At 39.1% G+C, this 144179-nt stretch overlaps 1 protein-coding gene across 2 annotated transcripts; it reads left to right on the forward strand.

Annotated features, from left to right (window-relative positions):
- Window positions 1-26373: 26373 nt before the first annotated feature.
- On the forward strand, window positions 26374-79894 carry SMC2 (structural maintenance of chromosomes 2). Of its 2 annotated transcripts, XM_037035809.1 has the most exons (24): window positions 26374-26599; window positions 27233-27382; window positions 29311-29433; window positions 31092-31130; window positions 33783-33893; window positions 34064-34108; window positions 35428-35661; window positions 35848-35997; window positions 47131-47364; window positions 48790-48949; window positions 49686-49803; window positions 50588-50726; window positions 51087-51206; window positions 54064-54268; window positions 56165-56300; window positions 58457-58581; window positions 62908-63101; window positions 64106-64249; window positions 65463-65657; window positions 67414-67614; window positions 69581-69697; window positions 72942-73102; window positions 76872-77019; window positions 78075-79894. In XM_037035809.1, exons 1-24 carry the CDS (start codon window positions 26432-26434, stop codon window positions 78231-78233), a joined length of 3576 nt encoding a protein of 1191 aa, XP_036891704.1. In that variant the 5' UTR covers window positions 26374-26431; the 3' UTR covers window positions 78234-79894. The 2 variants fall into 2 exon arrangements, with proteins under 2 accessions (XP_036891704.1, XP_036891705.1); XM_037035810.1 differs by lacking the exon at window positions 27233-27382.
- Window positions 79895-144179: the final 64285 nt, after the last annotated feature.

The following is a 144179-nucleotide window of genomic DNA, read 5'->3' on the forward strand; positions in this document are numbered from 1 at the left end:
CATTCTTTAATATCAATATGTTTTCATTCAAGATCTGAATGCATTACAATTCAAGTAATCAAAACTCTCAGCCAATTACTATTTCTGCGGCTTTTAAACCAATAAATATTTCATTCCATATATAAATTTCACCCGAATGAAAAAAAAAAAACAGGATTTGTTTAAGGGCCTTATCTTCCAGTGCTCAGTTACAGAAACTGTTCTTTCTGGGTAACAGACTCATTTGCCACTCTTCAAACATGATTTTCACCTTCTCATTTTTGCACCTTAGCTCATTTTCAACTGCAGACTTTCTTCTCCAGCTATTAAGGGCCCAACTAAAGGATGCCCTCCTTATGATCCCTTTCTTAATGACTTCAGTCAGAATAACTTCTACCTATCCAGACAAGCTGCTTTGTTCTGGACACTTGTACTTCATTATTTGTATTGCACTCGGTGTATACAAGTATGATTCAGCGCTCCCTTCCATCTAAATTCTGTCACTTTTCTAAAGATCAGTGTTAACTATGAATATGCAGCAAATTGCCCCAAAACTCAGTGGCTTAAAACAAGGAAGATTTCTTATTGCCCTTAAATTCATGCCCTTAAAACTCAAGTGTCTCTTCTGGTCTTTGCTGGGCTTACTTACGCATCTGCAGTGAGACTTGTACGGGGGAGGCAGCTTTATTGATCTTGCCTGGGCTCTTTCATGTATTTGGTGGTTGGCTGGCAACTCATGATCTAAGAAAGTCTGTTTGGACAGCTGGACTCTTTCCCCTTAATTTCTCATCCACCAGTAAGCTACCGCGAGCTGTTTTCCACATGGCGGTGAGTTGCAAGAGAAGACAAATGGAAGTTTTCTTAGAGCCTGAGCGCAATGATTACAGCTACGTCTACCACGTTCTGTTGGCCCAGATCTAAATACAGGGAAGCTCAGATTCAAGTGGTGGGAGGAAATAGATTCCACCTTTTGAAGGGAGGATCAATTGAATATCACATTTCAGACTTATTATGAAATAACATATTTGATGAAAAAATACTTAACGAATACTTGAATATACATACTCAACATGTATTAAATTATTTGCCCCTTATATATCTTGGCCTGCCGGGTCCTGCTCATAGTACAAAAAATATCAAGTGAGCAGATTATAGAAATATATAATTTAGAAGACTTTCTGAAAAAAAAATAATGTTTTTAACAAAAATATGCACTAGACACATAATATCTCAAAATTACATTTAATTCAAGTTATGTAAAATATATAGGAAAATAAAAACTGATGCTGAAAGTTGGAACAACTTAAACCATTTTTCTTCAAACTCCTGTTTCCCAATTTATTTTTTTATGTCATATAAAAAGTAGGAATTTTTAAAGGAGGTATTTTGTCATTTTCAATATATAATTTGTTCAGGACCATTATTTTTGGCAATAGATTTTTTATGGGAGCAAAATGGAGTATATAAATTCTGCATCACATGCTGGGGAGAAAATCAGTATGGCTACACACTTCTCATGCTTCATGGATTTTTACTATAATAGAAATCTCCCTTAGAACCTCACTACCTCAATGTGTCTGAGAAAGACATGGAGAGAATGCCTTCCCATAAGTTTTACTTGCTGAAATAAAGCATACCTTGTGTTTAGTAGCCAAGTAAATGTGCTGAGGTCACTTACAATTTTAGAAGCCACCTTATCTTATCAAAGAGCTTTGAAACAATAGTCTGAAAATACCAATATGTCCAAGAAAAATTGAATATACATGTGTTTATGTATGTGGGAAAGCTCAGAGCTGGGATTTGAGTCATATGAAAATGGATAAAACTTCTCTCGCTCCATAAGACCACATAATCCCCCGTGATAATGAAACCTGTAACTTCCATAATTAATCTTCTGTTACAGGTTCATATGTTTCTACAGGACCCTAGGAACATGTATTTCAGTGTTTCTAACATTTGACTGGCATTCTACCTTTTATACTTGCCAAAGGCAATTTTTAATACAGAAAAAAAAATAACCAAGCTTGAATGTGACATAACATGTAAGCTTTTTAAATTAGAGTTTCAAAATTGTTAAGTAGTTCAAAAAACACAAAGAAAAATATGGAATAATATAATACAGATCATGGCACCTGGTTTTATCATAGTCTCACATTATTCCATGTTTGCTTTAGTTATAACTGAGGGCTCTCCCTAAAATTTTTTCTATTTTCTTTACCTTCTCTCTCCTCAGAGGTAACTACTGTCATTAATTCAATGTTTGACATTTACAGTTAGGTTTGCGAATATTTCTACATTTGCATTTATATATAAACAATATACCTTATGATTCTGCAAAATTTTTAAGTTTATATAAATGGTACATCATAGGAATTACTTTTCAGAGTGCTGTGTTTTATTTAACATTACGTTTGTGAGCTTCATCCACACTATTCTACCTGCTGCTCCGTTGGTTGATCTTGGCTCTATTATTTTTGTAACATTCCATTTTATGACTGTATCACACAATTTATTTATTCTCCAGTTGATGGACACTTCAATTATTTCCACTTCTTCCCTTTCTCAAGCAGTGCTGTCAGAAAGTCTTGGCTACGTCTCCTCTGGTACACATGGGAGAGTTTCTCTGCTAGAGAAGGGGCTGCTGGGTTTTAGGGAATGTGCGCCTTTATCTTTACTAGATATCACCAATTTGCATTTCTTTCACTGCATATGAGAGTTTCCTTCCTCCACATTTTCCTTTCTAAAATAAACTATGTGCTTTCTTGTTGTTGCATAAAGACACCTACAATGTACCATGATTCCTTTTTTCTCTGGATTCAAACTGCCAGACTCCCCTCATCCATACTGGATTATGGTTACACAGCAGGCAGGAACCTTATTAGTTTCACCGTCATGGTTTCCAGTGAGGAAGAAGTTTATTTTGTGGAAGGGAAAATCAGGGATGTTGACAACAAGCAACTCTCTCTGCTCCCATGTGGACGGAAGTTCACTTAGTTCAAGGCTGATTGTATCTACGTGAATCCTCTGCAAATGAGCATACAGACCTCACAGGGCAAGGCTCTACGTATTCTTTAGCACAAGAATCAGTTCAGCATTCTTACCTCTCTACTCCCAAGTTCTCCCAGAAAGTCTATATACTGAGAAGCTCATCTCCTCTTTGAAATAAGACACCTTGGGTATGTGTTGTGTTACAGTCCAGGGCCCAGCAATGGGTGCCCTCCCTCCATTCCTCAGAAGGTAATAAACCTGTTTTGCCTCCTGCTCTGATTCTGATCTTCCAAGTAGCATCACCTTTGCCTGATGTAACAATACATTAACCTCTTCAACTCCCAGTTGTCTTATTTATTACAGAAGATGCACTGGGATTCAGAGAGGGAAAGCTTTTTGTCCACACAGCCAGTAAATAGCAAAACAAGGAATGTTACTCAGTCCTGCTTCTTAGTAAAAGGTTCTTTCTGCCTTGCCATTTTTCCTAACTGGTTGTTCCCTCTGGTTTCACTGATTTTTCCTCTGAGATTTTATTAGTATTTGCTAGACAACATTGGGTTATATAATGTGTTTCTAGAACTAATGTTAAATGAACAAAAACTTTGATCTCAGGATTACAGAAGTCCTCTGCATGCAGTATTCCAGCCCCTGACAATCTACAGCCACAGCATTTCAGAGCAGGAAGGGAGCTTCTCAGTGACGGCCAAACACTGTCAGTTTCCAGGTGAGTCGGACGTGAAAAGAGAAATGGAAAGAGGTTGTTTGTCCGGTATAACACTGCTAGCAATTGGCAAGCCACTATCATATCAATTTTTCTAATTCTGATAAAAGAATAAAGTAAAACTTGGCTGCAAAATCCTATGAGGCTGAGATAACTACTATTAAAATATTGTCTGTTTCTCCAATCTAATTATTCATTAATAGTATAGATAAAATAGATTATGGTATGTATTTAATGCCATGCTAATTACCACAGTCCTCTTGGGTTTGTTTTCAATTTGAGCATTTATTAGAAGTGTGACTTTGGGTAATAATACCTAATTTTCCTGACCCTCAGGTTTCATTCAGTTTACAAGGAAATAGTTTTGAGGATTAGATGTAATACGTGAGAGAACTGTGAACAATATTTGCCATTTATTAGTGCTTGATAAAGTGTACCTATTATTCACCTAAAGAACTGAAAACATAGACTGTGCATCATTATAATAAGGAAGATACTTTTATATTTTATATATATTTTATTCTATACACACATATGGTTGAACATGTATAACTCTATATTTTAAAAAATCCAGCTGTTTCTCCTTTGTTAAAAAAAGATCTGTCAGATCAACCTGAACTACGACAGAAACCTGAACTATGCTGACCATGATTTTATCTTAGAAAATGGCATCCTGCTGGGCCACTCACAATAAGTAATTATGTCCTAAAACAGTCAGTTCAGTAGAAGCATTTAGGTCACAGACCCAAGCACACCTTGGTCTGGAGCAATTAGATTCATATTTGCATTATAGATTTAAAAAATTAACAAGGTTTATAATATATCACTTTAGTTATATATTTTAAACTGTGTATTAGTATTAGGAATGCACACATAACAGATAAGCATATATTTAATTAGGAGAGAATTAGCCAGAATGGTTTATACTTATCTGTATTTTCTGAGTTCTATTATGAATTAGAATACCTTTATAATTAGGAAAACTTTAAAAGAGAAATAAATAGATGCCTTCTTTCCAATATAAAGTGTTTAGATATGAACTCATAGTACATTTTTTTAATTGAAGACAAAGTCAAACCTTTGGGTGTATGACTTTGACTAACACATTGCGATATGTCCAAGGTAGGCCCTCCTTCATTGTTTTGCCTATGCCGCTCCAACTGCCTGTATTCCTGTTTCTTTTTGCCTCAAAAACTCCATCATCATCCCCCCCCCAAAAGAACCTAATTGTATCTCCAGACAAAACTCATTTCTCCTCCTAAATTAAGAGTTTATTAATCACTCACAAACGACTTCTCCTATCTTTGTGACCCACTGTAACTTGAACATACATTCGTCACAAACCTGAAGCAAAATTTTTTGTACCTTTCCGAGTATATGTCTGTACCTTGGGATAGCAGATTCTGTCTAATTCATCTTAGTTTCCTCAGTACTTAGCAGAATATGTGCTCTGTGGATATTTGTTAGTGATGGGTAGGGGAGGAGAAACAGAACAGGAAGGAAAGAAAACTGGACTCTGATAAACTGGAGCCAGACTGTAATAAGGGACATTAAGGATTCTGCTAGACGATTATCTTAAAGAGTGGAGGAATTAGTATGAAAAGAAACTGGCCTCTTTCAGTGTTTCAGTTTTATTCATATTGTCCTGTGCCAACTAAGACTGTGGGTAGGTGCAGGGAGAATAAAAGAAGCTGTGTGTCAATTGAAAAGTCTATTTCATTAGACTCAGTAATGATTTGGGACCTAAAATAACTGCTTTGGAATACTTCTTTTTATAAATGAACATAACATACACCACAAGTGCAGAGATATTTGCATATTGGCAGCAGTCCGAGGCCATTGGACACGATGCCATCACAGTAAGGGCAAAGCAGTTTTGGGGGCCAACAGCTAGGGAATCCCCATCAGTCTAGCAACCCAGGCTGTGACATCAGCGAATCTTGAGAGTGGCTGGCTTAATAAATAGCAGTGGTAAAAATGGACTGATTCTAATGATAGTGAGAGTGATCTCTGCTTAGAGCAGAGATGTGCCTTCTTGGAGAAACACCTCTTTAGAATTGTTGAAGGCAGTGGCTACGGAATCCCAAATTAGTTAGAAGAAACTAACTTCTTCACAAACTCGTCCATCATATATGTTTAGTGCCTTCTCTAAGTCATAGCTTTTAGTTTTTGTCAGTGCTAGGTACACACTCGGGGAGCAAAACAAATACATTTTATGCTCTCATGGAGCTAAAATTTTAGGAAGAGGAGACAGGAAATAAATAAGTAGATGAGTAAATAAGTAAGGTAACTTCAGGTATTCACATCCAGTCCATCTAGGGGCATTCCCACAAGTATTTCAGGATGGTTACTTTGAAAGGAAAGAACCTAGAATTGTTTGGGCAGTGTGTGGAAGCTTGAAACAAGCAAGCTCTGAGCACTAATGCTGATGTGGTTTCATCGATACCTACAGATTTGTAAGGTATGCCACGCTTTGGTAGTGTGTGTGTGTGTGTGTGTGTGCAAAAGTGGCATGTAATTATTTTACAAATGGTCCCAATGTGATGATTCATTTTCAGTGTAGCATTTTCAACAAACACTTATTAATGTCTATAGAATAGTGATGTTATATTAGTGAAGACAGGGATGTGTATTGGGAAGGTACTGGATTCAAAGCCAAAATGAGATGATTGATCTCTCATGAAGAGTTTGTTGCCTCAGACTGCTGGGAGTCCTTTGGGCAATCTTCCACTCTCACCACCTTTAGGGATTGCTTCTCTGCAGAGAACCAAGTTTCCCAAGTTCACAGCCCTTGGGAATGGGGGTGGCACATCCAACGTGCAGAGACCACGTGGGTAGACCATGAGAGAGCTGTGCTTGAAGAGCCCCAACTGTTCTCCTGCCAGATGTTTGAGCCTTCCCAGCCCAGGCGGCATCGCACACGCGAGTGGAGCCTTCTAATGACCTCAACCCGGCCATCACTTGATTGCAACTGCATGACAAATGGCAAGCTGAGACTAGTTAACCCTCAGGTGAGCGAAACAAATGAGTGCTATTATCTTAAGCCACTGTTTTAGAGTGGTTTTCTCACAGTTATAAATAACCACATATAGTTAAATTATTTTACTTGTTTAAACTTCCATTTCTCTATCATGATATGGAAATAATTTTATTAATACTCCTGAACCTATCTTATGAGCATATTGTGGAAATAACTTTAGTGGTATATGTAAACTTGCTTTGTAAGCTCTAGGAGGCATTAGAGGTACAATTTATTATAATTATCATCATCAATCATCATTAACTTGAAGGATAATGTATGGAATACAAAAAAAAGCATGGCTCCTGACTTCAAGGTACAATGATATAAGCTTTCAATTCACAACAATTTATCCTAACCACATAAAGATTTATGGCACCATCTGTGGGAAACATTGTAAGTAGAAATAGAAGGACCTGGAATGGGAAGGGGGGATGGAAATGAAGAAGTAGATTTACAAGTAATACTGTACCATCCACTTTTGCTTATCTAGCCCTCTGTACCGCTCAGATGAGAGGGGGTTTTTAGGTGTTCTTGCAGAAGCACGATTTTGTTTGCTCCAGCTTCACACACGGAGACTTGGCACTTGACAATTCCCTCTTCACATTCACTAACACATCGCTATGTCCTCTTTTTGTTTCCCCTCTTATATGCTCTGAGTGCATGGCTTTCCAACTAGATATGTGTCTTTAAAGAAAAAAATCAAGATGTTTTCATGGTTGTGCCCCAAGAGTAACCACCACAGCACTTTGTAAATAGAAGGTAGTGAGTGCATGTGTATAAAAGTGATAAATATAAAATCTAAATAGTACAAACATGATTGGAAACGTAAATGACTAACGATTACTTACTACTAAGCTTCTTTTCATTTAATTGAAAATTGAGAATTTAACTATATGTTTAACCTGATTTTTCTTTTCAATTTTCTATATTCTGAGTTTCCCCCAAGTCTTTATCAGTATAGCCTGCCAAGTGGTCCAGTCCCTGTACCACTGTGCATTCCCAGGGACATGTTGGGATGGCACTTCCTGAGCCCTTGTAGTTAAAGATTCTAGTGAATTGTAAGTGATGTGTGTCCTTTTGGATGGAGTGTTTACATTCTGGTTCTAGACCCTTCGAGAGCTCTTGTTCTCTCTAGTAGGATCTATAAGGTTCTAGGTACTGGTTGCTCCATTAGATTGGTTTCCTTAGTGACTATGATGATGTTGAGCCAAAATACCTCCTTGCCCCACTGATGCATAATGGATAAGTGGCATGAACAAGAAATAAACTGTTGTTTATTTTTAAGCCCTTGGTATATATGGTTTTTCTTTTTTCTCCTCACAGCATTACTTCCTGACAGAGCCTTCGATAGAGTCCCTGAAACTTAGTGGTCAGAACTGACTAATGAGTTTGGCAAAGCTTGAGAACAAAAGAAAGATTTTTCTTCTTTCCAGTTTTTAGTCATTGGAATATAAATTAGTTCAGTAATTCAGCAGCTAACTTGAGGTGCTTACTTGGTACCCATAAAGACCATAAGTCGGTACATAATGACTGAATCATATGTACTCTTCTCAGCTCTCCAAAGTTATTTGTGCCTATTGTGCCTCAAATTATATGTGGAGTTGTCTTGGGTTGGTTCCCCAGAGAATAGACTGAGATGAGACAGATTGGCATGCAGGTGTATGTGCGGTGCTATGCAAAATACCTGTGACCTAGTGCAGAAAAAAGAATTTGGTACAGGAAGAAGCCACAGCATGATGCAGTAACAAGGCCACAGCTGATGTTACGACAGCTGTTTTAGATGGCCCTTTATAGTTGTCCTAGTTAAAGAAAACAGGTGTTTGTGTCCCTGTATCAGCCAGTCAGTCACTGGATATGGACAAACACAGGAGAGGTGTAACTTTCAACTAGGCAGCTTCTGTTAGTGGAGAGCAATGCCTGGGAAGTGAGCTACCAGGGTCAACACTCTTGGCAGCTGGAGGATCTTGTGCCTTGGTCCCAAGGGGGGATTCTGTGTGGTACAACACACTTTCCACACACGAGTGGTATACATTTCTAATGAAATCATTGGAAGTCTGTACCGGGTTATCTGCTATTGAAAGCATTACCTGTTAGCGTTTGTCCACAGTGATCTGTGCACCTGGACCATTTCCCTATCTCCAACTATCAGAAGCGTATTTATCCTTAAGGATTACTAATCCTCCCAGAAAGTATCTCTTCACGGTGATCCCAGCCATGATATTTTTTCTTCTTGTGGACTTTCTTGGAACTTTTGTGCCAGTCCTGTTATAAGTTTGCCTTGTATGCTGAGCAAAAATTCTGCTCAGTGGATGACTACCGGGTTGCTCCTCAAACGTGTGGCACAGAGAAACTAAGAAGGAAGATGGCAGGTGTGGGAGAGATATGAGGAGGGATTCAACTAGGACACCAGTGCCATTCGTTTCTCTGGAGTCCCACACAGATGACACTGAGCCTGAGTCCCAGCATATCTTGTTGCTACAGTGTTTTGTAAGCCAAATTCTCCTTTTTACCATATTCTATGGATTATCTTCCTATTATTGTTACTGAAGCTTTAGTAAAGGGGTCGTTTAAATGTTTCATGCTTGACTTGGCCTTCGTTCGGAGCCTTAAAGGAAGAGATCCTTTCAATTGCTTCTCGGGCCTTCTGTTCTCATTCCCACCCCCGAGTCCATCCCCATCCACAGCTGAAACCTGCACGGTGGTTGGTCACTGTGTTACTTATCCAGGGATTTCACTGATTTCACAGAGGGAGAGGGAAGTGTCAGAGAGTAAGAGCCTGGGCTGTCAGGTCTAACTGTTCTTTTCCAAGTATAAGTCCTCCTGATACAGGGTGCAGCCAAGGGGGGGCCCAGAAAAGATTTGGTATGGTGTCCCGAACTCAAGGTGTACAGGAATATTGGAGGAAATATTGAGATGTACTCACCCCCCCCCCCCAAGGTGTCAGTTGGGGTAAGAGATGAATGGAGCAGGGCCATTGAGAGCTGTTTTGCATAGCAACAGTTTTGTAGCTAACCTCTGGAATGGCATTTAACATATCTATAACCTTTAACTGGTTTCATAGATATGTTAAATAGCTGTGGCCAAGTTTTGGGCCAGGGAGAAGTGAGTAGCGAACCAGGCTGGAATTGAGAATTGGGAGCTGCTTCTCAGAGAGGGCCTGCTTGAGAGCCATGTGGCTTTAGCAGAGTGGGGGCTAACCAGGCTGGAACTGGGGCTGCTTCTCGGAGAGAGTGCCTGCGAGAGAGCCATGTGGCTTTAGCAGAGTGAGGACCCCCTCTTGGCCAGATGAGGGGGAGAGCCACGCTATTTAGAAAGATGTAGACCCCTGTAGCCATTAGGAGGGAGAGCCATGCAGTTTCAGCAGAGTGCAGACCCCCTCTTGGCCAGGTGGAAGAGAAAACCACGCAACTTTGCCAGAATGGAGATCCCTGCGGCCAGGTGAAGAAGAAAGACGCGGCTTTGGTAGAAGAGGCCCACACGGCTTTGGCGTGCTCCCTTTGGCTGAGTAGCCTGGAAAGCAGGAGAGACTTTGACTAGAACTTGGTACAAAGAACTCTTGCCAGTGGAAGGTGCCGCATGACTTTGGATTAATTGGAGATCCTGCCTGGACAGGCAGACGACGCAGCTCACGTGCCAGCGGCCTGAAAACGGACGTGTGCTCTTTTCCTGATTTACGGTACCCGGAGTTGGGACAGTGGGAGAAGGGAGCGCTGTGTGTGTGTGTGTAGGTGTATACCCTTAAAGACTTTAATATTTCAAGGAAGGCATTAGGCCTGAATAGCATTAAATAAACATTTTGTTTCCTTTTCGCAAATCTCTGGCATTGAGAGATGTGTTTCCAATTGGCGGCGGACAGAAGGACCTTAAGATTTTAGTGTATCGGCCTTGGGAGGGGTCCCTATTTTCTGCAGCAGGTTTTGGCATCCCTCAGTGGGCCAAGTATTGCCCCCCCTCGGACCCTTTGTTCGGTAACAGTTTTTGGCGAGCCAGCCAGGAGGATAATTGTCCGTGGCAGACCGAATCCCCTCAGGTGCGAGAGAGTGAGGCTTTAGAATTTTCCCAGTCTCTGAGGATTTCTCTGCGCTCTTGAGGGCATCGGCCGCCTAATCACACCCGGAAAGGTGAAAAGGAAACAAAGCAGGCAGGGAGCAGAGACGTGAAAGTGTTTGGGTTGAAAACTTGGTTTCTGACTGCTCTTTTGCAATAATGGAGCTGGAATTGTGGGCGATAGCAGGGGAAATACCTGGTCTTTACGCCATCTGTATTCTTTTTGCTCTGAATCTTTGTTTGCTTTGTTGGAATTGTGTGAGTAGTTCTACAGAGGAGTGTGTAGTGGTCCAGAAGGAGAAAGGGGTCTCAGAACCCCTCTCTGATAGTAGATCACAGGAGGAAAAAGATGATGAGGAAAGAAACCTCATTAATGCTCTGAACCTGGGAAATGAGGGACCCCAGAGAGTGGGAACTCCTGTGGTGATGCTACCTTCTGGGGAGGTGAGGCCCACTACGGCTTCTCCTGCCCTGCAAGTGGGAGAAGTCTTCACCACGGATTCGCAGCCTCTGCAAGTGGGCTCTGCACACCCACCGCACCAGGGGTTGGCAGGGGCCGCCTTGGCTCCTGAAAACGGAGCAGCAGAGCCCCCACCTTCACAGGTGGGCGAAGCCTGCTTTCCACCTGCATTGGTGATGGCAGCTTCAGTGCATCACTCCCAATGGGTGGAGGGCGGCTTTGTGGTGCCCCCACACCCATGGGTGGAAGGGGCCTTGGGAGCTTTCGGGGCTCCTGAAGCCGGAGTCCTAGGACCTTCACAGTTGGGTGGAACCAGAGTCCGGGTGCTGCCATTTTGGGTAAAATGGATGAGCCACGTGAGTGCCCCACCATGGAGGGCAGAGCATGCATGGGCGTCGCCATCTTGGACGACCCCGCATGCGTGGGTGCCGCCATGTTGGATGATCCCACGTGCATGGGCTCCGCCATCTTGGAACTGGCTAAGGCTTCTCTTTAGATTATAGGCTTGTATGCTGTTGCTGTGTGGGCACTGCAGCAGTTAGGTTTTCTGTGTAACTGGTTCTGATAGTAATGGCTCTGGTTTTGAAGGTCACGAACTGTGGTCTGAGAGTGACCATCTGATTTATAGGGTGTTTGCAAGGTCTAAGTTTCAGAAAGGTGAAAAATGTCCCTGCGAATCTAGGGACTTTTAGTGGAAGGTACCTGTAGTGCTAGGGACTTTTGGCTGCCACATACTGAGTTTAAGTACTGAGTTTAGGTATAGTTCTTCCCGTGTGGGGAAGGAACCAAGATTAAAAGAGAATGATGGTTAAATCTAGATGAGTAGAAATATGTATAAAGAATGTGAAAGTTCTAAACCTGGAGTAAAGGAAACCTCAACTACTTGTTTTCTGGTTTGGTGGGAAGAGAGCAAATTTCTCACATGTGTTCTGTTTCTGATCAGAAACCTGTATTGTAAGGCCTAGGAAAGGTCACCTGTATCCGGTTGGGGAGAATGCCTTTGCCACCTGGGACCCAGGGAGGGTCATTTGGGGCTGATAAGTGTTTCAGCCTGAGGCAAAGAGCATGTCTCTGCCATGAGACCGGGCCCGAAGGAGCGTGTCTCCGTACCTGAAGACCTAGTGAAGGTCACCTGTAGCCGGTTGGGGAGAGTGCCTTTGCCACCTGGGACCCAGGGAGGGTCATTTGGGGCTGACAAGTGCTTCAGCCTGAGGCAAAGCAGCATGTCTCTGCCATGAGACCGGGCCTGAAGGAGCATGTCTCCGTACCTGAAGACCTAGTGAAGGTCACCTGTAGCCGGTTGGGGAGAGTGCCTTTGCCACCTGGGACCCAGGGAGGGTCATTTGGGGCTGACAAGTGCTTCAGCCTGAGGCAAAGCAGCATGTCTCTGCCATGAGACCGGGCCTGAAGGAGCATGTCTCCGTACCTGAAGACCTAGTGAAGGTCACCTGTAGCCGGTTGGGGAGAGTGCCTTTGCCACCTGGGACCCAGGGAGGGTCATTTGGGGCTGACAAGTGCTTCAGCCTGAGGCAAAGCAGCATGTCTCTGCCATGAGACCGGGCCTGAAGGAGCATGTCTCCGTACCTGAAGACCTAGTGAAGGTCACCTGTAGCCGGTTGGGGAGAGTGCCTTTGCCACCTGGGACCCAGGGAGGGTCATTTGGGGCTGACAAGTGCTTCAGCCTGAGGCAAAGCAGCATGTCTCTGCCATGAGACCGGGCCTGAAGGAGCATGTCTCCGTACCTGAAGACCTAGTGAAGGTCACCTGTAGCCGGTTGGGGAGAGTGCCTTTGCCACCTGGGACCCAGGGAGGGTCATTTGGGGCTGACAAGTGCTTCAGCCTGAGGCAAAGCAGCATGTCTCTGCCATGAGACCGGGCCTGAAGGAGCATGTCTCCGTACCTGAAGACCTAGTGAAGGTCACCTGTAGCCGGTTGGGGAGAGTGCCTTTGCCACCTGGGACCCAGGAAGGGTCATTTGGGGCTGATAAGTGCTTCAGCCTGAGGCAAAGCAGCATGTCTCTGCCATGAGACCGGGCCTGAAGGAGCGTGTCTCCGTACCTGAAGACCTAGTGAAGGTCACCTGTAGCCGGTTGGGGAGAGTGCCTTTGCCACCTGGGACCCAGGGAGGGTCATTTGGGGCTGACAAGTGCTTCAGCCTGAGGCAAAGCAGCATGTCTCTGCAGTGAGACCCGGCCTGGGGGAGCGTGTCTCCATACCTGAAGACCTAGTGAAGGTCACTGTAGCCGGTTGGGGAGAGTGCCTTTGCCAGCCAGGACCCAGGAAGGGTCATTTGGGGCTGATAAGTGCTTCAGCCTGAGGCAAAGCAGCATGTCTCTGCCATGAGACCGGATTGGAAGAGAGCAAGTCTCTACCATTGGTTTTTCTTCTGATCAGAAACCCTGCGCACCTGAAGACCTAGTGAAGGTCACCTGTAGCCAGTTGGGGAGAATGCTTTTGCCACCCGGGACCCAGGAAGGGTCATTTGGGACTGATAGGTGCTTCAGCCTGAGGCAAAGCAGCATGTCTCTGCCAAGAGAGCGGGCCTGAAGGAGTGTGTCTCTGTGAGGCACCAGTGGACGCATTGGTGCAGGGGAATGCCTCTACCTGTGTATTGTTCCGAAACTCTGTGTTCCAGATTTTGCTCTGTATCTGCTCTGAAAAGGAAATTGAGGATTCCAGAAAAGGTTGAAACTTCATACTCTGTGAGGAAGTGAATAAGGAAAAAGATTTTCCATTATGCTTTGTATTTTTCTCCCTACCTGATCCCTCCAGAATTTGGCACTCTGAAGGAATGAATAATGACGTAATGTTTCTTTGCATAAAACCAGTAAGACCAGTCATTAACAGTGGTTTTGTTAACCAGGACTTTGACTGGAATGTCACGCCTGTAGGAGGCATGTATGGGTTCTGGTCGTCACCAGAAGGCCCTGAGGAACTGGGATTGACTTGCGAAGCTAGCGAAAGCCCACAAGAAAAGCCTAGTACTTTGGTTGGTTGTGCGGTCCATGCCAGTCTTTCCGGGGAAGAAACGAAGGTTGTCTTCCTGAAAGATGGCTAAAAGGAACCTGTAGGCACAATGGAGGCTCAAGGATTTGAGTGAAACGACCAGTACAGGCGAAGCCAGATGGCAGATGTGTGGCTCTGCTTCTGTGCCCTGAGGGGCGGACTGAGAAGTCAATCGAAGGGTTCCCTGTGTGAGTTCCAGCAAAGCGGACTTAAGGATCCTAAGTGATCCAGATTGCTCTTAGTGTGTTTATGCAAACGAACAGGCAAAATCAAAAGCAGGACCCAAAGTAGTCCCTGTAATAACAGTGAGGGTGATCTTAAGGAGAAAAATTATAGTTCAAGGAAAATCACAATGCTCAGTACTAGACATCAGAATGGCACAGCTAAATGTCTTGAAAGTTTTTAATTAAAGAGTTGAAACCAGGTTTGTAATGTCACTGACGATGTACAATTTACAGGTTCGAAGGACCTTGCAATGGAATGTCTTCCCAAAAGTCAGTCTCACAGGCGCAGAGAGTGGTTTGGGGATTGTTGTGTGAATTAACCTGTGTGTTCTTCTGTTTTCATAGGGTGTATGCCTATGACCTGCCTATGCCTATGAGTGATTGGTTGCGATATAGGCCTCATTTAAGGAGCCCATCTTCCTCATCGCCCCCGCTAAGACTCAACGGTTTGGCTAAACTAAGTAGTTGGGTTGGTGAAGGGCTGGGGCAGTCTGTGGGCTTCAATTTAGAACTGATTTTCCCTTTTCTGTCTTGATGGCTTGGACAGAAAGGGCTCAGAAATCTGAAAGGAGGGAAATCTTAACGTATTCCCCTCAGCCCGAGTGAAGTACAGTGGGCCACAAGAGTCTTGGATAGGTGTAGCATGCCTTGTACACCTTCCTCTAGATAAGCCATTCTTTACTGAAGTCCCTGCCTTTGTTATTTAATAGTTATAATTTAATTGTGCTTCCAATTTCTTGCCTAATCTGTACCCTCCAGAATATGACCTGACCAGAAGGCCAATGGTCCAGTAATGCCAGCCTTTGGACACCAAGCCTGCGACTTCCTGGTGACAGCCACCTGACCAGGATCCTGTAAGGTCCTTCCCCTCAGAGGAAGGACTCCCTCTATGCTGCACCCACCTCCCCCTCTTTCAGGGCACCCCTGACCCAAGGGTAGGTAGGACGACGTCCATGTCCAGCTGGAAGCAGTTACAAGAAGATGAGACCTTCGTCCATTTTCCTTTATATGATTATAAAGTGGGTGTAAATCTGAAAGGAGGGTAATTGATACAGGGTGCAGCCAAGGGGGGGGCCCAGAAAAGATTTGGAGTGGTGTCCGGAACTCAGGGTGTGCAGGAATATTGGAGGAAATATTAAGATGTCCTCACCCCACTCCCAAGGTGTGAGTTGGGGGAAGGGACACATAGACCAGGAACATGCAGGGCTGTTTTGCAAAGCCACAGCCCTGCAGCTAATCCATGGCCTGGTCATTTAACATATCTATAGCCTTTGGCGGGTCACTTGGATATGTTAAATGGCTATGACCATGCTTGGAGCTAGGGGAATGAAGTCACTTCCCCCCAAGATGGGACTGGGGGGCAGATCCCCTGAGTTACAGCGCCTGCGTGGGGGCTTGGAGGAGATTGGCTCTAGGACATATGACCATACCTGCCCAGACTAACAATGGCAGCTCAGTAAACTTATAATAATACAGAAATACTGGCAGGTGTAACTGATCGTGGGAGGAGTCGGAAATAGGGGTACAGAGGAAGATGGGCACCGGGGGATTTAAACCCAGACACGGCAGCCATTGGGGGAGACATGAGGTTTCAGCAGAGTAAGGACCCTCTGTAGCCATTAAGGGAGAGAGAGACACGAGGTTTCAGCAGAGTGCAGACCCCCTCTTGGCCAGGTGGAAGGGAAGACCACGCAGCTATGCCAGAATGGAGATCCCTGCGGCCAGGTGAAGAAGAAAGACATGCGCTTTTGGTGGAGTGCGGCTTTGGTAGAAGAGGCCCACGCAACTTTGGCGTGCTCCCTTTGGCTGAGTAGCCTAGAAACTAGGAGAGACTTTGACTAGAACTTGGTACAAAGAACTCTTGCCAGTGGAAGGTGCCGCATGACTTTGGATTACTTGGAGATCCTGCCTGGACAGGCAGACGACGCAGCTCACGTGCCAGCGACCTGAAAACGGACGTGTGCTCTTTTCCTGATTTACGGTACCCGGAGTTGGGACAGTGGGAGAAGGGAGCGCTGTGTGTGTGTGTGTAGGTGTATACCCTTAAAGACTTTAATATTTCAAGGAAGGCATTAGGCCTAAATAGCATTAAATAAACATTTTGTTTCCTTTTCACAAATCTCTAGCATTGAGAGATGTGTTTCCAATTGGCGGCGGACAGAAGGACCTTAAGATTTTAGTGTATCGTCCTTGGGAGGGGTCCCTGTTTTCTGCAGCAGTTTTTGGCATCCCTCGGTGGGCCAAGTATTGCCCCCTCCCCCCTCGGACCCTTGTTCGGTAACACTCCCTCAGAAGCAAGCTCTGATTATCTAATTCTTTTAATTTTTTATTTCATAGGGAAGCACTTTTTTATACTTTTAATTAAAATTATTCATACATATATTTTACTACCTTATTAGACCTTCCTTAACTTACTTGAGATACAGAGTAAATTTAGGGAAATCACTAGAAGCTTTAATTTCCCAATTGGAAAATGAGCAGCTGTGTTTCTTTGAGGGCTCTTTCAGTTGCAGAACTTGCTATTATGTGAGTCAGCCAAGATGTCATAATTCTGGAAAGGCTGAGAACACCTTATCTCCAGTTTCCATATTAGTTTGCTGGCAGATATACTGCTTACATCTTTTTGTTACTGTCAAGTGAAATAACTGCCCTGGAACAGAGGGTGAGAATAACACAAAGAAATGAAACAAAGAAATTCCACAACAGCCATCATCAGGAGCTCAGGGGCAATTTGACTTAAAGGAGCTTCAGATTTTAAAAGAAAAAGTTAAAATGCAATCTGTTTTTTTTTCCTTTGCTGTTTCTTTAAAGGAGCATGCTCTGTCTCCTCAAAGGTTTTCCCCTAAAAAGAAATAGATTGCACAGCTTGACCCGTAATTTAAATGACAATTAAGCTTCCAGTTAGAATGTATCTTCATCATAAACCTGCTATAAATCCCCCAGTGTTGTTAAATTCTCTTATCCTCTTAAACAGCATGACCCCAGTTTTACTTTTCCCTAGACATAAAATGCTGAATTATAGTTTATTTATGAGTTTCATGAATAAGACTAATTTGACTGCCATTTGCAGAGAAATTCTCACCAGGTTATTATACTCCTAGATCTCATTAGCTAATAAAAATATACAAAATAAGAATTACTCCCAATTAGTTGTACAAGCAGAATTGCTGGCAACATTTCTTTGTATTAAAAAGATGCCACCAACCAGCACTAATAACATTCCCTCCTGTTCCCTTGGCTCAGCACTTCTACCTAGGCTATATCCCATCTGCTTTTTATAAATATTTACAAATCTACACTTTAGCCTGGTATAGCATTTATTACTCATGGGATACTGCTTCTCCACTAAGAATTTACTCTCTATGAGCTGTTTTTAAAGTGGTTCAGATTTTAGTATGTTCATGTAAACCTGGGAACTTAATGTGAATCCAACTAAGCTTGACTGAAAATGTCCAAGCATCTGGTAAAAATATAGGTCAGCTGGGGTTTCAGTGACATGGAAAGGACAATTTACTTAAGTGATTAAGAATGATAGCCACTCCTAAGGCAGTATAAGATTACAGTAAAAAGTTATGCTTTATAATCAATAAAATAAGAACTGATATCCACTACAAGTTCCATAAAGCAGAAATTTTTGTTGCACTGTTTACTGACATTGTAAGCACTCAAGCATTTGTTGAATAAATGGATGGACTTCCGTCCTAGTGCGGCTCTATGATCAAAATCAAGTTCTATGATTCTGCTTCTTCATCTATCAAGTTGAGATAATAACAGAACTGTTGAATTACATGAAGTAATTTAGGGAAAGTGGAATTCAGCACAGTACAAGTATGTATCAACATTTTAAGTAATAAAGCTACTTAATACATAAAATGGCTCAAGCTAAGTCTAAAATAAAAATTAATTTGAATCCTCGAAGAGCAGTGATGAGGAAAACTTGTTTAAAAGTTTCAAGTCTTGTTCTTTTTTCTAAATTGTGACAGATTGAGTAAACTTTAAGAACAAAAAGCCTTTGTTTTTGTAAAGTTATCTGAATGGATACTCAGGTTTGTACAAATGTAAAACAACAGTACTCTGCTGGAATAGAAAGCTTTTAGACATGTAGCAACAAGGGAATAAATAGCTTTGCTTAATATTATAACATTGATATAAATGTAGGCAGTTTGTTTCTTTTTCACATTTTTTTAGTGTTCAAGTACAGCTGTCTCCATTTTAAAAAAATGCTTCTTTCCTACTGGGGATTTAGATCATTCTATGCCTATACATTACTGCTTGTCCTTAGATAGGTATATGAGCATTCGTTTTGTTTTGTTGTTTTTCTCAAGTGCTTACCTGTAGTGGATTGGGAATGAGGACCTGCAAATGACAGGCAAGACTTGGGAGACATGGTCTCTATTACCTACTAACATAAAGAGAATCACTTTGGATTGCTGAAGCCCCATCTGACCTCTACTGTGAATGTCTCACAAATGCTGGTATTTTCGAACTCTTAGAAATGTATTGATGATTATTACAGTGTCCTGGGAACCAAAGGGCAAGTCCCTACCCTTATGGGTGGGAGTGGGACTTGGGGAGAATAGAGTACGTGAAGACTGAAAGGGAATAAATTGAAGGCTAGGGAAGTTAATGTTTGGAGATAAGGCTGAAAGGGAAAGTGAGGAGAGATGATAGAGATAATTCCTGAGTTACTGTGCACGCTAATGCCTGATGGACTATGCAGGTAATTACCTAGGAATTTAAAGAAGGGTAAATATAACCAATGTTTATTTGAAAAATCTAAAAAGCAGAGACCGAGTGTTCTCTGGTTCAGGAAGAATGACCACTTTTATAATCCTTATCTGTTCATATAGTTGTTCATCATTCAATAAACATTCATGGAGCACATAGCTGTGTCACGAACTGGGCCAGATGCTAGGCTTTGAGCACTAGTAAGGAAAGCCCATTGACATCAAGGTGCTCACAGTGGGCAGAGACAAATATGTAGATGAATAAACAAATAAGAGTCTGTGTGAGTAATAAAGGAGCACCAAGGAGGGGTGGTAATTATACCTGGGAAGCAATTAAGAAGTGATGATAGAATTACGTTCCTTCAACCTGAAAGTGCAGCTATTCCGTAACATAGTAGGAGCTTGTTTTTATTTTACAGGTCAAACAATTAGGACAGAAGAAGTAGATGGTGCAGAGAGCCCTTAGCCAAAAGCTGGACCATGTACTCCACGGCAGTCCTCAGCCTTATGGATGTGACAGTGGTTGCTGATGGTGTTACACAAACAGAACATGTTGCCAGATGGCTGCAAGAAAAAAAACCAATGTTAGATCACTGAAAATAATCACTGACATTAACTTGCTGAACCTTGTAATATTGGCAGTTGTGGAATATATCATATTTGTTAATATTCAACATTGTCAAGTCTTTTCTAATCTATTCTTTGCCTTTACCTTAATTGGAAAGCAGCAAATGAATCCCCTAAACTTATTCATACTCAATATTTATTGTATACTATGTGTTAGGTACTGAGGTATGTCACAAAGGTATAGAGGTCAGAAGAAAAAATCTGATGAAGAATTAAGGAATTATAGAAGAAGTTGCAAATAACTCTTCCAGAAAAGATCATATTCAGCATTTGAAATAGAAATACACAAGGCAGGGAGACAGGGAGAGGGGATGGTCATTTCAAGTTCAGCACATGCAGACACAGAGATGAAGAGAAGACCAATATTTCAGCAATGACAAAAAGTTCTTTCAAATGGCACATAAAATACTCCTTAGTTTGGCTTCTGAGCATCTCCTATGCTAAATTGTGCTACTCCTTGCCTCATATATCGTGTTTATGTTCCATGTCCTTGCCTGTGCAGTCTTCTCTATTTATAATAGCTGTCATTCTTCCTCTATGTCTTTATATGTGTCACATCTACTCAACTGTAGACTCCTTGGGGACAGGCCCATATCTTATTTGTCTTTATATTGCAGGACCTACCATAATCCTTAGTATAAGGCAGGCATTCTATAAATGCCTATTGAATTCCTTCATTCATTCCTCTACGAATTAATAAAGTTAGCTAACACACTTCTCTTGGTCATTGGTAGTTGCTTGGCTCACCATGGTAAACAACAAAACAGCAGGAGATGAGTCTGGAAAAGTAGGTTGAGAATAAATTATGAAAGGCCAGGCATGCCACCTTGATACAGTCAGAATTAATTCTGTGGGCAGTTTTCACAAAAGGTTTATACAGAGCGAAGAGATATATTTCTGATATATAAACAAATTATTCTGTAGCCTCGATCTTTAGAGAGGGTAGAGATGGGTGCCTAATAAGTATTGTTGGAGTCCGAATTTAAGTCAGAATTTGAAGACTGTGATTGTAGAGGACTGCAGAATGATGTAACAGGTAAAGGAAACATTAATTACAGAAGAGGCAAATCCTGTGAAAAACTATTTGAATGAAGAGTCTTTTGGGGCTTAGTAAAAACTGAGTTGGTATGGATTTGAAATAAAAGGTAATTAAGGGACCACGATGACAGGGAGAGCAATGAAACGAGAAAAACATTTGAGAAAGAAAAGCCAGTAATCAACTACATAAAGAAAGGATGTGGCAACGCAGAAAACAGATGAGATGAATAGCTTTGGTTATAAACCAGCAAGGAACTTGTTACCGAGCAAGGGTCCAAGGAGGGGGCAATACTTGGCCCACTGAGGGATGCCAAAAACTGCTTCAGAAAACGGGCCCCTCCCAAGGACAGTATACTAATATCTATTGGGCTCTTCTGTCTGCCGCCAGTTGGAAAGACATCTCTCAATGCCAGAGATTTGTGAAAAGGAAACAAAATGTTTATTTAATGCTATTCAGGCTTAGTGCCTTCATTAAAATATCAAAGTCTTTAAGGGTACACACACACACACACACACACACACACAGCGCTCCCTTCTCCCACTGTCCCAACTCCGGGTACCGTAAATCAGGAAAAGAGCACACGTCTGTTTTTCAGGTTGCTGGCACGTGAGCTGTGTCACCTGTCCAGGCAGGATATCCAATTAATCCAAAGTCATGCGGCACCTTCCACTGGCAAGAGTTCTTTGTACCAAGTTCCGGTCAAAGTCTCTCCCGCTTTCCAGGCCACTCGGCCAAAAGAGCACCCCAAAGTTGTGTGGGCTTCTTCTACCAAAGCTGCACTCCACCAAAAGCGCATCTTTCTTCTTCACCTGGCCATAGGGATCTTCTGGCAAAGCTGCATGGTCTTCCCTTTCACCTGGCCAAGAGGGGGTCTGCACTCTGCTGAAACTGCGTGGCTCTCCCTCCTAATGGCTACAGGGGTCTACATCTTTCCAAAACAGCATGGCTCTCCCCCTCACCTGGCCAAGAGGGGATCCTCACTCTGCTAAAGCCACTTCGATCTCCCGCAGGCACTATCTCAGAGAAGCAGCCCCAGTTCCAGCCTGGGTAGCAGCCACTCACTTCTCCCTGGCCCCAAACTTGGCCACAGCTATTTAACATATCTATGAAACCAGTTAAAGGTTATAGATATGTTAAATGACCATTCCAGAGGTTAGCTGCAAAACTGTTGCTATGCAAAACAACTCTCAATGGCCCTGGCTCCATTTGTCCCTTCCCCCAACTGACACCTGGGGGGGGGGGAGGTGAGGATATCTTAATATTTCCTCCAATATTCCTGTACACTTTGAGTTCTGAACACCATTCCAAATCTTTTCTGGGTCCCCTCCCTTGACTGCACCTTGTATCAAACTGATAAAAGCCAAAAGGAGCTGGAAAAACTGAGAGACCAAATATGAGATAAGTAAGAAAAGACTAGTTTTTATTAAGTAGTAGGTAAAAATATATTCTTAAGAGCTGGTACCAGATTTCTTTTCAGAAGCTACTTTGAATGTGAACTGTCAGAATCTGAAAGAAAGGCTTGCCAGAAGTAAAACAAAGACTACAGGTGTTTTTCATAAAAAATGAAAAGACCTCCTTCAACATGGTTGACTGAACGCCCCCCATAAAAACTCATATTCTGAGTAACACATATTGTTATGTAAACTATATATCAAGTTCAATAACAGAAAACAATAAACAGGAAATTCTTAGGCTGGCAACTGATATGTTAACAGTATCTGCATAATTCAGGGACCACCAACACAAATAATCATTTACCAATGTTCCCAGATTCTTGAAGAACCCAAGAATTCTGGCAGAAGGGAATGCTTAACTGCTCTGAAGGACTCTTCTATAACTTGGGGTGTAAGAGACTCCTATAAACAAACCAACCCCATCCCAGAACAGCACCACAGGAGGAAATAAATCACTATGAGTAAGTCAGCAAATGTTTAGAAGTGGAACTCAAAAACTGTGACTAAAAGTACCTGAAAGAGAAGATAAAATACAGGTATTTATCTTGATTAAAGATGCAACATAATAGAAATAATGAAAGAATGGGTGGCTTTCACAAAGAACCAGTGGGACACATGGTTTGAAAACAATATTGTCATTGAAATGAAAATAAAGGAGTTCAACCATATCTGGGAGCTGAATAAATACCATCTCCTTTTCTAGCCCTCATTCTATATCATGCGCAGATGCATTTCTGTCCAAGTCTGTCAGCCAGGTTATTCGTGGTGTATTCAAAATGTGCTCAATAGTTTTACAGTATGAATTTCCTGTCATTATCAGTGAAGCCAAAATTAATCTCCACGAATTGAATCAACCTAACCTTATTTCTACAGTGAAGTCTTTTGAAGTTCCGGGAAAGAGAGGATTCACCCAGGTCCTTTAAGGGCTTCTTTGGGACTCCAACATTTGGAAAGTGCACCTGGGAAACAAAGTCCTTCCCAAAGCCCTGGAAGAGTAGACCAAATTCTTTTCCTGGGTCCCACTTTACAACTTTGACGATGCCCTTCCGGGTGCTGCTGCCTTGCACTAAGGACTAAGACTCCTCTGTGCCAGAGTGGAAGCTTTCAAAAGCTTTGGTCCATAGCGATAAAAATGAGAATAGTGCTCTATTCACACCAAATCTATCCTACAGTCTACCTTTACTTCCGGTCCTTACCTGTCCAAATTTGGGGAGTATCAGGGACTTTGTGGGTCGTGGTCTTCTCTACTTCCCTATGATCATAGGAGGCCGACTTGTAATTCAGCCATTGGCGATTCCACTAGCATTTCCTTCGCGTTTCTGGCATGCACTAAAACTGATACAGAGCTCTCCCTTTATACGCAATTTTCATTCTAAGAAATACTTTCAGTGGGAATAGTTAGATGTGTACATTCTTCTACTACCCAGAAGTCTTTATCTGGCAAAAGTGCATTTGCCTGTATGTTTTCATCCATTTATCTTAAATATATCAGCTACTTATCAAAATATTAAATACGTGCAAAGGCTAATAATAGCTGTCCTAGCACTTACATTTTCACCCCGAAGGATTTCACAATAAAATTCATGTTAGAGTTTGTTGGTAAATTCAAATTCTTTATTCTGTGATGGAATGAAAAGACATTACTGAAAATAACTTTATTAAGATCAAATAGATTCTCGAACAGCTATGGAGTGGAGGGGATGCAGGAACCAAGGTCGACAAAAAACTAACTAAATTGATGTTAGGTCTGTAATGATTGACATTACGGGAGGGGGTGGGATGAGAGGAAATAAACAAATTTTCTTAAACAACCCTCCACCCCACCCCACCCCCGACAAAACTTATTTTACACTCTTAGGTAGAGGATTTCAAAATAGAGGCCCGTTCTTGGGAGTGTAAGACTGGTGTCAAATACTGCAAAGCCATGCCGGGGCCAAGAAACGAAATCTAAACATAGGGCCTAAAATACACAGGCAGCACCTTCTTTCTGTATCTTAAGATACGGCACTACAGCGCGCTCTCAAACTAAGCTCTTCCTAACATATTTGTATCAGTGTGCTCGACTCTGAGTAAATGGGCCAGATTTTTGTTTTTTAAAGAAAGAACAGCACACACTACTGAATAACAGGATCGGTTGCTAGTACTGGATTCTGTGTAATGAAAATATGCTATAAAATATTTAGAGAGTACACGCTCTGGTAGACTGGAACAAACCCCAGCTTCTCCACTTACCACTCGGAATAAGTTACTTAACTTTTATGCCTCTATTCGTCTGTAAAATGAGAACAGTATCACAGACTACAAAGGGTAGTTACGAGGGTTTTTAAAAGCCCTTGGGACCCAGGCTGGCTATTTAGCTGTCATAAGGATGTTTCCCCCCCAAATTCTCTGGAACCTTAATTCCGCTCTTGCTCACGCTCAAACAGCTTTTCCAGGTAAGGAGACCACACCCAAAACCCGCCCGCACAACCTCTCCGGGCTCCAGGTATCAGATGGAGTCGTCCGGTCTGGACCGGAAACTTGAGCCGAAGAGGCCGCCAGGATTCGAAGTGGGCGAGGGGCGGAGCCAAAACGTAACCTAGAGCCGTCGGAGGGCAAGCACCTCCTCAGCCCCAACAAGGTACTTCTTCCATTTTTTTACGAATCCGAGCCAACCCAAGGACATTCTGAAGCTTACAACCTCCCTGCCTCCATCACTCTAAGAAGACAGCGAACTTCATGACAGTGTCCGACAAACCCGCGAGAAGGCGGGACCTCCAGTACGCGGCCCGTAGCCAGACGGCGCCGGAGACTGGGCGGAGCCAATGAGGCGCGAGGCCCCGAGGCAGAGGTCAGGGCTGCCCCGAGTGTGCCGGACGCCGATCTCAACCTATGGCACCTGCTCCTCTAGTCCGCTGGCCTGAGCCTTCGCATCCCAGGAGCTGGCATTGTCGCGGCCCTCTTTGCTATCTGCTTGTTACTTTGATTGTTCGATGGGAGGGGAAAATGGAACCCCCTGAGTCAGGCATCTACTAGATACCAGTCGATAAGCTAGGTAGTGGAGATGGGGTCCTTTGCTCGCGCCGAAATTCAAAGGTATAAATATTTCCGGCAGCGATGCAGAGCGAGTGGGGAGTATTGTAGTTGCTAAGTTGGTAGTCGCTGTGTAGCGCCCGAAGCCGGGCAATTTGGCCCGCTCTCTGCCTTTGTGAGTCGGAAGAGCACTTGGGGGCCTCAAGCCCAGGCGTCCAGACGCGGCGGTGTGGCGGTACGTGCGCGCGATCGCCAGGTCCTAGCTCGCGTTCCCTGCAGGAGGTGGGGACTGCGGGGTGGGGAGGGGAGATGGCAGCCAGAAAGGACTTTAGGTTAAAATTAGCACTAAGGGGTTCTCGGCGGATGGCTGGTTCCTGTCCAGCCTTGGGTTAGGGCAAGGAAGTGTTGACAGGAAGGCCTGGTGAGGCGAGGGAACAGCCCGAGTGAAAGCAAGAGGCTGGAGACTCTCCGGGATTCATGTATTTAATAAATGTATCCTGACGTTATCCCATTCCCTCGCACCGCACGCCCTCCAGTCCGGCACTATTGGGGCACACAGTGGGGGACGTAGGCGAAGATAGACGGATGAATACTGGGTAGTGTCACCTTTAAGTTCAATGAAGGAAGGAGAGAGCAGAGTAGGGGCATGGACAGAGGTGCCCTTTCATATGGAGAAGTCAGGAAGGACTCCAGTAAGGTGACTTGTGAGCAAAGACCTGAAGGGTGAAAGGAGAGTGAGCCGTGCCAATATCGGCGAGGACGTTGTGGGCAAAGAGAATGACTTCTGAAATAATCGGGAGTCTGTTACCTGGAGTGTTGGTAGAGGATAGGCCTGGAAAAGCAAGTAGTTTACTTCCAGGTTGAATTAATGGTTTAATCAACTTCCAGGGGACGACTAACGCGTGTTTTTAAGTTGGAGAAAGATTTCTTTACATCAAAGGAAGTAGCTTGGCAAGTGGCTGTTTTGTTTCTCTGGGGCTGTCATTCTTATGTTTCAGTAGTTTACATTCACTATGTATGACTCTAGATTTACCTTCCACTTACGTGTTGTTTTATGTTTTGTGCAGAACTGCTTTGTGGCCTGTTTCGTTCCCAGCAAAGGTTTACCTGTCCAAATTAGTGAAAATGTATATAAAGTCAATCGTTCTTGAAGGATTCAAGTCCTATGCTCAGAGGACTGAGGTCAATGGTTTTGACCCCCTCTTTAATGCTATCACTGGCTTAAATGGCAGTGGGAAATCCAACATACTGGACTCCATCTGCTTTTTGCTGGGCATCTCCAACCTGTCTCAGGTAAAGTTTAGACTTTCTGACTTATGTGAAAGTAACTTTGGGGAGCCTAAAGTTAATCGTCATTGGATTCAGAACCTATTACCAATATTTGCATTTTTTTTACTTTATGTGAATTATCTTATACTTCACTACAGTCCTTTAAAGATAATGATTATTGCTTCTGTTTTAAGGTGAGAAGAAAGACACTTGAATGAGCTGCATAAGATTCATCCTCTTATGATACTTGGAGCAACACTCAAACTTGGGTGTTCTTACCTTAAAAGGAAGTCTCATTCTAGTCTGTATTCTGCACCCTCTTTCCCTGCAACCCACGTGTTATAATGCCTTTTCAGGGTCTAATAGGATTGGATGAATAGTGAAATTTTTAGATGCTATATGCCCGTCAATCTAAATGAACTTTTGTTAAGAAATGAAGAGAAAACAATTCAATTCGGGGTTGAAAAAGTCCTGTGGAAAAAGGCACTTACTTCAGGTTGTTGTCCATTTAGTTTCCTGTGTGAATGCATCTGCCCATCCTTGGTTTTTTGATGGATAATATTACACAGAGGGTTTGTCAGCATCAAGAAACCCATTTGCTCTGCCATTTTGCACAATATGGGGTTTTGTAATTGATAACCTTTTTGTTTATTTTAGGTTCGGGCTTCTAATTTACAAGATTTAGTTTACAAAAATGGGCAGGCTGGTATTACTAAAGCTTCAGTTTCAATCACCTTTGACAATTCTGACAAAAAGCAAAGTCCTATGGGATTTGAAGTTCATGATGAAATTACAGTAACAAGGCAGGTGAGTGGCTATTAAATATTTGGATACTGAAGAACTTGTAAGTCTGCTGTGTTTTTTGATTGTAGGACTTTGCTGGGGAAAGTTACGAGGAATCTATGCATCAAATACTGACTGGATTCCTTAAGAATATCTTCCTTATGTTAAAATTTTGACCATGCAAATCTACCATTTCCCATGAGGATTGAAAGGGATCTATCTGAAAAGTCAGTTGTCATTATAAGCACTCAGCCGTGCTTGAGTCTTGAACCTTAGTTGAATCTTCTGTGTCTGTGCTGGAACACATATGACAGTACTTGGGATCATGCTCTCTTATTAAGTAACCCGTTCTGGTTTTGGACAGGTCTAATCAGAAACTTTTTTCTATAATTTCAGCCAAAGTGCAGTCTTCAAGTTTTACACATTAATTCTACTTCTCTTGAGAGAACCAAGAGCAGACCTGCTTTATTCCATATTTCAATATTTAAGCATTCTGTTAGTCTAAGTGTTTTCAAAGCTAACTCTCTCTAGGTCTTTTAGTTGATATTTAGTCATTTCTGATTCCTTGACTTTTTGAGCACATTGAATACAAATTTGCTCCAGTTCTTGTCCTTCTTTTTTTTTTTTTAACATTTATTTAATTCATGGCACCACAAATTGCAGAATTATTCTACTGAGGTCAGGGTTAAAGAGAATTGTCACTGCTTTCATTTTAGGTATTCTACTTCTATTTTTCTCAATATGACACTGGAGAGTTAATAATACCTTATGAATTCATGTCTGACTTAAAATTGCAAAGATTTTTTTCATGTGTGCTATCAGCCATGATACTGCCATTTCTGGATGTAAGCAGGTTTTTGAAACTAATGCAGGATCTTACATTTATCCCGTAAAATCTTTTTGTCTTATTATAGTCAGTGTTTTTAGTTTGTCAAAGTTTCATTTTTGAAAATTCTGACTTCAGTTATTTTCCATCTTAGTTTATGTAACTTACAGCTGTCCCTCTCTATTTTAATGAAAGCCTCTCGTAAAACAACATTGACTGGGTTGGCACAGAGTCCTGTGTCATTAAGCATCCATCAAATAAGCACTCTTTAGGAATCTTAAGTGAGCCTGCTGCTGATCTCCCTAAAATCTCTATTCTCATGTGCTCCATCTGCCTTTATCGTCATCAAAATTTTTTTACGAAGACTTTGTCAAATTACTTATAGGTATATAAGTACAGGTTTTGTTCAAATATATTATGTTTTCTCAGCTTCATAAACAGAAATAAGTCAGCATTTATTCAGTACTTATTAAGTGCTTGATATATGTTGGGCATTCTTGAATGCTCTAGGAAATATAGGTAGAAGAATGAGAAACACATCTTGTCTTTAAGGACCCTGAACTATGAGTGAGACAGTCATACCCAATAAACGACCGTGTAAGCGCTATAGTAGAGTGTAAACAGGCTGGTGTCTGATACAAGTTCTTAATGAGTCCATGCCGAAGCTCCGTATTACTCTCTTGCAAGTATTTACAAGTTATATCTTTATTAATCTCTTTTAGAATCTTGTCGAGGGTTGATACCACGCTATTTATCTTTAGTTTTTAATATTTGACTTCTGTTTCTTTGGGAAAGAAAGGTGGAAGAAGAGGGGTTAATCTCTGAGTGTGGAAAAATTGCAGAAAGATGGTGACTGGGGATAGAAAAAGTATTTTACACATACTTGGAAACAGCTAGAAGGGACCTTAGAGACCTGGTCCAGTGAGGGCTTGGTCTAGGAGTCTTGTGCCTGGTTACATGACTAGTTAAAGTCCCTGGATTAGTAGCTAGTTGTCCTGAATCAATCTCGTGTTCTTGACCATGTCACACTTCCACACAAATGTAAGATAATATATTGGGAAATTTATTATCTTAGCTAAGATGTGTGTTTATTATTATTAATCTTTAGAAATACTTCCCTTTTTAGGTGGTTATAGGTGGCAGAAATAAATATTTGATCAACGGAGTAAATGCAAACAACACCAGAGTACAGGATCTCTTTTGTTCTGTTGGTCTTAATGTTAACAACCCTCACTTTCTCATCATGCAGGTATGTGTTTTGTGATCCTTTTATCTCTTTCATAATGGTTTTGACATCTTTTATTAAGTTGTTAAAATAGGAGAAGGACTTGAAATTTTTCCATTTATTTAATTTACCATTATGCTGGTGTTTAGCCACCTGCTAAGTAATGGGAGATAGTTATTTGTATACATTTGAATTTTAAAGAACGTCTAGAGTAATTTTCCTTGACTGACTGCTACTTACTATAAAAACAATACATGCTCACTATATATTTTTTAATTTTGTCAAAATACATCCTTTTAAAATATTAGATTTAATATATATTTCAAATACACGAAGTCTGTCCAGAAAAGATCCAACCATTGTTAATCTAACGAGAACAGTTTGTGTGACATTCCTATAACCTGGCAGTGAAGGAGAGTGGACTGGAATGGGCATGTGAAAACAATGGTCATTTCATTGTACTAGTCAGTGGGGGTGGTAGACCCTGTGGAGTGAGCATGTGTACTGTGTGGTCGTCACATTCAAAGTCACTGAGCGAGTAGACCAATGAATCTGCATCAAACTTTGCATTAAGCTTGAACATACCTGTGTGGAAACTATTGAGGTGACTCAGAAGGCTGCAGCTGTAGGCAACTGATGATTGGCAGCTTCATCGGAACAAAGCTTCCCTACTCATGCATCATGTCTTGTGCAGAAACATCAAAATCACCCAGGTGACCCAGCCTCACTACAACCCAGATTTGGCACCCTGTGATATCTGGTTTTTCCCAAAACGAAAATCAATTTTGAAAGAGAAGAGATTTCAGACCATTGATGAGATTCAGGAAAATATGACAGGGCAGCTGATGGCGATTGGGAGAACTGTGTGAGGTCCCAGGGTGTCTGTTTATTTTGAAGGGGACCGAGGTGTCATTGTCTTATGACAATAACATCTTCTTCAATAAATGTCTTATTTTTTATAGTACATGGCTGGATACTTTCTGGACAGAACTTGTATATTAAATTTTACATAATATTCTTTGAATGGAAAATAAGAACTAATGTTATCTTGCCCTTACATTATCTCATTTGACCCATCCAGCTGTCCTTTGAGAAAGCTACAGCATGGTTAGTGGCAGGATCTTGGTGGACCAAAATAAAATTATTTTCCCTACTCACAGCCTCGAACTGTAAATTTACTTCAAATTACACTAAATCTTTTGTAATATTCTCTCAGAGTTGGATAGCAGCTTTTGGTAGTGGGATTTTACTCGTCTTTTTGGGGCGCTGAATGAATGGTTTTGATGATTTTCTGGCATTGAAAGAAAGCATTTTACTATTCAATTTAAATCCTGGAAGTAGGCTATCATTCCAAAAATCAAGAAATGTTCAATAATTATGCTAAAATTTATTGATCTCTATCTGTTTTAGAATGGAGACTGCTACATCATTAGTATTAACTGTTGAGTTAACTTTGTATCTTTTAATAACTTATGTAATTTGTATCATGATGATATAAGAAAGTGATTAGCAAAACTTTAGATTTATAAGTACCTTCAGTTTCAAATACAAAGTATGTCTTTTGTGTGTAGAAAAAAGAATTCCCAAAAGATTGATGTATAAGGACATAGTGGCTTCAGTGCGGATATATATGTATGCCTTTAATTTGTTATCATTATGGTAAGTTTGCCATTTTATTTCAGGGACGAATCACTAAAGTATTGAATATGAAACCGCCAGAGGTAAGAGAATGCTTGTTGACAGTAAAGATAGTAATAATAGATGTTTTAAATCTCTAGATAATTTTAACATACTTTCTCCCATTATTACACTTTTAGAAATAATTAAAAATGATTAGTAAAGAAAGTAGTTTTTTTAAAAAAAATGTTGTCCAATCTTTTATTTTATAACAATCATCTGAGCTTTAGTTTTGTTATCCACAAATTGGAGTCAATAATTCTAACCCCAGGTCTGTTCTAAGGATTAAATAAAAATGTATAAGAAAAGTCATGAGATGTTAAGCAAATTTTTAAAAATTATTTTATTAATTGAAATACAATTTACACATTAGATTCAAGTGTGGAACATAATTATATATATATATCAAAATTATCACCACAGTAAGTCTAGTTAACATCACCACAGTTACAGTTTTTTTCTTGTTATGAGAACTTTTTTAGCAACTTTCAAATATAGTATTATTAACTATAGTCACCATACTATGCATTATACGCTCATGATTTATTTATGTTATAGCAGGAAATTTATACCTTTTAACCACATATTTTACCCACCTCTGGCAACTACCAATCTGTTTTCTTTATGAATTCAGTTTTCTTTTCTTTTTGAGAAAGAATATGAGATTATACAACATTTGTCTTTCTGTATCTGACTTTTTTTTTTTTAAGCATTATGCCCTGCAGCTCAAGGTCCATGCATGTTGTCACAAACAGCAGGCTTTCCTTTTTTTTAATGACTTGAATTACATTCCATCGTGTGTGTGCAGGCATGCCTCGGAGATGTTGCAGGTTCAGATCTAGACTTCTGCAATAGAGCAAATCATCTTTTTGCTGGTGGAGGGTCTTGCCTTCATTTTGGAAAGCACACATCTGTGAAGTGCAATAAAGCAGAGCGCAGTAAAGGGAGGTGTGCCTGCATCCCTCCTTTTCTTTTACTTGTTTCTGTGTCTTGTCAGTATTGTGTCTGTCTTGGCTTTTATTAATAATGCCGCATTGAACATGGAAGTGCAGATACTTTTTCTGTTTAGTGTTTGTCCTTTGGGTAAATACCCAGAGATGGAATTGCTAGTTCATATGGTAGTTCTATTTTTAATTTTTTGAGGAACTTCCAAACTATGTTGTTCCACAGTGACAACCCCAATTTACAGTGCCGCCAATGGAGCACAAGTTTCTCCTTTCTTTAAATCCTTGCCAGGACTTGTTATTCTTGTCTTTTTGATAATAGCTATTCTAACAGATGTGAGGTTACATCTAACTAGTTATGATTTCCACTTCCCTGATGACTAGTGATATTGAGCACCTTTTCATGTATCTGTCGGCCATCTGTATGTCTCCTGTGGGAAAAATGCATGTTCGCATGTTAAGCCCATTTTTAATTGAATTTCTTTTTCCTATTGAGGTCTTTATATTTTTTAATATTAACCCTTGTCAGATACATGATTTAAAAATATGTTCTCCCATTCTGTGGGTTGTCTTTTTATATCCTTTGTTGATGGTTTCCTTTGTTGTACAGAAGTTTTTTTTTTTAAGTTTGATGTAATCCCACTTGTTAATTTTTGTGTTTATTGTCAAATCCAAAAAAAATCATTGCTAAGATGGATGTCAAGGAGCTTACTGCCTATGCCTTACTCTAGGATTTTTATGTGCCGGTGTTAAAAGAAATTTTGACTGTATAAAGCAGCCTTTCTCAACTGGTGTTTCATGTCAGAGTTCAACCCTATAGGAAAAAACTACAGAAAAAGATTGGGGTAAAATTCATTATGTGCAGTAGATTACTTAGGGCATTAGGCTTCATTTTCTCTTGGGTCCCCTTGAGAAGAGTTAATATGAAGGAATGAATGTTTTGAAGAGAACTTAGGCTCTTCAGTTACTGATAAGGCCTAAAAAGAAGACCGATAATTGATACTACCTATCTGGTTTGAATGTGGGACATGCTTATTTTCTTTACATAACATCTTAATGATAAACTTGTAATTTGAAAACTGCCCAAAACTTAGAAATCAAAGTGATTTCCAGAGAAATAATTCTCTTGCGATAGGGATCAATGGTGAGTAGAAGCTTCTGAAAATGGAGTGCTGGCAAAATTGCCCTTTCAGAGTACCTTTCACATGAATTATTTTGTTGAATTCTCAACAGTGCTGTGAAATATTATCAGTACTGTGTGGATGAAAAAACTGCAAATAGAGAAAATTAAGTTACTTGTCCAAAGTCTTGAAGCCTGGGCCGCAGTTGGGATGCAGACAGTATGTCATGCTTCACCCCGTGGGCACAGAGTGGCTGGTCTTACTTGGGACAAGTTTGAGTAGAAACTTCCAAAATGAAAGGTGAATGGTGTTAGCTTTTACTTTTTTTAGATTTATATTTGAAGGAAGAGAGAAGTGAGGAATTACTGGCTTCAATTTTAAAAGAAATGTACTCTGGAACCTTGGTATAACAAAGTTTAGTGTTATAATTGGAGTGAAGGTCAGAAGTGAATCTGGAAAGTGAGGGCTGTGGGTAATATGTACATTTTTATCTACTTATGTGGTCCATTTGTGGCATTATTTTGGTAAGATGTTTAGTGAGGCCATGGCTTTAAAAGGATATACTTAATGTAGATTCCAATGTTATTTATTGTTTTAGATTCTCAAAACATTAATACAATTGTCTTTCTAGATTTTGTCCATGATAGAAGAAGCAGCTGGGACCAGGATGTATGAATACAAAAAGATAGCTGCCCAGAAAACTATAGAAAAAAAGGAAGCTAAGCTAAAAGAAATTAAGACGGTAATTAAATTTATATAGTTTTGTGTTTAAAGTTTCTTTGCTTTACAGAGAGAAATTCCCACCTCCAACTCCTATCCTTGGTTCAGTTTTCCCGTCTTCTATGCTACTTCTCCTTTTTTAGTTCTTTAATGATAGTTTGTTTACATCATTGACTTTTCTTTGTTTTTCAGATACTTGAAGAAGAAATTACTCCAACCATTCAAAAATTAAAAGAGGTATATACTGTACATGTGAGGACAGCCAGCTAGAATCTCTCACAGTTGGTGATGTATCCAAGATCATACACACAGGGATGAAATGTGTACCATGTCTTAATTATTTTCTGGGATGAGATAAAGAGAGTTGGTATATCACGTATTCAGCCTTCTGCTCATACAGGACATGTACCTTCTATCTAAGCCATAATGATTTTCGATAATATCAGCTAATGATATGCCAGATTTTAATACTTTGTTGAAGAGAAACACATGTAGATTTTTTTTGGAATAATTAGAATTGGACAGAACAACATTTCTTAAAGAGTGAATGACTTTTGAGTATCACTATAATTGTTACTTTTAAAGTCATTTGGGTAAAGGAAAAGGTATTGAAACATAATTAAGTTTTCTGTATAATATTTGCAGCTTCTGATGTTACAATGTTTCAGGGAAGGAATATATTTATATAGCACATTGTTTTTAAAGGTATACCTTTAGGAATTTATTCAGCTCATTAAAATTTGATGCTTCTCAGAGCTGTTTTCTGGCTCCATGCAGTACTACAAGTATTACAGAAAAAATGGAAGATCGTGATCTTGAACGTACTCGCTTTGTATGCATGATCTAGTGGAAAAACTAGACCACAGTTTAAACCTGGTTTCACACCTGATTTTGCCAAATTCTAACTCCGACAACAAGGAGAGACCATTTAACTACTCTGAACTTGTTTCTTTATCTACAGATTTTACTAGGAATTTACTTTGTGTGCCCCTCCAGGTCCTTATGGGAGTTGGGTTTAGTATTGTCTGAGTAAATGCATGTAAATAGTTACATGAGTGAATGTTGGCTAAGCATTTTAGTAATATGCATGCTTTGTACTATGCCATTTTATATGAGGTGCTTGGACATCTGCAGATTTGGGTATCCGTCGGGGGTCCTGGAACCAATTTCTCATGAAGAAAGAGGGATGACTAGACTATTAAAAAAAATCAATAGTCTGTCATTGGTTGTTGTATAAGTTGTACTTAGAGACTTACTATGAACCCCAGTCTCTGAACCTGTGTCCACATTCATGTGTTAATTCCAGCTGCCTGATTATGTATTGGGAGAAAGAGCCACATAGAATTCACTGGAGTTGGTATAATGCCATCTAAAAAGCCCGAGTTCTGATGTTATTTCAAGTTTTCTAAACCGTGTTATCCATGATTACTTAGTCTCAGGAAAAAATCTATTATGTAATAGAAAATCTTATACATGTTGCTGTAGTTTGAGTCTTTTCCAAATTTGTTTAAAAATACAAATTCTGAGTTATGCTTATATGAAGATTTCTCTTTCAGGAAAGATCTTCCTACTTGGAGTATCAAAAAGTAATGAGGGAAATTGAACATTTGAGTCGTTTATATATTGCTTATCAATTTCTGCTGGCTGAAGATACCAAAGAGCGCTCAGCTGAGGAGTTAAAAGAAATGCAGGAAAAAGTGCTCAAGCTTCAAGAGGAATTGTCTGAGACTGATAAAAAAATAAAAGCACTTAATCATGAAATAGAAGAATTGGAAAAAAGAAAAGATAAGGTCAGTCATACATGTAAGATAGATAATACACTCTGAGCAAATACTCAGTTATATACAATGACTAGGATTCACTGGGCATTGTCAGTATAATCTTTTAAAAAGTAAATAATTCATATAGAAATCAAGGGAATGATGACATGAACAAATTTTAAGTATGTTGATTCAATTGGGTACATTTGATTACAGGAAATTGGAGGTAAACTTCGATCTTTAGAAGATGCTCTTGCAGAAGCTCAGCGAGTTAATACTAAATGTCAAAGTGCCTTTGATCTCAAAAAGAAAAATCTGACAAGTGAAGAGAACAAACGCAAAGAACTGGAAAAAAATATGATTGAAGTAAGCAAATAAGCTTAATTTAATTTCACTAGTAAACATCCATTCTGTTAATATTTGTTCAGTGTCTGCAGTGGACCAAGTGTACTTCTTTGGGCTGGGTATATGGCAAAGGGCAAAGTCATAGAAATGGACAAAATGCCTTGTGGGTGCTCGTTGGTGAGGAAAAAGGTGATCAAATAAGTGACATATATAGCATGTTGTGTAGTGTAGACATTTGATGTAGACAAAAAATAAAGAAGAGGGGAGGATTCGGAGTATATGAGAAAGCATTGCGGTTGGGGCTTTTACTTTCCATAGCCATTGGAAACTTCATAGAGAGGGTGATGTTTCTTAGAAACCCAAACGAAGTCAGAGGACCATCTAGAAAAATTGGGAGGCTGTGGGCAAAGATGGTCCAGGCAGAAGTTCCTTGGGCCTAAAGTGTTGGAAAAGCAAGTATGTCTCAGTGTGGTTGGTTGGCACTAAGTAGAGGAACACATAAAGGTAATGAATGGGATATAGGTTCACATGTAGTTTTACAAGGTAGTGTGAAGGACCTATATTTCCAGTGATGTAGGAAGCCCCTGGAGTTGGTTTGGCAAAATGTGACTTTTTTTGTTTTAATTGGATTATTTGTAACTTTTTTATTTTTAAATTACAATTGACATACAATATTATGTTTGTTTCAGGCACAAAATAGTGATTAGACATTTATATAACTTACAAGGTATTCAACTTAATACATCCTATATCCATCTGACACAATACATAGTTATTTCAATATAATGGACATATTCTGTATGCTCTACTTTACATCCCTGCGAATATTTTTTATAACTGCCAATTAGTATGTAATCTCTTCACCTTTTTTGTATATCCCCTAAACTGCCCTTCCATCTGGAAAGTATGAGTTTGTTTCTGGGGTTTTTTAAAAAATTTTTTATTTAGATTCCACATATAAATGAAAACATATGGTATTTGTCTTTCTCTGACTTATTTTAATTAGCATAATACTCTCTAGGTCCATCCATGTTGTAGCAAATGGCAAGACCTCATTCTTTTTATGGCTGAGTAATACTCCATTATACATACCACACACACACACACACACACACCACATCACATCTTTATCCGTTTATCTACCATGGGAATCAGGTTGCTTCCATATCTTGGCTATTGTAAATAATGCCGCAATGAACATAGGGGTGCATATCTTTTCAAATTTGTGTTTTGGGTTTCTTTGGATAAATACATAGTAACAGTGGGATTGCTGGGTCATACGGTAGTTCTAGTTTTAATTTTGTGAGGCCCCTTGTACTGTTTTTCATAGCGGCTGCACCAATTTGCAATGCTGGAAACAGTGCACAGAGGTTTCCTTTTCTGCACATCCTTGCCAACACTTGTGTGCTGATCTACTGATGATGGCCATTCTAATAGGTGTGAGGTGATATCTCACTGCAGTTTTAATTTTCATTTCTCTATTAGTGACATTGAACATCTTTTCATATGTCTGTTGGCAGTATGTATGTCCTCTTTAGAGAAGTATCTATTCAGGTCCTCTGTCCATTTTTTTAATAGGATTGTTTGTGGTTTTGGTGTGGAATTGTATGGGTTCTTTATAAATTTTGAGTATTAACTCCTTATCATGTGATCCTATGTATAGTTGGTGAGTATGTTCTTTCATTGAGTAGGTTGTCTTTTCATTTTTCTTGATGGTTTCTTTTGCTATGAAAAAAATTTTAGTTTCAAGTAGTCCCATTTGTTTATTTTTCATTTGTTTCCCTTGCCTAAGGAGAAATACCCCACCAAAATACTGCTAAGAGTGATGTCACAGAGTTTAATGCCTTTGTTTTCTTACAGGATTTTTATGGTTTGGGATCTTACGTTTAAGACTTTAATTTATTTCGAGTTTATTCTTCTAGGTGGTATAAGAAAGCAGTGGTTTCTTTCTCTCTCTCTCTTTTTTATGCATGTATCTGTCCAATTTTCCCAACACCATATATTGAAGACTGTCTTTATCCAATTGTATATTCTAGCCTCCTTTGCCATGGATTAATTGGTGATACACGTCTGATTTTATTTCTTGGGTCTCTATTCTGTTCTATTTATCTGTGTGTTTCTTCTTATAACAGTGCCATTGCTGTTTTGGTTAATATAGCCTTGTAGTATAGTTTCATGTCAGGGAGCTTGATGCCTCCAACTTTGTTTTTTCTCAAGATTGTTTGGCTATTTAGTGTCTTTTCTGATTCCACATAAGTTTTCAGATTATTTGTTCTAGTTCTGTTTAAAATGCTATTGGTATTTTGATAGAGATTGTACTGAGTTAGTAGATTGCTTTGGATAGTAAGGTCACCTTAATTATGTTAATTTTTTCTATCCATGAGGGCAATATATCCTTACATTTGTTTGCATTTTCATTTTCTTTGACTTCTTCAGTGTCATGGTTTTTTGACTACAGGTCATTTATCTCCTTAGTTAAATGTATTCCTGGTTATTTTATACAATTGTAAATGGAATTGTGCTCTTAATTTCTCTTTCTGATAGTGTGTTATTGCAGTATAAAAATATAATCAATTTCTGAATATTAATTTTGTATCTTGCTGTTGTACTTAATTCATTTATTATTTGAATAGTTTTTTGGTGGAATCTTTAGGGTTCTCTATAGCATTAAGTCATCTTCAAGAAATAACAGTGTAACTTCTTTCTTTCCAATTTGGATGCTTTTTATTTCTTTTTCTTACCTAATTAATCTGGCTAGGACTTCCAGTACTGTGCTGAGTAGAAGTGGCGAGAGTGGGCCCCCTTGCCTTGTTCCTTCTAAAGTTGGGAAACTTTCAGCTTTCACCATTGAGTGTGACGTTAGCTTTGTTTTTCCTGTGTGGCCTTTGTAATATTGAGGGATGGTCTTTCTATCTGCATTTGGCTGAGAGTTTTGATCATAGGTAGATGTTGGATTGTGTCAAATATACATCGTTTTATCATATGATTTTTTATTTTGTGTATGTGGTACATCACTTTGATTTGTGGATATTGTAGCAACCTTGCATCCAGGAATAAATCCCACTTGATCATATTCTTTAATCTTTTTTTAACTTTATTTTTTTAAAGTTAAAGTTATTTAACTGAANGAGTGTGACGTTTGCTTTGTTTTTCCTGTGTGGCCTTTGTAATATTGAGGGATGGTCTTTCTATCTGCATTTGGCTGAGAGTTTTGATCATAGGTAGATGTTGGATTGTGTCAAATATACATCGTTTTATCATATGATTTTTTATTTTGTGTATGTGGTATATCACTTTGATTTGTGGATATTGTAGCAACCTTGCATCCAGGAATAAATCCCACTTGATCATATTCTTTAATCTTTTTTTAGACTTTATTTTTTAACTTTATTAACTTTTTTAACTTTATAAAGTTAATCTTTTTTAACTTTATTTTTTTAAAGTTATTTAACTGAACTTGATTTGCTAGTGTAATATTATTGGGGGGGGTTGCAGCTAAATTTATTATAAAAATTTGCCTATAATTTTGTGGGGGTTTTGTAGTGTTTTTGTCTGGTTTTGGTATTGATAATAGTTGCCTTAAAAATGAATTTGGAAGCTTTCCATCAAATTCAGTTTTTGGAGTAGTTTGAGGAGGACAGGTATTAATTCTTTGGATGTTTGGGAGACTCAATTTGGAGAGCCATCTAGTCCAGCACTTAGGTTTCTGTGAGTTTTTTAATTATTTATTTGAATTTATTAGTAGTTATATGTCTGTACAGAGCTTTTTTTTGTAAATAAACGTTTTATTTTTAGAGAGCGGGGAAGGGAAGGAGAAAGAGAGGGAGAGAAACATCAATGTGTGGTGGCCTCTCATGTGTCCCCTAACTGGGATGTGGCCTGCAGCCCAGGCATGTACCCTGACTGGGAATGAAACCTGTGACCATTTGGTTCGCAGGCCAGCACTCAGTTAACTCAGCCACACCAGCCAAGGCTCCAGATTCAATCTTGGAAGATTGTATGTTCCTAGGAATTTATCCATTTCCTCCAGGTTATCCAATCTGTTGGCATATAATTGTTTGTAATATTTTCTTTTAATGCTTTGTATTTCTGTGGTGTCAGGTTCATGTGAGTCCTTCCCCTTTTCCGCTGTGATTCTCTCCCCTCTCCCCTCTGGACCCTGTCAGCACGTTCCGTATTTCAGTGTCTTTGGTTACATTTTGCTTGCTTATTTGTTTTGTTGTTTAGATTCCTGTTAAAGGTGATATCATATGGTATTTGTCTTTCACCGCCTGGCTTATTTCGCTCAGCATGATGCTTTCCAGTTCCATCCATGATGTTGCAAAGGGTAGTAGTTCCTTCTTCCTTTCTGCAGCATAGAATTCCATTGTGTAAATGTACCATAGTTTTTTGATCCAGTCATTTACCGATGGGCATCTAGGCTGCTTCCAACTCTTGGCTATCGTAAATTGTGCTGCTATGAACATCGGGGTGCATAGGTTCTTTTGGATTGGTGTTTCAGGGTTCTTAGGATATACTCCCAAGAGTGGAATTGCTGGGTCAAAAGGTACGTTCATTTTTAGTTTTCTTAGAAAATTCCATACTGTTTTCCATAGTGGTTGTACCAGTCTGCAATCCCACCAACAGTGAACTAGAGTCCCCTTTTCCCCACAACCTCTCCAGCACTTGTTGTTTGTTTCTTTGTTTATGATAGCCAATCTGACTGGTGTTAAGTGGTATCTCATTGCGGTTTTAATTTGCATCTCTCTGATAGCTAGTGATATCGAGCATCTTTTCATGTGTCTCTGGATTCTCTGTATGTCCTCCTTGGAGAAATGTCTGTTCAAGTCCTCTGCCCATTTTTTGATTGGGTTGCTTGTCTTCTTTGAGTGGAGCCGAATGAGTTCTTTGTATATTTTGGAGATTAAACCCTTATCTGAGGTATCATTGGCAAATATGTTTTCCCAAGCTGTTGCTTCTCTTTGTATCTTGATACTGTTTTCCTTAGCCATGCAGAAGCTTTTAATTTTGATGAGATCCCATTTGTTTATTCTTTCCTTTATGTTCCTTGCTCTAGGGGACGTATCAGTAAAAATATTGCTGCGTGGAATATCTGAGATTTTCTTGCCAAGGCTCTCCTCTAGGGTTTTAATGGTTTCACGGCTTATATTTAAGTCTTTTATCCACCTTGAATTTATTTTGGTGTATGGTGTAAGTTGGTGCTCAAGTTTCATTTTTTTGCATGTAGCTGTCCAGTTCTCCCAACACCATTTGTTGAAAAGGCTGTCTTTACTCCATTTTATGTTATTGCCCCCTTTGTCGAATATTAATTGACTGTAGAGAGTTGGGTTTATTTCTGGGCTCTCTGTTCTATTCCATTGGTCTATGTGCCTGTTTTTGTGCCAGTACCAGGCTGTTTTGATTACAGTGGCCTTGTAATACAGTTTGATATCAGGTATTGTGATCCCTCCTACTTTGTTCTTCTTTCTCAAAATTGCAGCAGCTATTCGGGGTCTTTTCTGGTTCCATATAAATTTTTGAAGTGTTTGTTCTATGTCTGTGAAATACGCCATTGGTACTTTAATAGGTATTGCATTGAATCTGTAAATTGCTTTGGGTAGTATGGACATTTTGATGATGTTAATTCTTCCAATCCATGAACACGGTATATGTTTCCATTTATTTGTGTCTTCCTTGATTTCTTTCTTCAGTGTTGTGTAGTTTTCTGCATACAGGTCTTTTACCTCCTTGGTTAGGTTTATTCCCAGATATTTTATTTTTCTTTTTGCTATATCGAATGGGATTTTTTTCCTGATTTCTGCTTCTGCTGCTTCATTGTTGGTATACAAAAATGCCTTTGATTTCTGGATATTAACTTTGTATCCCGCTGTTATGCCAAATTCATTTATTAGTTCCAGCAGTTTTTTGGTAGAGGCTATAGGGTTTTCCATGTACACTATCATGTCATCTGCAAACAATGCCAGTTTTGTTTCCTCCTTTCCGATTTGGATGCCTTTTATTTCCTTTTCTTGTCTGATCGCTGCAGCTAGAACTTCTAATACTATATTGAATAGAAGTGGTGAAAGTGGGCAACCTTGTCTTGTACCTGATCTTAGTGGAAAAGCTTTTAGTTTTTGCCCATTGAGTATGATGTTGGCTGTAGGTCTTTCATATATGGCCTTTATTATATTGAGGAATGTTCCCTCTATTCCCACCTTGCTGAGTACCTTTATCATAAATGGGTGTTGTACCTTATCAAAAGCTTTTTCCGCATCTATTGATATGACCATGTGGTTTTTGTCTTTGCTTTTGTTTATTTCGTGTATTACATTTATTGATTTGCGTATATTGAACCATCCTTGCATCCCCGGGATGAATCCCACTTGGTCATGGTGTATGATCTTTTTGATGTATTGTTGGATGCGATTTGCCAATATTTTGTTGAGGATTTTAGCATCTATGTTCATCAGTGATATTGGTCTGTAATTTTCTTTCTTTGTTGTGTCTCTATCTGGCTTTGGGATTAGGGTGATGCTGGCTTCATAGAAAGAGTTGGGGAGTTTTCCCTCCTTTTGGATTTTTTGGAATAGTCTGTGAAGAATAGGGGTTAGCTCTTCCTTAAAAGCTTTGTAGAATTCTCCTGTGAAACCATCTGGCCCAGGGCTTTTGTGTGATGGGAGTTTTTTGATTACTTCTTCAATTTCATTTGCTGTTATTGGCCTGTTCAGGTTTTCTGCTTCTTTTTCATTGAGTTTTGGAAGATTATATTTTTCTAGAAATTTGTCCATTTCACCCAGGTTTTCAAATTTCTTGGCATACAGTTCCGCATAGTAATTTCTTACAATCCTTTCTATTTCTGTGGTATCAGTTGTAATCTCTCCTCTTTCATTTCTGATTGTGTTTATTTGTGTCCTCTCTCTTCTTTTCTTAATGAGCCTACTTAAAGGTTTGTCTATTTTGTTTATCTTTTCAAAAAACCAACTCCTGGATTCATTGATCTTTAGAATTGTGCTTTTAGTCTCTATGTCATTTAATTCTGCTTTGATCTTGGTTATTTCCTTCCTTCTACTTGCTCTGGGCTGTCTTTGTTGTTGTTCCTCGAGTTCTTGCAGGCGTTGGGTTAGGTTGTTTGTTTGAAATGTTTCTATCCTCTTTAGGTGAGCCTGTATCGCTATGAACTTCCCTCTCAGGACTGCCTTCACTGTGTCCCATAAATTTTGGGTTGTGGTGAGTTCATTTTCATTTGTTTCAAGGAGTTTTTTGATTTCCTCCCTAATTTCAATCTTGACCCATTCATTGTTCAATAGCCTACCATTCAGTCTCCATGATTTTGGGTGTTTTGGGTTTTTTCCTGTGGGGTTGGTTTCCAATTTCAGTCCCTTGTGATCAGAGAAGATGCTTGGTATGATTTCTATTTTCCTGAAGTTGTTGAGACTGGTTTTGTGTCCTATCATGTGATCTATCTTTGAAAATGTTCCATGTGCGTTTGAAAAGAAAGTGTATTTAGTTTCTTTGGGATGGATGGCTCTATATATATCAATTAGGTCCATTTCTTCTAGAGTGTCGTTTAATGCTGCTATATCTTTGTTGATATTTTGTTTGGAAGATCTGTCCATTTTTGACAGTGGGGTGTTAAAATCCCCTACTATAATTGTGTTGCTGTCAATATCTTTCTTGAGGTCCTCTAGGATTTTCTTTATATATTTGGGTGCTCCTGTGTTGGGTGCATATATATTTATGATGTTAATGTCTTCTTGGTGGATTCTTCCCTTGAGTATTATGAAGTGACCTTCTGGGTCTCTCTTTATAGCCTTTTTTTTGAAGTCTATTTTGTCTGATATGAGGATTGCTACCCCGGCTTTTTTTTCATGTCCATTTGCTTGGAAAATTTGTTTCCATCCTTTCACTTTCAGTCTGTGGTGGTCTTTTGTCCTCAGGTGAGTCTCTTGTAGGCAGCATATGTGTGGGTCATGCTTTCTTATCCATTCAGCTATTCTATGTCTCTTAATTGGTGCATTTAATCCATTTACGTTTAAAGTTATTATCGAAAGGTACTTATTCATTGCCATTTATGTACCTGTGTTCCTCTCTGTCTCTCTCTTTTCCTTCCTTTCCTTAAAGCAGCCCTTTTAGTAATTCTTGTAGAGCTGGTTTGGTGGAGGCGTATTCTTTTAGACTTCTTTTGTCTTGGAAGCTCTTTATTTGGCCTTCTATCTTGATTGAGAGCCTTGCTGGGTACAGTAGCCTTGGTTGTAGGCCTCTGTTTCTCATTACTTGGAATATTTCTTGCCATTCTCTTCTTGCTTGGAATGTTTCCATTGAGAAGTCAGTAGCCAACCTTATTGGGACCCCCTTGTATGTTACTTCCTTTTTCTCCCTTGCTGCCTTTAGGATTCTCTCTTTGTCCTGGAGTTTTGCCATTTTAATGATGATGTGTCTTGCAGTAGGCCTCTTTGGGTTCCACCTGCTTGGGACTCTCTGCGATTCCTGGATCCGTGTGACTTTCTCTCTCCTCAACTTAGGAAAATTTTCTGTTATTACTCTTTCAAGTAGGTTTTCTATCCCTTGTTCTTCTTCCTCTCCTTCTGGTATTCCTATTATTCGGATATTATTACGTTTCATGTTGTCTTGCATTTCTCTTAAATTCTCCTCATTTTTTCTGATTCTCTTTTCCATTATTTGGTCTGTCTGGGAGATTCTTTCTATCCTGTCTTCAATCTCACTTATGCGATCTTCCGCCATATCGATTCTATTCTTCATACCTTCTACTGTGTTCTTCAGTTCAGAAATTGTATTCTTCATTTCCTCTTGGCCTTTACTGATGGTTTCTATTTCCTTTTTCATGTTGGTATAGTTTGCAGAGAGTTCATTGTAGCTCCCCTGTAGTTTCTGGTAGCTCGTTGTAAGCTCTTTGAATTTCCTGATAACCAGTGCTTTGAATTCAATATCTGATAGTTGACTTGCCTCTATTTCATCTAACATTCTTTCTGAGGCTTCCTCCTTTTCTTTCATTTGGGGATTGTTTCTTTGTCTTCCCATTGTTTGTGATACTCTTCTTATTGTCCTCAGCTTCTTAAATTGATCTGTTCTGGTTCCCTGGGTTTATGGTGTGAACTTCTGTGGTAGGATACCTGTGAAATTCAGTGGTGCAGTATCCTGCAGGTATCTTGGTGTTCTCCACTTCCACCTACTCCTTTCTTTATTGTGGGTGTATGATCAGTTGGAGGGGGAGCAAAATGGTTTATGATAGCAGAAGATTATTTTATGTTATTTACAGACACAGTCGGCAGAGAAGAAATAGACAGTCTTTAGCCTATGTATAGAGTTAACCATGCTCTTCGACCCAGCTTGCCACTTTTAGGAAAGGATGGACATAAGTTAAGTCTCTTGTTGGGAAGGGGGGGCTTGTGAGTTGTAGCTAGAAAGCAGTGTGGTTGCGGGTGGTCAGATTTGAGGTAAGGTGAGAGTACAGGTTATTAACTAGGTGTAGCATGTGAGTAAATAGAGTAATAGAATTCAGGCACCTGTAAGGTGGTCTAAGGTCCGAGAGATGTGTTATGACGTATTACTGTTGTATAGAACAGCTCTTATTTACAATAATATTAGAGCAACACTCACGTGAAAGATTCTACGTGAGGCAAGCTGCTGTTGCAGAGCACCTCAGTTCACTTTCCAATAGAGACTTCTCCACAAAGCTTGCCTCTCAGTCCAGCCCAATCCCAAAAGACCGGCAATGACAGTGTCCTTCTTAAATCCCCCAGGCTGGTGAGCTGGCTGGCTGGCGACCACAGAGTCCACAGTTGCCACCCTTTACGTTAACTTAAGCTCACAAGTCTCTGCCAGGTATTAACCTGCCTGCCTAGACAGGGAGTCAGTTCTCTCCCACGGACCCTGTAGCAGGCCCACGGCTCCCACAGACTCTGTTGCCGGCCTACTGGGTGCCAGGCCTCTGGAGTTCCCTCCACCACAGGCACCCCGGCCCTGGATTCAGAAGGGGCCTCTGTTTCCCACTGATGATGCTGGCCCAGATTGCCCACTGCTTCTCGTCCATACTCACGCACTGCCGGAGGTTGTCCACCTTGGGCGCGCCACAGGCGCAGCCCGCAGCCTAGGAGGCCACGGGCACGCAGCCACTTTTGTCCTCACTCGCCTTCTGGAGTCCTCACCGACTTGCAGCTGTCTGGTTCCTCTGTCACACTCTCTGATCTCTTATTTTCATAAATGCTGGAGAATTGTTAGTTGATTATGCTGTTCTTCAGTAGATCCCCCTGGATTTTCTACCAGATGCACGGGAGCTGGGTTCCCTCTGTGCTACTCTGTCACCATCTTCCCCAGGGAAACCGTTTATAGCGTATTATTGAGCCTTTATGTGCTTGTGTGTTTTCAGGTTTTTTCTTGTAATTGACTTATGGTTTCATACCATGTGGTCATAGAAGATGCTTGATATGATTTCAGTCTTCTTAAATTTATTGAAACTTGTTTGTGTCCTAACAGGTGGTCTATCCTAGAAGATGTTTCATGTTCATTTGAAAAAAATGTATATCCTACTACTCTTTTGTGAAATGCTCTAAAAATATCAATTAAACCTGTCTGATCTAATGTGTCATTTAATGCCACTTTTCCATATTGATTTGATGCCTGGATGATCTGTTCATTGATGTCACTGAGGTGTTCAGGTTTCCAATTATTGCTGTTAATCTCTCCCTTTAAGTCCATCAATATTTGCTTTATATATTTAGGTGTTCTTATGTTGGGTGCAAAGATGTTATATGTTCTTGTTGTGTTCATTGTTCTATCATTGTGAAATGCCCTTCTTTGTCTCTTATAATACTAACCCTAGCCTTTGTTTTAAAGTCTATTTTGTCTGATAAGAGTATTGCTACTCCAGTCTTTTTTTTTGTTTCCATTTGCATGAAGTATCTTTCCATTTATTTTCACATTTCTCTGTAACATATGAAAGTGTTTCTAGAGGGATAAGAAATACATTCATCCTAAAAACAGAGGGCAAATTTCAAAATGGGAATAAAGTATTTAAAGTAATGGTTAAATTGTTTTTCTTCTTACCATGTCCACTTCAAATTTCTATGAATTTGATGACATAAGTGTACGTGTTTATACAAAATGGATGTTTTTCCTAAAATATAATTAACAATCTAAAACCTTTACTTCCTAAAGGATTCTAAAACTTTAGCAGCAAAGGAAAAAGAGGTTAAAAAGATAGCGGATGGGCTGAGCACCCTTCAAGAAGCAAGTGCCAAAGACGCCACAGCCTTGGCCACAGCACAGCAGCACTTCAATGCCGTCTCTGCGGGGCTGTCCAGCACCGAGGATGGAGCAGAAGCAACGCTTGCCGGTCAGATGATGGCCTGTAAAAATGATATAAGTAAAGCTCAGACTGAAGCCAAACAGGTAAATGTAGACATTAAGCACTGTGTGATTACTTTTTTTTGAGAAGACACTTCACATTTATGCTTCAACAATCGTTATAAAATATTAAAGAATAATCAGATCAATGTCAGGGAGCTTCTTTATTCTGCTTCTCTATAGGATCTAGTACAATGTAATTCAAATGCGTTGATTGCTAAATATTGATGATAGTTTAAAATGCTTTAAAACCTAAAATCCCTTTTTATAGGTTAATTGAAATTGTTAGTGCAATAAATGCTTTATTCTGTTTCCAGCAATGTATGGAATATTTGAGATTAGTCGATTTTTATTCTTTGGTTTTATTTTTTGCTGTATTTATTGACATCATAAACTTGAAGTACTAAGTGTTAACAGGAAAAGAAAAGCATGCTCTCCATTTCTGTGCCCATCACATCTAGCTCTTAAAACTTCGCTTCTGAAACTTCACAACTTACTCTTTGAAAGGATCTCTACCTCCATTTACCCCCATTCTAGTCTTTGGTTTTTCTGTTCTGATTTCATAATCTTCAAAGGCTTGTCAGTCTTCTAGAATGGTTTTCAAATTTGTTGAGGTAGTTGTGCCACTTAAAATCCTGTGAAGACAAGAATTTTGATGGCAGAAAAAAATGTATATTCACACATTATTTTAGTACTTTTTAAATGGAGGACTGGCTCTAACAAATATATATAGATGTGAGTTGTGTGTATTAATCCTACTCAAAGTTTCTATTACATATTTGCCACTTTTTCATTCAACTATCATGGTCACAAATTTTTTAACCAAAAAAAAAAGAAAAACTTTAAAGTCCTCTCAGTTTTTCTGAAAACTTATTTTGTATTTGAAAAAGTCCATTATTATTCAGTTTACGAGGTAAGATATAGCCATACAGACTTAGAATACTAGTTAATGGTTTTAAGGAATAGTGCTCAATTATATAAACTAGTATTTAAATGGCAGGCTCCTTGCATTTTAATTGTGGTTAGTTTAACTTCCCCTTTTTATGTAATGTTTCTGGTAGCTCAGTATAGCTTCTCTGTTGAGACAACACACATATACACAAGCACAATCTCAGTGGCAAGGAAGAGAACTAAAGTTAGGGTTTGGGGCTTTCTATTGTATTTTTTAATTTAACCAGCTAATGAGCAGTATTCTTTGAAATAATTTCGAACTCATTAATGTCATACTTTATGAATATTAAAATATGGACTTAAATTGCAAATTATTTAATGGCTTATAATAAGAATATATTAGTTTTTACTTGGAGTAGGTTTTTGAGAAAATTTTGGGAAGTGATTGATCTGTTGAGATATTAATCCAAGTGACCACTTACATTTTTAAGGCTGATTCTCTTAAAACAGTCTGAACCTGTGAGCATTTAACCACTAGTATCATCTGCCTCGGGTAGCCTGCTATATTTTTCTTTGCAGGCTCAGATGAAGTTGAAACATGCCCAACAAGAATTAAAGACTAAACAGGCTGAAGTTAAGAAGATGGATAGTGGCTACAGGAAGGATCAGGAAGCTCTGGAAGCCGTGAAGAAACTTAAAGAAAAACTTGAAGCCGAAATGAAAAAGCTAAATTATGAAGGTTTGCCTTTAAAGCATGCTGTTAGATAAGTAGGAGGTTGTGACTATTGATAGAAACATATAAATAAACGAAATAGCAAATAGGAAAATCGGGTACTAGTCTAAGAAACTTTGTAAACACAGTCACAAATATATCTAACTATAAAACAGTGCTTTGAATTTTTAAAAACTCACTATTTAGAATTTCCTGCTTCATTCAGTCTGAAGTATCACTTGAAAACTCAAAATGTCATTTATATATTTTTATTTTTATTTTATTTATTTTTTTAAAAAGATTTTATTTATTTATCTTTAGAGGGGAAGGAGAGAGAGAGAGAGAAACATCAATGTATGGTTGCCTTTTGTGCATCCCCTGCTGGGAACTGGCCTGCAGGGAACCGGCCTGCAATGCAGGCATGTGCCCTGACTGGGAATCGAACCGCAATCCTCTGGTTCGCAGGACTGTGCTTAATCAATCCACTGAGCTAAATAGCCAGGGCTCGTTTGTATATTTTTATATAAGTAGGCATTCAGTTCATATGTTGTTTTTGGAATGGGAGTTGTATTGTTAGAAATGTCACCTTGACACTTGATAGAAATTTGAATGTTAAGCATGCTTTTTACTTAATATTTACTAGAAATTTGTATTTTGCTTGTAGAAATGCTTGGAAATAGAAGATACTAATGTTTTCCTTCATACAGTAGACTATTTTAATTTTTAAAACTTGGTTTTAATTTACTTATGATTTACTACGTAGAAAACAAGGAGGAAAGCCTTCTGGAAAAGCGAAGGCAGCTATCCCGTGATATCAGCAGATTGAAAGAAACATACGAAGCTCTCTTGGCCAGATTTCCCAACCTTCAATTCGCCTACAGGTAAGAGATTTAAATCTTGGGTTTTACCATAGTAATAACCAAGATACATTTTTATTTTGGCTGGAAGACAGTCTGAAAATTGAAGTTTCGTGGACATTAACATTTTTGTATAAAAATGACCATAAAGTGCTTTACCTTAATTGGTATTTTTTCCTTAAATGTTTATTGAAATGTTTCAAATGCAGACAGAGGAAATTCTTTCTTGTGAAATTTAGTGGCTGTTGAAGCCACCAATCTTAAAACCAAAGTGAGGGGAATTTAATCTCAGTCCAAAGTTCTTTAAAGTTTTTCTGTCATTAATGTTAAATACCTAACATCTTAACAGTTTGATTTCCCATGTGGGAATGTTTTCGTGGACTGCTATGGTAACGTGTGTACAGGGCCTGGCAGAAGAAGGGCCTGCTTGAGTGTGGTTGGCAGGGTAATGTGGGCGTCATTTATGGTTCTGATTCAAACATTTAACCTAAAATGCCATATGGTGTGCCTGAGGGTGATATTGTTAGGTTAGGGAATTACATGCTTAGACTTTGTAATAACAAAGGGGTATTATTTGTGCTGGACCCTGTATTGCAAAGATTAGAGAGTCTGAGTTCTTTTTGATTCTAAAAGGAGCTGTTGATTGAGTTAGAAGCAATTGCTGGGTAGTCATCGGGGACATTTAAAATTTTTTGTTTCGTTAGAACTATATGAGTCTTCTGCTTTTAATAATTTCTCTCTCAAGAAAGAGCTCTTGAGTATTAATTTACCCACAACTTTTCATTAATTTTTGTAACTTCTATTTTAGGGATCCAGAGAAGAACTGGAACAGAAATTGTGTGAAAGGACTTGTAGCTTCTTTGATTAATGTGAAAGATAGCTCTGCAACCACAGCTTTAGAATTGGTGGCTGGGGAACGACTTTACAATGTTGTAGTAGACACAGAGGTGAGCTGATTTTAATAAAGTAAATTTACAATTGCTCGTCAGCTTGAAAATCATGTGCTGCCAGAAGATTTGGGTACTTGATGTTTGAAGCTTCTCCCAAGGTGGCTTATCTTTACAGGGTAGAACTCTTCAGTTCACGACATTCTTACTATATTATTGGTTATTATTATATTTGATTATTTCAGAGAAAGTTTCAGACAGCATATTATCAATCTTAGACTTTGAATTGTTTAGTATAGTAGGTACTACTAGACATTTCATGGATTTTGGATTCCTAAATGTTTACTTTTCCATTTGAATGTTTTCTGTCATCGTTAATAATACATATGTGTTTTTTATTTCACATGCACAATGTTTCAGGTTACTGGAAAAAAGCTTCTAGAAAAGGGGGAGTTGAAGCGTCGATACACCATAATTCCACTCAATAAAATTTCAGCCTCATGTATTGCTCCAGAAACACTGAGGATTGCTCAGAATCTTGTAAGTTTTATTTGTTTCATCTCTCTTTTTGCAGAACCACGAAGTTTTATTGTTACCATGCTTTAAAAAATGAAGATATGAAACATAGAGTTAGTGGTTGTGAAATTAGATGGAAAGAGAATAAAAATGGTATTTATAAGACTAAAACTCCCTTTGATGTTTCCAAGTTGTAGTATTAGAATGTCTGATCCTTAAGTCACATGACTTCAGGTGGCAGTAAATACTGTCACCCTGTAAAGACATTCCAGTTAACAAGGGGCCCTATGGAAGTCCCTGGTCCTGTGAGACTATAACAGAGCTGTAGTGAAGTCCTAGGCTTAGTAATGTCACAGCAAAGCATAATACACAAATATTCAGCATTTTGTTATAGTTGCCTACGGTATTCCATACAGTAACATGCTGCACAGGTTTACTATAGCCTAGAAGCTATAAGGAAACAGTATGTCAACCCCATTGTTTTAGGCTTGTTAATTTTAAGAAACTGCAGACGTAGGAAAAGTCCTGGGAAGGAAGTAGAAGTTACCTTTTATAAAAGATACTTACCTTTGTAAGGGATGTCTCCATTTTAAGGGTGCCTCCCTCTACATCTGTAGAAGGGGCTGACCTTATCTCTGGGAGCTCACATCAGTGCAGAAGACAAGGAATTAAATCTGCATGGGAATCTGACCTTTGTTTACTCGGCTTTTTCTGGTAACCTCCCATAACTGACTCTCCTCACCCCCAGCATCATCTTTTGTCCTGCACTGTAGATGGTATTTAAGGTGAAGGATTGAGCCATTTTGAAGTTACTCTTGTCTACAGGAGGTGTATCTAGTATTAAACTGTTGTTTTGTTTTTTTCTCCTGTTAATATTTTTTATAGGGCTGGCTCAGCCAAAAACCCAGAAGGGTAGAGGGGAAACTGTTTTTCCTTCCCTGCAGATCATCAGGCTAGTTGTGTGGGCTACACCATACTGTCTAGGTTCGTGTCAGTGACACTCTACGATGTTTGCACAGTGATGAATCACCTGACAGTATATTTCTTAGAACATACCCCTGTCAGTAAGTGGCATTGGATTGTATTACATTTCTATTTTCTTAATAGTTGGAATCAGCAGAGTTCATAAATTGCAGAATTCTCCAGTGTTTTTTTTTTTTTTTTTTTCATGCCATTCTTAGGTTGGCCATAGCGAGAACCGTAATGGACGGTGTCTGTGAGACTTGCAGAGTAGTTCCTCTCAGAGTCCTCCTAGGTTGCCTTTCAGTCTGTGCTCATTCAAAACGCGACCGAGACGCCAGCCAGGCAACTGCTAAGGTGTATCTCAGGTGGCATGACTACAAGTATAAGGAAACTAATTTAAAAGGCGATTACGGCTACATAATATTGAGTAAAAATAGGAATTCAAACATTCGTCAGCCATCTCAGTTTATTTTTGAGAAGTCATTTCAAGTGCACGAGTTGAAAAGAAAGTTCCATGAAACCTAGCGGTGCATTTGTAATTAAGATACTAAGTAGGTATTCAGTGTACTTGCTGAAATTGAGAAGCTTTCAATGAAAATTATTTCAAAGTACAATTGTGTTGATCCTGTGCACTGTCAGGGGATAGGAGATGAATGCACAGTAATTGAAAGGTGGTATATTTCATTAGTACTTTTTTTAACTTCAAAAGCTTTGGAGGTTATTTCAGCCTGAGGTCAAGTACCAGCGTTAGAAGTAGATTGGGATTTCAAGTAACAGTCTAGGTCCCTTAGCCAGATGTGTTTAACGGTAGCTGCTATGTCAGGGTACAGTGCGGAACGTGTGTTCCATTGAGCTGCCTGTATTTTGACTGCTGCTGCCGCTAAACTTCAAAAAGAATGCTTAATATTTGAAAAAGATAGGCAGAGGTAGACACTAAACTTTCTCTGAGCTTTAGGTTCCCCATCTACAAGTAGGGATAACATTGTGCTGTTTATCTTGTAGCTCTGTTTTCAGGGGGGAAATAATTTGAAAGATAATTAACTGCAAAATATTGCGTACCATAGTTAGGGTGACTGTATGTCCCAGGTTTCCTGGGGTGGATTTATGTCCATTATTCTGGCTTGATTTTTTTAAGAGCACCTCTCTCATTGTCAAAAGTTGAGAAGAGACAGGTCAAAATAAAGGACGGGGATTAAAATTTCTTTTTTTACTCTCAATTATTGTATTTTTATTTCTGTAACTGGTGAGCAGCTGCCCTAGCATGTTTAATTTTAATGAAAAAGTATTCACTTGAGGAACAATCATACTACCAAAGAATTGAAACAAAATATTTGATGTCATAGTGTTGATCCAGCAGTTGCTATACTTTAATTCAGAAAATATGCCCAAAAAGTTTTCTTTGTGTTTAGAAACTTGGTCGTGGCTTCCATTAGGTAGGAACTCTCATGACGCTTGGTTCTTTAGCAAGGTAGTTTACCTCACTGTAGTGAAGTAAATACTTCCAGTGTTTAAATTTGAATTTTCTGCCCTGGCTGGTGTAGCTCAGTGGATTGAGCACAGGCCTGCGAACCAGACGATTGAGGTTCGATTCCCAGTCAGGGCACAAGCCTGGGTTGCAGGCCAGTTCCCAGCAGGGGATGCATGAGAAGCAACCATACATTGATGTTTCTCTTCCTCTCTCCTTCCCTTCCCCTCTAAAGATAAATAAATAAAATATTTTTTTAGAAAATAAATAAACAAACTTGAATTTTCTTTCTAAAACTCTTGAGGTTTCCATAACATTTTAGAAAGGTCAAAGGAAGTGTAGTGCTAGATAAGAATTACCTAAATTTCTGTTACAGCAGTTCTCACTATGTTGTGAAATAATTTTCTAAAGGAAAGGAGTAGGATGTTCTGTGACGTATCTGTTTTCACACAGGTTGGCCCTAACAATGTTCATGTGGCTCTTTCCCTGGTTGAATACAAACCGGAACTTCAGAAAGCAATGGAATTTGTCTTTGGAACAACATTTGTTTGTGACAGTATGGATAATGCAAAAAAAGTAGCCTTTGATAAAAGGATAATGACTAGAACTGTAACTCTAGGAGGTGAGGTGTTTGATCCTCACGGGACACTGAGCGGAGGTAGGTTTTATATCACAGTCTTCGTAATTCTGTGTGGAAAATAGAATGAGGTTGGAATAACTGAACCCAGAGTGTTATTCCTAATCTCGGGATTGGGTTTTCTTTTGAATACAGTATTCAGTACCTACCATGTGACAGGTATTAATTAATACTGAGAGATTATATGGTATCATAGTCCTCAAGGAGCTCTAGTCTAGGAATCAATCCTATAGCATTTTTATTCATCAAGTACGTATATTACTCTTCATTTATTTTCTTTTTTGCCCTATTAGGTTATTCTAGTCACTGGGAAATGAAGTCTTTTTATTCAGTACCCTTTTAGCTTAACTGCCCATTTCTCCTTTAGGAAACGTGTTAACTTCTGATTTGTGTATATGCCACTGCTCCTGCAAAAAGTAAAACAGAAAAGTAGATCTGTCCTTGAGACCCCTTTTAATGCTTTAAGAAAGAAATTCTTAGATAATGATCATATTCTTCTTGTTCTAATATTTGCCACATTGAGATTCCAGGTCTGTGTCAAGTGATCACATAATGACAAACACTGAATAACAATACTTGCTGTGTACCAGACAGTGTTGTCGGTCCACGCTGCCCCAAACAGTAGCTGTTAGCCATTTATGGCTCTTTACATTCAACCAAATAATCAAAACTAAGTGAAAAACAACTTCCTCAGTTGTACAAGTCACATTTTAAGGCCTCAATAACTACAAATGGTTAATTGGTAACTAGAAAATACAGACATAGAATATTTTTATCATTCTATAAAACTTTAAGGGCTTTAGATAATTAACTCATTTAATCCTTATAGCAACCATGAAGTAGGCATATCACTATCATCTCCAATATAGAGGTATAGAGAATAAGGTACAGAGTGATTAAATAACTTACTGTCAAGTAGAAGAACTCAGAATTTGCATTTAGGTAGTCTAATTACAGAGTTTGTGCTTTTAACCAAACTGAGAGGTTGTATAACACCTCTTAGAATAGCAAGTTACTTAATTGCTTTCTAGACGAAGAAAATAGGAGTCAACAAAATGAATCCCATGATCAAGTATCAAGCCCCCTGGTATACAATAAGATGACTAGTAATTATAATTGGAAGATAGACCAAATATTTGTAAATATCTAAAACAGAAGAGACTGGATTTCATTGAAGTTCTTAAGGGTTGGCAGTTATGTAACCCCATATCACATTAACAGAGTACTCATAATAGCATTGCTAACCGACCTTTTGTTCTCCTGTCAAACCTACAGTTTTCTTGCCAATATAACACCTCAGCCTGTTACTGCCAGACAAATTCAGTTGCTTCTGAAGTGCCCAATTTTCTCTGCTGTATCAGAGCTCAGACAAGGCTGTGATGCAGTAACAAACAGCCCCCAAAATCTAAGTGGCTGCCAAGTTTTTTCCATAATTGTGCTATGTTAAGTGTAGGTTAGTTGTTTATGTTCATGCTAATCTCATTCTGGGACCAAGGCTGAAGGAGAAATGGGCAAAAGGAAAAAAAAATATGGTGAATTGGGTGCTGTCTCTTAAGGCTTATTTTCAGAAGAGGCACACTCCATCTTGTTAACCAGAACAAATTACATGGCTCAACCCAATGTTAGTGGGGAGAAAAATGGGCCTGGGAGGAATGGGCCCTATAGGCAGGGGGGTGATTATTTTGAATAAATAATCCACCACATCTACTTGGATTATGTACAAAGTATGTATAGTTCAAGAGTTGAATGGTGATGTGAATTTTGTAGCTTTATAAGCTCACTGTACAAGATTGGCTATGGAACCATTTTAAGTATAAATTTTCTCTTAGAAAATTTTTTCTCAGAAAAAGTTTTTTATTGTTTACCAAATATGTGATAACTTAATGTCCACGGCTTCTTTCAATTTGTTTCTGTCAGGTGCTCGATCCCAGGCAGCTTCTATTTTAATGAAGTTTCAAGAGCTTAAAGATGTTCAAGATAAGCTGAGAATCAAGGAGAATGAGCTACAGGCTCTAGAAGAGGAACTAGCAGGTCTTAAAAACACTGCTGAAAAGTAAGACTTCTGTTAAATTAAAATATATGCATATATATTTTTAATCAAATATTCGCATGGTAGAAAGGGAAACAAATTTATTTAGAGAAATACAGCTTCTGACTTTTTCATAATATCCCTGGTTGTAGTTGAATAAATTGTGAGTTGATAGCTTGTTTATCAGTTATTCATCTTTTCTAGTGAAAATAATGTCTTTGTTATAAGAAATTAGGGAAAGCTAATTAAACAAAAGAAGGAAAAAATAGCCAAATATTCCCCTTTCTCTTTGGGATGCACTCTGCTGGGTTTGGTGGGGAAGCGCACAGGTACTCTGGAAGTTGCTAGAAACACTTGAGTCCTTGGTTTGAACTGATGTGATACAGTGTAGCATTGACCGGGTATCTGCACTAACTTCAGCAGCATTGTGGTGGTCCTGTAGGTATTGAAGATCACTAGTTTCCCTGTGGAGGAGGTAAACAAGTTTATGTCTGATAGTTTTACTGCTAAAATTAAAGAATGAAGCATGTTCTTGAAGTGTTTCTTTTGTGGGTGTGGACGTAGGTATGTATGTGTAATTTTCAAAATTACTTATGTTTGTGTAGGATACAAGCATGTAATTGTATCTTCAAAATTGGGATCATGCTGTTGAATGTAACCTTTTTGTCACATTATTGACTGTGGAGTGCCTCCTCTTATGTGCCAGATTCTCTTGGAGGAGCTGGAATACAGTGACGAATCAAACAGATAAAGCCCTTCATAATTGTCTTTATATAGACAGTTGGGGAAACAAACAAAAATTAAATTGGTAAAACACATGTTAGAAAAAAGCAATAGGAAAGGAGCTATCAGCTATCCAGGGCAAACAGGTGCTGCAGTTTCCAATTGGGTGTCCAGAGAGGGCCGTGCTGAGAAGGTGGTGCCAAAATAAGTACTGAGTGATGTGAGTGACCCTCACGTATGGTTGTCCTGGAGAACAGGCCTGACATGCTTTTAGCTTCAGGACTATAAATGCCACAGGCTTACAGGGAACATTATTTGAAAGTTGAATTGTAATTATTTCCAGTCCCTCTGAAGCCAGCAGACAGCAAGAGATAAAATCAAAACATTTTATTCAGGATTCACAACATTGAAATTAGGATTTAAAAAAATCTAAATAAACCTTGAACTATTTTGGTGTATTTTAGCATTCTTCTTTAACATTATCAAAGCTTAGAATGGTAAAGAATTCTAGGACACTGTACGTTGAAGAAATTGTTGTATCAGTTAATGTGGTTATTCGAAGATACAGACTGTATCAAAATGCACGCTTTCAAACATCACATACATATAAAGCACGCATTTTACCTTCAGTGACATAAACTGACAACTTTTTCTGTGAGAAAAATGCAGCAAAGTGTTTCTGAGATATGTGGAAGCTCTGGCAAGGCAATGAGTTTGATCACATTTGGCTTAGAACTGAACCTCGTTCAGCAGTATTGGATCGTTTATTTTGCACAATTGTCTTGTAGACTAATTGTGGCACTGAGGTCAAGGGAAGGAAATGGATTTTGAAAAAAGGAGAGTGGAAGGGTCAACGAAAAGCCATTCTTTCATAGACCGTATATATCAGGAACATAACTTATTTCCCCAAATTTCTACAACTATATTTTTTAAGGATTGAAAAATGACTAACTTAGGTTTTAATTGGTGTCAGGCAGTCTCGGGCAAGACACTCAAGGGAGTATTTGTTTTATACTTTATCAGTCTTATTAGAAAGTGTAGGGAATGTTATTTTTTAACATTTGAAAGTGGACATTAATAGACAACCAAGTTCTTGAAATTTTGTGAAATTGTTATATAGTAGTAATCTGTTTTTAGGCTGTTGAAGAGTTTTTCCTTTTGGTAAAGATTAGTAGAAGGAATTATTTTTAAAGAAGCCTATTTTATTCAAAGATGATTTTTGGTGTTTTCTAAAATTAAGAGTATTTCTGTAAGTAGTTATTATCTATCTTGGTCATTTAGAGTTGTTAACCTTCAGTGACCAAATCAGGCTTGAATTTAATTGATGACTCAAAACTATTCTTGTAACCAGTGGCATGTTACTTTGCATATAGTATGTGAGTTTATTTTAGGTAAAAAGCCTATAGGTTCAATCATATCTCAGATTTAAAAATTGCATTCACACCTACTTTTCTAAGGTATCGCAAACTGAAACAGCAGTGGGAGGTGAAAACCGAGGAGGCGGATTTATTACAAACCAAGCTCCAGCAAAGCTCATATCACAAGCAACAAGAAGAATTAGATGCTCTTAAAAAAACCATTGGTAAGATAAAGAACTTGTGTGCGTAATCTATTTCTGGTAACCTTGATTTAGGTATTTAGATCTTATCTTTTTTATAAGTTTATTGGAATTATCTTTAATTTTCTTTAAGTTTTTATTTATTTTTAGAGAGGGGAAGGGAGAGAGAAAGAGAGGGAGAGAAACATCAATGTGTGGTTGCTTCTCAAGTGCCCCTCCTGGGGATCTGGCCCACAGCCCAGGTATGTACCCTGACTGGGAATCGAAGCATCTGGCACTCAGTCCGTTAAGCTACACCAGCCAGGGCTGAATTATCTTTAATACTTACTTAATTATTACATGTTGTGATTATTTTATTGCCAAATTCTGCCCATTTGTAGAAGTACACATTTGTACAAGTGGCAAATGAAAGTTCTCAATTTTCTACATCTATTCCTTTTTAGACTTTTAAAATTCTCTGATCTGTTGTGAAGATACAGTTAATTAGCATTTTTTGTTTCTGATTCATTTATAGCTATCTCTTTCCCCAATATTAAAAACCTATCTTACCATTTTAATCAGAATTTAATTGTATGTGGTAGCTTTAATTTTTCTTGTTCCCCAGGATGATATCCATACACCTATTTCCCACAAATATTTTTACTTTTTTCTTTTATAAAATAAACACTTCACCAGTTTTGTTCACCCTATACCCCCACTCCTTACCTCCTGCAGTCTGTTCTTTGGGTCTGTGAGCTCACATATTTGGTAGCCATTGTTCAGATTCCACATATAAGAGAGATCAAATGGTTTTTTGGTTTGTTTGTTTGTTTCACCTAGCTTTATGCCCTCAAGGGCCATCTGTATTGTCACAGACATCAAGATTTCCTTCCTTTTTATGGCTGGATAATATTCGCATTCATGTGTGTGGTATTGTCTTTATCCATTCACCTTTCCCACATCTTGTCTGTTGTGCATATGGCTACAATAACATGTGAGGGGTTGCATATATCTTTTTGAGTTAGTGTTTCATTTTCAGCTAAATACCCACAAGAGGATTTTTTGAATCATTATGGTAATGCTGTCTGTATCTTTCTGAGGAACCTCCATATTGTTTGCACCAGTGTACATTGCCAGCATAGTGCCAACATTTCCTTGACAGCACTTAGTATTTCTTGCCTTTTTGATAATAGTCATTCTTAAAAGTGGACATGATACCTCATTGTGGTTTCGATTTGAAGTTCCCTGATTAGTGATGATGACCATCTTTTCATGTAATGCTTGCGATGCCAAGCGGAAATGGTAAAGATTAGTAGAAGGAATTATTTTTAAAGAAGCCTGTTTTATTCAAAGATGATTTTTGGTGTTTTCTAAAATTAAGAGTATTTCTGTAAGTAGTTATTATCTATCTTGGTCATTTGGTCACTGTGGAAAATGTCTGTTCAGAAGCTCTCTCCATTTTACTGGATTGTGGTTTTTTTTATTTTAAATTGTATGATTTTTTAATAGATCTTAGTTATGAATCCCTTATAGATATGATTTGCAAAAATTTACTCCCATTTAGTAGGTTGTCTTTTATTTTGTTGATGGTTTCCTTTGCTGTGCAGAGCTATTTTAGTTTCATGTAGTCCTGCTTGATTTTTGCTTTTGTTGCATTTGCTTTTGGTGTCAAATCTAAAAAATCATAACTAAGATCCCCCTATGTTTTCTCCTGGGAGGCTTATGGTTTTAGATCTTATCTTTAAGTCTTGAATCAATTTTTTGTGTATGGGATAAGGTAGCAGTCCCATTTCGTGTGGCAGGCCAGTTTTCCCAGCACCTTATTTTGAAGAAATTGTACTTTCTTCATATGTATTCTTGGCTCCTTTCTTGTAAATAAATTGACCCTTTTGTGTAGGTTAATTTCTGGGTTTATCCTCCTATTTCATTGAGCTATGTATGTGTCTTTATGCCAATACCATAATGTTTTGATCACTATAGCCCTGTGGCATAGTTGGAATTCAGGGAGCATGATACCTCTGTCTTTGTTTTCACTCTTAACATTGCTTTGACTATTCATGGTTTTTTCCAGTTCCATACTAATTTTAGAATTATTCTAGTTCTGTGAAAAATGCCATTGGAATTTTGATAGAGATGCTGTTAAATCTATAGGTTACTTTGAGTAGGTAGTATGGACATTTTAATAACATTCTTCTAGTCTATGAGCATGGAATATTTTTTCACTTATTGGTATCTTTAATTTTTTTATTAGTGTCTTATAGTTTTCATTGTGCAAGTCTTTTAGCTCCCTAGTTAAATTTATTGCTACATATTTTATTCTTTTGATTCAGTTATAAATGGAATTGTTTTTAAATTTCTCTTTCTGATAGTTTATTAGTTTACAGGAAAGTTAACAGACTTTAGTATATTGATTTTGTGTTCTGCAACTTTACTGAATTCATTTATTCTAAGTTGTTTGATAGAGTCTTTAGGATTCTCTATAGATAGTGTGTCATCTGCAATTAGTGACAGTTTCACTTCTTCCTTTCCAATGTAGATACTTTTTATTTCTTTTTCTTGCCTAATTTATCTGGTCAAGATTTCCAACACCGAGTTGAATAATAGTAGTGAGAGTGGGTACTCTATTCTTGTCCCTGATCTTAGAGGAAAACTTTCAAGTTTTTCACTGTTAAGTATGATGTTAACTATGGGCTTGTAATATATAGCCTTTGTTATGTTGTGGTGCATTCCCTTTACACACACTTTATTGAGAGTTTTGTCATAAATGGATGTTGAATTTCATCTGATATCTTTTCTGTACCATTGAGATCATATTATTTTTGTCCTTCTTTTTGTTAATATGGTTATATCACATTGATTGGCAGATGTTGAACCATCCTTGCATCCCAGAGGAATGATCTTTGCATTACTGAATTTGGTTTATCTTTTGTTGAGGATTTTTGCATTTATGTTCATCAGAAATATTGACCTGTAATGTTCTTGTGGCATTCTTGTCTGGTTTTGGTATCAGGGTAACGTGGGCCTCATAAAATGAACTTGAAGAGTTTAAGGAGGACTAGCATTAATCCTGCTTTGAGTGTTTGGTAGAATTTATCAGTGAAGTCTTCTGGCACTGGACTTTCATTCTTTTATTGAGAGGTTTTGATTACTGATTCAGCCTCCTCACTAGTAATTTGTCTTTTTAGATTTTATATTTCTCCATGATTTAATTTTCATAAGTTGTATAGGTTATCCAGTTTGTTGGCATAAAATCATTCATAGTAGTCTCTATATTTTGTATTTTTATGATATTGGTTGTGACTTTTTTCTGATTTTATTTATTTTGAATCTTCCCTCTGTCTTTTATTTATATGTATGTGAATCTAGCTAATAGTTTGTCAATTTTGTTTACCTTTTCAAAGAAGCAATTCTTAGTGTTATATTTCTATTGTATTTTTAGTCTGTATTTACTTTATTTTCAATCTGATTTTTCTTGTGTTCTTCCTTATACAACCTTTAGTCTTTGTTCTTTTTCTAGCTCCTTGAGGTATAAATTGAGGTCTTTTATTTGAGATTTTTATTTGTTTCTTCATGTTGGCATTTATCCCTATGACCTTCCCTCTTAGAACTGCTTTTGCACATTCTATACATTTTGGTAGGTTGTATTTCCATTTTTCGTTTGTTTCAGGTTTTTTGGGTTTGGGGGGGGGTTATGTTTTGATTTCTAATTATGGTATTTTACAGCCAGTAGTGTAAGAAATTGTACAATCATGGTATCCAAGTTTATATTTGTACCTGTGTTCTATCATAGTGTCAATTTTGTTGACAAAATTGACATACTCATTCTATCTTACCTTTTCTTTATAAATCTAGAAACAGTATTTTCACTCTGCTTCATCCTAGACATGTTCTTAAATATTTCTCTTTAATAAGAAGTTCCTTGAATCAAAGTAAATAAATGAAGAACACAAAGTAAGCTTGTTTATGAAATTAATTATAAGCTTTTTGGCAACTAAAATGAAGAAAAAATATAATTATTCTCAGTTCTGGTTTTAGGAATTATACTGATATATAAAAAAGATGGTCTATAAACTTTTTAATAAATTCTTTCAAAACCCTGTTAAAGTAGGTAAGTTTTATGTAGAGTTCATATTACTCACTTTCATATGACTGGAAATAATTTCCTCATTGATCTTCGGATAATTCAAATATGGCTCTTATGCAGGATCCTTGTTTTAATACACCATTTCTAGAATAAGGTTGGAACAATTTTTTTTAACTCTAGCCTTTCCAGACTATTTCTTCTATTAAAAGTTGAATTGTAAGCCATTATCTGTAACCGTTAATTGTTGGAGCACCTCATTTAGCTATGTTTGTCTGCCTTATGAACAGACGAAAGCGAGGAGATCTTAAAAAATACCAAAGAAGTTCAAAAAAAAGCAGAAGAAAAATATGAAGTACTGGAAAATAAAATGAAAAATGCAGAAGCGGAAAGAGAGAAAGAGCTGAAGGATGCTCAGAACAAACTTGATTGTGCCAGGACAAAAGCAGATGCTTCCAGCAAGAAGATGAAAGAAAAACAACAGGTAATAACCCTTCTTGAAATGGAACTGAGCTTTTAAGATCAGTGTACAGCTGAAGGTGGTATAATTGGTTGGCCTTGTTTATCAATATTCATCACAATTAAGTCTAAAACCAAGATGTGCTTTTTTTAGGGAATTAAATTATACATCTTATAAGTCAAATTAAAATAGTCTTCTCTGAAAACCTTATAATTGAGTGTCTGTCATATAAGTGTGCATTTCATTGGCTTGCTAATTTTAGACTAAGAGCAAAGTTGCCTTTTGGTAAATGCTTCAATCTAAAGTGAACCAAAACTTACATTATGTGGTGGTACTATGTCATGAGAGATTCAGTGTTGGTATTTCTTTTGTTGATCGTTTTTGGGAACGTATACTATGACAGAATGATGTAGGGCAAATCATGTATTCACAAAGTGCCACTTAATTGTAACCTGTGGTATTTGATTATGTATTTTTAATAGTACCAAAGCTGGAAATTTAGCCTAGATTTTGCCATCTCCAGTTGCTGTACTGTGAATCACTGTTGCAATTTCACTTTTCTTCATAATTTGTTTTTGTAACCCATCTTACAGTTTTGTAATTAATTAGCTGCACAAATTATGTTCTAATGAACTAAAAGCTGTAATAGGGAAGAAGAAAATTGAGAAACTAATTTTTGACATTGAATAATTGTTTAGAAAAGGCTTTAATTTCTACATAATTTACCTGTTATATACAATTCTATATTATTTTTCCCTATGGGAATAAAAGGGTAAAGGAAGTAATTTATGCCAAATTTTTGAACTCGTAAACATTGTACATAGATGTGTCATTTTTCTTAGGCGTAGGAAAGTAAATAATATCCTTTCCTTCCCTTACGCTGTGGAAATAGCGTGCCTGTGTATTTGGTAGTTGAGTGAGTAAGCTGTGGGTCTTACTTGCATGAGGTTCTTGCTAATATCGTTGATACATATTTTCAGTAGTCAGTAACCTGTTGAATGAATGCCCAGATATTGTGTTTCTTGTAGGAAGTTGAAGCTATCACTCTGGAGCTGGAGGAACTTAAGAGAGAACATGCATCCTACAAACAACAGCTTGAAGCTGTAAATGAAGCTATCAAATCCTATGAAGGTCAAATTGAAGTAATGGCAGCTGAAGTGGCCACAAGTAAGGTAAGATATACTTACCATACTGAAGGAATTGCTTTAATTTATTTATGTTCAACATTGAAATGTTGGCTAAAGACGTTTGACTTGAGAGAACACATTCTCTTCACTCGTTACATGAAGAGACACAAAAATAATGACTACCCATCCAGAAAGAGTCCTGAAATACTATTACTAATTATTTTTAGTCCAGGACTTTGAGATGACAGAAACTACATGGTAAATTTTTTTAATCTGTACTTGAAGATTTTCTTCCTTGATTTTAGAGAGAGAACGAGTGGGAGGGAAGGGGAGAAAGAGAGACAGAGGCATCGATTGGTTGCCTCCCATACATGCTTCAACTGGGGATTGAACTCGCAGCCTAGGTGTGTACCCTGACCAGGAATGGAACCCTCAACGTTTTGATGTACAGGAAGATGCTCCAACCAGCTGAGCCACTGGCCAGGGCTACGCAGTAGTTTGAATGGGCAAGTTTTAAATGCAAAATTATTAACTATCATAGGAATTTGAAATGATTTGGGATTGATCACTAACAGGTAAAGAGAACCTGAAAATGGGAATAGCAGATACAAGAAACAGGCATTACCCTGTAGGGCTGAGGCAGTGCACTTGTGGAAGAGATACATCTGGAAAAGAGCCCCATGCTGCCTTCAGGGTTGAGAGCCAGATCTAGTGGAGAAGACCTGTGTGGGCCCACTGGTGGTGACAGGGGAAGCTGTCTGTAAAGAAGTGCTGCAGGGACAGCACTTGCTGGGACATAGCTTTTTGGATGCCAGGCGAGACAGAAGGGCAAAGGAGCCAATCCCAGCCTACTTTCTACCCCTGTTCTTGGCCCCTCCTGATAAATGTCATTTGGGAGTCCATCAGATTATCTTATTAGCTACCCAGAAATGCCACTTTTCTGAGAGACCTCACAGGTCACATTGCAGCAGTCTCTCCTGCCCAATAGGAGAGAAGATTAATTACAATTAATTATAATAATTCAGCAAAACGTGGTTGCCTCCAGCATGATCACTGCATCCCATCTCCTGTTTTTCTTTCTACTGGAAATCCCACTTTTCTACTGGAAATCCCACTTTTCTCCTATGTATAAAATTGATTAGTCACTTTAATGGGGATATAAAATACAGAGGGTTAGGTGACCATTTGCCTGTAAACTAAAAATATCTCGATATTACCTTGTTATATATATATATCATCTCCTAATTATTCGTTTCAGGAATCATTAAATAAAGCTCAAGAAGAGATGACCAAGCAAAAAGAAGTGATAACAGCCCAAGACAATGTAATTAAAGCTAAATATGCAGAAGTAGCGAAGCACAAGGAACAAAACAATGACTCTCAGCTTAAAATTAAAGAACTTGACCACAATATCAGCAAACATAAACGGGAAGCAGAAGATGCTGCTGCAAAGGCATGTTTATGTTCATTTTTGCCCCTAAGAACATGTTGCCTTCTGGGTTATTGAAATATTCCAGTACACTAGAGGAAGAATTAAGTATAAATGGCAGAACTACTGTATAACATAATTTCGAACCTTTACAGCTATGTTAACTGCTTCTCAGCAAAGCTCATTTTTCACCAAATGCCCCATATGTTTTGTTTTTAAATTTATCTCCATCTGCATGATGTTACCACATACTTAATGGCCTCTCATGGAAGGGACTTTCCCCCCCAATGTTCATAGATCTATTATTAATATATTAGTAATAATAATATATTTGTTTACCTTATTTCAACTTGAACTTAAAGACTCACAGGCAGCTTCTAAACTTAATGTGCTTCTGGATGTGGACATCCTTCCAAGGGTCGGTATGATAATTTTTGCACCCTCATCTGAAATCTTTTACCAAGCAGTTATCTTTTTGAGATTATCTCAGTATTTTTGGTCACTCTTAAAGCGCCTTCCTTTAGTGTATTGTAGTGTCTTTAGTACTTTCAGGAAAATACATGCTTTTGGAGAAATCCATTGCTTGGGTAAGAGGCTGCACCCATGTGGTCTCAATAAGTTATCCATTATGTTTTCTTTTGGGTATGTAACAGTTTGGTGCCTTTTAAATCTTTTTTAGCATCATAGAAGCACAATAGATTTAACTTCAAAAAGATCACAGCATACAAAATAGTCTCCATACCCCCTGAAAGAGTCATGTTTGTGTTCATTACCTGTTCATAAAAAATGTTTTTTAAATCATTGTACTATTCTAATATTTTAATTAGTATTTATCATTAGCCTATTTGGTAATTAATGATAGTATTGGTAATTGCTAGGGGATTTTATTTACGGTTAAGGGGGTAAAGGGATTCAGAAATAGAACTGTTAAAAAGTCAAGGATTCTGTGAAAGAAGTGGTTTATTGAATATTTATCACAAACAAACTAGTTTCGGACACTATGCCACTTACTAGAGATACACAGATGAGCTGCATGTAAACAGGGCTTTCAGTGAGTTTAAGTGTCACCAGGGAAGGCAGACTAGAAATACTTGTCTTACTTTGGAACCTAGGGGGGAGACCGTAACCAGGAAATTAATAAGGACAGACAGACTGACGTGTAGTAGTTTCTACCACTCAGAACCAACATTACAGAATTCTAGTGGAAGAAAGCCTTCCTTAAGCACTGTAATTCAAAATTTTCCATTAGTTATATGAAGTATTTTACTATTTGTCTGGTCAAAAGAGAGCAATGGGAATGGAATGAACATCTAGGACAGTTTTTCAATTAGATTATAATTCTGAGAAAAATTATTAGATACCAGTCAGGAATAGGCTTTCATGGTTTTACCAAATCTGACTTTAGTGTTCCTGTAAGAAGTTTAATTTTCACAGCTTGTTATTTTTGAAGCAAAAATGGAATTTATTAAAATTTGAAGAAGCCTCATCTGACTTAAATTTCATTGTAAAAATTTCTGAGTTGGCCTTCTTCTAATGCATAAGTAATAGGAAGATACTTTTCTGTACAATCTCTGATTTCTTGAGCCCATGCTCCAGGTAAAAAATGTTCATACTTACTATATATGCTCATTGTCAACAGTGAAACTCATTTTTTTAAATGAGCCATTATGGGGCTTTTCTCTAAAGTGTCTTATTTAAAATTTGTAAATATTTAAGAAACTTGTTTTTAAATGTGACTTCATAAGCAATGATAGATCCTTCCGTTATCCTATGTGGCTAGGTGTCCAAAATGTTGAGAGATTATGACTGGATTAATGCAGAGAAACACCTCTTTGGGCTACCCAATAGTGCCTATGATTTCAAAACTAATAACCCCAAAGAAGCTGGTCAGAGACTTCAGAAGTTGCAAGAAATGAAGGAGAAACTAGGAAGAAATGTCAACATGAGAGCTATGAACGTGCTGACGGAGGCGGAAGAGCGGGTGAGTCGTTTTCCTGCGGCTCTGGGCACGTGAGAGGGCCGGTTGCATTGGTGGCTCTGTATAACCTCTGAGGCAGTAATTAGGGTCAACCTTTTGCTTCATGTCCTTGGTACTTGCTTTCTTCCGGTTTTCCTTTTCTCCCTTTCCAGTCCTTTGTTTTCTGATTTCATTCTTTTTGCATCATCAGTTGTTTGTATGTTCTGTTGTGCCTTGAATTACTTTTCTGCTGGCTTTGCCCTTTATTGTAAATATGTTCTACTCTTACCTTATTCTTGGTGTAGATACAAACAATACTTTCTGATCATCTTAACACCTCACATTGCTAGCATTTGATTCGCTTACCTGGAAAGGCAATGAAAACTAAGGTACGCCACCTCCTCACCAGTCACTCCACAACTACCGTCTTCCTTTGAGCTCTGTGTAAACTGGCAGTGTCGGTTAATGTAAGCAGTCCTTAAAATTGTTACCTACATAACCACTGTTTTACCAGCAGCATCTTCCGTGTTAATGCGCAAAGTTACTTGGTAAGGTTATCCATTTCCCCTGCCCTGACAAAATTTTTATAGTCTGCCGTGTCACTAGAAAAATGCAGAGGGGAAAACAATTCCTATCTGTGACAGCCCCATAAAAATTAGCCATCTGAGTAATTTTATATTATGCCCTATATCTTCTTTCATTCTGCAAAATTCTGTCTGAATTTTCATAATAGAATGAGAGCTCCATAAAAGTGATACTTTATGATAAGCTCAATTTTAAGAAATTTTGCTGTGATTTTTTTAACTGGTATTGACATTAGTATCCACAAAGAATCTATATTATGTTAGATACCAAACGGACTAACGATGTGTGTGTTGTGATCTCTCTACAAAATGTTCTTGCTGGTTTCCATTTCTTCATCAAAGCTTTGCAATATATAGGATATTTGGGGAAATAAATCATTGGCCCAAATTTGAGCTGTAGAACATTGGAAAACTTGTTCTTTTACTTGCTTGCTTTTAGTAGATAATGATAAGTATTAAAAAATTTTTAGAGGGTTTACCAACTTCCATCTCTTTATCAAAGAGAAAAGCTCTGTTACTGATAAACAAATGGACTTTTGTTTGTTTCTCTGTTATATTTTGTGTCTGTACACCTACGAAACTACTACATGGAGTAATGCACGGAATGAGAAAAATGTGGAGAGCAGGTTTTAGGAGCCTGGCCGTAGGAAGAGGGACAGCAAGGAAGCTAGCAGGACTGGCTGGAGATTTTAAGGGAGGGAGTTTGAGGCCTTGAGGAAAAATGAATTAAGAGGCTTTTTAGGGAGTTCTGCTACTCATGGTATAATTACCCCGCTGCAGCCTCCCTCAGTTTTTTTCCAGAAAATTTCTATGTTGACTAGTAAAGGTCGCTGTGAAGATGTGATTTTGGAGCTGAAACTTGGGACACTGAGTAAGGTCAGATACAGATGAACAGTGCACAGTGCGAGGACCCTGGAGCTACAGTGAGATGGTTAGTCCAAGGAACTGAAAAAGACCAAATGGCTGCAGGGTGGAGAGGAGTGTGATGCCCAAAACCAGAGAGATAAAGGCCAGATCATGTAGTGTTTGTACGTGGTGGTAAAGAATTGAAATTGTCTGTCACTGCTAAGATTAACCTTAATAAGCATTCAGAGCTACCTTTGAGTTTACATGTCACACATTTTTCATTGTGTCTTGGCTGCTAGAAGGACAAGGGAATATTGGTGGAGTCAAAATATAGGAGCTTGTCCTACAATTTCTCAGTTATAATTGAATTTTATATACTGATATATTTCCTTTCCTCATGATTGGTGTACATTTTAGCTGTCAGTACAGTATATCTTGTTGGTAAGTAAGAGTGTACATAATGTAAATAAAATAACGAAGGCTCTTTATTCCTGACTGAATTCTAGACTATAAAAACAACTTTCAATTTTTCCAGTTAAGTATGCTTTTTATTTTGCCAGTATAATGACTTGATGAAGAAGAAGAGAATTGTAGAAAATGACAAATCCAAAATACTTGCAACTATAGAAGACCTTGACCAGAAGAAAAACCAAGCCCTAAATATTGCTTGGCAAAAGGTATTTGAACCCAAACTAATACCATTTATTCTGTGTGAGGCAAAGATGAAGAATATTGGCAATAGGTTTACCTAGGATGAATTGGAGGTGACTGGTTCATGTATGAAAGGGCCTGGTGCGTTTTGTCCTTTGGGGCCTGACTCCTGCCCATTTGCAGAGGTCGCTTTGTGTCACTCCATCATCCTCTCTCTGTCTCTTCTCTGGTTCCTAAGTGCTGCTAAATTCCTAACTTTTTAGGTTTCTCCATTTTTTACTTTTACTCTGGTTGCCAGTTCTCTATTACCTTAAAGGGGACACTTTTTGTCCTCTTTTCTTTCCATGAGGTCATAGGCTTTTATATTCGAAAGAAACCTTAAGATACTCTCTACTCACCCTCTGCTTGAAACTGGAAGCAGTGTTATTTTCACATTGGGAAAGCTCTGATTGTTGGAAAAGTTCCCTTGGTTCTCCCCAAGCATCCCTTCAGTTCTAACCTCCATGGTTTCTCTTGCCCAAACTCACAGAGGTCAAGTATTAGTTTTAAGAATATCTCTATGAGTCCTGGCTGGTGTAGCTCAGTGGATTGAGTGTGGGTCTGCAAACCAAACAACTGCGGTTCGATTCCCGGTCAGGGCACATGCATGGGTTGCAGGCCAGTTCCCAGCAGAGGACACATGAGAGGCAACCATACATTGATGTTTCTCTCCCTCTCTCCTTCCCTTCTCCTCTGAAGATAAAGAAATAAAATCTTAAAAACAAAAAGATTTTCAAAAAAAGAAGAAGAAGAATGTTTCTATGGCAAGCTTGGCATTTTTTACCACTTAACAAATTATTAATTTTATTTCATAATTCATAAATGTTATGCATCATGTAGGTTTTTAACAAAACATTTTGTACACATTGCATTAATAAGTATATTAGTTAACACATTAAATAGTATCTTTGTTAATTAATTTACATGAATTGTTTTAAAACAATTCCATTACCTTGATAGTTACTATTCCTATTTTACACATGAAAAAACCAAAGCTTACAAAAACGAAGTAGCCAAAGATTAAAAACTAGTATTCTTTTTTTCTAAATTAGCACCAAAGTCAAAACTGCCCTTTGTTGCTAACTGCCAGCACGCTTTTGTTTAAGAATTGGGCATAAACAAGGAAGTACTGTTTTTTACTGGACTCCTGTTTTTTTAAAAAAAAATCTCAGTTACCATTTTTGTTTTGTTTTATGACAACTTTGTATGATTTCAAGGTTCTTTACCACTAGTTCTAATTTCCTGGCTGTATATATTTGTCTCCTTTAGAATAATTCCTTAACCTATTTTTTTATATCTACCATAGCAAAAAACACTTTTTCATTAAATTCTGAACATAGTGACCATGCTATTTGGTACAAAGCCTGTGCTTTTAGAATTTAACTGGGCACCATTCCTTTTTTCTTAATTCTATAGGAACTTTATTTTCAATTATGACAGCACAGTTAACCTCTTTCAGCCCCAATTTTCAGGGTTCCCCTTGTCTCATCTGCCTGTCTTTTTAAAAATGCTGCAAAAAGTCGGTCCCATTATTGTACATCACGTGGATCTAACACTGGACCTAAAAGGTTTTCTCTCTTGTTTCTTGTTTTCCCCATGGTTCCTGGGTTAATGGTTAGAATAAATTTATCCTTCGTACTGATTTTTCCCTATTTCTAAGGTTCTCACAAAGCAAGTAAATTTACTGAGTGCTTATGTCATTCACTATTCTCATTAATTTTTTCATTTAATCCTCACAGGAACCTAATGAGGTAGGTTTTGTTGTCAGCCTTATATACGTCCTTCTGGCCATAAGCATACTCCGTTCACGAAGCCGGAGTGTTTTAGGCACTGGTTGGGTTTTTCCTTTTTCGCTTCATTTTGATTTTTAAAATTGATTGCATTGTATCTCTATACCTACCTATGATTATAATTTATTTTCTATCGAGGACAAGACTATTCTTCGCTGTCCATTAACTGATAAGTCAGTTTCCCTTTCCTCCTTTGGAAGACACATACATGGGCTCCATGGCCGTGTTTAGGGTTTAGTGGCATTCCACTGTCTTAGTTCTGAACTGCCTCTCTCTTGCCTGGCCAAAGTATTAAAAAGAAAGGAAAAAGAATCTAGATGTTTTTGAATACTATGCTACCTCCTAGCTCTCCCAAAAGAGACAGTTGTTGTCTGCCCATTTAGCTGAACCTTGCCTACCTGTGAAATTTTATCCCAGATAAAACTAGAGCCTGCGTCTCCTGTGGGATAATTCCTTAGCATGGGTACAGTGCTCTGAAAATATGTGTTCCTTAGTAAGTTTATATTCTGGAAAACTGATGATGTCTAGGAGATTTCTTTTTTACTAAACATGCTCATAAAAAGTATATTTGCCTTGAATTTTGTACTTGAATCTGGAGGTTTTCCTAGAGAACAGGGTTGTCCAAGTCCTGTGGGTGTGTGGTATGTGTATATACACTCTCAAATTTATCTGCTGAACTCTGAGGTTATTAGTCATGTCTTTGAGGACAGATGTCCAAATTCTCACATCATTAAGTGTATATGCACAAAACCCACTCAATTAAAAGCTATACTATTGGCCCTAAATCTCACTCTCCTGTGGCTTGATGAAGATAGGCCAACAGCTTCTTTGACAATGAGAAGAAGCATAAAAAGAATTATTCGACACCTTGAACAGACCTGGTTGTGTAATTTCATGCCTCTTTTTCTCCAGGGTCACCTGATCATCCTCGGCTTTTTTAGGTTCATAGATAATCACAGGCCCATCTTAACCATACCAGTCAACAGAAAACAAGTTTTGTAAGAGAACATTTTGTGGCAAAAAGGGTTTTTGTTTTGTTTTTGCTTCTCTAACCAAAAATTCAGTCTTCTATACTGTACAAGGATGTCTTTGAGTGTTCCTGCAATATGGCCTCCAAAACTTCAAGGTAGAGTTGAGGTATAGCCTCTAGTTCCCTTTGGAAGTTGGAGCAGGGCTCAGTAAACTGTTTCTGTAAAGGGACAAGTAATTTTGTTGTTTTGCCAGCCAAATAGTCTTTGTGACAACTACTAGACTGTTGTTTTAGTGCTTGCAGCCATAGAAAATACATAAATAAATGGGTATTGCCAGATTTGTCACATGGGCCGTAATTTGACGACCCCTGAGGTAGAGTAACAAACAAAAAAAATGCACTGTTGGGTAGCATCTACATATGTCAAAATTTGATACTATAGAAAACCTTTGACATCATTTTTTTACTCAGGTAAACAAGGACTTCGGGTCTATTTTTTCTACTCTTTTGCCGGGTGCTAGTGCTATGCTTGCACCACCAGAGAAGCAAACTGTATTGGATGGTCTAGAGTTCAAGGTTGCTTTAGGAAATACTTGGAAAGAAAACCTAACTGAACTTAGTGGCGGTCAGAGGTGAGTAATCTCTTAGCTATATTATAATTATGAATTCCTCTTATTTTATTATAGTTCCAAATTCCTCTTACTTTATTACAATCCATCATCTCATTGTCTATCAGTTATGCATTGCTTAGCTTTCTCTGCATATAGAATTTAAGGAGCCTAACATTTAAGACTGCACATTTCAATTAGAACATTTTATTAATATAATAGGCACCAAAAGAAATGTAAGGATAATTAACTAGAAAACTAGATAAAATATATGAAAACCAGTTATTTTCAGACGTTGGAAAGTGAGTGGTCCAGGAGTATAGACCTGATAGAGAGGAAGCACAGTGCTGCAAGCCCAGTGTTTACCCTGCTTTCCTCCTGGGAGCTGTGTCTGGGAAACCCACACAGTGCCCAGTGGTGTCACTAAATTAGGAAATAGACGTTAGCATCTGGGAGACTCCGGGGAACTACACCGTAGAAATACGGCCGTATTATTCCTGAAGTGAAGGCCGCTATCAGTGGGCCTTAGCAAAGGTCATTGCAGGCCTTGGAGAATATAACTAATTTGCCTGTAACTTAATTGTTTCTTGGAACAAAGCCCAACACTTTTTAAAGAAAGATGACAAAACCCAGTCTCTGAACAACAGAGTAACGTGTCTGCCATCTAATAAAAATTGCTAGATAGAAATCAGGAAAATATGACTCATACCCTACAGAAAAATCAGTCAATGCAAACAGACCTACAAATGACAGGTGATAAAATTAGCACATAAGGAAGGTAAAAGAGTTGCATTAACTATTTCCAAGAATGGCAAGAAAAAAAAATGTGATGAGAAAAATGGAAACTTTTAAAGAAGTATCAAGTGGAACTTCTAAAGAGAAAAATATATAACTGAAAGGAAAAGTTCATTGTATGAAATTAACAACAGATTAGACCATGTAAAAGAAACATGAGTGAATTTTAATAGAGTCTATTCAAGCTGAACTGAGAAACAGAACACAAAAAACAAATAGAGCTTCAGTGACCTATGAAATGATATTAAGCCATCCAACATGCATATAATTAGAGTCCCACACGGAGAGAAAGAGGCAAAACAGTAAAGTACTTGAAGAAATAATGGTCCTGAATTGTCCGGGTTTCACGAGTTCTGTAAACCTACAGACTTGATTTCTGTTAACTTCAAGTAGAATAAGCACCTCACATGCATATAATAATATAGCAAGGCATGTCATAGTTTGTACAGTTGCTGTGATTATATATGCCAGTGATTAGAAGGCAAATCTTTAAAGCAGCCAAAGATAAAAAGGCGCATTACAGTGCCAAGGAACAAAGGTGAGAATGACTTTAGACTGTTTCAAAAACTGTGTAAGCCAGAATTCTGGACCAACGTCAGGATTCTATGTGAAATAAGAATAGTCTTCAAATTCAAGGCACTAGAATTTTTTTCAGAAAAACAAAAGCTGTAAGAATTTGATCCCAGTAGAACTGTACTGGTTAAGGAAGCTTTCGAGTAAAGGGAAATGGTACCAGGTAGAATGTGAAACTTACATAAAAGAATGAATGAAGATTGTTGGAAATAGCATGTTCTGGTGTTCGGGGAAGTTTCTCCCAGCCTTTACTCGGTGATTTAGACAATCAGCTTACCGAAAGAAATTTAAAAGGTCATGTAACCTCACTCCCCACCTGCAGAGAACCAAACAAGTAAAACCTCATAAGAAAAATTTGTGAATACTTAGAGAACTGAAGATGGTTACTAATTGTTTTCATGTGCACAGTGTACAGTCCGCCTTCCTTGAACTGTTCTCCTGTGCTCCACGATGCCACCGTGTTCCTCTTCTCTTACTAAGACCCGTTGGTTTCCTTTATGAAATCTTTGTCATTTTTATGAGTAGAATATCAGTAATATCAATCCACCCTGTGTTTTTCATTATTGATAAAATTCCTTAATATTTTGAGTTTCTGCTGCCTGTCAACCAAAATTGAATTCCAGTTTTAGATCCCAGTATCTAAAGAACTGTTTTTGCCAAAGCCTTAAAAAATGTTTTAAGAAAATATGTTAATTTTGTTATTGGGACCTAAAAATTATTTTCATAATTAAGGTGATATGGAATTTTCATAATTAAGGTGATATGGAATTATTTGTAATTATACTACTATCCAGCAAAGTTGTTTAACTCTTGATGAGGAATTTTTCTTTTATTTTCTGAATAGAAAGTTTAAAGCTCAGTGGCCAGAGAAAGCCAATGAGAAATATTGTAGGCTGCTTGAATGACCTCAGCTGTATATTTTTATCTAGTTTTCTAGATAAAAAAATGTTAGTTATCCTTACATTTCCTTTGTTGCCCTATCATTTTAAACAAATGTTCTAACTAAAATATGTAGTCTTACATATTAGTCTCCTTAAATTCTATATGCATGAAATAGAGGCAAATTTAAGTCTCACTATTGTTTTTTATTGTACCATTTCATTGATTTCCATGACCCCCTCTGCAGTGCACGCGTTTTCTTTGATCTCACTACCTGTTTCTTAGTAAACCCCTACTGGCGTGCAGTAAGCGTCAGGGTGACAGCCCACGCTAGTGCTGCACGCAGGCGCTACAGGGTGTTACAAATGCTCGTGATTTTCATTCTCATGTTGAATGATTGTATTTGGTACTAAAACAAACAAGGCTTTCTTATAAAATATGCTTAAGAAATCATGTTACAAAAGGTACTGTGATTCTTCATACCAGAACCAGTTAGGGGGGTGGTTAAGCTACAAGAGAACTGTAAATGAGATGCAGACCTGAGAGTTGGCATAACGACGAATTTTAAATAAGGTGTGTGAGGGTTCTCCAGAGACAAAGAACCTGTACGGGTTTTGATGTAATATATATGGAGAGATTTATTACAAGGAATCGGCTCATTTTATTGTGGAGGCTGAGAAGCTCCACAGTTTGCTGTCAGCAAAGTAAACACCCAGAAAAGCAAATGGTATAATGCCTGTGTCTTCACCACAGTCTGATGGTGAAGACCTGAGAACCCACGAGCACTGAGAGCAGAATATTTATGTCCCAACTCAAGTAATCAGGCAGGAAGGGAAGAATTCTTTCCTCTACCTATTTTACTGCCTATTTTACTACTCAGGCCCTCGGGGGCTTGAATGCTGCCCGCCCACACTGGGGTGCGCACACTGCTTCACTGAGTTGCAGTAGAAATGCTGTATTCATCTAAACACACTCTCAGACACACCCAGTAATAATGTTTAGCCAGACATCTGAGCACCCTGTGATTCAATCAAGTTGGTGCAGAATTGACCATCACAAAAGGATTGCTTAAACTGCTGGCAGTGAGAAATATTTAGAGTAACAGGCCATAATCTATTCAACTTACTCGAGTGGTGCCAATAAAAAAGGATAGAATACGGTGTGCAAGCAGATGCACACATAGGAAAGTTCGAAAGGGCATTTAAACACAGCGTCTGACACAACTGTGGGAGGCAAGAAACTATAACACTAAAAAGTTTTCTTAAGGACAGGTGCCAAATACAACACCCTGATTATTTGGAGGGAAGAATATACACCTGTTCCATTCAAAATAGAACACGTTGAAGAGGAAAAATGAAAGGCAAAAATAAAAGACACTTTAGTATAAGTGTTGAAGTTTGAAACCTAAGGTTCCTCTTTCTGTGGCCGTGTCTTAGCTAAATCTGTGCTTTCCGTCACAATGATAATGAGATAGCAGGTTTGCTTCAGTGGTTTGATACATGGTAAAATCAGGCTTTGATGGCTTTTTCTGACCTTCCTTTCTTAGGTCTTTAGTAGCTTTGTCATTAATACTGTCCATGCTCCTCTTCAAACCTGCTCCAATTTATATTCTGGATGAGGTGGATGCAGCCTTGGATCTCTCTCACACCCAGAACATTGGGCAGATGCTGCGGACTCATTTCACCCATTCGCAGGTAAGAACCAGAAAGAACATCATCTTTTTTTTCCCCCAGTTTTAAAAATGTCTCGGTAGTATTATTTGTCTTTCTAAAACCATTCTTTATACTGGCCATTATGAATAAGATGTTTAAGATTGGGGAATACTAAAGCTTTGCGTATTTTTTAAAATATATATATATATTAATATTCAAATGGGTTTAGAACAAAAAAGGATTTGGTCTCCTATTATAGAAAAAGCCAGACATTACAATTGTTTGTAGTGTGAGGAGAATCTAATATTTTCATAATTTAAGATTAATTTAGAGCTAAATGTAATTACTTTTCTAGCTAGCTGCCAGAGACACGGTCAAAACAAAAATGGCTCGGGATACAGCTGTGTGTCAGAACATCATGTGGCCCCCGCTGGGCTACTTGTCAGTTCTTTCTACTGGCTGGAGAGCAGACAGAGCCCCGCTAGGCTGAGAACAGTTTTGTTGAACTGGGACTGCCAAACACAGTTCATAGATAATGCATTACACAACTGGTAAGGGCCTTCACTTAACCGTAGTTATCATAGACTGTGTATTTTTATGGCAGTTGTATTTCAGCATATAACAGTGAAGTGGTACCTATTCTTAATTACACAAATACAAATATTCCGTTGGAACTAGTGGTGATACCATAAGAACTTGAAGCCTTGATATTAGAATATCACAGAGAAAAAGATTTCCCTGGGATATTGAGAGGTAGCAAAAAAACAAACAAACAAACAAAAAAACAGTTGCCACCTACAGAAGATAGCAACAGGCAGTCAACCAACAGGAAATAGTAAACTTGGGTAATGAAGCACTCAGGATAAAATTAAGAGGCTCCTAAAACTGAATGTGGGAGGCTAGAATTAACTTAGGTCTCTGATATATAACTAGTTGTTACCCACATTTGAGGATGTGTGTTTGGAACCAGGCATTTAAAGAAATAACAAAAATCTAAATATCTCCAAACAATTCTTTAACCCCATTCTAAAAAAACTGAACAACTTCAAGGATTACAGAAATTATTTTTATGCTTTTTCCCCCCTTTTTCCCTTAAGTTCATTGTGGTGTCCCTGAAGGAAGGTATGTTCAACAATGCAAATGTCCTTTTCAAAACCAAGTTTGTGGACGGTGTTTCTACAGTAACCAGATCTACTCAGTGTCAAAATGGAAAGGTACCAAGGGAAGCCAGGTCCAAGGCAAAAGAGCCCAAATGATCATGTGTGGAAGTTATAAGTATGAACTTACTGCTTCACCTTGACTTGTTTTTTAAACATAAATTTTTTAAAGAAATTGGGATTTATTCAATTTGTTTATATAAAGAATTAATGTTATTTTGTTACTTAATCCATATTTCTCTACATCACTTTTAAATGAACATGGTTCCTCTTTTTAAAATAAGGTAACTGTGGCCCAATTACTGTGATTGTGATTTTATGCATGTCATCAATTATTTTTCATACACAACTCTTTTATACAATATATTAGGGACCCTGAGATACCTGGTTGGTGGGAAGTTCTTTTTGCAAAAGCAAAAATACAAAGAAACAGGTGAAATTAGATTACAGCATAAAGATTGCTGATAATCAGCTTTTAGTTTAGTAATTCCTAAAATAATGTCAGTGTATTTTCGATTGCTAACGAAGTCATTCGAGTAAGGAAGATTTATAAAGCAAGTAGCTGGACCAACAAGAGGGAACACAGAGCACGGTATTAAGCATGTTCTGAGCTATTTGTGGTTAGTTCTCTGTGGATGTCAGATCCCTGCTTTAGCCTCAGATGACAGAATCTTTCAAGATTTATTTCCCATTTAAGATGTTTGAATATCATGTTTCTATATGCTTAGTAATCTGTGCATTTGCACATTTTTAAAAAATTGTTATGAATATTTCAGTAGATGCTTAAGAAAAGGTGTGTTGCGTGCTGCTGTCTGGGACAAGTTTACCTGATGTCTGCCAGTATTTTCAGAGATTTTTGTCAGCCTTTTCAAAATCCAGTCAGTAACAATTTACTGGTGAATGAGATGGTAGGAGACAGCAGATCTTTTTTCTTTAGTCTGATATGTATGTAAGTAAATTAAATCCATCTCTTCTACCAGTAGGACTCAAAATTTGATGATTATTGTATTTCTTAGTATCTTTGGCTTTCCAGGTTAAAAGGATGTTGTTTCTTTAAGATCTCAAAAGACTGTGTCAACAAACACTTAAGAGTAGTTGTTAGTGTCTGTAGGTATATCACCAGTGTCTCCAGACTCGGAATCTCGAAAGTGTGCCAGTCTCATCTTGGGTATGTTTCTGTATGCTTTATACGCATCCCTTCTTCAGACTTCAGTTTTAGCTCCTTGGTGTTATCCTTTCCCTGATATATGCTCATACTGCCTGGCCCTGGGTTGAATATTTCTTATTTTCCATCCTCACACATATGTGAGGCTGGCAGAGAACACCCAAGCAACTGATACAATTGGAGGCGTTGGAAGGACTGTGCCTGGGGTAACTTCTGACTGCTGTGGGCGGCTGGGCGGCAAAGCTATAAATGCTGAGCTAAGGAAGCCCAGTACCAAGAAAACAGACGTACGAAGGTTTTTTTCTTTCAAATGTGTTGTAAATTGTTTGCAAAAAACAGCTTTGTCAATTTGCACTGTCACTAATATAGTATACCTGTTGACCACAGCTTAGCACAGGTGTTAACACTTGTACAAGTTATAAAATGTTACTTCACTGCTGTGTTAATTACCACTGTATAATAACTTGTGGAGTGATTATTTTGCCATAGGTGTGAATTTTCCCCTGGTAACACATTTTCCATATGTCTGCTTTCATAATTTTTGTCATATAAATTTGCTCTTTGATGAAAATGCTCCAACATTAAAGTTTTGTGACTAATGTCGTTGTTCTTTGATTAGAGGGAAAACCTTCAGTGGATGGAAACATGGATTCCACACATCTGCAGCAATAGGAGTGACGTCTGTTGAGCTCTTTGTACATCAGACACTATTCTCGCATGCACACATTTTCACATTTCATCCATGAATGACCCAGTGAGGTGGGTAGTGTTGTTGTCAGCATTGTGTAATTGAGGAAGCTGAATGGAGCAGAGAAGTTAAGAAACTTGCCCATGGTGATAGTACAGGTTAGTGGCAGAGCCGAGGCGCAGATGTGAGCAGCTGGTCTCCAGAACCCGTGGTAGGCTACCTCTCTGACAGCAAACACTTGTGTTTCTTGTATGTAATAAGTTTAAGAGATGCTTAGATGAGCAGTATCACACGTGAAAAGAACCTCAAACATTTAACAAGAGGATTCCTGGTGGTTTCTTTCCCCCGCCCCTCCCAATCATTTCAAGTACGCTAACAAAGGCACAAGGCACAGATTCGGGAACCCCTCTTCCAATATGAGAAAGTAATCTAACAGGCCAGCATTCCCACACATGCCATCCTCAGTCAGAGCAGTTTTATTTATTTTTTATCGATGTGTCTTTTTTTTCCCTTTTCCTACCTACTATAAGTAATGAGAACTGGCATATTTTCCTTTTTTCAAAGATTAAGAAAGTATTCAGTCTGTCGCCAGGAAGCATAATGCTAGTAGGCCTTTGGTAGGTATTCTTTATTGAGTCACAGAAGTTCACTTCTGTATCTGGTTTGATCATGGCTCGTTCATGGAGTGTTGAATATTGTCAAGTACTTTTTCTAGATTGATTTATATAATCATGTAACTGTTAGTATTATGCTTAATTTTTGAATATTAAACCAGCTTCGTTTCCCGTGAATAAACCCCACTTGCATGTAGTATATATAATTCTTTTTATGTATTGGTGGATTCTATTTGCTAATATTTTTACATTTGTTTTCTTGAGGGTCACTGCCCTGTAGGTTTCTTTCTTTATGGGTTTTGTTTTGGGGGTATTTTTCCCTACAACTTTTATTTGGTTTCAGAGTAATACTAGCTTTATGAAAGGAATTGGGATGTGGTTGGGCTTTTTTTTGGAGTATATTAATTTTCAGTTGCAATGGGGATTTTTCAGGTAGCCTTTTCTCAACTGATTTCCAGTTTAATTTTGTTATGGTGAGGGATCATACTTTGTGTCATTTTAGTTTTTTAAAAAATTGTTAGAAAATGATACATTAAAGTGCTTCTAGTAGAAAACATACAGTCAGATTGAATGGTCTAAGGTTCTGCTACTCTAAGCTATATGCTAGATAAACAACAAAGTAAATCCAAATTAAATAGATGGAAATAATAAAGGATAGAAATCAACCAGATGTAAGACAGAGAAACAATGGAGAAAAATCAATGAAACCAATATCTAGTTCGCAGAAAAGCAACAAAATTGGAGTATTTCGCATTAAACCAATCAGGTAACCCTAAGAAAGTATAAATCACTGGTATCAGGACCAAAAGAGTTGTCACTATGGATTCTTAGCTGAATTGAAAGGATACAAAGTAATGACTTCATGCCAATAAATTCAACAACTTAGACAACATGGGAAAATGATTAGAAAAATAAATTTCACCAAAACTGACACAAGGATATATAAAACCTGAATAGCCTCACATCTATTAATGCAGTTGAAATTATTATTAAATATCTTCCCATAAAGAAAACTCCAGTTATATATGATTTCATCTGTAAGTTTTACCAGCCAAGGAACAAATAACAGTCTTCACGCAGGGTCTTTCCGAAGACAGATTAGCAGGGAGGACGTCTGTGAGGCCGGTGTCTCTAGCACCAAAACTTGACAATGACGTTACAAAATAAGGAAATGAGAGCACTGCGGCCCTCAAACAAAAGGCATGAAAATACTAGCAAATTGGCTCTAACATCATCTATGGAATATAAGCCATTTTCAAGGGGTTTCGACAGATGGTACCGACAGCTGGACACAGAAGGACAAACCCTGGCCCTTCACCCGTGCACGAGTCGAGGCAGGCCACCAGGCTGCCGCAGCTCTGCCTGCAGTTTCCCTGCCGGGCATCCGAAACGTTTTTAATGGCCCCATCACTTGAGTCCTGAGTGAAACGGTAAAAGCCATCGTTGACATCAACCTGCTGAGTTTATGTCTTTAATAACTGGAATGAATAACTGGAACTTTATACATAGTTAGCGCCTCTGCATACCAAAACGTGATGGCTGTTTGCAGAGATGCAGTGGTTTCCATGGGGGTCTGAAGTAACTACCTTGTGTTCATGGAATATCATTTTTACTTAAGCATAAGACTAAGACAAATACGGTTATTAAGTCTGGTATTTCGTAGACATTTCTCAGAAGTGAATAAAGTGAGCCTGTCATAACAACCTGACATATTTGTTGCAAATAATAAGGTTGTAGCTTTAAAATGAAAATTCGAATTTTGGGAAACTTGTATTCATCATGAACTTGACAACTCAATACTTTTCTAATAACAGGGGTGGTAATATTAACTAATGGGATTTTTAAATATTATAAAGTATGTTAACATTTTAAACATCTGTGTGACTCAGAGGATGGTATTATCCAGTGTCCGATGTGAAATCTTACAAAATCCTGCCTGGGTAAAATAGCCATTGTAAGTACAGTCAAGACCAGTGGATTTTAATCTTACTAGGGTTTGAGAACTCCAGGAATAAGTTTCAAATTCTCCATTGCCACTCACTTTAAGAAACTATTGTCCCATTTTGTAGCATCAAGAAAGAACACTACATTCTCTAATTCAGTCAAACCTCGGTTCTTGAATGTTGGTTCTTGAACAGTTTGTCTCAGTTGTCTAGGAAAACTTTGGGTCTCCAGTCTCTACCTGACAACCCTTTCATACTCATCCCTGTATGACCGGTCATGTGTCTCTCAGGTGACAAAGGACATTTGGTTTTCGAACAAATCACTTCTCAAAGTTTTCTGAAACAAGTTCGAGAACTGAGGTTCCACTCTACTACGCATTTATTCTTAACTCTGGTTGGGAAACTGGAGTGATTTGCCCATAGACAGCTAGGGTGTAGCCATGGAGGATCAGGGTTGGGTGTGATTTAAACCCAGACTGGCTGGCTGAAGAGCCCATACTCAGCCATTACAATATTAACTGAGTTAGGTACACTCCTCGGTTTGTGCCTGGAGCTGAGATAACGTTCACAGTATGCCTTGCTTAGACTCTAATCATGCATGGGTGAGAACATGGAGAATGATTTTTAAATGCATTATAGAGAAAAAGGATGCAGTTTAGTTATACCAAGCTAGTGAGATAGTATAGTGAATAACCTCTAAACATCTGACAGAATGGTAGGCGTAAGCTATCTCTTTTCTTGCCTCCAGTTAAGGACAAGAGGTCTCTTCAATGGATTGAGGCTTCCTATGTCCTTTGTGTGGTTCATAAGATGAGCTTTGTTACTTGAAGGTCATTAAGCATTTTCTGAAGTTGTCTTAAACTAAGCTCATTCTTGCTCCATTCTGTGGGTGGGTCCTGGTGCACATCACTACTGTTTAAACACCTTGGCACTCAGCCCTCTGTCCACCCACTTTGTGGAGTCCCATCCTATCTTACACTTTATGAAACCTATCCCACCCAGTCGGCAACAGTGGCCAGCCATGAACACAGCTTGCTTTCTTGTGTCTACACAATATGAAACAGTCACTCTACCGTTGCTGTCAGCAGTGTGCCCATTCTTCAGGGTTCCACTCAAAAGTTAATCACTTCTGTGTCTCCTGTTCCCACGCCCTTGCGTGGCACCAAGTACTCCATAATAGTAATAATGAGCACGTGTCTTAGTTCTAATAGGCCATAAACTGCTGAGCGCATCTTTTTAGAGCCCATAGCCTATTAACTGCCTCGATCTCAAAAGATTATTTGCTTAATAAGCAGAGTCATAAAAGTTAAAGGTGAAACAGACCATGATATTAGCTCATGTGCCACACTGGGGATTAGCAGACTGACTGGGAAGAGACCTGTGCGCACTCTGAAAAGTTACTATTAGGATATCGTCACATAACTGTGTTTGTAATAAAGTCTCTCAGCGAAAGTTTAAGAGCAAAGATTTCATGCTGGAGAGTTCCCCCGCCCCAAAAAAAATTAAAAATTACATAGAGTGTCAGTCCTTTTATATATTCTAATACTTCATATTCTGTTTTTATAGGCATGAAAATTAAATTGTATGAACTTGTGTTCCAAACACGAAGGGTTTTTATTTCACATCTTTCAAGTTTAATCAAAACCCATCGCATGTTCTTGCCTCCATTGCCAAATATTAATTTACACAGATGTGGGTTTACTTGGGGCACTGTCTGTTCTGTTCCATTGATCTTCATGTCTTTTTATGCCAGTACCAAACTGTTTTCATTACTATAGCCTTGTCTAGTTTAATTTCAGGTAGTGTTGAGTTCTTCAACTATGTTCTTTCTCAGGATTGATGAGTCTTCGTTTATGGCTCCATAAAATTTTTGGATTATTCTAGTTCTGTGAAACATGCCATTGGTATTCTGATAGGAAGTGTGTTCAATCTACAAATTGCCTTTGGGGTAGTGTGGACATTTCAATGTCAATTCCTCCTACTCATGAACATGGTAGGCTTCCACTTGCTTGTATGTTCAATTTCTTTCTTCAGTATCTTGTAACTTTTTGAGTACAGGTCTCTTACCTCCTTAAACTTACTTCTAGGGTTTTTTTTTTTTTTATGCTCTGTGTCACTAATTATCAGAGAAATACACATTAAAAAACCACAGTGAGACATCACCTCACACCTGTCAAAATGGCTATCGTCAATAAATCAATAAACAAGGGTTGGCAGGAATGTGGAGGAAAAAAAGGAATCTTGCACTGTTGATGGAAATGCAGATTGGAACAGCTACTATTGAAAACTGGAGTTTCCTCAAAAATTTAAAAATGAAACTGCTTTAGGACCCAGTGATCCCACTTCTGGGTATTTTTATCCAAAACCAAAAACACTAATCTGAAAAAAATATATGCACCCCAGTGTTCATTGCAGCATTATTTACAATGGCCAAGATACGGAGGCCACCCATGTGCCCATGCGTAGATCCGTGGGCAGAAAAGGGGTTCATATTCGAAATGGAATATGACTTGACCACAAAAAAGAATGGTATCTTACCATTTAAGACAACAGGCATGGACCGAGAGGGTCTTATGCTCATGGAACTAAAAGAAAGACAAATATCATATATAATTTCAATATATAAGTTATGTGTGGAATCTGGAGAACAAAACAAATGAGCAAAGTTGAAACAGGCTCAGACATAGAGACGGGCTGGTGGTTGCCAGAGGGGAGAAGGGTTGGGGGACAGGGCGAAAGGGACAGAAGCACAGATTGGCAGAGAACAGTCACGGGGGGTGGACAGGACAGCACAGGGAATAAAGTCAGTGATACTGAGTGGTGCCAGGTGGGTACTGGCAATACCAGTGGGAGGGAAACTTTGTCGATTACATGATTGTCTAACCACTGTGTTGCACACCTAAAACTAATACAAAGTAATATTAAAAGAATAAGCCATAATTCAAAACCATAAAAATTTAAAGCCCTAAGTAATTTAGGTATAGAAGTTTGCTTTATTGCTAATTTCTTAGGACTTCAAATCCAAGACAGATGTTAATTTGCTGAGAAAACAAATCTGAAAAATAGTTTAATCCTAAAATTTCTTCCAGCTTAGTACAAGAAAGCAGGTGTTAAACGCATCCTGATTACCTCTGCTTTCGGGGACCAGAAAGAACATGAATAATTTGCTTTTATAAATCATTCCAACACTGTAAATCTTCCACTTCCTCTCGCATAATTTCCATTGGGGCTAAATGAACCTGAAGTGCACTGTGCTGCTAATCTGTGTCCCTTGCTACTGGAAAGTTCTGTTGAGAAATACAGATGGCCAAATGTGGATTGAAGATAAAGAGAGAAAAGAAAGGAAGAGAACAAAGCGTACACTGACTGCGCAGTTCTACCCATTTCCTGATTTAACAACGAAGTTGCCATTATTCTCCTAGATGAGAAAACATAGGCTCAAAGAATCCAATTTACTTCCTCAGTTAGGGTGCAACAGAGTAAGGATTTGAACATGTCTAATATCAAGGCCCCTCATCTTTCACCCTCCGTTGTTGCCAGAGCATTGAATAATATAAACTATTAAAGGGAACGTGCTTCCTACACAATACGCTTTCCACACAATTTAATATGTACGAACTTAAACTTTGAAATGGACTTCTTTTGCCTTATATCCTCATAAAACTATAAAATACAAAATAAGTACAACCAACCACAGAACAATATTTACCTTAATAAAATTTATCTAATTATGCCAATAGCAGGTGAAATAAAAGTGTTTGCCGTGAGACTATGTTCCGGACTCAGAGCAGGTCCCCGTGAAACACGCTCTGACCCACTGCCCTCTCGTCCCTCCCCGCGCCACCCCCAGACTGGGCACAGCGCGGTACAGTGCCTTGTGGCCTTCACCCACTAGGAGCACACGAGGTACAGGGTAAGAACAGCTCTTTCATTTCACTAATGAAAATGAAATTTACATGTAAATTTTCATTTACATTTTCATTTACATTAGTGTAAATGAAATTTACACTAATGCATTTCACATTGCATTGAAATAGGTCTTTCACTTCATGCTAAAGAGATTGTTATACAAGTATAAAAGCTGGCACTGAAATGATCACCCAGGGCTTAAGAAGCCAGTTGTTGAGATGAGCCCCAAGTAAATAAAAGCATGAAATTTAAAATATGGACGCCCAGGCCCGGTGCTCAGTTGTCATCCGCCAAGTTTGCCGGTGAGATCCCTGGTGAGGCCCCGTACAAGAAGCATCTGATGAATGCATAAATAAGTGGAACAACAGACATATTTCTTTCTCTGCCATTCCCTCCCTCCCTCTCTAGAAATCAACAAAAATAAAAACAATTTAAATAAAATATTGGGAAGACATTACAGACTCCTGAGAATTTCCTGATTCCTCCCCAGAGTTCCGCCAACTGCGATTTGAAAAAGACTGTACTACGGCATAGTGGAGCTACCCTCGCCTAAGGGGATCACTATTCTCCCACAAAGGCAAGGTTCCTGCCACGTAACGTTCTTACTACTGTTTCTCATCCATGTTCCGCGGTGTGAAGTTTCTCCACCTCCCTGAAAGGTGACAGCTTCAGAACACTATATAAGGAAAAAATTATGGGTCTAATTTTAATTTTTTCATTGATTTTGAGAGAGAGAGAGAGAGAAAGAAACATTGATAGGTTGTGCGACTTATTTATGTATTCATTGGTTGATTGTTACATGTGTCCTGACCAGGGATCAAAGTGGCAACCTTGGTATATCAGGACAATATTCTGACCAACTAAGCTGCCTGGCCAGGGCTAATGTTCAATTTCTGAAGTCCTGAAAGAATGTCAAATAAAATGTAACATATGTATTGCAGATGTTTTTGCAGGAGATTCATCATGCTTTCTGTAACCGAACCACAGTGGGTTTATTTGTAAAACAGGGAAACACTGAAAACCCTAACTACTTCTGTGTAAGAGCAGGAGGGAACGAACCGTTACTGGAAGCAAAAGGCCGTGCCAGTCCCGAGAAGAAGGAAGAGCATGCCTAAAGCCTGAAAACGTGAAAGAACACCGCCTGTGAGGGCACAGAGAATTTCTATTTTCACACAAGCCAGGGATGCACAAATACATTTTTCCATTTCAGTTGCATTTTACTTTTCTTGAAATAATGCAGGGTAACATGCCAAAAATGTTGCATGTTTTCTATCTTCAATATTAGAAAGACTGCACAAAAATTCACCAGTTATAAGTATTTTTAATGTACGATGGTAGGACAGCTGTCACAATACAATCTACTGAAATTGTTTTTGAGTGAAGTTAAAGATCATTAAACGCTACTAGAGCCATCATGCATATGAAAAAAAACGAAATGAACTTTTTGGCCAATCCAGTACTATTAAATGTTTCCTAGTGGGGTTTTGTTGTTTGTTTGTTTTAGTTTCTTAAATGCCATGACTAATTTATCTAATGTTTAATATTCTTTTATGAGATTCACAATCACTTATTTCTTATACTTCAATTTTTGGAGTTCAAATTCCAAGTAAGATGGAATAAACACATTCTACCCTATCTCTCTCACTTACTAAAACTCAAAACCCTGGCAAAATACATAAAGGTGCTAACTGAGAACTGTGAAAAATAAGTAATACAATAGCAAGCAGATTCGGGAGGGAAATAAAAACCTGAATAATAACCAGTACAGACTTGAATTTCCTGTTTTGTTTTTCTTCCATGACTCCCACCATAGGTTTGGATTTTTTTTTTTTTTTTTTTTTTTTTTTTTTTTTGCTTTTTTAGAGAGGAGAAGAGAGGGAGAAAGAGAGGAAGAGAAATGTCAATCCCCGGTTGCTTCTCATGTGCCCCCACCCGGGCATCTAGCCTGCAACCCAGGCGTGTGCGCTAGAGTGGGAATCGAACTGGTGACTCCTTGGTTCACAGTCTGGCCCTCAATCCACTGAGCCACCAGCCAGGACTCAACCATAGGTTTTAGGGCATCCTCAATCCACAGTTAGGGACAGAGGATGAGGAAGGGGGGCCTTGTAGAACAGTAGTAGAGAGAATTTCCAGTTGAATAAAAGCAGTGGAGCCCTACACAAGCCCAAGTCACGCAGCCGCACTGTGTGGCAAGGACAGCAGTGTGGCCTCTTGGGAACCCAGTGCTATGTGATAGTCTTTTCTGACTAGAAGGACTCAGAAAAGAAATCCTTGTGGTCCAAAGAGAGAGTGAGGGCAATTCAGGTTATTTTTCAGTTATACATTCAGTTATAGAAAGTCTTTGGCAGCACAGGACACGAAGACTTCAACTTAATGGTCAGGGGATCAGCAAAAGAGGATGGATGTTCTGAAGACAGTGTGATGTGGACCCTGGCTCATGGGTTCCGCGACATTGTGGATGGGGAAGAGACATTCACACAGGCTACCGAGTCCTGTGGAGGAAAAGGGCGGGTGGCTTCACTCTTGAGGGGAGCCAAGAGCCTCAGCCTTGGCCATGAAGGCTTTTATTGAGTTTCTGCTCACATTACATGATGGTCCTCATTTACTGTGCACAGGTTGCTTTAGGTGGTTACCTTTTACAGAAAACAAAGGGGCCAATGCCGCTAATCACATCACAGAAGAAGGATATTAGCAAATGAAAAGGGGAAAAGTGGTCGAACCAGTTACACTCCACACTGGAGAGTTGCAGCATGGATTTTAGGAAGTTACAGTAAGTACTTTCTATCTCAATTCAAGGTGAAGGAGTTTTAGCAAAAGCAAGACTTGAAGCGGCCTCGGCACGTTGCAGGCCTCATTCTCCACGGGAGAACCTATCCATGCGTGTGGGTCCTGTACATCTCCAAGTGGGAGCTGGGCCCACGCCACACAGAATGGTCTCCTACAGCAGTGTGTGGGGAATCACAAAGAGGAGGGGTCGATAGTAAGAGATTCCTAAATCTGTGTCCAAGGCCGCAGGCTCACCCTCTGAATCGCACAAGCATGGAACTGACCGGAAGTGTGCTGTCAAGTTTAAACCACTGGTGAGTCCCCAACTAGCACAAATGGCATTGCATAACCTTGGAAAACTGAACTGACATCTAAGCTACAGCCCACCAAAGGTCAAGACTTGTTTCTGAACTTAATGAGGTAGGTTGCTGCTCAAACAAAATGTCAGCATTCTCTGAAGAATGTAACAATCTCACAACATAATATTCAAAAAGTCCTGGATACAGTTGAAAAGTGCTTGATACATAAATTACCAGTACAATCACAGTAAAATTCACAGGTGCTGACCCCGAGATGACCCAGAGGCTGGGACTATCCAACAGTTTACAGCAGAAATTGTAACTATGCTCCATGAAGGACAAGTACTCCAGAAACAAACGAAAAAAAAAAAAATCTGTTCCCAGCAAAGTGGAAGCCATTAAAAAGGAAAAACAAATTTTAGAACTGAAAAATATAATAATGTAATTTTTGAAAAAACTTAAATAACCCACTTGCAAAATCGATATGACATAAAAATCAGTTAACTTGAAGACTGGCCAGAAATTAGGTAAATACTGATTTCTATAGCGATTACTAATAACACTGAAATGAAGACCACAGAATCCAAAAGCCACACAGACTGATGGAAATTGAATTCTAGAACATATTCAAATAAGCCATAATAAATTTGTCAAGAAGAAACAGAAAAATGAAGAACAGAAAGATGAAGAGAAGACAAACAAGAAAATGGCTGGCCAAATTTAAATACATCAATAATTACATTAAATGAAAATGGTGTACACCACCAACTAAAAGACAGAGATTTTCAGAATGGATGGGCAAAGGAGACCCAACTACATGCTAGATTAACTGTGCCCTAGGAAAAGGTAAACAGCCAAATGTTTTATGGAATGATGGGTGAAGAGTCCAAATTACATTGGTACCTAGAGGTATCATGTGTCATGACCTGTTAAAATGGGGAAACAGGGAGGCTGGGGCATAAATGAAAACTGGTCCACAGGGGGCACACTGGGTGCATGAACCCAACTAGTGGTCCCAAACGTAGTCAGAGAAGGCGCCCTTGGCAATGGCACAATACCTACGTGGGAGCCTTGGATTGTAGGGTAAAAACTGTTCTAGTGCAGAATTCTAAGTGGAAGCTTCAGATACTGCAAAAGCCCCTTCCAATACAGCAAATCAAAAATAATTCCGCATCCCATATCCGCTTGCAACAATATACAGAAGGCAGGGATGGTGGCTCCAGTCATTTCTCCGCTTATGTCACCAGCCTGCTCCTTGTGAAAAACAGAGGAAGCCTACCAGAGGGCACTAGTGTGGGGCAAACTCGCAACCAGGCAGTGGCCCTAATTTACAGCCACAATCCCAGGTGGAAATTCTCTGCTTGAGCAAATTAAAACAGCTCTCTGTACATGGCACATAGCCATTAATTTATCCAATGTGGTCTTTCCATCAGTCTCAGAAATCATTTGAAGTCAGATTACAGGCCACAGTACATACATATTTAGAGATGCGACTTTCACCCATTTTCATCTTACACGCCCATAAAGTAACTAGTAAAATTCTGTAGCACACCAAAAATATATTTTTGCTAATACAACAAAAAAAGATATTATTTGATTCACTCACGCTGATTGGCTATTGTGTTGGCTATTGTCATTTTTTTTATTTGACAATTTAAGGAAAAAGAGGTCAGTGCCCCTGACTGAGTAGGTATCCCATGTTTTAAAATTTCTTGTGGCACGCTGGTTGAAAATCGCTGATTTAGAATGTAGCTCCAGGATTGTGCTAGTAATCTCCATGATGTGATATGAAGAGGCCTGGACAATCTAAACATCTTGCAAAATAATGTCAATCCGCTATATCAATGACATCACGGTAATTGGGCTAGATGAGCAAGGAATGGCTAGTACGTTCCAGACCTTTAAGATCCATCTGCTGTGGAGGATGGGAGATAAGTGTGATGACAACTCAAGGACGTGCCACCCAAATAAAATTTTAGTGGTCTAGTGGTCATGGGCATTCCAAGACACCCAGTACCAAGTGGAAGATTAATTATTGTATCTTGCACTTCCCAATACACAGAAGCACAGTGACTGACAGACGCCTTCAGATTATGAAGGCCAAGTATTTGACAACTGGGAATAGTGCCAACCCATATACCCGGTGACAGGGGAGCTCTGAGTGGGACCCCAAAACAGGAAAAGCTCTGCGGCGAGGCCTGGTTGCACTGGATCGGCTTTGCCACTTGGAACATGTGACCAGCCAGAAACCCCGTGGGATGGCCAGCTATGGAAGAACATGCCATGTGGAGCTTATGACAAACCCCCACACCTCCCATGTGATATTTACAACACAGACCCAAGGGCAAGGCCGTGATGTCTGCAGCAAACTTCCCTATCATCTGAAAAACAACTCCAGGTGTACCACTGAGGCCTTGCAGAGACCAAACTAACCAAATGTAATTGCAGAGTACAAAGTGACCACACAGCCCAGGGTGGGTCCAGCAACAAGCCCTTGTAAGATAAAAACACTACATCAAGAATCAAGTCCCATATCAGCTAGCCCAAGGTCCCCACTAATCCACCACTGTTACACGGAGCCTCTCCCTCCCGCCCACGGCCACACCCGGTCAATCTCCAGAGACTCTGTCAAAGCGAATTCCCCACAACAAGCTTTCCCTGACCCAGCAGTGGCTCAGGGTCCCAGGGGCCCAGCCAGGAGTGTGGGACCTGGCACTGAACATCTGTGATCTGGTCCGGGGAGAACACTGCACTCGAAAGAACCAGGAGTTGATCACCTTCCCACCTTCCAGGGTGCCCAGGGCTCCAGGATACCCACGCAGGCTCAGAATGCCAGACTTACCTCGGGCAAGGTCAAAGGCCACAGCAGCCCAGAGACACGGGTGCAGTTTTTCCTCCCAGCAGCTGCGAAGTGTCTTGAATTTGTCCTGGGAGACCACCTACTCCTTGAGCCTCTCCTGAATGACAGCCTCAGTGCATTGCTTTGTCTTCGACTCAGCCCGCCCTGTGATGCGGGAGCTGGCTCCTTCACCCAAGCCCCTCCGTCAGGAAGTGTCCTCCCCTTTTGCATACCATGAGTGGCAGCCGAGGGCCAGGGCCCAGTGAGGGGGCTGGATGGAGTGTGGGTCTTCCCAGGCAGGCAAACTGGAGTCCACAGGTCATGCTATGTGGCTGAGGGTGTGTGTGAGGTGGGGTGGGGTTGGGGGAGCAGTCAGTGCTCATCCCAATGGTGGGGCAGAGAGAGAATGGGCTCAGAGGAGGCTCAGAGAATGGCCAAAACGGGCCCAAGGCACTGCTGTTGGGAAGCCGGATCTTGCAGGATTTCTGTAGATATAGGGCTCCCAGCAGGCAGCTCAGGGAGTCCCAGGATGAGATACACCTGGTACCGAGACCCCTCCATCTCAGACTTCTCCTTAAAGGGTCTGGCTCATGGCCTTGACACAACTGGCACACAGTTCAAAGGGGCCTATACCTGTGCCAAATAGTATGGATTTTCACTTAGCGTTGCCCACTGAGCTGATGTTGCTGCTGAGTTGCATCTAGAATGAGAAGGTGCCATAGGCTAATGGAGCGAACAGGGAGAATCAGCTGTGGCTCTGAGACCAGCTGCGATGAGGTCGGTTTCCTGCTCTGTAAGGCTCATGCAAGAGGTCCACTCGAATTCTGTGGAAGCTGCTCACAGATTAGAAGTGAACAAGCAGCTTTCATTTGTACAAAGGGTGGGTTTCGAGGACCCTCTGTCATCCAGATCTCCCTGCAGGGGAGGACCGGCAGCCCCAGCTGCTGAGAGTGCTGCCGACTGACACCCCTGCCCCCACAAAAACCGTCGGCTAGTTCAGGGTCTACCTCAGCTGCAGGGAGTTATCGCCCAAGGTTGCATCTCATCGTGGGTAGTTCCCACCCAATGAATGACATGAAAATAAATGAAGGCCTGGCCATCTTGACCGGATCAACTCTGGACGACTCTTAAGGGACACTGTGGCTCCAGAATAACTGTCGGAGTAGGCGGGGGCCGTGGTCAGTCCTGCCTCCAGGCCTGACTTCATGCTATCTCCTTTTCCTGCCTTCCACGGAGATGGTCCCTCCGGAGGCTCCGTAATATGCATTCAGCAAACAAAACCTGGCCTTAGAGTCCGCTTCTGGAGGAATCCCACCTGTAGCATTGCTTCACACCCACTTTGAATTTTTGTTTTGTATTGGTTAATTTCTGTTCTTTTCTTCTAAAATTATTCTTGGGAATTTCTTGTTTGTGTCTTCTTATTCTCTAGAACAGCATTCAGGACTAAAAGAAACATTACTGGCCATCTACCTGTTTTCTCCTTGCGTACTACACATTTCCCCTGTGCTATTCACAACCTCAGCCCACGCTGGTACATTGTCAGTGGTACCCATATTAGACATGCACAGCTCAGACCTTCACACAGCTCAAAGGCCCCCCTATACTGAGAGAAATGTGTCTCTTTGTGTCTTCTATTCATTTGCCTTTGTTTTGTTTCTCAATCTACATCTATGTGACAGTTTCAAATAAATGAAAGCGTCCAGCATGTCCTTTGCTGAACTTTGTTGAGGCTAAAGAAACCGTTTCCTCAACCATTCCACAGACGTTTCGAGACCCCTCACCATCGTAGTTCCACCTGTCTCACACACTTTGGAAATTACTCATCCTTTAGCATAAAGGCAGCTCGGTTTTTTAATCTGCTCTGGCATTCTCCTTATTAAAAGCATCTTGTCCAAGGCGAGCGTTAAAACAAACAAACAAACAAAACAGTGTAGATTGATTGGAAAGATAGTACTTCAAGTTACTTAACAGTTTTTAAGTACTAATATACTTGAATATCCAAAAACTTTAATTTGATCTTCCTCTTCCTCAAATATAATGACATGTCATCCATGTTATGATAGGAATTCTGGTCCCTTTGCATGGCTAATATGATTAATGAATGGTATCATTACTCTGTGAAATGATTTGACAAATCAGAGGTGGTTCACTTTTTCACTCTTTGAGTTAAAAATGAGTGACTGATTCCTTTCCCGATTGACATCACTAATGACAGTGTGGCATTCAGCAGTCCGCACCCTGCCTCAAGGGCAGCAAGAGAGTGAACTAGCTGCCAATTTGACTGACACTTTTGTAAATGACACGAACCCATGTATCTCTTGTCCATGGCTCATTGAAAATTATAATTGTGTGCTTAAAAACGTACACAAGCTATATGTTATATTGGTCCACATTGTGTGTTTTGTGAAGCAGGTAACACATGACAAGAAGCAAACATCCTTTAAATTACAAAGGAAATGAGGCTGCGGGTTACGTTAACACACATAATTTTTTTTAGAATAAAAGTGTCCTCTTCAATGAGAAATCCTAATTATTAAATTTCATTTTTAACTGAGCTCCATGGAGGGCCGCAGCCGCCCCATGTGATAACTTAAATGGCAATTTGCTTTGGGAACTGCAATGATATGGGGTTGATGTCATTAGGAAGAAAAACTCATTAAATTAATTCCCAGTTTCTAATTTACTTTAGAAAAGTATTAATGTTGAAAAGATTAGCCGGGAAGAAGATTGATGAGTTTAGTTTTCTCACGGTACACTGAGGCTGTAAAAAAATCAACCGATTTATCATTTTTATATTGTGTGCATTTCCTATTTTAATGAACAAGTTGACATTTGGTTCACTCGGCTTTTATTATTTTATAGTTCACTAAGAACATAAGCTTTCTTGGAGTGCCCGTGTTCGATGAGGAGACGAAGGGCAGAGTGGATGTGAGCACAAGCTTCAGATGGGAGCACACGGGAGGTCAAGCCCAGCTCTGCTGCCTGTTAGGGGCCTGACCTTGGTCCCGTTTTATTTGACCTTTGTCAGCCAAATGTTTCTCACCTGCGCAATGAGAACGACCGTGAGAATCGCTTAATATCATTGGAAGCATTAAATGAGACACACCTGTTCACTCTAAGTATTCTCAAAGTGGAGCTCCTCTCATTGCATTTTGGATGGGGTAAGATTTAGGAATTTGGGTGAAATTAATATTCTCATGGGAGAAAAATGACTTTAACACAGATGCTTATTAATAGCAGGAGAACAGCGAAAGGGGAAAAAATTCAGGTATTCTCACTCCAAAGACCATTATTCTCCCATCTCTTAGCACAAAACACAATAAAGCATCGTACAGATTGTTTTATAATTCTTGAGAAAAAAAAACAGTATTTTTTGGAAATAAAGCTTTATTTTCTTTGGGAATGAAAGCTATAGGTAGACCACATGTTAATATTTGACATGAAGTAGCTTCAAAATGAGAAGAGAAGGAAAATAAATACTTATTTTTTACTCTGTGCTAAACTCTTTGATAAGTATTTGTTTAAAATCACTACCACCATTCGTCACCATCAGCCTACTGGTAGCGACAGCTGTCATTTATTAAGGACCTATTGCATAGCAAGTGCTTTACAAATGCCGTTGAACTGAATCCCTACACCGACCTATTGACATGCATTGTCTAACTTATTGGCAAGGAAAGCAAGGCCTAGAATATCGAATGTTGGCACTAGAACTGAAACTCACCTCTATCCAACAAGGACAAACACACAGACATGCACACACACAAACAAGAAAACACTCAATACTTACCCTGTTTCAATTTGCTTTACTTTGGTTTGCATTATCAAGAGATCCTCTCGTACGTTTTGCATTGTCTCCTAAAGGCGTGACCTTTGCCCAGCAGGGCAGAGGCCACAGTAGGCCTCAGGCTGAATCCCAACAGCGGTCAGGACCACCAGCACGATTTCACAGTCTCCTTGATCTGTGTTCACTGTCCATTGGATGTCACTTACCACCCACATAGTACGTCTTCCATCCATGTGGGCCGTGATGAAGAGTCCTATCGCTACAGTCCAAGGCACTGGGGTGGTCCTAGTCAGGGCTCCCTGCTCAGCTGCTTCAAGGGAGCCCCAGTCTTGCTGAGCACTCAAGCATCCGTAAAAATCTTCCTTAGCTACCAATGGTGCAGCCTCCAAGGAGCAGCTGAAGAAACTCTGTAGCAGCAACTATGCCTCGTTATTGTCTCAGGTGCCTATTCCTCAAGTGGTAGTTCTATCACTGTCTTGGATGTTTGTTTGTTTTTTAAAATACATGCCATGCACACCAGCCTTCCCAGAAATGAGAAGTTTCGCACTGGTACACGGTTCACAGAGGTTCCCCTATGGGGGCTCTCCAGAACCCACAGAACCAGGATCCAACCTGTAACTCAAAAGCCTTAGAGATTGCTCTCTCCTTACTAAGTTGACTTATAACTGAATTGGAGAGATTCTGCTGTGAAATAATTACTGAAAGTAAAATATTGGCCTCATAATTAAAAGACAGCATTTTAACATTTTAGGTGTCAGTTAAAAGTGCAAGCCTGTTTTCCAGAGCACTCTGGACTTTCGCACAGACCACCAGTGTGTATCTATCGTATTCAATCCATGATGCTGCTGTAATCAGAGGCACCAAGAGATGCATGGGATCGGGTAATTCTGTCGAAAGACAACAGTATATCTTGGCAACAATATCTTTTCAAGGTACAGAAAAAATGGCCTAAGACACCTTACTGGTTTCTTATCTGAGTCTCTGAGACCTTGGCTGTGAAAGATATTTTATTGTGGAGGATAAAAAGAAACTATCCCAGAAGCTCTAGTGAGTTAAAGGAAAAGGTCACTGACTGAGGCAATCAAGGTGAATGATGCGCATAAGATACCCAAGTTCCGGGCTGTGAACAAGAGGGACCCCAAGGTTTACTGACTTAAAGGCAAACCTAACAGCTTAGCTGGTGAGCTGCAAAGCCATTTGAGGCATGTAGTAAATTAAATCCAGTCAGTTCCCAATGCCTGATTGTAATATTGAGGGAGAGAAAGATCCATTTGCCGATGGAAGCAATTTCGGATGAAGTTGGCATTACAATATTCCCAGAGATCTCTCTGAACTTTTACTGTGTTCTCATGGCTGAGCTGTGACTGGAAAATTTAATGCTACTTGAAAGGGATGCTCTGTTGTGGGGAGAACAGGGAGAACTAGAAAGGTTCAAGCGTGATTTGTGGTGGAAGTTTCTATGGAAAAAGTTGAAAAAATAACTTGAAGCTACCTTAAATTAAATAGCCATTCTGCCTTGTGTAGTTAAGGTCATTGCAACCCAGAAAATGTTATTCCACATTACAGGCTCAGAGCTTGGGTTGAAAGCTAAGTCTTTTCATTCCTATTGAAATATTCTTTTCCAGTACATAGCCTTACCGGTCAAGGAAATGCCAGAGGAAATAGATTTTTTTTTAAACAGGCATTATAAAGAAAAATAACCAAGAGGTCACTGAACATGCCGGAAAACTCTCCTGTGATCTGTTACTATTTTTGCTAGCATATTCTTATTCTAACAAATATTTACTGTGAGCCTGGCACTTTCCCATTTAATCCTCACAATTTCTCATGAAGTAGGAATTATTCCATCCTTTAATGATGACACTGAAGCTCCGAGAGACTAAATATCTTTGTTCTAGAGGATAAGGTAATTACTGAGCCGAGTCCAGCCTCTGTTGCCTACTCATAACCCAGTCCATTGCGCTTCTCCTGAATATTTAAAAATTGGGTTTTGTAGGGAGGTATGACCCATCTCAGGCATACTGCTGCCCTGGTCAGTTTCACAGGAAAGTCTAGAGTTGAAATATCAATTCAGAGGTTTTTGTAAATTCAAGCAAGGTGTTCAGACACTTGTACCTTGGCCTCAACCAGGTTGTAGCTGACTGAATGTCAGCTATAACCCTTGTCCAGGAATTATTCCCAGGAATTATTCCGTGTGTTAATTATTATTAACACACGGGAGCAATATTTTCATATTTGCACTGCTATTGAGGCCCTTTTCAGTAATTCCAACTAAATTGGGGGCTGATGACTTATAACTGTACAAAAAGCAAATATGGATTATTAAACTGAGTGGCTGAAGGAAGACTTGACAAGAAATCACTTCCAGATAGTTCAGACAGGAGGTGACATTTAAAACAACCGGCTCATTCTGGCATTATGGGTAAATGGCATTATGGGTAAATGGCCCTCCCTCTGCTTTGATGAACACTTTTTAAATGAGGTTGGTTTTATTAACACCCTTCTTCTGATTCTGGAGGAGAAGGTCTTCCGTGAAAGGGGAGTTGCTCTCATTGGTCACCCGGTCCCGCAGATTGCCTGTGCACTAGGCCTACCCTCAGACCAGAAACTGAAATTCTTACATCTGATTATATTTCTATGATGGGAAAATTTAAATACATAAAAAATTATCAAGAAGTAAATAAAAGGCATGATCATATTACCTTGAAACAAAATAAAAGCTGTTCATTTTTCTCCTGGTAACATCATACATAACTTTATAATACACATTCTTTTAAGCAAACTTTGCACATACCCATTATCATTTCCTTAGGATAAATTATTAGAAATGAAGTATTTGGGCCAAGTTTATGCAGAATTTTACACTTTGGATATATTATAAAACTGCCCTTTAGAAGGTGGTGCCAACTAAATACTGCCATTAGTTCTATCTATCAAAGTATTAATGATGTGTTCTGTATTTCCTTTAATTGGCTCCCAGGAGTAATGGAAACAAAAGAGCCTGAACTTGGGGAGTATTAAGACATTATTTTGGATCAGAGACAATTATTTCTGAAAACTATGCTTAAGGAGAACCTGAGACTGGAGATTTAAGAGGAAAAAATGAGGATTGTTTTTGGTAAGCCACTCAGCCCAACCTGGAGGGCTGTGTGTGTGTGTGTGTGTGTGTTACATGCAGAAAAGTTCTCTACGCAAAACATGGGAGTCTAATGGTTTGAACAGAGGAGGTATTTCTTTCACCTGCCTGATTTTCCTTTCCTATGTTTTAGATAGAGCAAGAGATTATTACAATATGCTATAATTTATTGATAGATTGATTTTATAATTGTTTTTAAACATCAAGTGAAAAAGATTGCTGTTCCATACTTTAAATCAACTAATATGAAAAAAGAATTAAATTTCCCCTTCTTTCCAGCTTTTTATTGTATAAGAAGTGTGGACCCGGAAAAAGAGGATGCCTACCAAGAAGGGCTCACGGTATCTGACTGGGCTCAAATTTAAAAACAAAAACACAGCCTAGTAGCCACTTCCCCACAGGGACCTCTCACACAAACTGCACTTCAGGGAGAAGAAGCCTGCCCTGAACCACGCACCTCTGCACTGAAATGCCTGCCCCACTGAGTTCCTACCATTTGAGCCAGCCTTTATAAGGGAGTTCCTGGAATTCTGTTTTAACCAATAGGACTGAGGCTTTCCCCATCCAATCAGAGCTGCGCAGCTATAGCCCCACCCATCAGCTTCTTCACCAGCCGATCAGAGCAGCTCCATTCCGAGCAATCAAGACAGGGTTTTGGGACCCACCAAAATGTAAGGAGTTTAAGTCTTCAGGAGGATGGGCTGGCCAGGGGCCGGGTTTTCTGTCTATAAGTTCCTCTCCTCTGGCTTGGAGAGCACACTTTCCCTTTCCACTGAAGACTGCATTTTCCCAGCTAGAGCTGAAACACTGAAGATGTCTCACAGAGAAAGATGCGGGGTGTGGAGTGGGGCAGGTGGCGCGGAACAGACCACACAGAGCAGAGCTGTCTAGCGGGAGAGGGGCCTGGCCCCGGGACTTATCCAGGTTATTTATAACAAGAGCTTAAGTCCTCAAACTAGCTTTAAATTATAAAGATAGTAAAGGGGTTATAAGTGGTAAATGTGCTATAATCCATTTTCGTAAAAAAACCTCAGATGGCACTCATGTTTACAAATAGCTCAAGGCTTGAATGAGAATGTGAGGATGGGTAGACAGTACTGAGAATGGGCTGGGTGAAAATGAGAAAGTATTTGTATACATGTATGCACTTTTGTCATACAAATAATGTAGTTTGTTATTACATATTTTGGAAAACAACAAAGTGGAAAGAAGATAAATGATCCATAATCTCATAAGCCATTTGGTACAAATGCGCATACACATATATTTTATATGCATGAGTATCTGATCTCTGTATCTTAATCTGGAAGCACATAATTGGAAAGATAACAACTCAGATAATTACTGTCTTAGTTTCACCAAAATTTTGGAGAATAAAATTGTTACTATCTTTTTATCAGTCTCTATGCACTGTGATTCTCATAAAATTACTGGGGGTGTTATTCTCACCTCTAAGCTAAGAATTTAGATGTAGTGTCATGAAAAAATCCTTTATTGTGGATTTGTTAATATGCAGTTGAGTATTATCTAAAATAATAGTTCTACAAAGAGCTTATTAAAGATTCATGCACAAAGTGGTTTACCTCAACACCGCCTTCTTTTGCTGAGAAGCGTTTGCTGATTGGACCTTTGAGGTTAGTGCCTTGGAGGTAGGGCAGTCCAAGTTGTTGGTCTAGGGTTAGACCAGGCTCGGCCCAGCTGCGAGGTCTTTCTGACTCACCCCATAAGGGCTCTGTCATCTTTCCAGAGCTCAAGTTGCTATTTTCTATTTTTCTGATACACAGTGTACACATAAACGATAACACAAGAAGTTTATTCCCTCAATAGAGATCAAGGATTTAAAATGAGTATCCATTGTAAGTTAGTTTTCATCCATGTTGAACTTTGTGAAAGATGGTATTTTCTTTTCTTTTTTTTCTTCCCCACAGGGAAGCTCAAGTCAAGTATGTCTCAGACCTCTAGTACATAGAAGACAAATGGCTTGCCCCTTGAGTTTGTTATTATCCTATCTTTGTGTCTCTATCTTTATGTACCTTTACCTCATTTCCTTGTCCTTTTTATTTGGCTATTTGTACAAGTCATCAGAAGTTCAAGGTGAAATCCCAGGTACCTGACATAATGGCTGGTCCAGGGCTCCGGTCCCGCGTCACTCGGCAACCCGTGCTAACATTTTACCCTCTGCAGCTGCGCTGCCTGGAACATGCCGTCTCTTTCGTCATTGTAGCAAGAGAAGAGATACTGGAGAGAGGCACGTGTTATTTGCACTCTTTCCACCAGCAAGTGACCTACTTTGGCTCAACTTTCTGCCGCTTCCTTGGCCAGCCCTGGCTGCCAGGCCCCACGGGATAGCCAGGGAATGAGGAAATGTGAGGGTCCCAATGAGTACCTGGTGAGTGGGCAGACTGCCTCTGTCTCAAGGAGTTCTTGCCAGGACTTGGAGTATTTTTAGAATGAGACAGAGTATAAATAATATAAGTATTGTCATTTTTGTAGGTCAAAAATGGTTACATATCAGCAGTTTTCTATAGTTCAGCCTAATAAATAAATGCATAATGGCATAAGCATTTTACTGAGTTAACAGTGCCCTTGCCCTCAAAAAACAAAATTGTGAAAAAGAGTCTGCCTGTTACCAGGAGCGAGCCTGTGGATAAATAACCGCAATTCAGCCAGAGACGGGCATGACAGAGACCGGGGCAAAGCGAGAAGAAAGTGCGGCCAGCTGTGTAAGAGCTTGTTGAGGAAGCTGTCAGTTGGTCATTACTAATGGGCATCACCAGGAGAAAGTAATGACCTTCTGGCAGAAGGAACAACATGCAAAGGGACAAAGAGAGTAAAAAAAAAAAAAGGCTTGTTTGGAAAAGGCCAGTAACATTTTTTTAAAAATGTAAGAGAAAGGCTCGTTTGAAATGAGGTGGTAAATATAGATGGTATCAGGCTACAGATGACTTTCTCCTACAGCAGTATACTTGGTCCTACAGAAGTATAACTGTTTGCTCATGGCACTTTGCAGCGGCTGAAGGCCTGATCGGATGGGGTCAGATCTGTCCTTAGGGGATGCGGAAGGAATTACCCTGCGGGAAATACTGGATGCCTCAAAGAAGACAGCTTCCTGGGTACTCCTGTTCCTTCCAGTGTAGATGTATTCTCCAAACACCACGTAATAAAACCCTCTCAACCTCCGGCACTCAACTATCACAAAAATCTAGGCGAGGAAGGAGATGGATATGTATGGTGTAGACCGTATCTACACCGGGTATATGGTGTATGGCTGATATTGAGGAGGAAAATGTCGGTGAAAATATTTCCCGTGGTTGTAGCTTATTACCTCCACCTGGTACACTGACATTTTCCTAGGCTCTTGCTATCCTGGAAAAGAAACACTGTTTTTGGAAACGAATGAGTTAGATGGGAACTTAGGTTTCCAAGGTCTAGACTTGTTTGTTTCCTGTGTGAGAATTTTCTTTATGTTTAATAAACTTCAAAGTGGCCGTCAAGTCTTATGCTTGAATAGGCCCCTAAGAAACTAATTTATTCTCAGGACAGATCCTTCCATTACAGGAAAGTGAAAGTGCTTTTCTGTTGTTTGCCATTACAAAGAACAACACTTAAAAAAATGGAAAGGGGCGGGGGGGAAAACAGAGTCTGGCTAGCGGCCCCAAATAGGGCCTTTTCTATTTTAAACTGAAAGACCTGTAATGATACATGACTCACCATAAAGACAAAAAATGTTACTTAAAGCTATAATGAACAAAAACCACACCACCGTCTTAATATCTTTTTGTATTTGGGAGACAATTCATATCAGCATGAAAATAAATCTGTAGACTGACCTCTTCTATGGAAAAGTTTAATAGGAAGTGTCAGAACGAAAGAATAATATTTCAAAGTCTTTGCCAGTTGAGAATAATGCTGCTAATGAATCTTCGGCTATGAATGGCCAACTGGCCCACGTAATAAAGTGAGGGGATTATATTGNAAATCTAGGCGAGGAAGGAGATTGATATGTATGGTGTAGAACGTATCTACACCGGGTATATGGTGTATGGCTGATATTGAGGAGGAAAATGTCGGTGAAAATATTTCCCGTGGTTGTAGCTTATTACCTCCACCTGGTACATGACATTTTCCTAGGCTCTTGCTATCCTGGAAAAGAAACACTGTTTTTGGAAACGAATGAGTTAGATGGGAACTTAGGTTTCCAAGGTCTAGATTTATTTGTTTTCTGTGTGAGAATTTTCTTTATGTTTAATACACTTCAAAGTGGCCGTCAAGTCTTATGCTTGAATAGGCCCCTAAGAAACTAATTTATTCTCAGGACAGATCCTTCCATTACAGGAAAGTGAAAGTGTTTTTCTGTTGTTTGCCATTACAAAGAACAACACTTAAAAAAATGGAAAGGGGCGGGGGAGAAAACAGAGTCTGGCTAGCGGCCCCAAATAGGGCCTTTTCTATTTTAAACTGAAAGACCTGTAATGATACATGACTCACCATAAAGACAAAAAATGTTACTTAAAGCTATAATGAACAAAAACCACACCACCCTCTTAATATCTTTTTGTATTTGGGAGACAATTCATATCAGCATGAAAATAAATCTGTAGACTGACCTCTTCTATGGAAAAGTTTAATAGGAAGTGTCAGAACGAAAGAATAATATTTCAAAGTCTTTGCCAGTTGAGAATAATGCCGCTAATGAATCTTCAGCTATGAATGGCCAACTGGCCCACGTAATAAAGTGAGGGGATTATATTGAGTGCGAAAGTCTGAGGATGAACAGCTTTAATTCTTCATCACAGTCCACCGCACATTCAGATGTCTGTGTGATGATGACTTAGAGCTTTTCAATGAAGTTCCATTAGTCTTGTAGAAATGTGGGAATTCTAAGTATGCTGCAGTAGTTTTATTATTCATGATTCGACTTAGGTGTCAGCTAAGATAACCTGATATCTGGGATTGAAATTAAAGTGGCTCAGAATCAAATACACCTGGGCTAGGATCACTAAATTACTGTCTAATATTTTGGGTGACTCGAAGCGAGCCGGGTTTCTCCACGCCAGGAAAATAACCCACAATTAGGGTCTACTTTACGGTTGTTCACTGTAACACAAATGGGCTCTCCTGTTCCATCACTCCCAAGGAAGTGAAAATTTGTTCTTATTGGTGAGGGTCAAGTAAGAGGAGGGAAAAAAATCACACTTTCATGTAGGAAGCACAGATACGCTTACAGCACATAAACAGATACATAGTATATCTGTCATTTTAAAATTTCATGAACAAGAAAGAAAGAAAAAAAACCTCCCAAGGCTCCTTACTATCTCACATTTTTATCGACTATAACGTGCATGGTGTCTCGTGCGGTGCAGCATGGTGGCCTTGGATGGGAGGGGAAGAGATTTATGGCTTTCATGGGGTCGTGTGGGACTCTGAGCTTCAGCTTCGCTTGAATTAGAAAGTTTTATAGATTACCACTCTATGGTACCTATGCTGTCCCTCTGTCTTCCGATGTCACCCTACTGGAGTGCCATTCCTTTTCCTGTCCCTTGTCTCGTGTTGTCAGCCAACACCAGGCCCTGTTGGGCAACAGCAGGCCTGACCGAAAAGTCTCAGAACACTCGGATGCAAAGCGGAAAGAGACTGTGGCAACGTCTTGGCTGGACTTGAAGCTTAACCTCCATGGATGCACATCAAGTACCAGTTGGTTTTTGTCGTGGTCTCTTCTAGGCATCAGTTCCATTTGTAAAAGGATAACTCTCATATGCCAGATGTACAGACATCACATTAAAAATAAAGGTTCTGTATTGCTTGGTGAAAGAAAAAGAGAAGGAAAACCCTTCATTATTTTCATTGTTTTTTTGTTTGTTCCTTGATTCATCAACATAAGGTCTATGGCACCTTGAAAAGTGAACAAAAATTAAACACAATTTTTCCATGAAGCCCTTCCTACATTCCTTATTAAAAGTGAGGGTTTTTTGTTGCTTTATTCCCTAGCAATTATTGCTGTACCTCAAAAATTCTACTCTTCAGATTAATTACTATATATCTTGCCTCCCCTTCCTGCCAAAACTTCCCGGTGTCAGAAACCATAGCTTATCCGTCTTCACAGCCTCTTCCATGCCTTGTGTTATGCCTCAGCTAACACCGCAGTGATCAGCTCCACAGAAATCTGGGGCGGAGAGAGGCAGGTGGGATTGGGGGCAAGGGCAGCTTTTAATAATGGGTTTTAAGACAAGTCAAATTTGAGATGCACAATGACTCATGGGAAAAGCTTCTATTAAAAGGTAGTCATTCTGTTAGGGAAGAAATAATGGATGTTTATTTGTGATAGAGCTGATCCAAGCCAATTTTAGCTGTAAATTGCAAAAGAGAGATTAAAACATGAAAGGGAGTAAGGTGAAGAAACTCCCATGCATAATTCTTGAAAAAGAAACAAAGAGACCTACAGGGGGACTTTGGGCAGACTGAGCTGATATCCACAGGATGCAGGTACAGGGGAAAAAGCCCAGCTCTGTGCTGTGCAGGAAATACATTTAATCGATGGCTCATATTGATAGTCTATATATCTTTGATCAACTTCTAATACCTACACTGTTGCAGCCCTGTGTCCCTCTACATTGCCCTCCCGAACATCTGCAGTCTTCAGAACCCGGTTCTCCTTTCTCCTCAGTTTCATTCATTTAGCACATTCACAGAGTGCCTTAAATATTTAAGGCTTGAGGAGTACATGGAAGAAGCAGACACCTCCCCTGCCTGCAGGGGGACTTCATAGAGGAAATGGCTCTGAATGTGGCTTTTGAAATGAGCTGGATCACTAGGTCAGTGAAGGAAAGGCAGAAAAGTATTTCAGGCCCAGGGAACAGCAAAGGGAAGAGCACAGAGTCAGAGGCGTGAATGACATGCTCAGAGCACTAGATTGACAGTTTGCCTGCCCCCCATGGGAGGTAGGAGGAGCAGAAACTGAGATTTAGGGAACGGACACATGCTCTCTTGGCAGCCGGAGAAAAAGCTCTCTTTTGGAGTTCTTCCTTTCTAGTGAAGTACCTCTCCCTCTGCCTGTCAGCTCTAATCCTGAATGTTCCTCCAGTCGTGTCCTAATCCTAATTTAGTGACATTTGGCATCTCTGTGAGAAAAGTCATCTCTTTTTTACTGACCAATAAGGAGTGTAGTTAATTAGCTCACATTTATAAACACAATGCATGCAGAATTACATCAAGTACAGCCTCCCCCATTTAATTAATTATTGAAGCCAAGATTCTGGGCATATACTTTGCATCTAGAATAGTTTAGTGATTAAGCCCTGCAATTTAGGAATTGAACAATGTATTTACCATCTCTAAATTTTACTCTTTTCACTTTAAAAATGAGAATAACTATCTATTTCACAAGATAGCTTTGAAAATTAAAAGATAATTGTTTGATGCGTTTGTGTCGGTGGTTGTCTCCTGTCCCTTCTCCATCCCACCCAATCTCTGCCCTTCTCTGCCCTTTTCTGTGCCTTACCCTTTAATTTTTTGAAATCACAGTTTATAGACAGGGAGAGTTGTAAAATGATCGAGTATATGAATAGTGGGTATATTGACTAAATATCTAATCTGCTAACTAGGTATGATAGGGGGCAGTGATATTATCGATATTATTAAGGTGTTCACTCAGTCTAAGTGAGCTGCCATTCTTTCTATTCTACTGAAACTCCTTTTCTCTTACCTTTAAAACTGCTTTACAGGCAACATTTCTTTTTTAAAAATGCTCACCTTATATCAATGATAACAATGAACAAGCATCTTCCATTTTGAGAGTAAAATTGCATGAAAAGGCATTCTAACCTGTACCTCAAGTCAATATGGTAAAAGTCACTTCTGTACCTTTGGATTGTGGGAAAGAGAAAAAAATTAAACTACTACCAGTATGATAATGGATGTGTCTATGCCTCAAACTTCCATTTCTAGTCAGTATTTAAAGTCTTCTCTAAATATAATGGTATTTTTGTCACAGAAATGCCAGCAATTGGCCCAGCATGGGAAATCAATACCAAATGCTCTAATTACTGCACTAAGAAACTGTAATGAATTTTCTACTGTTATTGAAGAACTAATGAATTTAATAAGAGTATCTATTCATAGTCAGTTATTGATCCCAAACTGCCAAGTCATTTAGGAAAAGAATATAGGGCAAATGGAGATAACTTGTTAAAGAAGTTATGAGTACAAATAGCCACCCTCTACTTCATTTAAGCATATAAAAGAATTTTTTAATATAGTGAATATGGAAAGACATTATAAAATGAATGAAAACCCTCTTTCGGGGAGAAGAATTTGAAAAGGTACATGACTAAATCCAGCCCCATTCCTTACTGAGTAAAGCACTGGGGAGGTATAAAATTTTAAATCATCTTTTGACAGATATAATATTGAGCAACTACATTAGAAAAATTCCCTGAACTGAGTGATATATTTCTAAGAGTTCTGAGCTATCTAAAAAATAATATCTTCAAGGATAGGGACCATCTTTTAATTTCTTTCAAATCACAGTTTCTATATAGGGATACTTCAAAACGACTGAATATATGAATTGTGGGTTCATTGACTAAATATCTAATCAACTAACTGCATATGATAATGGGGTAATGATACTGCCAACATTATTAAAGTGTTCGCCCTTCAATCTACTCTAATTGAGCTCCCATTCTTTCTATTGCCATGATCACCAATAATCTCCAGTTTGCCAGATTCAATGGTCTTTATTTTACTCTACCAATTAACAGTTTAGTGTAGCCTAAATTGCTCTGTCTTTTCTAAAATTATTTTCTTTGCTTCACAACATTATCCTGGTTTTGCTCTTGGTCTCCTTTTTTTGGCTTATCCTCTTCCTATTAATCTATAAGTATAAATGGGCCTTGGCAACCGATGTTGGCTCTTTTCTTATTTTTGTCCTTTTTTTCCTCGTCTCACACCCCCTTGAACTCAACTATAAACTGATTACTCCCTTAGGTGTTCTTGCAACCCTGATCTTTTCCCTGTATTCCAAACTCTGTTATTCAGCAACTGTCTATTTCACATCTCCAGCTAGATTTCTTATAAACATTTGACACTTAACACTTCCCAAAGAAAGAAATTTTGATTTCTAACTCTGCCTGCAATGGAAATTGACCTTACTCCTAAAACAAATGATACCATTCTAACCCATCTTCTTTAGCCAAAAATATAGAAGTTGTCTTTGATTCCTTTCTTTTCCTCGTTGTCTCACAACCAGTCCACCCTCAACTTACGTTAGAACTGAACATGTGTTCTAAGTCCTCTCTTGTGTCTCTGCCTCTAAACTGTCACTTTAGCTCAAGCCCCCATCTTCCTCCTAACCTAAAATAACAGACTACTCATTAGGTGCCCTTGTTTCTACCCTTTCCATCTCCCTTCATTCCCAGCCCATTTTCCACAAAAGAAGAATGATATATTTTTTAAAGATTTTATTTATTTATCTTCAGAGGGGAAGGGAAGGAGAGAGGGAGAGAAATATCAGTGTATGGTTGCCTCTTGTGCGTCCCCTGCTGGGAATTGGCCTGCAACCAGGCATGTGCCCTGACTGGGAATTGAACCGTGATCATGTGGTTCACAGGCCCACGCTCAATCAATTGAGCTATACCAGCCAGGGCTCGGAAGAATGATATTTTTTAAATGTGAACTAGATATTGTTGTTCTGCTTTAAACTTCCCATGATCTTCTACTTAACTTACAACAAAGTGAAAGATTCCTACCAAATCTCATAGGGTCCTACATGATCTTATTTCAGCCTATCTTCCCTGCCTCATCATCTGTGATTATCTCCTTACTATGTTCTATAGACCTACTGGACACTTCCCTGTCCATTATACTTGTCAAATCTGATTCCACCATACAGTCTTGGCATTTGCCACTATCTCTGTATATAACATATCCCCCTTTTCAGGATAGACATCTATCTAATAACTAAAGAGTCAACTTAGATGTTACATTGCCAAAAAAGCTCAGTGACTAGAATGAAAGCTCCCTGAGAGCCAGAATTCTAACAAGTTCATCATCCATTTCTGTTAAACTGGAGAGCTTTATAATATTTATAAGAAAACCTTATATAAAGGAGAGAAGAGAAAGTCTTTTAGTATTCAGTTATCCATTCACTCTCTCATCCAACATTTATTTATTTCCAAACACTGTGCTAGGCACTGGGTACATGGTGGTGAACACAACAGACTTGGTGATCACAGATCTCATAATGCTTAGATATAGACATATATATAAGAGGATATAGATATAAAACAAATATGCACACAAACATAATCACCAATTGTGATTATTATTATGAGGGAACAGAGTCTATGAGAGTGAATAACTTTGGATGATTTGGGGATAATTTAAATTTGGAGGGTCAGAAAAGTATCCTGTGATTAAATAACATTTCAGTTTAGATCTCAGAAATAATTAGGAGTCAGAAGAATAAGTAGACATGTAGTGGTATTCCAGTAAAGCAAGTATTGAGACTTTACAAAATCTTACAATAAAATGTAATGTTAAAAGCTGTGACTCATACAATTAGATGGTGATAATTCATCCTAATTAATTAACTTTCTTGATCTTAGTTTAAGATCAAGAAAGAACTTGCTACCAAGGTGCCTTTATTGTGATTTTTCCACTGAAATTCCCATAAACTTCATACAGCATCTTCATGGTCTTCCAAACCACCCTATGTGGTCTGTCATAGAGTCCACCAAATTGTATTACCGTTATGGCAGGAATTCTTGGACTATAACCTGGTCCTTGTACACATTTTAACCGGGACCCACTCCAAAATGGTAGTGTTTTTGTTTCACTTTGTTTTTACATTTATGGTATATGGGCCTGAGAAGTATTTGGAGGTATAAAGCGTGCTACCTCCAGAACCCAAAGTCTGCCAGGCATCGGGCTTCCTCTCGCAGAAGATGCATGTACCATAATTTGTTTTTACTTTTGAAAAGGATGCCCCACTGTGCCCCTTGACAACTGCCCTAAACATTTTTCAGATGTGGCAAAGCCATTGAATATTTGTAGGATTTATCTCTTATTCTCTAGAGAGGTATAAAATAGGAAGAAATGAAGGTATTAAGAAGAAAATAGGACTTCCGGCCAAGATGGCAATATAGGTAGATACACTGTGCCTCCTTGCACAACCGAAATTAAGGACAACAAAAATTTAGAAAGAAAAAAAAGAGCCAGAACTGACAGAAAATTGAACTGTATGAAAGTCCAACAACCATTTATCCAGACGAGTAAGAGGGATGGAGTCAGCGGCCAGCGGAGAGGGGACAAGGCAGGAAAAAGTGGTGGCTGGTGGACCCCAGGCATGGGGTGGCAACAAGAAAATCCAGTGAGGCACACAGGCAGCTGGCTGACTGTAGTCACACATTCACATGCAGATAAACCAGGCGAAAATGGGAAATGACACAGATTGCTCAACCAAGGGCCCCAGTGATGGGAAATAAAGCCTAAAAACACTGATTGAAAACACTTGGGGGGGGTTGATGTGCTGGGAGAGATTCCCAGCCTCACAGGAGTGTTTGTTGGAGAGACCCACAGGGTCTTAGAATGTACAAAAGCCCACCCACCTGGGAACCAGCACCAGAAGAGCCCAATTTGCTTGTAGGAAGCAGCAGAAGGGACTGAAATCTGAGAGAAAGTGGAGCAAGTGGCAGTGTTCCCTCTCTGACCCCACCCCCACATACAGCCTCACAACCCAGGTACTGGGTTGCCCCACCATGCTGAATACCCAAGGCTCCATCCATCATACATAACAGGTGCAACAAGACAACAAAAAAAATGGCCCAAATGGAAGAACAAATCAAAGCTCGACAGCAAATACAACTAAGTAATGAACAGATAGCCAACCTATCAGATGCACAGTTCAAAGCACTGGTGATCAGGATGCTCACAAAATTGGTTGAATTTGATCCCAAATTAGATAAACAAATGAAGGCTAAAATAAGTGAAATGAAGGAAAATGCACCAGGAACCAATAGTGATGGGAACAAAACTGGGACTCAAATCAATCAAGTGGACCAGAGGAAGAAATAAACAAACAGAAAAGAATGAAGAAACAAGAATTTTAAAAAAGTGAAGAGAGGCTTAGGAACCTCCAGGACATCTTTAAATGTTCCAACATCCGAATTATAGGGGTGCCAGAAGGGGAAGAGAAAGAGCAACAGTGGAAAACTTATTTGAACAAACAATAAAGAAGAACTTCCCAAGTCTGACAAAGGAAATAGACTTCCAGGAAGTCCAGGAAGCTCAGACAGTCCCAAAGAAGGTGGACCCAAGGAGGAACACACCAAGGCACATCAGAATTACATTACCCAAGACTAAAATTAAGGAGAGAATTCTAGAAGTAGAAAGAGATAAGGGGGCAGTCACCTACAAAGGAGTGTCCATCAGACTGTCAGCTGATTTCTCAAAAGAGACTTTACAGGCAAGAAGGGGCAAGAAAGAAGTATTCCAAGTCATGAAAGGCAAGGACCTACATCTAAGATTGCTCTATCCAGCAAAGCTTTCATTTAGCATGGAAGGGCAAATAGAGCACTTCTCAGATAAGGTCAAGTTAAAAGCATTCATCATCATTAAGCCCTTATTATATGAAATGTTAAGGGGACTTATCTAAGAAAAAGAAGATAAAAAACATGAACAGTGAAAGAACAGCAAACTCACAGTTATTAACAACCTCATCTAAAACAAAAGCAAACTAAGCAAACAACTAGAATAGGAACAGAACCACAGAGATGGAGATCACATGGAGGGTTAGCAACAGGGGAGGGGGGAGGGAAGGTACAGAGAATAAGTAGCATAGACAGTAGGTAGAAAATAGACAGGGGGAGGGCAAGAATAGTGTGGGAAATGTAGAAGCTAAAGAACTTACAACACATGGACATGAACTAAAGGTGGGGAATGTGGGTGGGACGGGGTGTGCAGGGTGGAGAGGAATGAAGGGAAATGGGACAACTGTAATAGTATAATCAATAAAATATATTTGAAAAGGAAGAAAATAGTAACTTTTAAAGTTATTGTCATGGAAATATTTCAAAGAAATTGAATTGTCAATATAAAATGGAAGTTACACTGATTATGACTCTAAAATAGGGTGCATGACAACAAACAGGAGATGGTAAAATATGATAATTTAGATGGAGTAATTGTGGCTTACTTCCCCCTAATATTTAATTTTTTTCTAAAACCAAAGAAAAGTACCTTCTGGTGTACCTTTTGCAAAAAAGCATTAAGGACCTCACACACTAAGTTTTATGAATTATGTTCTTGCTAAAATAGTTCATATTTCTTCCCTCTCACTCTTTCTCTCTTTTACCAATTTAAATACTCGTGCATTCTCAGTTAATTGCAGCATTGTAATAGCACCTGTCCTATGGCTTTGTGATTAGCTGTTGTTCTGGTTTGTGAAAGTAGCTACATGTCCTTTTTCGGAGTTGGTTGAGATATAGAGGTGGTAGGCAGACAAAGACATCTACATTTTCTATCTCTTAGTTTCTCTTTGTGCCTCCCTTAAATCTTTATAAAATGCCTGCACCCAAGTGTCAAAGTCCCTTCACCCTCTCTGACTTGCTGGAGTTTTCTTTTTGCACCTGACAGCAATAATCTAACGAGTCAGGTATACTTTAGCATCTCCAGGTGCTAAAGATACTGGTTCTGTGAATTGGCACTGTAGCGTTTGCCCAGGAAGAATCCTCCCAGAGAGTCTGGGGCCATATCGTCTGGCTGGGGTACAGGTTGGAGGAATTAATTCTTACAGATAACCCTTAAATGTCCTCATTGGTGTTCATGCATGAAATGAGCCCAGGTTGTTAGAAACCTCGCTCACCACCTGTGATCTTATGGTGCTGATGTTATAAGAATCAGATGATTGCATAGTTAATGATGAGTAATGACCTGCAACCTCCTGGCTGTGAGACATATGGAATTTGTCTCAATGTTTACAAACAAGCTCAAAACTTGATATGATGAATTTCATAAGTGATAAGAAATTTTAAATTCTCTTAATATCCCAGCATCAGGTCCTCTCCTTGACTGAACTGAGAAAGAAGCTATAGATCTTAGGAAAATGAAAAGGGGAGGCTGAAGCAGATTGATTTTTTTAATTTTTGAGTAGATACCCAGAAGAAGGGTTGCTGGGTCATATAGTAGTTCTATTCTTAATTTTTTCAGGAGCCTCCATAATGTTTTCTATAGTAGGATAAAAGGGGTCATATGTATGGTGATGGAACAATATATTAGATTTTGGGTGGTGGACACACAATGCAATACACAGATGATGTATCATAGAAATGTACTCTTGAAACCTATATAATCTCATAAGCCAATGTCACCCTATTCAATTTAATTTAAAAAGTAAAGCTATACTGTCAACTTCTGCCAGGTTTCTAGCCTGCTGACCACCCTCCAGATTTCGGACTCAGGACTGCAACATCTCCTCCTGCCTCAATTCTGTCTGCCCTGTTGTTTTGTACTTGCCACCCCATACAATCTCATGAGCCCATTTCTTAAAATCTGGCTATCTGTCTGTCTGTCTATCTATCTATCTATCTATCAGGTCGGGGCCTGCTTGAATGTGCTTGGTAGGATAATACGCATGTAATAATTTATAGTTTTAAGTTGAACATTTCACCTAAAATGTCATATGGTGTGCTGGAGTGTGATATTATGTTACAGAATTACATGCTTATGATTTTGTAAGAAAAGGTTTTGTAATAAAAAAGAGACATTAGACGGCATTGATTTTGATCCCATATTCAGACTCCCCGTCTTGACCCAATCAAGACATTCTCTTCAGACCACCAGCCCTCTTTGTTCTGACTAACTCTGTGAAGGCAAGTAATAAAACAACCTGCTTGAAATTTATGCTATAGCCCTGACCAGTGTGGCTCAGTTGGTTGAAGCATCATTCCATATACCAAAGGGTTGCAGGTTTGATTCTTGTTCAGGGCACCAACCTTGGTTGTGGGTTTGATCCCCTGTTGGGGGCTTATGTGGGAGGCAACCAATCGGTGTTTCTCACATCAATGTTTTTCTCCTTCTCTTTCTCCCTTCCTTCCCCTCTCTCTAAAAATAAATACGCATTTTTCAGTGTTTCTCTTCCTCTCTTCTCCCTTGCTTTCCATCTCTCTAAAAATAATTAAAACCTTTAAAAAAAGATACAGAACATTTTTATTCCACATTTATCATCTTGATGAACTGACCCTATGGTCCTTATTAAATATCTCCTTTATTTCATGTAATACTCCCTGGCTTAAAGTTTGGTTTGACAAGCTCAGTTTAAGTCATAACTAATGTAGCATGGCCAGGGTAGTTTCTGTCTTAGGATTCATATGTGTCTAAGAATTTAACTTGGGTCAACTGACCTGAGCATAAAAGACCTTACACCCATGAGGAGAATGCTCCAAGAAACTCTTACATTTAACTTCTAATGTACATAAAATTGTGGATCTTCATGTGCTTTCTTGAATTCCTCCTTCAATATCACTTCCTGCCCTGTGCCTGTATGGCTCCAGGCTGCTTAATTCCCTTCTGATACTCAGCTCTATATTTAATCTTGGATTTCCTAACTGAAATGGCTCTCTATTTTGGTCCTTAAACATGATTAATTTTTATGCTTCTAGCTTAACTGGCTTCTGGTTTCTCCAGGTAACTGCTCAGCCAGAGTCCCCGTTGTCTTGTTAAGGAAGCTGGTGCTGGTCTAAACAGACCGTGCAGCTTTAGCAGGGCCCCTGGGAGCAGGGACTGCTGCTGGACACGCTCAGCCTTCGGTTCTGGTGGAGAAGCACGGCAATCTTTTGCCCAGGTTTTATTCAGTGACTGTCCCAATCTAAGCACAGGGTCCAGATTCCATGATTGGCTTTGAGTGGTTTCCCAGTTTCCCCTAGAAACACACCTAAGGACCTACTTGAGGCTCAGCCAAACCCGCTCCTGCCCACACTTCTCCAATTTGGTGTTGATTCTTAGTAAACCCTTTCAGACTGCAGTATTACGTCTACGTTCTGAGACTAATTTACTTTATTTCACAATTAAACAGGTATTTGGGGATTTCTACTTTGCCAGACAGCCAGCTAAGCAAAAAGTTTAACAGTTATGAGAAAAGATACCATGCAAACAAACCACAAGAGTACACTTAACAAGTCCTGTATGAATAAACACCAAAATATACTTTTCCTGAAAGCGTGAAAACTTTTCAGTGATGAGACTTGCAGCTTCCCATTTTGCTTTTAGACTTACACCATATTATATAAAAGTTTCATATCACATGTCAAAAATTTTTGTAAAAACGTGGCACAGTGGAAAGAACACAATGAAGAATCAGGAGATGTGGGTTACTGTTGCAGCTCTGTCGCTAACCAGTTTTTTAATCTCAATATCCCTATATTTCTGGGTTTTCCCCTGACGTCTAAAATTGGAGGGCGTAGTAGTAAACTAAATGACTACTGACCCCTGTGTCTCTTTCTGCTTCTGTGGCTTCAGCACTGCTGAACATCCCCGGAAGTGTCGAGGAGAATCATGTGTGACCTTGCAGCATAGAAAGTTGTTGCTCACCACCATTTTTTATTCTGCCACACTGACAGACCGTGTTTCCCAGCCCCTTGCAGTTAATGAGGCTTTGCAGCTGAATTCTGGCTAAGGAAATGTAAGGGAACAAATGGGAGGAACCCGCTTCCAGTCCTGGTGTCTTCTAAACTTTGACTTCTCTCTCTCTTCCCCGCCACCCCCCTCCATCCCCTGCTGCACACTCTCTCTCTCCTCATCCCTTGACCATGTGTGGGGGACCCAAAGGAGGACATCAAGGCCTTAGAAGATAGAGACTAGAGGGAGAGGGAGAGCCGACAGTCTGGGTACCTGCACAACAACGAAGAACAGGATTCTCTGTCTGCCACGCACTAGACGGTAATGTAAGTGAGAAATAAGTCTCCATTTAATTACTCTCTGAAATGCTGGGGTTGTTTGTTATAGCAGTTAGCCAGGCCTTAATCTAAAAACTGTGTATAAGGAGAACTAAAAGAGCCCTACTTTTTTCTTACCCTGAAGAGGAATATAGAGTTATGTAATTTATATACCACTTACTCATTTTCAGAGATCCCCTCAGTTATAATTAGGAAGTTGTCACAACTCCTCTTGGGGGAAGATGCATTTTTCTCCTCATTTTAGGCTATGGAATTGGAACACTGAGAAATGGATTGTGGCATTCCCCAAAGAATTAACTATTCCATCAGGGTATAGGATTCATCTTAAAAAAATCAAAACTTAGAGCTACCATGTTTTTTTTTTGTATAATGCTCAAATTCATTAGAAATGCACAAATGAGAGTTTTCTCCTCTTAATACATTTTAAAAATTTATTGAGGTGCTCTTCCCAATCAATGTCACTTCTCTTTCTGACCAGTGTCACATTTCTAGATAAAGCATGTGACTATGGAAACAGCATAGGCATATTAAAAACATCAAATCACAGAATGTTTTATTTTAAAGTCCTTACACATTTTCATTTCCAAAACAAAACTACAATGATAATTTTACATCTATGAAATGCAATGTCTTCCAATTAAGGTTTTCTGTCTCTAATATATGTTGGAGATGAAAAACTAAAAACTTCATACTGATTGATTATAAGCACATGTAAAGGGTACCAATGAGAAAAGAAAAAAATTATTATTCAAGTTCCCAATGCCTTCCTAGAAAAGTGGATTCTGGTAACGGGAGGGCCGTTTATTTGCTGAGTGAAGTGGTATCTGAGGACATATAGGTTTGCTTATTGGAGCAGCAACCAGGCTAACTTTTTCTGAATAAGAACAGGAGATTATGCAGTGATGTGGGGGAAATGGAAACAAGGAAAAGAAGGGCTGGGCAGATTAAATACTGCGTGGTGAGAGGTGAGGATGAAAAGCTCCCTGGCTATTAACAAAGCTAGAGGACCGTAGAAAGACTTGTGCCTAGTGGGCTATACAATATGTGACCAAAAATGCTTCTTTTCCTTCCCTGCAGAAGCTTCAGAAATATTATTTGTATTGATGACTATGGTTTCTGTTGGTAATGGAAGAAGTTCTGAGTCCTGACTTTAGGAGTGTGTGAAGCCAGGAAATCAGAGATCCGAACAACAGTCAGGGAAGGTGAACAAGGCCAAATCTTAGCTGACAATGGACCTATTCAAGATGGCTGTTATGAAACCCACCAATGGTCTGTCTCTAACAGTAATCTCTCATTTCCCTCTACCCACCACAGGATTTTCTTTTCAAGGTTCTGATCTCTCTCAACTGCTGGGACAACAGCAAGGTCAGGAAGGTGGGTCAGTAATTAACCCTGTGCATGTTTGCTGGTCCTGTTTACTCCTTATTCTCAATATTCTACATAGTTTGGACTAAATTAAAATTAAATAATAGCCAGGAATTATTATGGTCAAGAGGACAGGAAAATGTACCTTCTCACAGACTTCTAGAAACAGCTGTAATTTTTCTGGAGGTTAATGTTTTATGATTCCTGTCCATGTAATACTATTTCTATTAATTTATAGAAATGAAGTTTATAAAGGATTTTACAAATATTATAGAATACATGAAGATTTATAAAACCGAAACATTACAAATAAATTGCATGTTTAACACTACAGTAATGATTAAAAGATCATTATGTAGCTATATTATTAAATACTTTCTAACAATTAAAACATGTTTTAGAATAACATGAGAATTTGCTCATGACATACAGTTAGGGAAAACAAGACAGATTCTAACGTATGTAGTAGGACCTACATTTGGGCTTAAAATCATATATAATATTTACACAAAAAACTACAAGAAGGAAATATAACAACATGTTAATATTTTCTGTCTTCTGTTTGTACTTTTTAAATTTTACTTTTTCTAAAAAACAAGTTTTATTTTTAAAGTCAAAATAAAAATGTAGAACTCAAAATTAATGGGGATAATCACATCCATATTTTATTTCATAAGCATGCATTTTGTGGTCTTTAATTTTAGTTTTCTCATCAGTAAAATGGGGATAAATGATACTACCCATCTCCTAAGTCGGTGAAATGAAATAATACACTAGTCACCGTGCCTAGCACCTGGTAAGGTCTCCAAAAATTTTAGCTACTTTTATTATTTATAGTGTTTTTCTCATATTTAGATGAGGAAACTACTTGGTATGCTGAATATTCGGTCTTCATTTCTCAGTTCCCTGGTCACAGTTTTCAGTTAACTTTAATGCGGTGTTTTGAAAATGTGTCAGTTTTATGACAATAAATCCCGCAATAGTATTTATCGCAGGCGCAAACAATGGCTCCAGCCTCCTCTGTGGGTGCAGCACCGTAATCACGGCACCAACGGCAACATGTCTTTTGATTAGATCAATTAATTCAGGCAGACAAGATATTTTGCATTTTTCAGTTTTTATGCTCCCTGGTGACTCCCTGTTGTTAAATGTTTGCTGTTACTCTTACACTTTTTTCTCATCTGGACTATTGAATGGTGTAATAAATTTTAAATTACTTATATGAAAGTGATTTATCCAACACCAACTCACAAGTGAAATCATGAGCTATAAGAGATAAAACTATGAGGCACTGAAAAGGGGGAGAGAAAACATTATAGCTCTTCATAACTTTTCAAAACCTTCCTTAATACTAAGAAGTATCACACCATGATAAATGAGAGATCGGGAAAACTGAACAGTTTTTTTGTGCTTCTTATTCATTTGAATTTTTCTCCTTTAATTTTTATGCAAGTCATTTGCTTGTTTTTAGTGCTCTCTTCCCCTCCCTCCTGGTCTCTCACTCTTCCTCCCCCCTTCCCCCTCCCCCCTCCCCTCTTCCTGTCACCCCTTCCCTATCTCCTTCATCCCCCTTTGCAAAAAGGGGAATGGATCCTAGGAACACAGAAGTCTTTCAAACAACTCAACAGCAGAAAATGCACTCAACTGTCAAAAAGGTCAGCAACCAGGAACTGGAGAGAATACAGGGATGGGCACAATTAGGTTTTCAGTTGTGAGTACACAAAACACAGAGGTTATTCTTGTGTTATTATTAATTAATTAATTCATTATTGTTTTGTTGATTATTATTTTAACCTACTTTTGCCCACCCCTGTATACGCTCATGAGGAAGTCCATCAGGGTGTGCAACCCACCATAGACTCTTTCCAGTCTCTGCAACAGGTAAGGAAGTGCTGTAGAGAGAAAACTTCCGCCGTTGTAATTTGTGATCAGCTGAAGTAGGGACCCTGGGCAGTGACGTCTGGAGGATGGGTTTTAGCAGGGGGAGCTGTCACAGAACCACAGCCACCTCTCTGCCATCCCGTGAGCTTTGCTTTCCAACAGTTCTGAATCAGTACTGTGGGGGGGAGGGGAGCTCTTCCTCGGGTGCTATTTCAGCTCTAAGGGTAGTGACTGCTCCTAATAATTGTTATCCCTCTGTTTTTAGAGGTTTCTTTACTTCCTATAAGTAAAGAAATAATAATAAGCCAATCCCTCATTATTCCAACTCCCATTATACTTAATATTTTTTTATTATTTTCTGTTCAGATTGCTGTGTGATTTCTGTCTTTATTGGGCCCTGACTGGTATATCTCACTTCAAAAAGTCATATTTCTCACACTTTTAAAAAACAATGATTTTTTTTTAACATTTTGGTTTCTAATATTGTTAATTATGCTAATATTATAATTAACCGCTGTGACTATTGCCTTTCGATTAGATGAGGATATCTCATTGACATCACTGATGTTTTGAACTACGTAATCCATTCTTATGAGACTCTTTCCTGTGTACTTAGCTTGTTGATCAGCTTTCCTGGCTGGATGCTGAGACACTGGACAACACTCCCCACTTCTAACAACTCAGGATGTCCCCAGACATCGCCTGGATCCTCTGGGGTCCACAGGCACCCCTGGTCAAACTGAATAATTTCCTCTGTTTCTTTAACATGTAGCTCTTCTATCCATTTGAAATATATTTTAGATTTTGGAATGAAAGTAGATGCTTATTTCATTTTTCCTCTGCACATTTTATGTAAGCCATTGTCCCACATCAATTGTTGAAAATGCTTTCTTCATCATTGATTAAAAATGCTGCCTTTATCTTTTATTTCTTGTACATATTAGTATCTGCTTTAGAACTACTTTTTCATTCCATTATTCTCTCATTCATTTACAAAATGTTTTAGCTATTTTAGCTAAAGTCCATAATGTACTTTTTTATTCCATTATTCTCTCATTCATTTACAAAATGTTTTAGCTATTTTAGCTGAAGTCCATAATGTACTTTAAAATATCTGAGAAGGTTGGGTCCATAACTCTTCTTTTTCAAAATTTACATAACTATTCTTGTTCTTTTATACTTCCAAATCAGCTTTTAAAGGGTTTTTAATCGTTTCTTTAAATTTTAAATGAACTGCATGAAACCTACTAATCACAATAAAAACAAATGACGTTATTTTTAGTCACTCTTTTTATACAGGAAGATGGCCCTGTATTCACGTCCCCCTTACGGACCTGAGTGGATCTTCATAGTTGTCTTCATAAAAATCCGTATATTTCTTGTGTATTTCTAGGTTTCTTCTCTTGAGATTACAAATAAGGTTATTTGTTTCAATATGTTCTCTTAAGTGTTTGTTGCCAGTTTAATAAAAGTTATAGATTTTCACACATTTATTGTGTATCTGACAACCACATTCCATTCTTATACATCTTATATATTTTTTGGCTAATTTTCTTGAGTAATCAAATCTATTTCAATGTAACTTTTTTTGTAAAAATATACATTTCTCATAAAGCTATTGTCTCCTTATAAAAAGTAAAACCTTTATAATTTTCTGAGCGTTAATCTTCTCAACTTCACTCAGTCTTCCCAGAGAGAAGTGCTGAAAGTCACGCATCAGAAGGGGATAAGGTAACAGTCCTTTCCAGACCGAGAGATTCGATGGGGGAGTTTTCCTCTTGCAAACACATTGCTGTGCTCCAGACCAGCCTCTTAAGGGCTTGTCAGTTAAATGGATCCTCAATTAGGATTCCCGGGAGGATTCACCACTACAGTCTAGTTAATTACTAAATAACTCAACATCCATCTGACTCGGAACACATATATTAGATTTCCAAGTTGCTAAACAGTCTACTGTAGTTAGAAATCTTAGGAGAGCCTTGAACTAGCTGGGTTAATTTAATGGCCTCTTACTTCAACCTGGAACAGCCTGTTGCCTTCTTCCCTGTCTGTATTCTACTTGTCCTTCAAGATTCACCTCAGAAAATCCATCCCCTAAAACTCCTGCCCAGAATCTCCTCCCAGTCTAGGCTAAATGCTTGTTTCTTTTTCCTACCTTACCACATCACGGAGAAATAATCTATGTTGTGTTTATCACACTCTGTGTTTCAGGGTTAGGAATTTGTACCTCCAGGAAAAGCCATATTCCTTGATACCTGATAGGTTTTCCACATAAATTTTATACTATTGTATTCCATTTTGTTTAGATAATAAACAGTAAACTGCAGTGAAAATGTCCTTGTGACTAGACATTCTTATTCATGGAGCAGCTATTTTACTACCCATTTAACAAATGTTTATTTGTCAACTACCATGTGCCAAGCACCACAAAGGTTGTTGAGGATTTAACAATGAGCTGGTGTTCGATAGACTTGGTCCCTGCCCTCTCAGGGTTCAGAGCCCACAGAAACCAGGGGCCAGCTGCTTGTGGATTACAGGGGTGTAACCATTACCGGGAAGATTTGCACTATGGCCCCATTGCCTCTCTCCAATAATCTTTGTCCACCTGCATATTTATTAAAGCCCGTAGGGCATTAAAGATCATTTAAAGTTGGCAACAATCAAAACCATGCTAGTTGTAGTTGTGTTATTGCTTCAGAGAGGAAAAATATGTGAAGAAATTGGGCAAAAAATTAGAAAACTCTCTTGGTCGTGATTCCAAGGTCCTTTTACACATTTTTGAACTGAGTCCTGGGAATCGAGGTATATATAACTTGTCTGAGGTCACCAGATAAACCAGGAGCCAGAGAACATTTTAGTTCTCCTCCATATCTTTATTTTTGAATAAAGATATGAATCATATTTTCATGTGAATATGAAAATATGAATGTTGTTTATGAATAATTTTTTTCAGCTTGCTTTTGTAAGACTTTTCTTCTCCTATGCTTATTTAGTAAACAATGTTGATGATTAACCACACATCAAACATATATGAGGCTATATATAATACTTCCGGCCTAGGTTGTGCTTAGAGTTTTCTAAATTCATCTAGAAGTACATGCAGCAATTATTATAATTAGTAATATTTTAATTCCAAACTGCTCTCAAGAATCATTTTTAATTTAACACCCAGACTTGAATAGCAAATCAATATTTCAAGTCACTACCTGCATTTAAAATTATTTGGCCATATGGAGGAAAGAGTAAACCTAAAGAATGACTGTAATAAAAAGATATACTGTCAAAAGTATTTCAACCTCAAATAACAAACAAGAGAAAAACAGGTGATGAAATGCAGAGATCAAACATGGAAATGGGAAGCTGAGACAGATCTCCTGAAACAAAAGCTCATCCCCTTTAATGATACGTGGAAGCTGAAGCTTCAGTTTCAAAGACAGTTAACTTTTATTGCGAACCTCTTTTATGGAAGGTACTATGTTAAGCACTTTAATTATAGCAACTTGTTTAATTCTCACTGCAGGGTTAACCTTTTTATTGCCATACACTGCCACATAACTCAGGAATCCAGAAATTAATGGGCTCAAAGAAATGGCACAACTTGTTATCTTTCACAGCTAGCTGGAACCACAATTCAACCCAGAGTAGCTTCCCTCTAAAGACCACCTGCTCCAATCTGAATCCTTGTATTTCTCATTAGAGAATCAGAGAGATTGCCCTACTTTCAAAATTGGTGTGTTTCAGTTATATCAAATTATCAGAATTATTTGGGTGGAAGAAATATAAAGGCCACAACAAACAATGAAAATAAAAGCTTCCTTGGATATACATATATATATATATATATATATATATATATATATATATGAGAAATATTGAATCCTGATAAACAAAAACTCCTACAGAAGAAATGATTTCAACAGCAAAACTTAGTAGGAGAAATGATTTCTCTGCAATTGTATCTTGGGCAGTTGTGGAGAATCATGGCTTTATGAAACATAGTAAGTTGGTGTTACCAAATTGCAAATCATTTTATCATTTTATTTGGGAAATAAAATGTATTATAATTGATCAAAGACTGAGAAATAAATTTGTTTAAAATTCGGTAGAATATAACAATTTTCCAGAAAAATAAAAAAGCTCTTTTGGCGAGTGTTATTTCTACCTACAGTGTACGTGTGTGTTTCTTCTAAGATGTGGATTATGAGGTTTGGTCCAAATGTAGGAATGGTCTTAAAAGAAAAACTATGTAAAACCCAGTGCAGACGGAGAAATTGTACCAGCAGAAAACCTTTGCAACATCAGGAACTTCTGGAGGACAACACCACCGACATAACTTCTCCCTAGAAGCTCTAATGACATGATTTGCAAAGGGCAGCTCTGGCCCTGACTGGCAGGAGGAGGCACAGCCCACCCTGGACCAAGCCTGCACAGCAGTGAGCAGATACATGCGTTTGTGTGTGCATGCACAGAGAAGAATGCCCAGATAAAATTATTTCTTTCTCAATTTGTGTCATGAATATGCCACTTAAAACTCTCATAAAATTAGGTAGGGGTAAGATATTGAAATAGAGCATGTAAGAATGGATATTTACCCACTTTAGCTCAGATGTTCCAAAGAATATATTTTTATCTGTTTCCTATAACTTAGCTAATCTTAAATTGGAGCCAGTGTTAAATATGATAATTTTAAGGCCCAATGGGAGGCAAGAATCTAATAAAATACCTTAGTACCATCAGCACTTCTGTATTTCAGGTTTAAATCGTGCTTATAACTCAGTGAAGAGGGTAAATATTCAGCCAATTCAAGGTGCAAACTCTCCGTAAGGACACCTCCTTCTCCCTGAGGGTGCAAATGGGCTCCGATGGCATGTGCTAGAGTTGCTGGTTTCTGTTCTGTGGGGCTCCCAGTTCATTTGGCACATCCTTTGTGTCTCTGGCACTGGCCTTTCTTACCCTCCCATTTATCTGATGATGATAAAACTGATGTTGCCTGGCATATGGGCCTGTACCAGAGCCAGCATATGGACCCCCTGTTGCTGTGTTTTTAGGGTCTGTATAGCTGCCCCTGATCACCTCAACCACAGGACTCACTAGACCCACCAGCTTTGTGGCACTTCTGTGCCTCTGTGGTCCCTTAGGTTTCCCTCTTGGATATTCCGTGTGCCTCACGCAGTATAGGAACAATTGATAATGCTATTTAAGCCTGTTACCTTACTCACCTCCTTTTGCCCTATTGTCCACAATTCGCTTAGTGTATTGGATGAACTGCAACATCGGTTGAAGGGCCTCCTAAAAGGCTAACAGCCTTTCCCAGGCTACGCCCTAGGGACACTTTCTTGAGCACTCCACCAAGATCCCATCCTGTGTGGGCCTTGGGTAATGAGGAGATGAGTTACTTAATGTTCCTTCTGTTTCCTATTATCTGAAAAATAAATTTTAAACTGCTACATAATAAAGATGATAACTAGTACAGATTTTATTGGCAGTCATTTTATACTTAATCTTTATAATCTATGGACCTTCTATTTAGACTCTATATTTCTATTTTATATGTGAGACATTACATAAACTATTTTATATCAAATACATTATGTTTCAAATAATATTTATGTCTATAAAACTCATAATCATAGTTAAATACCCATGTATGAAAGGGACATTATAAGGAAAGAGAAAATAAGTGTTCAAAAAGTATGCAGAATGAAAAAAATTGTTCAGTATTTTTTTATTGTTGTTCTATTACAGTTGTCTCTATGTTCAATATTATTGACAGGAAATTTGACACTTTTCCACTTTATCTGATGGGTTATACTAACAGAATTTTACCTACACTACCTTAGCATGAATAAAAATTCACCCAAAAATATGTTATTTTTTCCCTGTTAGCCATATTGTGATTTTCTATTAAGTTACATCTTTATGAAACATTCGGGATAAATCTGAGGATAAAAGATGAATGAATTGACTGTGGCTATTTATGGAACATAATCAAGAGCTTGCTGAATCTGAAAAGATGAGCAATACACTCATAATACCTAGAACTGATACATATTTCATGTATCAGCAATTGTCTCTCATAAATTGGTTTAGGTTGGGAGGGTAGCTAGAAAGCTTAATTCTAAAGCTAAACAGAACTCAAATGTCATCATCGATCATCAAATTAACACCAGATTCAATTTCTCCAAAAAGTCATAATTCATTTTAATGTATTTAATTGCTATCTTTTATCCATCATTAATCACTTCTGGTAAACCTGCCTTTACAAATGAGAAAGGCTGCACCTTAATTTTACTAAGCAGCAGCAGAAAGGCACACTCGTTATCCGTACAAACTAAAGTGAAGAGATTTTGATTATCATGTGAATCAGGACCCAGGTACAATACAAAACGGGGCAAATTAAAACTCTTTCTTTACTGAATCCACATAGCTCCGTTTCTCTGTCTCCTTGGAGACTGTCTTCAAAGTGCTCCAATTATCTTGCAAAGGGGGCACAATACCATCCCTGGGTTGAGGCAGAAGAGAACCGATGTCAAGAGATACTGCGAAGGATACATCAGCAGTTAGCTTTGGGATGCAACCTAGGTGTAGCCTGTTTGGATAAATGGAACGTTAAGCTTATAAACAAAATGTTACTGTGGATTTCTGTTTCCTTAACGGTAGTCTAAAATGCCATCTTTGAGAAATGAGTGTTATGTCGCTGTGGTTGAAAAGCAGGTACTTTAAGAAAGAGTTATATTTTGAGCAAATACAGCAGTTCGGGCAAGATAGTGGACTCAGCTAATAGGAAAAAAACTTGCTACCGACACCTAGAAATGCTGGATATAACTTCAAAAGAGATAAAATGCTGAGCTCAAAATGAAAAAAAAAGGAAGGGAGAGAAGAGTTTGCTAGTTACCAGAAGAGAAGAGGAACTAAAAATCCAAGTGATTAACTGAATGAGTTGACCTGGTGGCTTCTCAGTGCATGGGGCTGGTTATGAATGCTTCTGTGGAGTCAGGGGGGGCTTTGGGTCCAGCCAGAGTGAAGAGTTGAAATCACATGCTAATAGGATTGAAATGCAAGGTAATACAGAATTTTAGAGAAGGGTATGTTTTCTGATGGATACCATGCATGTCTGGCAGCTTTTGTGTACAGAGAATTCAGAGAGGAAATGACCTAAACTGATCCTTCAAAGATTAAACATATGAAAATAATGTGATGAGGACATTCCCAGCTGAGGAGATGTCTACCCATAAGCAAAAAGGCATGGATCAATTGCTGAAAGGAAAACCCTGAAGACGGAGCATCGCTAAAGCACGGATTGTCCTGACATTCTGGGTACCTGGAATTCAATGCTCAAGATGAGGGTCTATCATAACACAAGAGAAAACGACAAGCTTTCTGCTCCGCTTTTACTCCACCAACTTGAATACATGAATGCTTCCTTATCACTTCAAAAAATAGAATGCTTCCATTCAGGGGATTAATTTTTGTTTGCTCATGTTTCTCGTGTTTACTGTGTGGGACTTCGTACGTACGTCTTGTCGTCCTGTCAGCCCCATGATGTGGAGCACACCGCCGGGCTATTTTAGAGATGGTAAACTGGACTGCAACTGCAAAGGGGTTTGTGGTTGTTTTTAGCATTCTGCCAATATCTGGGATATTTCAGTTTTAGAAAATGATGATTTTTTTCCTGATACATGATAAAATCTTTTATTCATCTCTTATTGAACAAAAAACAAATCCCTGTCTCTCTACACTGAGGCAAGTCTCCCACGAGCAGTTTGATCTCACAAGAAGGCAGAATAAGCAACTATTTGGCTTCTCCAGGACCATGTGACTCCATCACCAAACTCTACGTGTGGATAGAACACATGTGGAAGAGGAACAGAATGAACATTTTTGCCAAGTGCAGGTAATTACTACTAGCCCGGATAAACAAAGTGGTACAAGCATTAGTAATTCAAACTTACTGTTTTTGTCCCAACCTTCACATCTGAGGCTTCCATGCTCAACAACCACAGTAAAACATCAACAGATATTTTCAGAGATTCACAAAAAGGAGCCAGTTTGTCCATCAATGAACTGTCTACTACATGGACATCCATCCACCATGTTATGTCTTCCTTGCTCTAGTTCCAGTTGCTTCTGCTACCTCAACTATATTTCTGTCTGTTGTGGACCACTCTACCTGGTTTCAGGAAGTATAATCCTAACCAGCGTCCCAGCCAGCTGTGGCTAAGGATGAGCGCGTGACCCATGGAATGAGAGCCACAGGAGACAAAGCTTGTCTCTGGTAGCAAATGCTGCCTCAGTTTCCTCTCCCTGCCCCCAAAGCATGGTTGGAAGTCAGAGACAGGTAAGACCCCTCAGAGGAGGGGCAATCTAAGCCAGACTCAATCACTTGGCAGGCCATCATGGAAGGACTCGCCGGGGCGGGGGGCGGGGGGTGCTGCAACAAAGAGTGAGCAATAGACCGGTGCCCCCTGGCTATGTGATATAGCCCGAGTCCCTAGGTCCTCTGGGAGAAGTGCTTCCTGGCTCTAATCCACTTAAGCCTGAATACCTGATGGGGAGGGCTGTAGCTCCTTGCCTTGCCAGAGCAGATCAGGGAGGGGTGGGGTTGGGGGGGTAGAAATCTGGCATCACAAAGAATTCCTGAAAAACCTGTGAAACCCGCTCTGCTAAGAGTGTTTCATTCATATGTTAAGGATCTGAGCAGGAATAAAGTTCCTGCAAAACTCCCTTCCTGGCAGACTCTGACTCAGATTTCTTTGAAATGTTAGCTACTCTTTGATCCTTGCCGCCCTGTATTCCTGTGTGTTACAACCCAATAAAAGCCACTGGAGGAAGGGTCTCAAGGCCTTTTTTCCCTTGAGAAATTGGCCACTGCTCAAGGCCTTTGTTTCTTTGGAGAAACTGGCCACCTCTGCTCCCCAAGCAGATCATGTCTTGGTAGTGTTTATTTTCATCCGTGGCAGATGGGGGGACTTGCGGGAAAAGTCACCCCCCACACATCTGTCAAATAAGAATAATAACTAATACATATGTTTAGTTGGCATCATCAAGTAAATCCTCACATTCGTATCTCCAAATGAGATCCACTAAGGCACAAAATGTTTTTGTTTCATGGCTGAGGCAACTGATTCATTAAGAAAAATACTAAGTTTTGAAAGGCCTTCTCACTCCAAATTGTAAAACATAATTTTCAAGGAAGTTAGAGCCTTATAAACATTTGCGGCTGCTTCAGCATTCTCTTTCATAAGTGTGTTGCAGAAAGTGTTTTGAAGATAAACAGGTCAACAAAATAAATGGGTAAATCGATACATTAAAAGATGAGGTAATCTAGGAAAGGGTGGATTCATTCAAGGAGAACAAAAAAGAGGAATCCCATAGTCACAGTTTTGTAGTAGATCTAGGAGACAAACAATCCGTGAGAAAAAAAAGAAAGAAAGAAAAAACACAAACAAATAAAAAGCCAACACTGATGTAACAGAAAGCCTAACTAAAAATTGAAAATAACTGAGAATGGTATAAGGTCAAATAATATTAGAATAAAAGAAAGCCAGAGAAACTGATGAAAATAATCACACTGATCATTAATAAAAGATTTAGAACAATAATATAAATAGCTAACAGAGAAGGAAGATGAAGATGAATGTAGTGTCATTGACTGAAACATTTGTCATTGATATTGAAGAGGCAATTGAATTATCTAACTCCAGCTGTCTAGCGGAAAAGGAGCTTATTAAAAATTGTAGTGGGTAATTGGAAAAATAAAATAAAGATTAAGTCAAAAATAACAAAACAATAGTGGGAAACTAACATAATTTGGGGGAGGGTCTGAAAACCAGCTTTTGGTTTAAGCTTCCAGGGACAATGTCTGAGACCACAAAGCCGAAATAGTCTAATGAGGAAATTTCCATCATGGTGGCTGCCCCACCGAATACTAAAGAAAACCGGGATCACTGACGCCCTCAATGCTTGCCACCCTAGCCCTCTCAGCAGAAGAGAACTGCAGCCTCTCTCTCAAGACACTTACTTCTGAATCAGACTGTCATTTTCTGAGTCTGATTGGATGAAATGGAGTCATACAGCCTTCCCTGTGGCCCCTTCCTGCTAAGCAGGCTAGGGAACTGAGTTTTCTTGTTCTCATCTTGGGAAGGTAGGATCCATACACCTGGAAATTCACCACACATAGCAGGCATATCTGAAAGTGCTGTGTAGCTAGAAAATTGAACAAAAGTGCCAGTTATTGTCCAAGTTTATTTTTACAAAAAGGAACAAATGCCTATTATTCACAGCATTGAGATAAGCAGCAGGACTACTAAAAAGAAAAATATATCTAAAGAATTGCATCAGAGGCAGCGAAACAGGGTTAAAAAGGCGGGTGATGAGAGACTTCTAACAAGAAAGTCTTCTATTCAATTGTCATCACCAGTAGACTTGACGGACAAAATTAAAAATTGAAAACAAAACAGTAAAGTTGAGGGCACATACTTAGGTAAACTAGTGAACAATGAAGGAGGAAAATAAACAGATCTTTCTTAAAGCAAATACTGACTACAACTTAATGAAATGAGACAGATAAGTTGGAATTTAAACAGAAGAGAGCTTCAAAACTGAATGATTTCTTTATTTTAGAGAATATTGAGGAAGTGTGTGTTTAAGTGGGAGAAGAAGAAAGAAACAGCCGTGCCAGGGAGTGAAGGCATTTAGAATTGGAACAAAAGGTCAGACATTTTGAGTTTTAAAGAAATGTCAACCAGATAAGGAAGTATAGTGTTCTGAGGAAATTATCAGTGGAGGCACACACTGAGCAACCTCGTAAAGGACAGTGTCCAAAGCTGGAATTACTGTCTCTTCTGACTAGAATTTCAGTCCGTCCTGAATAGCCGTTATTCGAGTTGTGACATACATCACATGTGGTTGAACCTTTCTTCTGATTGGCCAAAGCTCTGGCTGTACTGGCACTAAATATTTTGGACCCAACTTTGCTCTTTTTGTCACCACCTGCTTATAAAAACATATTCATTTTTTATTGTTTATTAATTTATAATATAATAAACTGCATCCATTTTTAGTGCCCAGCAAAATGAATTTTCTCATATGTATATACAATCAGATAACCCAAATCAAGATTTTACATGTCTCCAGTATCTTACAAGTATATCTTACAAGTATCTCACACTCTTTCCAGGCAGTACTCCTCAAGTAACCATTATCCTGACTCTTAGAACCATTGATTAGTTCTCTGGTTTTAATTTAATCACATCTGAAAAATCTGCTCCCCCCCCCCCATACTTTTCTTACATTGAAAGGTAACATGTTTACAGGTTCCGGATATCAGGAAGTTGGGTGTGTTTTGGAGGGGGCGTTATTCTGCCTATCGCGGTTTCCTTCTCAGTCACTTCCCTTCAAAGGAAAGATGTTTCCAGAGAGGACTCCACCTTGAAGTTTTTCTCTTTATACCCCAAAGAGGAAAATTTATATAACCCACCTACATAGCCCAAAACCAGAAAATGAGTAGCTGCTTCTCAGGGACAGGCGGGGAAAGTGAAATAGCTAAGTTCCTGCAGCGCATGCACGTGGGCTGTAGAAAATGAAAACTGGTGTGGTCTCCACGAAGCCCGTGGTGAGTCTCCCTCTACCCCCCGCCCCCCAGAAGATCTGGTCTCAGTGTTCTCCTTTGGTTCTTTTTTGGAACGTCATCACTTCACTGCCATAACACATTTCCTGTTGTATCTCTCTTTTCACAAACATGCCTCCCACACTGAAACGGGAGGTGCTCAGGGCAAAGACAGCGTGTACCTCCATGCCTAGCACAATGCTTGGCCCATTTCAGGCACTCATAACATATATTGGTTGAATTAGTCTGTATGTGTTCACTTTGGTTATTTTTTCGTCAATGCAAACTGCTTGGACAAGTCTTTTCCTTTTGTACGTCACCTATTTTATACCCTCAAAGTTCTAATAGGGGTGTCTTCATGGATAGGTCTTAGAAAATCTACAAGATGCCCAAAGGTGTGAACCAAATGCCGGTGTATGTGAAAAGGCTGAATACACCTTTTAGCCATGCCATCTAATGTATTCTGAGTACCCTTATTTTGCCCTGTAAGAGGCACACCACATTTTGGCACCACCCATGTGTAAGGTGCATCCTTATGTCTCCCTCAAAAAATTGGGCAAAAAAGTGCGCATTATACACGGCAGAACACGGTGCCTCTTGCTTATACATGTTCTTAGACATTTTGACAGGGTAAAGATTTAGCTTCACACAGAGCAGAATATTAGATGGCAGTTTATTTCTGTGTAGCAATTGGACGGCTTCATGGTGTCGCTCTTGAATGGCTGCAGTTACTTTTTCCATAATGAAAGGTCTAATTGCTTCGGGTCTTGGTTTCCATTTTCAAGCTGGTCTGAGGCCTTAGCGTCTGTCTCCATTAGCCTTTGGCTAGAGGTATTGTGTGGCACTTTCAGCGCCAGCTGCATTACAAAAACGTTGATGGCCAGTATCTTGGCCTCTGATAATTGGGTGTTTTCAGTGTGAGAACCGCCAAGCTGTTCATTAGCTTCACGTAAGGACTACACATCACATTTTTATTTTCATTTTGCTCTGCCAACATTATCTTCTTCTTAAGTAGATGTCTGCTAAAGTGTTTTGAGAGGTGCTTGTTTTCACAAAATAATCATTCTGAATTAGTGAGTTACGAACAGCTGCCTCAAGTGAGAACTGATTTAGTCCATTACTCCAAGCACGAACCAAAACATTATTGGTGCACAGAGAATTTATGGGAAAATTCACGCTAGCTACGCTCTGACAACAGCGGCGCGAATCAGGGTGGCGCTCTGGGACCAAGGCAATTTTACTATTCACAGAACTTTGATATCTAGTGGTTTCTTGATCAGCAGAGAGGAGCTATAGATATTAAGAAGTGATTTAATAAGGAAAAGGAAGCTAAGCTTCTTATGACTTCACTGTACAAGCTTTGATTTCTTTGTTCCCCTCTGTACACTCTAAAATGTGGATATTGTTATGCAAAAGTCTGACTACCACAACCCTGTGTAACATGGGACTATGGTTTCTAATTCATGTTCCATCTCTCATCACTTATTTTAGGAGTAGATTTTAGGATTCCAATTCAGCTTACTGAGTTGGCAGACAGGTAAATAATCATTAAAATTGAAAGTGGCACGGCCCTCACAGTAAGGTCTTTGAGCACATTTGGAACTCAGATATGGCTCAAGCTGCCACCTGGCACAAGTGACAGCTTCCATCTGAAAGGAGATAGCCTGCGCCGCCTCAGCATCAACCCTGGGAGAGGTAGGCCATGAGTGTTCCGTTATAATCCTCATCAATGGTAATGATACAAATGCTAATAACAGCAGTGATAATAAATCGTCATTGGCACAGAAAGATATTGCAAAGCCTGGTTCTTGGGATTATTGTTAAATTACCCTGGCAGAGAGCTATGCCTAGAGAAATGGGTTTGGGTATACAGGATGTCAGGAGATTCGGGTTCTAGACCTGTTTTTCACATCATTTCCATGGTCTTAAGATAGTCAGATAATTTCTCTGGGTGTCCGTTTCCTCAGGCATAAGACAGCGACAGAAATGGGTGTTAAGTGCAAGTTAACAGGTGATAAAAAAATGCTCTGAAACCAAATTGTGGGGATGGGTGTGCGACTTGGTACATTTACTAAAAATTATTGAATTATACGGTTAAAACGAGTGCATGTTACGGCATGCAAATTATATCTCAATGAGTTTGTTAAAAAGATGAAGGTGCTTCTTCATGTTTTCAACAAATGAATGGCATATCCTGCTCTCAAAGAGCTTACAATCTCAAGGAGGAGGTAAATAAGTTTGCAATTATTCTGCCTGTCACCAAAATATAACCAGTACATTTACAGCAATTACTCAGTACCAGGCGCTACTCCAAACACTTTACACACATTAACCCTTTTGATCCCTGAAACTGCTATGCCCCTTTCAGCAATGAGGCATCTGTTGTGCAGATCACTAGAGGCCCCACGTCCACTAAGTGCTGTTGTGACTCACACCCAGGGCTTCCGGCTCCAGAGGGTGTTCCTTTTAACTGGTACCCCTAGTGCTTCATCTTGGTATTGTGTGTAAAATCACAAGGTACAGGCATTGTAGAGAAAAGGCACTGCGACAACTTAGAATGGTCAGGAAAGGACCATCAAAGGAGTTAGCTACACACTGAAAAACGGAGAAAGTCTGTTGCCAACAAAGAAATGGAGGTAACATCACTCTAATCTGAGGAATGAGAATACATAAAAGCAAGCAATACCAAGACCCTGAGCTCTCTCCCCACTCTGAAAGTCTACAATCTGGGACTTTGAGATTGAAGGGACATGGTAGAAGTGATGTAGGAGAGAGTTTTAAAAATCTAATCGAAATAATAAAAGTACCCCAAAATATGTATCACATCGTGAAAGTTTCTTTTTAGCTTCTTTTTTTAAAGTTTAGGTTGCTGTTGCAAAAGCAGCAAAAGGAGAAAAAAATTCATTTCTTATTTTACATGTCCCAATATGACCATTTCCTGGGCAGCCGGTTTGCCCGTTCGAGTTCCCTGGTGTAGAGAGCGCAGGAACCATGATAGTTCTTGCCCGTGTACTGCGGGCAGTCCAGGCCCAGCCCTGCGGGACTCTGTAGGCCAGTGAGAAACCCTTGCCTTTGTTTCAATTTCAGGGGGGAGGAGGGGGATGGAAAGGGCATAAAGACAGCAAGTGGCTGATGCAAATCCGGTCTAAGGTTAATGGGGTGCTTTCCTGAGCCGGCCTCACTTGCAGGCGTATGGTCTTACTTACGCACAGTTTACCCACGTAAGGAATTGAGGAAGCAAAGTGCTGCGGCTCGGATTTTCTCTCACGTTTTAAATGCCTTCCTTGTTTTTGATAATATCCTTTTCTTACTCATTATTATTATTTTTGTATATCATCTCTTCCATTTTTTAAAAACACCGGTTCACCCATCTTTCTTGATTGGTGATTAGTTTCTTGATTATACTGAGAAGAAACTTAGTTTCATAGTTCACTCTCTTTTTTTTCTGATTAAAGCTTGTAAAAGAATCAGTTTTTCTTTAAGCATAGCTTTGGCCACAGTTTTTAAGTTTTAATACACACTTGTGACTAGTTTGATGAGTAATATCAATTTAGGGAGATGTACAAATGAAATATTTTTTCTTTCATTCTTGATTTTAGTCATAATCTGCTGCCTCCCCCTTTCCCATCATATGTTGGCACCTTAGATTTCATACCATTTTTGATGATTAATTTGCAGCCCAGTTAATATATTTATCGGGCAATTTTAGTGGAAATTTGGTAAGAATAGTAAAACACACCAACTCAAATAACCATTGTGTGGAAGTAACAAGACATACCTATATAAGGTAAAGAATCTTTTATGGGAAAAGGGCATATGAGCATTGAAAATAAATAGTGCCGAGTATGTTTTAGCTCACTGTATGAAGTTGATAATGTATATCCACAAAAGAAAAGACTTTTTGAGGGAAATGACATGGAAAATTACTCAAAATAAATAGGTACTAATTATGTCCGAATTAGATTCAAAAAAGGGCAGGAATGCCAATATTGATAGAACTCTGCATCCACTGACATTGAAAGATTTACTTTCTGCTTGGCTCTCTTACCATGACAGAGTGCCAGCAATGTATCATTAGCAAAACCTGGGAAATGTGTGACTTTGGGAAGGAAACACATTCCTCAGAAAGACTGAGGCAAACTCACTTTGGGGCAGAGAGAGCACTCACCAGTCTCAGTGAAATGAACACAGAGCTTAACAAGAGCTGGTAGGGAATACAGAATATGTCAGTAGTGAAACAAATACTTAGTTGAATGCAGACTGTGGTTGGTGAGTTGGAGGAGAGGGGATTTTGGATAGGAACACTGCCTCTCTTGCTTCTTTTTTCCTAATCCAATGTAGCTTCTGTTCCCTCAGCTGGCATGCTGAAATGGCAATCCACAAGTAAGCAAGTGAACTCGAGGAAGTTGAAAGATGCCTAGGATATTACTCAAAGTCTCCTCTAGGAAGTTCAAACCATGCTGAAGTCTCATACACGTTGAGGTGGTCACAAGAGGGTAGAGTTCACTGATTCCCACAGTTCACGCGAATTTCTCCCTCTCCTTCCATCCATCTTCTTAACAGTACACCCCTTGACACTATTCATGATGCTACAGAGGTGAAACCTGATTGAAATGTGGGTCCATGGTTGGTTTGAAGTCGCTGTTAGTACACTCTGAACAAGGGTGATAAATAGATGCTGTGTTTCTCCAGGTGCTTCTCCATGTAAATTGATGACTGCTGCCCAGAGAAATGAGCAGAGCCTGAAGACATGAAGAGAGATTAGTTTAAGTGCGACAAGGCCATAATCTGTAACAAGGAGTATCAATCACTGTCACGCGAGAGAACCATGATGCTAGGAAGACCCTCTCTGTTTGGAAAAGGTCTCCCATGCTCCGGCTGACAGTTCAGGCCTCCTTAGCACAACTCCACTTATTTCCTCCAATAATGCTCTTTTATTCCAAGTTGACAAACTAATTACTGCTACCATTTGGCTTTGAAAGACTCAATTATGGCCACAGTCACTTGGTTTAGTAATTACTAAAATTATGGTTTGGGCCCAGGTCCAGTTTTATCTTTCTTCTCTTCCCCACAAAAGTAGAAAGAGGCACCTTGTTAGGAAAATAGATGGTGATTTGGGAGCCAGGTTGTAACAATTTATTTTAAATGACCTCAGTCAATGGGAACATAACACTGAATAGCCTGGCTTGAGAATAGGCCTCAATTTTTTTTCTTGCTCTTTAAGAAATCTGACACCCCGTAACCATAGGCTTGGTTCCCACAGATAATTCTCTTCTCTTTATAAATGGAGCAAAAAGCTTTCCCCCATTTATTCTTGTTCTTGTGCTAACCTTGTTAAAATTTATTATTAATTGGTTATTAACTCATCATGTTTTGGATTGACTAGAGCAAAGATTCTAGGTTCTTAACACCTCCTTTCCTGGTTGCTTTTAGAGAGAAGAAACCACTGGGGAGGCAGACAGGTTTTAGAGATTCGAGGGCATCGTTTTCCGTGGTTTGGAGGCTTTATCAGTTTTATTGCTGCAATCACTGGGCGTTTAGGAGATAATGTTTAATCAGGTAAAGAACATTGGCAAGTTTCAAATTATTTTTGTTATTTTTGTCCTGTGTAACCTTAATTAAGTCACTTAATTTCAGTAGTGTTGATTTCCTCAATCTCTAAATGGGGATTAATCTGAGCTACTTCTCTCATGGGGTTTTGTGAGAATCAAATGAAGTACCCCAAAAGAAGCAAAACACCAAATGCAACAAAGAGAAAACAGTTAAAAATATGGCAGACATTAAAGCAACTAGAGCGGTAATCATTTTAAATCCAAAGGGTCTGAGTTCACCAACAAAAGATGGAGACTCTCAGAGTGGGTGAAAAAAAAAAAGAAAAAACAAGACCCAACTACAGGTTGTCTATAAAAAATTCACTTTAAATATGAAGACTTAGATTAAAAATAAAGGCATGAAGAGTGATATATACCATACTAACACTAATCAAAAGAAAGCTAAAGTAGCTATGTTAATTTCGACCAAAGCAGACATGTGCCCAACAACAGAGCATCAAAATGCACGAAGCACTAACTGATAGAACTGCAAGGAGAAAAGGGCAAACACACTGTTGCAATTGGACTCTTCAACACCACAGCTTTCCCAGTAATGGACAGAAAAAACAGGCAGGAAATCAGTGAGAAGATAGTTGACCTCAATCACACTATCAATCAACTTGATCTAATTGACATTTATAGAATATTCAACAACAGCAAAATATGCATTCTTCTAGCATCCACATGGAGTATTCACCAAGATAGAACACATTCTGGCTCATAAAACACACCTTCACAAATTTGAAAGAGGAGAAATCATGCAGAGTATTCTGTCAGACCACAATGGAATTGCACCAGAAATTAATAACAGAAGGATAGCTGGAAAAGCTCCAAATATGCAAAGAATTAGGAACCTTAGGAACACAGACCTGGAAAAAAGCAGGCACTCAGAAAATTGTAATTGCTGTTTCCTTTTGTGTATTGGTGAAGGGGATACCTCGGAGAGAGCAGCTGTGTTCTGTTGTTAGATATGAGAAAAATATGAGTGTTGGGATGAGATTTCATGATTCTCCCGGAGAATGAAGTTAGTAAGAATTCCCTTGTATCCCCTGCAGAATGTCATTATCCACAAATGTAACCGATCCTCATTATTTGTGGATTCTGTGTTTGTGAATTTTTTCTACTCCTCCAAATTTACTTGTAACCACAACATCTGTGCTCCTACTGTTTTCATGGTCATTTGTGGAATGAATGGGGAAGAATTGAGGTCACCAAACTCATACATTTCAGCTGAGATTGAACAAGGTGATGCTCTGCCCTCATATTTCAGTTCTTATATTACAACAAATTTCCTTTCCACAGTGTAGTTGGTGCCATATACTTTGCATTTTTGTGCTTTCTTTATTGACTTTGCTATTTAAAATGACCTCCAAGCATTACGCCGGAATGCTGTCTAGTTTTCCTAAGTGCAAGAAAACTGTGACATGCCTTGCTAAGAATTATACATGTGTTCGATTAGCTTTATTCAGGTATGAGTTGTTGTGCTATTGGCTGTGAGTTCAATATAAATGAATCAAAAGTATATATTAAACAATATGTCTTTAAACAGACACAAATAAAACAAGGCTATGTATTATTAAATAGATGGAAATGTGAGCAGAGACTTGAAGGAATTTAACATTTCCTAGGAACACGGGTTCAAAATTTGCTAATTCAGTGTTTGCGATGACTTCTAGAACAAAACTACCTCAAATAATTAGAATTGAAGTACGTGCAATTGTTGATACTACATACTAGACATTGAACTTTGTACTACCTATGGAAAATTTATTCAAAAAATACATATGAGCTCTTTTAATGTGCTAGTCTTTTTCTAAGTAGTGAGGGAACAGTAGTGTATAAATGAAAATTGTCACCCTTCTTTCCTCAAGGGACTTATAGTCTAGTAAGGGCAGAGAGGAAATAAACACATAAATTCATCATGTCTTAGTGATGGTTAATGCCATCACTGAAAAAATCTTCCCTGCTCTAGAATACAGATTATGTAACTAAAACTCAGAGCAGCTATCTCAATTAGCATATAAAAAACTAAATTCTAATGAAAAAATTCAAAATTCAAGCTGGAACTTTCTGGCTTCAAAACCCAGTGCCTTTGTATTGATTTACACGTGATTCTTTCATGAATGCACACACTTCAGCTTCTTGGTAGAGCTACTTCTAGACCCAGTAAGCAAAACCTATCTCAGAACACAATAGTCACAGACTGTAGAACAATGGTTGTCAACACAGGGGCCAATTTTGCCTCTGCAGGGGACATCTCATGGTATTTGGAGACATTTTTGGTTGTTATCTTAGGTAGTGGGGTGATACTAACGTCTGGTGGGTAGATACCAGCGATGGTCCTTAATATTCTACAAAGTAAAACAAAGAGTTATCTGGCTTTGATAGCACTTAGGTGGGGAAACTGTTCTCTAGAGCCAGAGAACTTATCAGAAGAGCAAGATTTTCAAAGCAACTAGTTTAAGACTTAGGTGGGAAAACAAAGGATCCGATCTCTTGGCTCTTAATGATCAGATGAATTGTGCAGCGTCATTCTGCCTTTACCAATTTAAAAATCTTCCTAAATCGGAAGTTCTCACTTTGGATGCCGAGGCATCCTTTTCTCAACAACCTCTTCCTTTCTAAGCTGCCTCAGTATTTTGAGTATTTAGGAACACAGAGTGAAAATAAGGAGGAAAGGAAAGAAAGAAGTTGGTGGCAGAAAAAAAATGGAGAGGCAGACTAAAATATAAGTCCCTGCAAGAGAAACTCGTGTGGCCTCTCTCATGCTCTGCCTTCTTACCTTCAGTTATCCCCCTTTCAACAGGTTCGTACTGAGTATTTTTACTGTGCTGGGCACAGTGTATACATGGGATTCTCTCTCAAGGGCACTCTATTACTAAGAAGCATTGTCTTTTACTATGTTGTAGTTCTTACATCTATGATCTCATTTCAGTTTTTTAAAGCTTCATTTCACAGATGAGTAAATGAGACTGAGGAAGCACATGGGAGCTTGTCCAGGGTAATTGTAGAACAGAACTCACGTCTGTACTGTCTTTTCCTCTATGTATTGCTGACCTGGGTATGAAGGTTAAGGGGATATGCAGTTCTATATTGCCTTCTAGTTACAAGGGTATCAGAAATGGTGTTATTTGGGGTTACAAAACACGTTTTAAAGGTGGTGCGCTATCTTGGGAATTCAGAGTGAAATCTCCTCAAAATAGTACCAAAATGAATGTTCTATTGAACTATTAGGTACCAAGCAGGAACACAAAATAGTTCATCTAAGACCCCCAAATATCCCATGAGTTAAATTAGTTTCATCCTGGATCTGAGAGAGGTTGATAACCTTGGTATACACATGATTAAACTTAAAAGGTGCATAACGGTGATAAAGCAAAAAAACAGGAATAATTTTTGAGTGACCTTTCCAAATGTGCTGTTTGTATTAATCAGTATTTAGCCATAATGAATAAAGCCCTTCTTCAAATAAAACACTTTAATAATTTTGGTTAAAAAAAAAAATAGCCCTGGCTGGTGTAGCTCAGTGGATTGAGCACCGGCCTGCGAACCAGAAGATCGCAGTTCGATTCCCAGTCGGGGCACATGCCTGGGTTGCAGGTCGGTTCCCTGCAGGCCAACTCTCAGCAGGGGATGCATGAAAGGCAACCATACATTGATGTTTCTCTTCCTCTCTCCTTCCCCTCTAAAGATAAATAAATAAAATCTTTAAATAAATAAATAAATAAATAAATAATTTTGATCCAAAAATTTGGTACACAAACAACCGAGATGATTAACCACCCTGAGTGCATGCTCATGGTTTATTCATATCTTGCATTTAACGTGAAAGGGACAATGTTCCTACTAAATAACCTAAATTCAAATAGTAATATTAGACTAATTCCCCTCTGGAAAATTCACTCACCAGGCAAACCTATATTCCACCTATTGGTGGAGTCAGCCCCCTCATCCCAGTGTTGGCTGTGAATGGTCTATCAGAAAACTGTGGAGCTCTGGCAACCTCTGTGTCGTGGACCTGAAACCTGCTTTATTCAGGGTTTGCGGCTTAAGGTCACTGCTGGGAAAGAGAAGGAGCCAGGCTTCATGGGAGACTTGGAACTGTCCCGTTCAGTCTGCAGCAGAGCCTCTTCGTGTTCTAAATTCTGTCGCTAGGGCAAACAAAACAGAGGTGATCCCCAGCCACCAGACAGCCCCCCTGCTAAGGCTGGATGAGTGTGGACACACGGAGACCCTCTAGGAGGTAGATTTGCTACAAAACGTAATTTCTGTCGTTTTGCTTTTTAAGAAGAATGAAGACTTTGTGGAAGCATTACCACTTGAAAGGCTAGGTTGAAATCTCAAGAGAAGGGATGAAAAGTATGCACATCCTGTGTACACATTTTATTTTCTGATTCTCTGAGTGGCCAAATTTGCTATTACTTCTGTGGACTCATGCTTATGATGGCTTGTTTCTTGTTGTTAGTGATTTTTGATTGTTAACTCACTTTGAGAAAATCTGTCAGGAAACCTGGGTTTAAATCATGTTTCTCCAGGGGAGAATGTGCGTTTGTCTCTGCCAGTTGCCTGAAGTCACTACCAACCTCAAAATAAATGAGCTGCTGGAGGTTTTTAGGAAAACTGATGGTTTGAATTTAGGTGGCAGACATACTTGTCTCTGGTTATAAAATCTCAGCTAGGACTTCTTGCTGACTCCTGTGTGGGTGATTATTTTTTCAAATTCCCCTTTTCAATGAGAAATGTAGACATTTGGATACACAGATACGTGCAGGGCTTTCCCACGAGATGTTCAGCTTTGGACAGAACTCCTTCTTTATGTCCGTCTATCAGAACTGAAGGGGCACCTGGTGTAGACAACTTAAGTAATAACAGAGTTCACCTCCCTCTCTGGATTCCTATTATTTTTAATGTTTGGACCCTTAGAATTTCACTCATGTCCTCTTAAGTAAGATATATTTAAAGTTAGCTATATTGACAATTATAGCTAGTATTATTTTGTTAAAGCCCTAGTTATTCCTAGTGGCATTCTTCAAGGTTTCCAGTTTAGTAGAATAGGGCCAGAAGTTAGTAACTCCTTAATATTTTATAAAAGTCTATAAACTAACTTTTTTAAGTTAATATATTCAGCCATCTTTCTCTATTAGATTTTCTTCTTTTTAAAAAATAGCTACAGAACATTAGTTACTGTGGATATGCCATCATTTATGTAACAAGTTCCCTACCAATGGATGTTTAGGTTGTTTTCAGTGTTTTGTTAATACAGAAAAAATCAACAGAGGTACGCTTGCAGATTTATATAGATAGATAGATAGATAGATAGATACATAGATACATAGATACATAGATATGGATAAAGTCTCTAGAGTTAGAATCCCTAGGTCAAAGGATATGGTGCTTCAGTACTGATGTTTACTTCTTATTTGTTTACCTACTTGCTTTTCAGAGTTTGCTACAACTAATTTGAGCTAAAAAGAGAAAATCACTGGGTCCGAATCCTTATTGCTTTGTCTGCACTGGGTTTTATTGAGCACATTATCATTAATTTGAGGGAATGGTTTGTTTCTTAGTTTTATTCTAGAATTTAGTTCACAGGGACAAGCAGGACAGAAGTTTGCCGGGAATGCTTTTTAATAGATATTTTTCATGCCAGGTGAGGAACCGATTTTAGCCAGTTCTTCTCACACATGACCGGAATGGCAGCAGAGTTCTCATCTGACTGTGCGTGTTCTACCTGCTTGGGGTGCACTCACACCGAGTCTGATGGTGGTCCTCGCTCCAACAGCAGTGATACGGACTCTTCATATTTGGGATGGAGAAGGAAACCCAAGCCTTCTTCCAGCATGCCACGCTTTCCTGACCATCGTTGTTTCCCCAGGCCAGGAAACAACGACAAAAAAGACTCCATGTGTCTTTCCTCAGAGGAGGGAAGCTGTGTCGGGTCTTCTCAAGACCATCATTTCAGTCTGAGCCCAGAGGGCTTGGCAAGGAAAACCAGATCTCTGAGAGAGCTGACTGTTGAGGAATTAGTGAGGGAGTTTGGGGGTAACTGGAAGTTTCAACCAGACTCCATGTCCGTGGGCCACTTCAGGGATCAGGTGGTGAGGGCGTTCAGAAGGGCTCTGTATTATTCTGGAATATGGGTGACACATGTCCAAGGTTACAGATTTGTAAAGCCCTTTTTGGCTAATTATTTCAAGAGAAACCCTGGTCGCCTCCACCGGCTGGTCCCCTGGCTGAAACGGGAACTGACCGCTGTGTATGGAGATTATGGCTACACAGTGAAGAACATCCTAAGCAACATTCTCCATCACATGACAGAATATGATCTGGACAGCGAGTCCTTTATTTACCTCCTGGAACCTTATCTCCATCAATACACCTACCATTTTCTGCATGAGTTTATCAGCTTTGTCCATTCACCGTATAACATGGAGACCTATGACCAACGAGCTATCTATCAGTGTCCTGTTTCACCATGGGTAACAAAGAAATCCATGGCATTTGCTCCTGTTTTACCTTTGCCCAAGGATCGGGCTTTGCTGGCTTCTCAACACGATACAAGGGAATCTAAAAATGCCCCTGGCCAGTGGAATAATGAGCAGAGGCCTCTGTCAAGTTTGAAACAGTTTCCAAATGGTAACTCTTCCTTGAAGGGATCTGAAATCCCGCTTGTCCATCGTAAAACAGCAAGCAAAATCCATGCTCCGAGCAAAGACAAACCAGAATCAGGAGATCATAATGGCACAATTTCTACTGATCCCATGCTCCTGAACTGGGCTATACCAAGGGAAAAGGGCTCAGGCTCACAGATTTGCAAACAAAATGTTCAGGAGAGGAAAATGGAAAGGATAAAGTTGCTTCCTGGTCATGTCCAGGACCTGGGAGAGGATGAAACCAGTGCCTGCACCTTCAGCTCCCCAGCAGTTTTTCATCAGGAGAAGCAATGGAAAAACAGTCCAAGAGAAGGAAAGGTTTTAAGCCCTGGCCAGCATATGAATGTCCAGAAAAAAGAAGCAGAAACAAAGCAATACTCAGATTCTTCACCAAAGACCTCTCAAAGACAATTGCCCAGGGAAAGACCCTTGCTAAGTTGCAAATTTAGAAAGAGGGACCCTTCTCGGAGCTGCGTTTCAGAAAATGGTCTTTCTTCTGAGATACATGGTAGGAAGCTGAGCTCTTTTAGGAAAAAGAGGATGATGTGCAGACAGTCCTCTCAACTGGCAGAAGTTGGTTCACACGCCAGCAGAAGACTCCAAAGACGATCCAGGTCTGGTACTCGGAGGTCTAAATCTTGGTGTGTTAAATTTACCAAGAGATCTGTGAGCAGAGAATCAAGTGATCACTCCCCAGGGGAAAGCTACAGAAGTGAACATTTCACAGAGAATATACACTGTGAACCCTCAAAAGAAAACAATGCACATGGCTCTGAATCGAACCACGGGAGGGCCACAGTCCAATACATGCAGCTTCCTTCAACCAGTGGGAAGAAGCCCAAGTGTCCTTCT

Source organism: Sturnira hondurensis, unplaced genomic scaffold (assembly GCF_014824575.4).
Source record: "Sturnira hondurensis isolate 20B ecotype Veracruz unplaced genomic scaffold, ASM1482457v3 Scaffold0022566, whole genome shotgun sequence".
In the NCBI taxonomy this organism is placed as follows: domain Eukaryota; kingdom Metazoa; phylum Chordata; class Mammalia; order Chiroptera; family Phyllostomidae; genus Sturnira; species Sturnira hondurensis.

Bases quoted from the DNA above. Each gene is read 5' to 3' on its own strand.
- SMC2 (XM_037035809.1), top strand. From the start codon at position 26,432: ATGTATATAAAGTCAATCGTTCTTGAAGGATTCAAGTCCTATGCTCAG. The intron at 31,131-33,782 runs GTAAGAGAATGC...TTGTCTTTCTAG, and splicing joins TGAATATGAAACCGCCAGAG to ATTTTGTCCATGATAGAAGA. The intron at 63,102-64,105 runs GTAATAACCCTT...TGTTTCTTGTAG, and splicing joins AGATGAAAGAAAAACAACAG to GAAGTTGAAGCTATCACTCT.